At 36.1% G+C, this 121,896-nt stretch overlaps 1 long non-coding RNA gene across 1 annotated transcript; it reads right to left on the bottom strand.

The window, feature by feature from the left end:
• Positions 1 to 9,871: 9,871 nt before the first annotated feature.
• LOC134759470 (uncharacterized) lies at positions 9,872 to 78,189 on the bottom strand. The gene is made up of 3 exons (XR_010135692.1): positions 78,102 to 78,189; positions 70,826 to 70,910; positions 9,872 to 9,968 (listed from the first exon to the last, which is right to left on the bottom strand). It is a non-coding gene; the product is annotated as an uncharacterized LOC134759470 (long non-coding RNA).
• Between the last annotated feature and the right edge of the window lie 43,707 nt (positions 78,190 to 121,896).

The raw sequence follows: 121,896 nt of genomic DNA, 5'->3' as shown, positions 1-121,896 counted from the left end.
TAACTCCCTTGTGGACAAAGTATAGTTATGCAGCTAAATATATGAATGGAAATGAAATGTGTTATTCTCATCTGAGGCTTTTACAGAGTGAGTAGGTCTCTTCCATGATTTCTTTTCTCTAGTTTTGGCTGCTTGCGGAGGCTGATGAGAATGATAAAGCCAAAAGATGGAAGGAAATTCAGTTCAGATTTATTGCACGGAGGAGAGCCACACTGATATATATGAGCCAAAAATAAATGTTAGTCCCCTGAAATTTTGGAATTTATTACCATAGCTTAGTCTAACCTAACTAATACAATGAATATATGCATTACTTTTGTAATCTGAAGAAAAAAAGATTAAAAAGATTTCATTTAATGTAATAATTTCTATTGTACTTCAAGTCAAGCCTGAAGCCCTCAAAAGCTTTTCTGCAAATAGGTCAAAGAATTAGTTGGAGTACTAGAGCAAGCATTTAAGCATTTTTGTGAAACAATATTTAATGCTGCTGGTGACTCTTATCTTATAGTCTATAGTAGATACATAAGGATTATTGATATTCCTACTTCATTACCTTATATGTCAAGAAGCTTCTACTTGTATGTATCGAGGACTAGGAAGTAGCATTAGATTATATCTTTTCAAACCAGATTTCACTCAGTGTATCACCACAATGTGGTAAAATATACATTTGTTACATTGTCAGCTTTTGAGACCACTATTAGATTAAACTGAGAGAAATGCTCTTACTATTCAAATTAAGTAACTTGTGCTCTAAAGATCAAACATTTCTAATTATATTGTTATGAACCTGGTACCATCTCTATTTACAACCTCTTATTAGCATCTGTAGCATCTATGCAGGGAACTTGAGGACATAATCTAAGTTTGCATGCCCATTTAGAAAACAATTTATTTAAGGTCAGGAAAATTGTAAAGATAATTCAAAAACAATTCTAGAGGTCAGGCAAAACTTTAAGTTTATTCTCCCTTTAATTTATAGTCTTTCTATCAGGCCCACCTAAAATGTGAAAGCCTTTTCTAACACCTGTCTGATTGCCTTCGGTAAAGTGCAACAAGCTATACCTCTTTGTTCATTGTATGGAATTAAAAATATACATCCCCTATTGCTAACCTAATATTTCTGAAAATCACCTAATCTAGCTCTGTTACTTGTTAAAAAAAATGTAAACATTTAAAGAAAAGTTGCTGTGTTGTGACCTCTAATATTAAAAACTTTGTTTTAAAAATCCTGACAATTTAGCAAATTGTTGTATATCTATACAATGAAACATAAACAACATGAGAAATGTAAAGTTTGAACACTATAACAACCTAGAAATATTTTGTATTAACATAAAATAACCAGTAGACTACAAATTATATTTGCAATGCTGTGAGTAAAACTATGTGTAATACTGTAAGTGTGTGGCTAAAGAGAAGAAAACATAATTTAAAGGCTTGATTTATTAGGATGGCAAAACTGTGGGTTGACATTTTTTCCTTTTTATGTTTTATTAATCGTACTATAATGTTTATGCATTAGGTAATTCATTTACTCAAAGTCATTCTTCATTTAATCATACATAATTATTAAGGACCTACTTTATCCTAGGTTCTTTTTTGGTAGTTGGGAATATAATGGTTAAGAAGACTAACAAACTCACTGCATTAATAAAACTTTCATTCTATTGAAGGAGACATATAGTCAACAAATATGTGACATAGCTTGCTGTATAATTTGGGTCCTCTAGAAAGAACACACTAAAATGGAGGGTAAAATTTTAAAATTTTGTTGGAGTGCAAACCAGTGAAACCAATGAAGGGGAAAAAGAGGCAGTGGGAATGAACAGAGGTCAGTTATGATGCTGTAATTGACAATGTATCTGGCAGTCCACAGAAGCACTCCAGAACAAAAAAAAAAATCCATTAGAAATGGCTAGGTCTCTGTAGTAACACATTTCTCAGCCATTAGCTCATGTCACACAGAACAGAGTATCACCTATACTCGTTGAGTTAATGGCTGAGAACTGTCAGAAAACGCCATTGCTCATTTCTAGGCAGCAGATTATTTCTTGGAAGTGGGTCTGAGAGCAACATGTCTTTGTTCACTACATTTGTTATAGATGAAAATAAGGTAAGAAGAGAAAGTGATATGGGAAGTTTATTTTAAATAAGATGATGCAAAAGGCCATTGATAATATAATAGTTGAGCAGAGACTTGGAAGTTAGCTTTAGTCCACAAGAAAATCTGGGCAAGGTCATTCTGGGAGAGGAGACAGAAAATGAGAATGTGATAACATGGGAACAAGCCATGGCTGAAGTGAAGAAAATTAGTAGAAAGAGATAGGAGATGAGATTGTGAAGATAGACTAGGAACATAAGGGCTATGGTTAGGATATTTTCTGAGTATTACGGATGGCCCATGGAAACTTTGAACTAGAGAGTATCATAATCTGTTTTACATTTTTATAAAATTCACACTGGAGGATTGTGCCTTTCAGTAGAGTGTTAGTGGTAGGGCCATGAGAAGAGGTAGGAATCAGACGTATATTCAAACCATACCTTTCTGATGAGTTGGATATAGACAATGAGGGAAAGAGAGAAGTAAAGGATGGTTCCAGAGCTTATGACCTGAGCAAATGTACACATAAAGGGGAAGAATTGAGTGAGGAACAGGTTTGTGAGCCTGATGGGGAGATAGAATTCTGTTTTCGATATGTTACATTTAAGGTGATCATGAGATTCTTTGTTGACATGTAAACAGTTAATGTGATATGGGTTTCTTAAAAGTCATAGGACAAGTAGAGTGACAATTCAATTTAGGACTCACTAATGTACAGATGACATTTATAGCTACAGATTTGGATGAGATCACCTATAAAAGTGAGTATAAATAGAGAAGTATATCCTTGATTAAGCCCTAAGGCACTCCAAAATCTAAAAGTAGGTATGAAGAGGAGGAGGTAGCAAAGGAGATGGTGAAGGAGCAGTCAGAAAGGTAAGAAGAACATTAGAAGATGTAGTGTCCTGGAAAGCCAACTATTAAAATAAAAGGAGGAGAGGGAATAATCACCAATGTCAAATGCTTCTAATAAGTCATCTAAGATGAGGACTTGGTGTTGACTTTTGGAAACGGTAAAATGGAAGTCAATATTGATAGGAGAAATTTCATTGGAATAGAAGGGATGAAAGCCTTTTTGGAAAGCAAGGGTAAGGAAAAGGGAATTCGAGCCTGAGAAAAGAGAGGCAATATAAGTGTCTGTATGTATGTGTGAGTGTGTTTACGTTTTATCCCTAGAATAGGTTGATTTTTAAAAGGTACAATATATTTTGTTTTTTGTACCATATTCATCATATTCATATATCGTACAGATGAGGGATCTGAGTTCTAGTCGAGAGAGCTAGTAAAGCTAGTTGAATTTTATGGTGCTATAGTTAGAATATAGATAGTGGTAACCTCTTTATAAACACTGTGTTTTGGAAAAAGAGTTTGAAAAGTTTTGGTAATACAGAAGTTTCTACCTTCGATACCTAGAGCTAAATATATCAATAATCAACATAAATTAAAAACATCTTTTGAGTTTGGAGCAACATCCAATTTGCTTTGGATCTTTGCATCTACAATTAAACCAGTAAAGGAGAAATTGATTGGTAGTTATGTTATAGTAATTGCTTTGAGTTCATACATACCATTATTATTAGATGGTTTCCATATAAATTACCTCACTTTATACGAAAAATGATCCTATGAATGTCCTTTAGAGATGAGAATACTGAGGCTCTGAGCTTTAGGTAACTTGTGCAAAATCACATAGCTAATTTCACACATGAAATTTGATTGCAAGTCTGACAGTAAGCTCTAGCTTATTCTAGTATGCAATGCTACTTATTGCTTTAAAATTACCAAACAGCTTAAAAGAGGCAATTATTTATGCCCTGTGAGACATCAATCAAAACTTCTATGTACTTCAGAATGGATTCCAATTTAATAATTAAAAATCCAGGAATTATACATGTAAATTGAAGTCAAATTTTTTTTCAAGATAGAGGGTCGTTGGCTAACCAATTACATAACAGTTGATTTAATTAGTAGAAATGAATATCATGTTAAAAATCTTTTCTGGATTATTTATACTCTATATATGTTTGTATGTTTTTAGCATAGAAATGTACTTGATGTTTTCTTTTTTGAAGACATTCAATTATATAGCTGTTAACATCTTTAAAACCAATATATGTACAATATACAATTATGAAATTGTATATAATTTTTTTATCTTCCCTGTCTAGGGAAGAATAGATTTTAAATTGGTATTTGGAATATTGATGATAATGGAACACATTAGCATATTTGATATTGATGGATAATGCAAAGATTAACATATTTATTTATGACAGTCTATAAAATAGTGATCTGAATCTACACTGTAGGACCTATTATGAATATAGTGTTAAACTGATAATGCATTCCAGAGCTATAGCAACTATTACCTAGGTAACCACAAAAATATAACATCTTGAATTGAATTTATTAAATGAAAACTTTTTTTTTTTGTATTCAGGCTATTGCCATGTGTAAAATAAGAACAAAATTTAAAGTGATTTAGAATTGTGTAAAATAGATTTTAAACTACATTTTTACATCACTACAAAAGATAAAATAATTACAACACTTGTTTCAATTAAATATTTCAAACACTATATAGTGATGATTTACACTTTATTGTACGTTTTCCCATAAAGACTTAAATTTGTTTTACATTCTGAAATTTGTTGTGTGAATTAGCTATTGGTAGACATTTTTATTTATACCTACTTTCATTCAATAAGAAAAAAAGCAACTAGAAAACTTTTTAAAAATTTCAGGTTAGACAAATATACATCTTAATTCCCATTTCTCTGTTTTTATTAGTTATTTTAGCATGATTATGTTGCTTCAATATTGAGGCAAACTCCATCTAGGCTCACCTGCCCTGTCTTCGGTACACTGATAGCCCTATTTCCAAGTTTTCCAAGTTAAGTGTGGTCATGTGAGTAAATTCTGTCTAAAAAATATGTGAATGGAAACAATGTGTGCCACTTCTGAACCTACTCCTGGCTCTTTTCCATAACACTCTCCTCTGCCTATTAGACAGAGGCAACCTTAATGTGGCAGTGACCCAAAACTCATACAGGTAAAGGGAAGGCACTAAAAAATGGCGAGAGAATGTGAAGAAAGGAACCTGGGTTTTTGAGTGAATGAAAATGAAATAGGCTGCATGAAATAAGGCAGCCTATTAACCCGGACTGCTCACTTTAGACCATCAAATGAGAGGGAAATAAATTTGTGTCTTCTTTAAGCTGCTTAATTATGCTAATTTTCTTTATTACAGCAGTGTAGCCTAAATAATGCACCCTGATGAGGCCAGGTTCAATAGAATAACACTTTCTCAAATTCACAGAATCAAGTTAATCCATTTATGCCTGGGTCATATTCTTCCCCATAATGACATCACTTATACTGATAGGATCTTTTTCACTCTCCCTAGCTCTTTTATCACTGAGCCTATATTTGGCTGTACCTCTAATCAATGCTTAATTTGTTTGAGTTTTTTTTTTTTTTCATTATAAGTGGGGCTGGGGATGATGTCTATTTTCAGGATGACCAGAGGGCAATATGTATATTGCAATTTTGCAAAAAACATTTAATTTGACTTATTTGGTTTTCTTGTGCGTTCTTGGCCTATTCTTGTGATGAAAAGAATCCAGAATATTATGTAGTATACTTGTTTTCTCTGTTTTATTTTTCTATCTCTGGTGAATTCACATTGATTCTGATGAAAACACCAACCTAATGACTTGACGCTTTTTTATATATATGAAGTGAATAGTGTGTATTTTTCTTACATATATGTATTTATATTACATATTGGCATGATTTGTCTCTGTGTCACCACCCAAATCTCATCTCAAGTTGTTATCCCCACATGTCAAAGGATGGACCTGGTGGGAGGTGATTGGATCATGGGGGTGGTTTCCCCCATGCTGTTCTCCTGACAGTGAGTGAGTTATCATGAGAGCTGATGGTTTTAAAGTGTAGCACTCTCCTTTAGCCTTCTCTCTCTCTCTCCCCCTCCTGCTGCTATGCAAGTCGTGCTTTGCTTTGCCCTTGACTTCCACATGATTTTGTTTCCTGCAGCCTCCCTAGCCGTGTGGAACTGTGAGTCAATTAAACCTCTTTTGTTTATAAATTATGTAGTCTCAGGTAGTTCATAGCAGTGTGAAAACAAACTAATACAAAAAATTGGTACCAGGAGTTTGGGAGACTGCTATAAAGATACCTGAAAAGTGGAAGCAACTTTGGAACTGGGCAATGGACAGAGGTTAGAATAGTTTGGAGGACTCAGAGGAAGACATGAAAATGTGCAAATGTTTGGAACTTCCTAGAGACTTGAACGGTTTTGGCCAAAATTCTGATAGTGATGTAGACAATGAAGTGCAGGCTGAGGTGGTCTCAGATGGAGATGAGGAACTTATTGGGAAATGGAGCAAAGGTCACTCTTGCTATGCTTTAGCAAAGAGACTGGTAGTATTTTGCCTCTGCTCTGGAGATCTGTAGAACTTTGACCTTGAGAGAGATGATTTAGGGTATCTGGCAGAAGAACTTCCTAAACAGCAAATGATTCAACATGTAACCTATTTCTGAAAGCATACAGTCATATGCATTCACAAGGAGATGATCTGAAATTAGAACTTATGTTTAAAAGTGAAGCAGAGAATAAAAGTTTGGAAAATTTGCAGCTTGACCATGTGGTAGAAAAGAAATATCCATTTTCAGATGTGAGGGCAATCTGGCACACAGATTTTGCTGATGGAAAAGGTGGGTTCCCATGGTCTTGGGCAGCTCCACCTCTGGGGCTTTACAGGGTACAGCCTCCCTCCTGTCTGCCTTCACAGGCTGGCACTGAGTGTCTGTGGCTTTTCCAGGCACACAGTGTAAGCTGCCAGTGGATCTACCATTCTGGGGCCTGGAGGACAGTGGCTCACTTCTCACAGCTCCACTAGGCGGTGCCCCAGTAGGGACTCTCTTTGGGAGCTCCAATCCCACATTTACCTTCCACACTGTCCTAGCAGATATTCTCCATGAAAGCCCACTCCTGCAGCAAACTTTTGCCTGGGCATCAGGTGTTTCCATACATCTTCTGAAATCTAGGCGGAGGTTCCCAAACCTCAATTCTTGACTGCTGTGCACCCACAGGCTCAACACCATGTGGAAGCTGCCAAGGCTTGAGGCTTCCTCCCTCTGAAGCCACAGTCCAAGCTCTATGTTGGCCCCTTTCAGCTATGACTGGAGCAGATGGTACATGGGATACCAATTCCCCAGGCTGCACACAGCACAGGGACCATAGACCTGGCCCACAAAACCACTTTTTCCTTCTGGACCTCCATGCCTGTGATGGAAGGGGCTGCCGTGAAGGTCTCTGACATGGCCTGGAGATATTTTCCCCATGGTCTTGGGGATTAACATTAGGCTTCTTGCTACTTATGCAAATTTCTGCAACTGGTTTAAATTTCTCCTCAAAAAATGGGTTTTTCTTTCCTACTGCATCATTAGGCGGCAAATTTTCTGAACTTATATGCTCTGTTTCTCTTTTAAAACGGAATGCTTTTAACAGGACCCAAGTCACCTGTTGAATGCTTTGCTGCTTAGAAATTTCTTCCACCAGATACCCTAAATCATCTCTCTTAAATTCTAAGTTCCACAAATCTTTAGGACAGGGGCAAAATGCCACCAGCCATCTTGCTAAAACATAACAAGAGTCACTTTTGCTCCAGTTCCCAACAAGTTCTTCATCTCCATCTGAGACCACCTCAGCCTGGACCTTATTGTCCATGTTGCTATCAGTATTTTGGGCAAAGCCATTTAACAAGCCTCTAGGAAGTTTCAAACTTTCCCACATTTTCCTGTCTTCTTGTGAGCCCTCCAAACTGTTCCAACCTCTGCCTGTTACCCAGTTCCAAAGTTGCTTCCACATTTTTGGGTATCTTTTCAGCAACAACCCACTCCTGGTACCAATTTACTGTGTTAGTTCATTTTCACATTGCCGATAAAGACGTTCCTGAAACTGGGAACAAAAAAGAGGTTTAACTGGACTTACAGTTCCACATGGCTGGGGAGGCCTCAGAATCATGGTGGGAGGCGAAAAGCACTTCTCACATGATGGCGGCAAGAGAAAAATGAGGAAGAAGCAAAAGCGGAAACCCCTGATAAACCCCCAGATCTCGTGAGACTTATTCACTATCACAAGAATAGCACGGGCAAAATCCACCCCTATGATTCAATTACTTTGCCCTGGGTACCTCCCACAGAATGTGGGAATTCTGGGAGATACAATTCAAGTTGAGTATGGAGGGTGGTGGGGACACAGCCAAACCATATCAAGAAACATTAAGAAAAGAAGGTCGGGCGCAGTGGCTCACGCCTGTAATCCCAGCACTTTGGGAGGCTGAGGCGGGCGGATCACAAGGTCGGGAGTCGAGACCATCCTGGCTAACACGGTGAAACTCCGTCTCCACTAAAAAATACAAAAAAATTAGCCAGGCATGGTGGTGGGCGCCTGTAGTCCCAGCTACTTGGGAAGCTGAGGCACAAGAATTGCTTGAACCTGGGAGGCAGAGCTTGCAGTGAGCCGAGATTGTGACACTGCCCTCCAGCCTGGGCGACAGAGTGAGACTCCGTCTCAAAGAAAAAAAAAAAAGAGAAAGAAAAACAGTTTAGGCTGGGCACGGTGGCTCATATGTGTAATCCCAGAACTTTGGGAGGCTGAAGTGGGCAGATCACGAGGTCAAGAGATCAAGACCATCCTGGCCAACATAATGAAACCTCGTCTCTACTAAAAATACAGAAATTAGGTGGGCATGGTGGCATGTGCCTGTAGTTCCTGCTACTCGGGAGGCTGAGGCAGGAGAATCGCTTGAACCTGGGAAGCAGAGGTTGCAGTGAGCAGAGATTATGCCATTGCACTCCAGCTTGGGCGACAGAGCAAGACTCTGTCTCAAAATAATAATAATAATAATAATAATAATAATAATAATAAAGAAAAGAAAAACAGTTTAAAAATCTAAGATGTCAAATATTTTAAAAAGTGAAACAAGGTATTTTGTGTTCTTTCAATATCTTTACTAAGAAGTGACAAGAAGAATTTATTGGAATTGTTCTGTCACTAGCAGTGGCTAATATTTATAAATGCAGCTATATTAGGTTAATTAGGCTGCTATAACAAAATAGCATATGCTGGGTGGCTTGACCAACAGAACATTTTCAAAACGATACCTATTATAAACACTGCTAACCTTTAGAAAAGAAAAAGAAGTTAAATGAATCAAGTCAGTTGTGAAACTACCTTACTCAAAACATGTGAACAATAAGAAAATGATTTATTTTACTCAGTCTGTGGAAAATGTCTTTCTCTAATCATAAAAATAGCACAAAAAGCAGAATAAATTAAAAGAAAAGACACATTCAAGGTAAATTAGCAGCAAAAAATGGCAGAAATTTATTTTTTTCACAATTTTTGAGAAGTCTGGGATCAATGGTTGGCAGGATTGGTTTCACTCTGAGGTTTCTTTCCTTGTCTTGCATATGGCTGCCTTCTCACTGTGTCCTGACATGTTCATCCTGTGTGTCTGTGTTGTCTGTGCCCTAATCTCCTTTTCTTATAATGACACCAGTCACATTGGATCAGAGTTCACCTTAAGGACTCCATTTTAATTTAATTACTATTTTAAATATACTTGCTTTGTATTAGCCCATTCTCACGTTGCTAATAAAGACATACCCAAGACTAGGCAATGTATAAAGGAAAGAGGTTTAATTGACTCACATTTGGAAGTTCCAAACCTTCTCACATCTTCATGATGGATAGGGAGGCCTTGGGAAACTCACAATCATGGTGGAAAGGGAAGCAAACATGTCCTTCTTCACATGGCAGCAGTAAGGAGAAGTGCTGAGCAAAAGGGGGAAAAGCCTCAATAAAACCATCAGATCTCATGGGAACTCATTCACTATCATGAGAACAGCATGATGGTAACTGCCCCTATAAATAAAATACTTCCCATCAGGTTCCTCCCATGACCCATGGGGATTATGGGAACTACAATTCAGGATAAGATTTGGGTGGCGACACAGCCAAACCATATCATTCCACCCCTGACCATTCCCAAATCTCATGCCCTCACATTACAAAACACAATCATGCCCTTCCAACAGTTCCCTAAAGTCTTAACTCATTCCAGTATTAACTCAAAAGTCCAAGTCCAAAGTCTCATCTGCAACAAGGTGAGTCCCTTCTACCTATGAACTTGTAAAATCAAAAGCAAGTAACTAGCAAGTATATAGTTACTTCCTAGATACAATGGTGGTACAGGCAGTGGGTAAATACACCCATCCCAAAGAAAGACATTGGCCAAAACAAAGGGATCACAGGGTCCATGCAAGTCCAAAATCCAGCAGGGCAGCCAAACCCTAAAGCTTTGCAATGTTCTCCTTTGACTCCATGTTTCACATCCTGGTCATGCCGATGCAAGAGGTAGGCTCCCATGGCCTTGTTCAGCTCCATCCCTGTTGCTTTTCAAGATACAGCCCGCCTCCTGGCTGCTTTCACTGGCTGGTGTTGAGTGTCTGTGGCTTTTTCAGTGCAAGGTGAAAGCCTTTGGTGGATCTATCATTCTGGGGTCTGAAGGATGGTGGCTCTCTTCTCAGCTCTACTAGGTAGTGTCCTGGTGGGGACTCCGTGTTGGTGCTCTGACCAGATTTCTGTTCCGAATTGCCCTAGCAGAGGCTCATCAGGACTCCCCCCCTCAGAAGACTACTATCTGGATATCCAGGCATTTTCATACATCTTCTGAAATCTAGGTGTAAGTTCTCAAATCTCAATTCCTGTCTTCTATATGCCCGCAGGACCAACACCACATGGAAGCTGCCAAGGGTTAGGGCTTGCACCCTCTGAAGCAACGGCCTGAGCTCTACCTTGGCCCCTTTTAGACATGACTGGAGCAGCTGGGACACAGGGCACCAAGTCCCAAGGCTACACATAGCAGGGGGGCCCTGGACTTGTCCCGGAAAACCATTTTTCCCTCCTAGGCCTCCAGGCCTGTGATGGGAGAGGCTGCTGTGAAGCTCTCTGACATGCCCTGGAAACCTCTTCCCCATTGTCTTGCTGATTAACATTTGGCTTCTCATTACTTATGCAAATTTCTGCAGGTGGCTTGAATTTCTCCCCAGAAAATGGGTTTTTCTTTTCCTTTGCATCATCGGGCTGAAAATTTTTCAAATTTTTATGTCTGCTTCCTATTGAATGCTTTGCCACTTAGAAATTTCTTCCACTAGATACCCTAGATAATCTCTCTTAACATCGCAGTTCCACAGATCTCTAGGGCAAGGGCAAAATGCTGCCAGTCTCTTTTCATAGTAAGAGTAACCTTTATTCCGGTTCCTCCAGAGTTCCTCATCTCCATCTAAGACCACCTCAACCCAGAGTTTATTGTCCCTATGACTATCAGCATTTTGGTCAAAGGCACTCAAAAAGTCTCTAGGTAGTTCCAGACCTTCCCACATCTTCCTTACTTCTGAGCCCTCCAAGTCTCTAGGAAGTTCCAAGCTTTCTCACATTTTCCTATCTTCTTCAGAGCCCTCCAAACTGTTCCAGCTTCTTCCTGTTACTCAATTCTGAAGTAATTTCCACATTTTTGAGTATCTTTATAGCAGCACCCCATTCCTGTTACCAAAATCTGTATTAGAGTTTTCTAGAGGGACAGAACTAATGAGATATATGTATTTATGGAAGGGAATTTACTAAGGAGTATTGACTCACACGATCACAAGGCAAAGTCTCACAATACACCATCTGCAAGTTGTGGAGCAGGGAAGCCAGTCTGAGTCCCAAAACCTCAAAGGTTGGGAAGCTGAAACTGCAGCCTTCAGTCTGTGGCCAAAGGCCTAAGAGCCCCTGGCAAACCAGTGGAATAAGTCCAAGGGTCCAAAAGCTGAAGAACTTGGAGTCTGATCTTCCAGAACAGGAAGCATCCAGCATGGGAGAGAGATGAAGGCCAGAAGACTCAGCAAGTTGGCTCTTCCATCTTCTTCTGCCTACTTTATTCTAGCCATGCTAGCAGCTGATTGGATGGTGCCCACCCACACTGACCCACCCACATTGAGGGTGAGTCTGCCTCTCTCAGTCCACTGACTCAAATGTTATTCTCCTTTGGCAACATCCTCACAGACACACCCAGGACTAATACTTTGCATCTTTCAATGCAATCAAGCTGACACTCAATATTAACCATCACACACTTTCTGGGGCCCTGGGAGTTGGAACTTCATCATATGAATTTTGAAGGGATACAGTTCTCCCACAACAGTAGCCAGCATTTAATAAATGCTAACTATAAGTCTTCATTATCCTAAACATTTTTCATGTGCTGACTTGTTTAATCTGTGAAACAAACTGATGAGCTAGATACTATTAGAAATTCCATTTTACAGATGTGAAAACTGAGGCACAGAGATGGTAAACAATGTTCTAGAAGTCACAGAGGTAGTTAGTGGCAGAGTGGGGTATAAATGGAGGTAGCCTGCCCCAGATCTGCTTTATCAGCCACCATGGTGTTATGTTAGTTGGATAAATAAAGCATGAATATATTGAGAGTGAACTCACAGCTCAGAAGATGACTTCATGCTTTGACTCCACCAACTATGCCTTTTGGAAAGCCATCTGATCTCTTTGGGTCATCCATAGCCTCCTTTATTTGTGAGGAAAAACTGACAGGATGATGAAAAGCTCTTATGCAAATAAGAAATACAATATAAATATCAACAGTTGTGGTAATTTAATCAGTAGGAGTGTTTGTCACTTATATTTATGGCAGCCTAGCTACTCAGCTGAGATAGGACTGTGTTGAGAAAATACATCTATGACAATATGGATGAAAGAAGATCATATTGTGTGTGGCAGTAAACCTTTTTGGCTCCTCTAGTAAATTCCACATGGTACTAAACAGTCTCAAGCCTTGTACATGTGTATATTATAATTTTACAATTAAGTGAAAGGGTTATTATTTTAAAATGATTCAAAGGTGAACAAGAACCAGGAACTGTTGTGCCAAAGCTCTAGCCTCTCCAGTGTCATTTGAAGCTGGCCTGGCATTCGTAGCTAGTTGTTCACCTATTGGATGTAAGAAATCTCATCAAACACCAGCATCAAAGTCACTCTGAGACTGTCCCAAAGCAAGACAAAACAAGGCCACTTAATTTTTTTAAAAACACAGCAAAAACAAGGTCACTGTGCCATCTGCAAAATGGCAAACATCCCCCTTTCATGGCTAACATGAGTGACTTCTACTTCTTTACCAATTACAGCTTTAGCCTCATTCTTGTCTGCCTTACATATAGATGATACTTACTGAGATATCAGAACACAGAATTGCCCCCTTCTTTTTGTCAGCACTTAGAGTGAACTCCTGCTTACTTAGATTCTCTTCAAAAGCACCCAACCAAAGCACAAACCCTATAGTAGATTTTTTTTTCTAACACTCTCTATATTAGTTTGCTAGGGCTGCTGTAACAAAGTACCACAGACTGGGTGGTTTAAATAATGGAAATTTATTTTCTCACAATTCTGGAAGCTAGAAGTCCAAGAACATTAAGTGTCAGCAGGTTCGATTTCTTCTGAAGTCTCTCTGTTTGTCCTGTAGATAGCTGCCTTCTTGCTGTGTTCACATATGGTCTTTTCTCTGTATAAAACTATCAATCTTTCAATGTGTCAAAATTTCTTATTATTAAAAAGCTAGTCAGATTGGAATAGAGCCCATCTTAATGGTTTCATTTTAACTTAATCCCTGTAAAGACCTTATCTGCAGATGTAATCACATTGTGAGGTGCTATGGTCAGGACTTCAACATATGAATTTTGAGAAAACATGATTCAGCCTATGAAACCTCTTACTATGATGTCCCACAGTTTCTTATGCATATTCTTCCTCACTGCAATAAGTAATAAACTCAACTTGTTCAACTGCAGGTATGTTTCTGGTGGTCTTTAGCTGAAGGGCATTGACAAAAGTATTGCAATTGCCCAACTAAAATCTAGATTTTAGTTACTACCATTACTAGTATTACTAGCATTTAAAGTACTATTTTCCCAAGTGATAAAGACTTATAAAGATCTTTTTGGTTCATAAAGCTTAGGAAGAAAGGACATCCCAAATGGAAACTATTTCATTACAGACTATTTGAACATTTCCACTTTGCCTTTGGCTTTACAGATCACGTAGGCTTGAGGTAATGCTCCATTCACATATATTTCTAGTGTATCCTTATTTTTGTTTGCATAAAAGTGGGAGGTTGTGAATATCATGTATCCCATCTTGTCATAAATAGTGTCACACATGATTCAGTACAATGCTCTAGTTTTATATATTCTTATGTTCTTCCTACCCACGTGGAGGGAAAAAAAAGAGGTTTATACTGGTGTGAGCTGCCCAATTTAGTTACTAACTGTCCACCCACTGTTCTTTTCTTTGCACCTTATGCTTATTCTGCAGTTCGAATGATCAAATTAAATGGTAGACCTAATTAACTGTAAGAACTTTGTAAGCTTCTAACTAAAAAATCTGCTGCTTCTGGCTCACTTTCTTTTTTCCTCACAGAAAAACTGCTTTATACTTACGGCTTATTACTGTCTGATAATTTATGCAGTATTTGCCTACACACACACACATTCAACTAATTTTATTCTAACACCTTAATTCATGTGCCCATATTCTGTGGCTTGAAGTCTCCCTGTGGTTGCATAGCAACCTCTGCAAGTTGCGAACAGCAAAATGACTTGTTGTGCGGTACTAGGAGAGGGCGTTTCAAGTAACATTGAGCCGGGATTTCCAAAAGTACCTTTTTTTTCTCTTATACTTTGATAGAAGCATGTTTAAAGGGGAAAGATTGGAATCTGAGATTAATCAGAGAAAAACAAGTATTAGACACCAAAGATAAATGTTTAGACAAGTTGATAAATCAACTGGCTTGATGGGTTCAAAGGTTTTTGTCCTTTGTTGAAATGTGAGCTTCAATCTGTGACTTCAATTTTAAATGGTGTGAGCAAAGAGGTCTATTTTTAACATAATGAGATTAATTCACTAATATATTGACGCTAAAGCCAAACTATAAATGATGTCAGGTGCTGGAGGTAAAGCTGTTTGAGATACAAACACTATTTATTTATGTTTCATAAAATAATTCAGTTCTGTTTTCCACGACAGTCAACAATTTTTTCTGGATTTTGTTTTAGACCTCTGATGTACTAGGGATAGACAGGTCAAAAGTCTCAGTGCCTTAGGACCCTATTCTTTCTGAATAAAATCTGTAGTCTTCCTATGGGAGGTCCAAACTGGAGGAATACTTTTTTTCTTCTTATTTAAGCAGGTTGCTATTTGTAGAATTTGTAGTGTTGACAACTCCACCCTTAATATACATTGCCTGCCTAATGCACCTAATTAAAATACATGCACACAGAGAAAATTTCCCATTTATGATGTAGCACACTAGGGAATGTCTTCCAATACTATACTTTTCATTTGATTGCATTATAGTGTGCCTTTTAAAGTCATTCTCTAGTATCTTATTCTTCCCATATCTATTAAAGTACTTTTTTTCTGTCTGAGCTGCTTATGATCATCTAAGTAGTTTCAGTGTGCCAAAAAGTAGTGGCTACAATAACTATTTTCATCCATTCTGAATTTAGGCCCTGTTAATTAAAGTTGCGATCAGAAAATCATTTTAGTAGCAATGGACTACTCCAGGTGTTCGGAGACTGCACTCTCAATGAGATCCACATTTTGTATTTTGTATGCAGAAATATTCAAGAGTAGTACTTTTGCTGACTCTGGATCTGATGTCTATAATAAACCCTAAGATCAATACCATATAAAGTCAATCATCTAGTGGAGGGAAAGCATAACTAATATTTATTGAGCACCAACCATGTCAGTGTCTATTTATATGCTATTCTCAATGTGGACAGCAATAAGGTGGGTATTACTATATGACTTTTATGTAATGAGATAACCAAGTCTCAAAGAAATTAAGAAAAATTAATCATGCCTCACATCTAAGAAGTAACAGACGTAGCACTCAAACCTATTCGTCTGACCTGTATACTCTTTCCCACCACCCCACTGTGAGATTCAGGGACCTAACATTTATTGACTACTCTTTGTCAGGCACTGGTGGGAGATTTATATGTACTATATGTATAATATATTCTATAAGGTGCTCTGGATCCTTCAAAGACTTCTAATCCATGGCTTCTGAACTCAAAGACCTTGTAACATATTTAAGAAGATTAATTTTATGAGGCAACATTAAAGTAACAGAAAAGAAGTGGAGACAATTGCTGCAGGAGCTGAGAGACTTCACTAATCCTCAGGTTGTAGCTTGGCATTCAGGAAGCCTATGTTGATTTTCTACTTTTCTGCTTTTGTCACAAATTGCAGGAGCTCTATATATTTATGACGTTTTGAATATTGAGTGATTGTGGAACAAATGGGTATAGCCTAGCTCTACCACTTACTGCAGTGGATTCTAGGCAAATCAACTACTTTTTTGTGCCTAAATTTCTCCATATGTAAAATGTACACAATAATAGCACCCAGTGTATGATATTGCTGTGATGATTAAATGAGAACTAGGAATGATGATTAATGATTAAATATGAGTTTAGAAAATTTTAAATTTTTATCATTATATAAATGTTGTTTCAAAAATAGATTTCATGATCATAAAAGAAGTTAAAGTTAGGTTGGTGTTAACATGGTTAGAACTATAATAACAGGATTTGTGTTTGTGTGGGATGTGATTGCACATGTACTCACAAAATCAATGAAATTTACTTTAGTGAGTATTTATTGAGCATTTACTTTGTGCAGGCATTTGGTTAGAAAAAGCAAATGAAAAAACAAGACAAAAATCCTTGCCCTTGTCAAAGTTATAGTCCATCAGGGAGTAGAGGAGACACACAATAAACAACAAATGTAGTGAATAGGTAAATATTATATATATCTGACATCCAAGTGAAAAGAATACTCAATCTTAAAGAGTTCTGAGCAGAAGGGAGTTATTGTACTTTAAAAAGTGGTCACAAAAACAATTGATAGCGTCATGATTGTCCTAACTTTAAGGTATCTTTTCATAACTGCTTACTTTAATGTTAATTAATGGTTAAGCACTTTTATACTTTGTTTTTGTAATTCTTACAACTTTGTAAGATAGGTATTTTCAGCCTTGCTTTTTAGGTGAGGAAAAGAAACTTGCCTATGGTGACATATCTGGATGTCGTAGAGTGTGGATATAAATTCAGCTTCATCTGACTTTACAGCCATGTTTTTAACTACTAGGGAATTATGTCTATTCCTGCCTGAGAGCTATTTTTTTTCCCTTGGCAGCAAAGATTATTAGGTTCAGGTTACGGGTGTATGATTTGATACAGTATTCCTTTCTTCTTGTCATTAACGCTTTCTAGGTATTGTTGAAACTGATGGCAAAAAATGTTAGTAAAGGACAGTAAGAGAAGACGTTTAATTCAGTCCATGATTTCAGAAGCAGAGCTGTATTAGAAATGTAAATTTTAAAAAATAACCCAGAAAATAGGAACTGGTTGAAAGTTATAATTGGATGCCCTCTCTCACCACTCCTATTCAACATAGTGTTGGAAGTTCTGGCCAGGGCAATCAGGCAAGAGAAAGAAATAAAGGGTATTCAATTAGGAAAAGAGGAAGTCAAGTTGTCCCTGTTTGCAGATGACATGATTGTATATTTAGAAAACCCCATCGTCTCAGCCCAAAATCTCCTTAAGCTGATAAGCAACTTCAGCAAAGTCTCAAGATACAAAATCAATGTGCAAAAGTCACAAAAATTCCTATACACCAATAATAGACAAATAGAGAGCCAAATAATGAGTGAACTCCCATTCACAATTGTTCAAAAATAATAAAATATCTAGGAATCCCACTTACAAGGGATGTGAATGACTTCTTCAAGGAGAACTACAAACCACTGCTCAATGAAATAAAAGAGGACACAAACAAATGGAAGAACATTCCATGCTCATGGATAGGAAGAATCAATATTGTGGAAATGGCCATACTGCCCAAGGGAATTTATAGATTCAATGCCATCCCCATCAAGCTACCAATGACTTCCTTCACAGAATTGGAAAAAACTACTTTAAAGTTCATATGGAACCAAAAAAGAGCCCACATTGCCAAGACAATCCTAAGCAAAAAGAACAAAGCTGGAGGCATCATGCTACCTGACTTCAAACTATACTACAAGGCTACAGTAACCAAAACAGCATGGTACTGGTACCAAAACAGAGATATAGACCAACGGAACAGAACAGAGCCCTCAGAAATAATACCACGCATCTACAACCATCTGTTCTTCGACAAACCTGACAAAAACAAGAAATAGGGAAAGGTTTCCCTATTTAATAAATGTTGCTGGGAAAACCGGCTATCCATATGTAGAAGCTGAAACTGGATCCCTTCCTTACACCTTATACAAAAATTAATTCAAGATGGATTAAAGACTTACATGTTAGACCTAAAACCATAAAAACCCTAGAAGAAACCTAGGCAATACCATTCAGGACATAGGCATGGGCAAGGACTTCATGTTGAAAACACCAAAAGCAATGGCAACAAAAGCCAAAATTGACAAATGAGATCTAATTAAACTAAAGAGCTTCTGCACAGCAAAAGAAACTACCATCAGAGTGAACAGGCAACCTACAGAATGGGAGAAAATTTTTGCAGTCTACTCATCTGACAAAGGGCTAATATCCAAAATCTACAAAGAACTTAAACAAATTGACAAGAAAAAATCAAGCAACCTCATCAAAGAGTGGGCAAAGGATATGAACAGACACTTCTCAAAAGAAGACATTTATGCAGCCAACAGACACATGAAAAAATGCTCATCATCACTGGTCATCAGAGAAATGCAAATCAAAACCACAATGAGATACCATCTCACACCAGTTAGAATGGCAATCATTAAAAAGTCAGGAAATAACAGATGCTGGAGAGGATGTGGAGAAAAATAGGAACGCTTTTACACTTTTGGTGGGAGTGTAAATTAGTTCAACCATTGTGGAAGACAGTGTGATGATTCCCTGAGGATCTAGAACTAGAAATACCATTTGACCCAGGCAGCCCATTACTTGGTATATACCCAAAGGCTTATAAATCATGCTGCTATAAAGACACATGCAGGTGTATGTTTATTGCAGCACTATTCACAATAGCAAAGACTTGGAACCAACCCAAATGTCCATCAATGATAGACTGGATTAAGAAAATGTGGCACATATACACCATGGAATACCATGCAGCCATAAAAAGGGATGAGTTCATGTCCTTTGTAGTGACATGGATGCAGCTGGAAACCATCATTCTGAGCAAACTTCGCAAGGACAGAAAACCAAACATCGCATGTTCTCACTCATAGGTGGGAATTGAACAATGAGAACACTTGGACACAGGGCAGGGAACGTCACACACTGGGGCCTGTTGTGGGGTGGGAGGCTGGGGGAGGTATAGCATTAGGAGAAATACCTAATGTAAATGATGAGTTAATGGGTGCGGCAAACCAACATGGCACATGTATACATATGTAACAAACTTGCACGTTGTGCACATGTACCCTAGAACTTAAAGTATAATAATGAAAAAAAAAAAAAGGATTCAGAACTAGGGAAATGGCCAAACTAACAGGAATATAGAATGAGGGGAACATATCTAAATTGATCCGACAAAGTCTGACAGATGTTTCAGATGTTTCAGTTTACAACTGGCTGTTTCAAAAACAGCCAGTTTTAAGCTGTTTTACATATGGTATTATGCATGAAAGTTTCTTCAGGCATGCTTTATTTTAAATCCATCAATTATTGCAGTCTTCTCGTTCAATTGTTGTGTGGAAAAAAAATGAAAAATGTGCAGACAGGGAATAAGCTAAGGCTGGCAAAAGGAGAATTAAAAGAATATTTCTACATGTTTTTGGTAATCACTTTTTTTTTCTTTTTTTTGGGACAGAGTCTCGCTCAGTCGCCCAGGCTGGAGTGCAGTGGTGCCATCTTGGCTCACTCCAACCTCCACTTCCTGGGTTCAAGCAATTCTCCTGCCTCAGCCTCCTGAGTACCACCAACTATCTTAAAAAGAAAACGTTACAGATAACTTTGGAACCCCTGTGTATTCTTCTACAAACCTATTTCTTTCTCATCCTTTCTCTCCTTCACTACTTCTCCTTCCCCTGAGGTAACCACCCCTTCATTACTTCTCCCTCCCCTGAGGTTTTCCTTTAGGTGTCCATCATCACCAGGAATCTTTTTATATTTTACAATATATGTCGGTTTCCACAAACCATAAATTAAGTTTCCAATTTTACCTATGTACAGGAGTTGATGTCCTGAAAAAGTATCCTGACAAACGTCTGGAAAGACTGGTTAAAATATAAGAAAAGTTTCTCAAACATGAAGTTAAACTCATGAGAAAGGAAATCACAAAAAATGAGGAGGGAATTGAGAGCCAAAATGATAAGGGACCCTGAGATTTTAGCTCTCCTACTATTGCTTTTTATGTATTTAAAGTTATATTATTAGGGTAACTATAGTCAATAATAATTTAATTGTACATTTTAAAATAAAAGCATCTGGGTGCAGTGGCTCACACCTATGTTCCCAGCACTTTGGGAGGCTGAGGCAGGAGGATCACTCAAGCCCAAGAGTTCTCAAGACCAGGCTGAGCAACATAGTTTGACCCTGTCTCTATAAAAAAATTAAAAAATTAGTTGGGTGTGGTGACACATGCCTGTAGTCCCAGATACTTGGGATGTTGAGGTGGGAGGATTGCTTGAGCTCAGGAAGTCAAGGCTGCAGTGAGCCATGATCATGCCACTACACTCCAGCCTGGGTGACACAGCAAGACCTTGTCTTAAGAAATAAAAATAAATAAAAGACTATAATTTGATTGTTTGTAACACAAAGCATAAATACTTGAGGGGATGGGCACCCCATTTTCCATTATGTGATTATTACACACTGCATGCCTGTATCAAAGCATCTCATGTACCCCATAAATATATACCTCTATTATGTACTCACAAAAATTAAAAATAATTGTTTCAAAGTTTTGTTATTAGGTACATACACACTTATGGTGAATCTTTCCTTTTATCATTCAGTCATTCTTTTTGCCTAATAATAATTTCATATATTTTTCCTTTTGTTCATAAATTTTATATTGTTTTATGCCAACTTTTTTTGGAAGAATAGCTTCTATTAGTATTTGACAGTATTTGCTGTCTTTTAAAAAAATATCATTTTACGTGCAATTGTTTGGGGTCTATATGTTTTTGGTATTTAGAAATTATGTTCATTGTAATTATTGTTAATTTTATTTCCGCCATTTTTATGCTGCTTTTATTATGCTTGTTTTTTCCTTGTGATGTAGTCCATCAGATTGATGGAATTTACTTTGTCTTTTATTCTCTCTAATCATTTGTAAATGATGTATTCTGTTTATATTCATTTAAATGTTACCCTCTAAATTTAACATATATAGTTAACTAAAGTTTAAAGAGATCGGAATTTCTGCTTTTTTCCCCAATAAATAATTGACTTAGTATATTTTCCTTTTAATAACCCCCATCAAGTTTTCCATATTATTGTGATCAAGTGTTCTGTAATTCCACCTTTATTTATCTACCCAAATTAATCATTATTCTTATTTGAAGTCATTTCTTATTTCCTTGGTAATTTTTTCAGAATCATCTAATAAGTTAGTAATCATCTGTTCAGTTTCATTTCATTTTCTATTTTTGCTCTCTATTAAATTTTTATTTTCTAGAAAATATATTTGGGCTTTCCCAAATCTGCCTGGGTTTTTTTTTGTATTTATTTTTATATTCAGAGTTTCTCCTCCATCCATTAACTACTTAGTCATTTAAATAAACTTACTATTTTGTATAAGATTGTTCTATTTTCTGAAGTCTTAGGGGTGTACCTCCTGTTTGTAGCATCTGCTGATTTTTGCTCTTGGTTTCCTTATGTGCTTTCTAATTTTAAATTGCTCATCTACAGTAGGCGATCCTCTGTTTTCTGGATTTAGGGTGCATCCTATAAGAATGATTTTTTGCATTTCCTTCTATCAAGAATCTTAAAGATTTACCAGCCTGCAGGCAACATTTTATATACATTTTAAGCTTTGGACCAAGCAGGTGGTGGGAATTCAAACACAAAACCTGATTAAAATTAGGCCTATGGTCACATTTATTGGCTGAATTTCTTTTCTCCTCCATCACAGATCCAGACCAGAAAGAAGAGATGAGCTATCTTTTCTTTTCTCTCGGTGAGAAAACGGAACATTTTTATAGCTCACCATTTCATATGAAGGTACCCTGTTTAAGGGCCCCAGGTTTATGTTTGGGGTTGGGGAATGGTGTAAGACTTGAGGCAGTTAATTCATATAGCTTTTAGTAAGATCAACAGTGCATGCCACCAAAACATACCACCAACTTGGCATTTACAGTTCTGGATTTTAGTTTACTCCTCACTTTTGTCTGTGAAATTGTGTTACTTTCTTTTGACCTACTATGTATTTTTAAAATGTTTCTTGCATTTATCCAATGTGCTTAGGGGTTTTGTAGTTTGAGAGCTTTTAGATTTTCTAGGTCTCCCTATGTAAGAAATTAATCTATATTCATGGGCAATACAAAGTGGATTTAAAAAGCAGCAGACTTTGTTATTGTGGTGATAAGGAAAGTCCTGTAGTCTCATAGATTTTGTATATTTTTCCATGCTATTCTTTCTAAATCACAAGTCCGGTTATATCATAGTATAAAACCCCTTCAGTGATTTCCCATGCTCTTGGGATAAATTCTAATTTTTAAAGGATGTCTTTCATTGACTTTTATTCTCTTGTCCCCACTTTATATCCAGTTCTCGCCATGTGATCTGTATGAAGCCAGAATGATTTCCTTAAGTTCTTCAGGTTTATCATTTTGTTTTCCACCCCAAGGCTTTTTAATGTGCTGATCCTTTTGCTTGAAACAGATTAGTTCTTACCTTTCACCTTCACCACAACTCCGTTGATGACTGTCTGTTTTTCAGGTCTCAATTTAAGTGTCACTTCTTCTAGAGAGTTTTTCTTGTCACCATCCCCCATGTACTCACCCACCCATCTTCATTATATACTCCTAGGGCACATGTACTTCCTTTTCTTCTCTCATGTCACTGAAATCACACCTATTTATACTGCTAGTTTAATGAATATTTTTGATATTCTATAAATTCCATGAAAATATACACCAAAATTATTCCTTCACTATTGATTTTCTACATCCTAGCATGATGGCACATTATTCATCAATTAGGAAATACTTACTGAATATTTCAAATTATAATTGCTAATGATAATTATTATCATTATTAATAGCTATCACTTATGTGGCTAGTACTGTACAGAAATTATAGGCATTACAGTATTATATGGAAAGCTTAATTAGGGGTTATCTATAAGAGCCTTTTACAAATGGAAAATGACCTGTATCCTGTAATGTTAATTATCTAGTCTGGGAGGTTATATATTCAGACCTATTATAGCACATGGAGAACATTTTTAATATGGTGGCTACTTTGTTTTTATTTTTATGGATACATAATAGTTGTATGTATTTATGGCAAATATGTAATATTCTGACAAAAGCATGCAATATGTAATGATCAAATTGGGATATCCATCACCTAAAACATTTATCATTTCTTTGTTTTGGGAACATTCCAAATCCACTCCTATGATTATGTTAAAATACACAATAGATTATTGTTAACTATAGTCACCCTATTGTACTATCAAACTAAATCTTATCCATTCTATTGAACTGTATTTTGTGCTCATTAACCAGTCACTCTTCATCCTTCCCCCTACTACTCTCCCTACCCTATGGTAACCACTGTTAGATTCACTACCTCCAGGAGATCAATTTTTTTAGCTCCCACATAGGAGTGAGAACATGCAATATTTGTCTTTCTGTGCTTGGCTTTTTTCACTTAATATAATGTCCTCCAGTTCCATACATGTTGCTGCAAATAACAAGATTTCATTCTTTTTATGGCTGAATAATATTCCACTGTGCATATTTAACTGCATTTTTAAAATCCATTCATTCACTAATGAACACTTAGGTTGATTCTGTATCTTGGCTATTGTCAATAGTGCTGCAATAAACACGGGAGTTCAGACATCTATTTAATATGCTGATCTTCCTTATTTTGGATAAAGACGTGGGATTGCTGAATCATATGGTATTTCTACTTTTATTTTGGGGGGGGAACTTTCATACTGTTTCCATATTGGCTGCACTGATGTACATTCCCACCAAAAGTGTACTAGCATTCCCTCTCCAAATCCTTGGCAGAATTTGTTATTTTCTTTTTGATAATAGCCATTTAACTGGGGTAAGATGATATCCCATTGTGGTTTTTATTTTCATTTCTCTGATTAGTCATGTTGAGCATTTTTTTTATAAACCTGTTGACCATTTGTTTGTCTTCTTTTGAGAAATGTCTATTCAAATCATTTGCCCATTTTAAAATCAGCTTATTTGTGGGTTTTTTTTGCTATTGAGTTGTTTATGTTTCTTATATATTTTGATTATTAATCACTTGTCAGTTGAATAGTTTGCAAATATTTTCACCCATTCCATAGGTTGTCTCTCTACTGTGTTTCTTTTGCTATACAGAAGCTTTTTAGCTTGATATAAACCCATTTGCCCATTTGTCAATTTTTGCTTTGGTTGCCTGTGCTTTTGGTATCTTAACTCAAAAAAATCTTTCCCCAGACTGATGTCCTAAAGCTTTTTCCTAATGTTTTCTTCTAGTAGTTTCAGAATTTCAGATTTTACATTTAAGTCTTTAATCCATTTTGATTTGATTTATATATATAATGAGATATAGGGATCTAGTTTTATTCTTTTGCATATGAATATTCAGTTTTCTGAGAGCATTTATTGGAGAAGGTGTCCTTTCCCCAGTGTATGTTCTTGGCGCCTTTGTCAAACAGAAGTTGGCTGTAAATGCAAGATTTATTTTTGGGTTCTCTGTTCTGTTCTATTGGTCTATGTGTCTGCTTCATGCTGTTTTGATTACTATAATGTAGTAGTTATATATACTATATAAGTACTTACCTACTTGGAATTTTTCAGGGTAGTTCCTTTTTCCAGGCATGGACACTACACCTAAAGCATACTGAGCTCCCAGATGGCAAATACAGGTGAAAAGAAATCTAAACAGCATTTTGAAATCCAGACAGGCTGTGGCACAGCCAGACTATCTTCCTGGGCCTTCCTGGAAGGGACGTACAGACAGAAGTGCAGAGATGAGTGCCAACAATGAAGTCTGTTTATGGGTACAAATAGGAGGTCATGTAAGTATCAGCAAATCAGCTGGGCAAATAGACCAGTTTATACTGCTGCTAGGTGAGGAAGGTGAGGTTCAAGGTGGGCTGTGTGATAATAAATTCCTCGTTCAAAAATAGGGCAGAGGCCATTTTTAGTGATTTACACTGCTAGTACAGTCAAATATTGCTTTTTAATTAGATATCTGTGTTGTAGTTCAGCCTTTCAGGCTTATTTATGATCTTCAAGTTGAAATATACAAAGAACAGCAATTACCATCCTTGTCACCACTTTAATTTCACAATGATCTGGAGTTGTTTTCAACTATGATGGTTGTTTGCATTTATTTTGTGACATATTCCCATCCTCCTAGTAAAGAAGCTTAAATGTGGTTCTTGAAGTTTAATTACCCCCATGAAGTGAATAGTTTCACTGAGCCTTTTCAAGTATTACATGCACAGGAATAATAGCCAGAATTGATTCCTTTCTGGGTCTTTTAAGACAGCCATGATCATTTCAATCTCAATCACAAATATCTGATAAAGTTTTCAAAATGAATTTATAGATTCTGAAGAATATATTATGCCAACAGGAATCACTAAAATGATGGATTCTTTTTTAAAAGGTGTGTAAAAAATAATGGATAGTGAAAGGATTGGCAAATAGACCCATGAGGAACCAGAGATTTTTGGAATCATTGGCTAAATTCATCGGTAGGGTATTACTGTAACACTATACTATCTTTTTTCAGGAATGTTTGGACTCCCTTAAAGGAGCAGATATAACACTCAACACTAGGGCATTAAAACTCATCTTGCTCAAGTAGTACATACAAATGATACTAACACAACTAGCCCAGGACAGATAGGATGAAATTGTTTTTTTTTTTTTTTTTTTTTTTGAGACAGGGTCTCATTCTGTTACCCAGGCTGGAGTGCAGTGGCATGATCTCAGCTCACTGCGACCTCCACCTCCCAGGTTAAAGTGATTTTCATGCCTCAACCTCACGAGCATCTGGGAGGTGCCCACTATGACGCGCGGCTAATTTTTGTATTTTTAGTAGACATGGAGTTTCACCATGTTGGCCAGCCTGGTCTCAAACTCCTGACCCCAAGTGATCTACTCACCTCGGCCTCCCAAAGTGCTGAGATTACAGACATAAGCCACCGCGCCCGGCCTGAAATGGTCTCTTGAATTAGGAGTATGTGGATATATTACGTTGTCATTCATGGACCAGAAAACTTCTTGGCTTGGAAGTCTGTCAGTGTGTGTGTGTGTGTGTGTGTGTGTGTGTGTGTGTGTGTGTGTTTGTGTGGTTGAATGGAGACAACAGCCCTTGGAGAATTGTGGGTACATTTTTTTAGACCAAAGTTCGCCAATAGGCGTTCAAATATTCCAATGTGTTTCTATAAGGTGTATAATTTTGTTTGCATATAATGAGCCCCAACTCATACAAGCTTATATAAAAAAAATTGGAAGAATTCACAAAACGTCCAACCTATTGTTGTGATGTTATTTGAATACAGGCCCACCTCATAGCCCTTTCCATGCAATTTCCTCATTTTGCAATGCTCTAAAACAAGATCTTACTTCTCTATGTCATTTAGTTTCCTGTTCAAATGTTAACTCCTTAGACAAACATTCCCTGGATAGCTTATTTATAACATTCCCCTTAACATGCTTTAATTTTCTTCAAATATTTTTCACTATCTGGCATTATGTTATTTATTTATTTGTATGCTTACTGATTGTCTCCTCATAAGAAAGAAATGTCTCTGATGACAGGACAATCTTTTTGTCATTTTTATATCTACCATTCCTAATACCTAGTAGATGCTCAATAAATATTTGTTAAATGAATAAATCAATGATATTTACAGATTCACTAATTCTAAAAATTCACTTAAATTGCTCTCTGATTTGGGATTTTTATATGCATTATTTTTCTTTATATATCTTGTTATATAAAATATAATACTTTTGTTTCTTTTTAAAATAATTCCTCGAAAAGAATTTTATCATTAAAAAGGCACTAACATGGCCTCATTCTGAACATGTTTTCAAGCACTATTACATTGGAGCTTCAAATGATTTTCTAGATTGCTGAATTAGAATAAAATATTGTCAAATGCAATATTGGACTATTAGATGGGTGCAAAAGTAATTGTGGTTTTCACCATTAGTTTAATGGCAAAAGTAAAATAATGGCAAAAACCGCAATTACTTTTGCACCAATCTGATACTATTGTTAATTATACATTTACATTCCTGCCCATAGCAAGACCACATTTTGCTAAACAGAAGTGAGAATATAACTCAGTAGTGGATATCCTTCAAAAAATGACATTGGAGTCTGCGGTAAAGTAAGACTTTTTTTCACCCATGGAATATGAAAGATGAGAGTGCTTTTTCTTTTTCTTCCTCAATTTTATCATCCTCCTTCTCCTTGATGCTCTAATTCCTCTTTCTCCTTCTTCTCTTTCTTTTTCTGTTCTTCTCCTTCCCATTTCTTACTTTCTTCTCCTCTTTCTCTAATCCTTTTGTGAAAAAATCCCACTGGGTGGAAGTATGGAGCTAGTTTTACCAGAAAACAGCAATAGAAAATAACAGTTAAAAATAGTGTTGCTGTTTCAAGATATCAATGCTACTATTCTTAGAAAGTTTTTTTTTGTATTTTTAGAACTTCTACAAATTGAAAAGGGATGAAAAATGGCATCAGGTGGTATATATATGTGACAGGTTGGCAAGACTTGTCTAGACAGTACTGTTAATACTTTATTTTATTTTAAATGTGTAGTTTACAATGAAAGGTGAAAAAAGTGCTGTAGAATTAACTGTTTTGATGGCGTATTTCCTTAGCTTATTTATTAATTTCCTAGCCACATAAATTATACAATTTCAGCTTTTCCTTTATCTGGATTTGTGAAAAGTGATAATGGATTAGGGAAATAAGACATCTCAGAGAAGTTAGAAACTGGATAGTGCTAAAATAAAAAAAATATGATATATGGCTTTAAGTTTGTGCCTTAAGCAGACAATCATATTTATCTCAGAAAAAAATCATAAGTGTGTTACAGAGAAGAGGATTATACTGTCATTTCTATTTTCATATAGTAAAATGCATCTTAAAAAACAATACAAATAGCATAGCAATAAAATATAAACTTATTATTCATGTAAATGTCTATTAACTGGGACTCTTGAATATAATTAAGTGATAATCAGGCAGATGTCAGAATGAACATTTAAGTTTAAGTTATTTTTCTAAGAAAGCAAATGCAGATTTCATTCAATAAATTCCAGAGGCAGGTACCACCAAGAGAAGCTTGCCAGTTGATATTAGTTACTGTGATGGTATGAATGTAGACAAACCGTCTTAATGGTTTCAGAGGTGGGAATAAACACCTTAAATTTGCTATAGATGTGAAAAACAAGTCACCATTTGCTCCGATTTATTCGGTGTGATGGAAGAGTAATTTGCTTTAATCCTTTGCAACCGCATCTCTAGGCTCCAAAAAGGGGAGATAGGGGATCACAGATAAGAAGTATGCAGAAGAGCCAAACTGCAGCCAGAATGATCTTTGAAATACAAAATGATGAGTTAATGGGTGAAGCACACCAACATGGCACATGTATACATATGTAACAAACCTGCACGCTGTGCACATGTACCTTAAAACTTAAAGGATAATAATAATAAAATTTAAAAAAAAGAAAATACAAATTTAATAATGTCACCACTTTGAATAAAACTCTTTATCGCTTTTTATTGCTTTCAAGTTAAAAACCAAAATCTTTATCATGATTTACATAAATCTTTTTGGTCTCAACACCTCTACCCCTTCTTTTCCAGGCTCTAATGCTGCACTTCTTTCACTGGTCCAAATGATCTATGTCTCCATTAGCTCGTCCTGCTTGCCGGAAAACAGGGAAGATCCCTGTTCACTGGCCTACTTAAGACCATTCTTTCCTCAGATTTGAAGTCTTATTTCCTCAGGGAACTCTTCTCTGTCTGGCCCTTCAGACCATTTCAGGTTCTCAGTTACAAGCCCTCAAGGCATACTGTACATTGCCTTTAATATGTGATTATTTGATTAATGTGTTTTTTATCCAACTTGACTGCAAGCTTCACGAGGGCAGGACTGGGTCAGATGTTGGTCATCATTGCATTCACAGCTCTAATATTTTGCCTAAGACACCACTCCCTTTCTCATCCCTTCATTACATCCTGTCTATTTTCAGATACTGATTTTTGAGGTTCTCTTTGTACTGTCAACCTCTAGCCACACCAGTTCTTCCCCTTCTGTATACAATCAGAGACTGGGTGTGTGCATCAGAATCTAAGAGGCACTGTACCACTAAGAAAAAAAGAGGTGGGAATTGAAAGGAATTTTGGTAGCAATGCATGCAAAAGGCTGTAGTTTTTCATACACTTTCTTAGTTCAACTCATGAGAAGACAGGGAAAAGATGTAGGAGAAGATCCCATTTCAAACTGAGAAAATCAGAGTATTTGAATGCTTGCAAACCACATTTAGAACAGTGTGTGATATTAAGTTTCATGCTGAATTTATAGTAGTTGCTGATTTTTAAGTAAATGCAAAGAGAATACATGTTAAGATTGGTATAAAACAGAGAAACTCTTTCTCTATAATTAATATTCAATAGTTTTTCTTGGTTCAGTAATAAGGCCACCATCTGAAATCAAAATGAGACCCATGACAGAGTAATGGTCCTTTAAATGTGGGGGAAAAAGTCTTCTGGTTTAATTACTAGGGCCTTCAATTATTATTCCTTCAGATGAAAATACTTTCCTCATCAATTTCTTCAAAGTCGCTAATAAAAGTAAATCGATTATAAATGCTTTTTACCTCCAAATGTGAGAACTTTATGCAATGAGAAGTTATTTCTTTTTTCTTTTAACAGCTTGCAAACTGCAGGTAATCATAACTCCTTATTGGCAGGTAAGAAAATAATACTTGTATTGTGAATACATAATATCAAGGTGCATAGGTGATTTGTTCCATTTGGATTGTCTATTGTGTGTGGGGGGGTATGGGTGTGATAGGTAGGTACATATGGGCATTTTTCTAGTGAGATAATGCATAGCTTACCAAATGCCTATAACCTTCTCCCCTGCAACCACTTCCCCTACCATACCAATAAGCAGACATAGCCTTATCTGAATAGTCAGGGACAGAAAACTAAGGGAATCCAATAAATGAGGGGTGAAGACAAAAAGAATAATTAGAAAGACAGAAAAGTTGAGAATGCTGTGCAGTATGGTTACACATTCCCTCCCAAAGTCATTTTCATTACTGCCTATGAAATCTGAGATTTAGTATATATTTTCTAACATTGCTATATTTGGATATTGATACAGTATGTTTTAGTAGAATGAACCAAGAAGCAGTTATATAAACTGAGAAAATAAGGAGGAAGTACAGCTGTGGACTGACATCAGGGTGGGAATAGAAAAATGTTCTGGACTTAGAAAAAGCTACAGATGGAATACCAGTGATGGCTTGGACATGAGATATAGCTCATTGACTACCAATTTATGATGAAAACCACAGCTGTACTGAAAAGTTACTACAGTGATGCAATATATTATATATGGATAGCATTTTAAATTTTAGAAAAAAGTGAGAGTATAATTTCACATAATTGTCTAGAGCTATATTTACATTTCCTAAAAATTTATTCTAAGCCCATGAACAAAATGTGTGTGAATTTAACAGAAAATTATATTTGTTGACATTAAATTTTTTCCCCTTAAAACCAGCAAAGATCTTGATTCCACTTAGGGAGAGGTGAATAAATAGTTTCTGTTTTGCATATAGACTTAAATATATGTGTGAAAAATAAGGTTGAAAGGTTCACTTTAGTTACTGTAAAATAAGGATTATTTATAGTAAAGTTTATTAAGTCTTCAAACACATTTTGTTGACACTTGTCAATATTTCCTGATGTGAAGGTTTTATGAATTGTTCTCAAAAATAAGGTCCAATGGACTTGTTTAGGATTAGGAAGCAGCGGTGGTAAAATAAATTACAGCTCTAAGGAGATCTCAAACATGAAATTATGGAAAATCTGGCATTAGGAGGTAGTGACTTGAGCTAACTCCAACCCCTAACATGAAATTACAGATTAATAGCAGCTAATTACATTGATAAGATATTAACTGGAAATTCATTTATCAGTCCAAGTAAGATTGAGATACTGGACAGGTAAAAGCAAAGTAATCAAAGTAGTTAAACATAATATGGTAGAAACGTCACATGATCTTGTTGAGAACTCACAATAAAATTACCATATATTACATTATGCTGTATTCGTCCATTTTCATACTGCTGTGAAGAAATATCAGAGACTGGGTAATTTATAAAGAAAAAGAGGTTTAATTAACTCACAGTTCTACATGGCTGGAAAGACCTCATAATCATGGCGGAAGGCAAAGGAGGAGCAAAGGCACATCTTATATGGCAACAGGCAAGAGAGTGTGTGCAGGCGAACTGCCCTTTATAAAACCATCAGATCTCATGAGAATTATTCACTATCATGAGAACAGCACAGGGAATATACGCCCCCATGATTCAATTACCTCCCACTGTATCCCTCCCACCACACGTGGGGATTATGGGAGCTACAATTCAAGATGAGATTTGGGTGGAGACACAGTCAAATCATATCATACACCTTATGAGGCTTGAGTACAAGCCAATATTATATTATTGTACGGTATCCCAGAGTGTGGGCTCCAGATTCTGGATACTTTTATCTGGGACAGGAAACTTGTCTACTCTGTGCCAAGGTTTCAGATTCACAGGGTTGCCATGGGGATTAAATGATTTGATATATTTAAAGACCCTAGCAAAAAGCCTAGCACATAGTAGATTCCTTCAAAATATTATCTGTACTGTTACCACTGCCACCACTATTAATATTTATAATCCATGGGGAAGATCAACATCTATGATGTTGATTCTTGACCAAAAACAAGAAGTAATTACTGAAATAGTAATTTACGAGCAGCTAGGAAAGGAATAATTGGCCACCAGGAGCCAAGAGGAATTCATTTCAAATGAATCATGTCAGTCTAAATTCATTTGGACAGAAATACTAGACTGATAAACAACCTCACTCACTAAACATTAGGCATTTTGTTTCTGAACTTTAGTAAGTCAGTAGAAAAGCTCTTTAATCTTATACTTGTGAGAAAGAAAAAAGATATTTGAATAGTTGTTTAGAAAAATAATTGCGTAGTAACTTTATTCAAAGAGTTCTGATTAATGAATTAATGTAAACATGTAAGAGAATTTCTAACTGTGCATTTCAGGGTCTAGCTTTTGTTGTGCCCTGTGGAATACATTTTATCAATTACCCAATTAAGAATAATAATAGAAATTTTAGAAGATATTATTTATTTCTAACCAAAGCAAATCCTCTCCTTCTCCTACTAACAAAACACAAATTTTGTTCAGCTATTAACTGTCTTTTGTGTAGCATGTGTTCAAGGGGAAAAAACATCAACTCTAGCTCCAGAGTCATGATTGATTTAAGACCATCATTGTGCCGCTATAACGTTTTACCACTGGTAAGTTTAGAAAGGGACAGGAGAACATTCTGACCTTTAAGGAAAGTTAACTAAGATGGGAAAGTTTCTGAAAGACAGAGGAAAAGAAAAGTTTATTAAGGTCTTCAAACCTTTCCATAAAGAAGAAGATGGTTGAAGAGGAAAATATCATCTATAGACCATGAAGGGAAAAAGTCAACCTGCTAAGTATAGCAGGAAAGGATAGAAATACTTCACTCATTCATAATGTCTTTGAACCAGTAAATACAATAACCTGGAGCTTTCCTACCTTCAGAAGTGTGTGTAATGTAAAACTTCCTACTACTGTGACAGTTGAGTCAGGGTTCTTTTTTTTTTTTTAACTTGCAACTCAAAGTATTTGGACTAATGTATCCTGAGCTGTGCTACATCTCTTAAGCTCAGTCTGTTCTTTAAATACCTCAATAACGCTATGAGGTGAGTAGTATATTTATCTACACTTCATGGAGAAGTAAACTGAGGCTCAGAGAGGTGAAGTGATTTGCCCAAATCATAGTGCTAGTAAACTGCAGGGTTGAGATATATGCATTTAGCATTTGCATTCTTAGTTATTATAATATACTAACTTTCCAGTTAATATATAGAAAAAAATGATTATAAAGTTTTTAGAGGGATAGCAAATGTGTTGAATGGCTAATTACGATCCTGGGAAATTTGAAAGCTAGGCTGAGGCCAAGAGCTGAAGTTACTCTTGCTCCATGGGAATTTTGTTAATTGGACCAACTTGAGTTTCAGATCTGATGGCCTGATGACAAATTGTGTGTGGAAATAAAAGACTGGGAAACAATAAAAAAGGTGTGGGGCAGTGCTAATGCAGAAACTCTGAGGCCCCAACATAAATCTGAGACCTCAAAGGACTACAATCTCACAATAAGTATGAACTAAAAGCTAAACGTGTTCCTACCCATCCCCTCATCCCTAGGATATTACAAGAAAAGTTTCTCTTGCACTTAGCAGAGCTGGAGAAAAGAAAAAAATTCGTTAAGAAATTACCATCATATGTGAGATTTTGAATTGAACTGTGGTAAAAATTCTTATCACTTGGGTAGTAAAAACAACAACAATAACAACAACCCACAAGCCATAAATAATTTACCATGCAAACACTAACAACAAGAGCAACAACAAAACAGGTGCTGCTATATTACTATTAGGCAAAATTGGCTTCAGTGTATAAAAGATTTCTGAGAGATGCAGACAGTCACTTCACATAGATAAATGGTTCAATGTCTAAGGAAGATAGAAAATTTATGTAAATATGGATACCTACTAGCATAGCCTCAAATATATGAAGGAAGAACATTCAGAATTATAGAAATAAATAAATAAATCTTCAGTTGTGGTGGCAGATTTTAGCATACTTATTTCATTAGTTGATACAACAAGGAGATCAAAACATAAGTATAGTATGAACAATACAATTAGCATTCTTGACCTAATGAACCCAGATACTCAAGGACATACATATTTTATGTATATATGTGTGTGTGTGTTTATATATATATATGGCATATATGGAAAACTTTAAAAATATTGACAATGTTTCTCAAAGAAAGCTTCAAAAATGTAATAACACTTGAAATTATATAAAACATGTTCTCTTACCAAAATGCACTTAAGTTTTGAGAGGTTAGCAGTAACAGTTAACAAGAGAAATTCCATAAGATGGGAACTCATTAAACAGTTATATATAATCCATGGTTTAAAGAAGGAATCATATTGGAAATTAGAAGATATTTTTAACTTCATAATAGTGAAAAACTAAATAGATATTTCAGGGTCCTATAGCTAAAGCAATGATTAGATATTTGTGTCCTTAAAGATTTATCTTAAAGGATAATTAATGTCAACCATTTGTCTCAAAAATTTAGAAAAGTATAGCAAAATAAACCCCTAAAATGTATGAGGAAGAATATAATAAATGTGAGAGAAAAATTAATGATCTAGAAAACAGATATACAAGAGAAAGTATCAACCAAGACAAAACTCTGCATTTTGGAGAGAAAAGAGAAATAAAATTGACAAACCTCTGGCAGGCTTAATTATGAAAAAAAGGAGGCATAAATAATTCATATAAAGAATGTAAAAAGGAACATAACTACAGGTGCTGCATATCATAACTAGATAGATGGTATTATAATTATGTGAATAAATTTTAAAATATGGAAAAAAGTTCAACTTCCTTGGAAATGATAACTTACTCAAACTGAATCAAGGGAAAATAGAAAATGGGAATTCTATATTCCTATAAACATAAAATAAATTGAGTGATCAACATTTTTTCACAAAAAAACTTCAGATCTGGATGGCTTTACTTGTGACTTTTACCAGATAATCCAACAAGAAATAATTCTTATTTTATGCAAACTTTTCCAGAGGATAGAAAAGGAAATATAAGGAAATATGTATCCTAGTTCATTTGATAAGGCTTATGTGATATTGTTACCAAGATACCAATTTTCAGTAGATACTAAAAGCTTTCTCTTGGGCTTTGGAACCTGGATGCTGATAATACTAATCCTATTCAACATTAAATACATAATTTATGTAAAATTAATGACAGTTCAGTAAAGGTTCTGGATACAAAATTAATACCAAACAGTAGATTAATATACAATGCTATATGAGCCACAAACAGAAAATGAAGCTTTAGAATATAACATTCACAGTAGCAACAAAAAATGTCAATGCCTAGGAACAAGTTTAACAAAAGTGTATAAGATCTCTATGGATAAAATTATGGCATTTTTGAAGGTCATTAAAATATATAAATAAACAGTAATGTATTATAATCATGGATTGGGAAACTTAGTTTTAAAAAGATGACATTTCTTTCCAATTTGATCTGTAGTTATGGCACACTTCCCACGGAGATCACTATAGATTTGGTATTGTTGAATTTACGAGGTTGATTACAAAATTTTTATGGAAATGCAAAAGAGTAAGACGTTCTTGAAAGAAAAACATAATTGTTGGTGAAAGCATTCTAAAAGATATTAAAATTCCTTATAAAGCTATAAAATAGTGTGCTGTACTGGGCAGGTTTAGAGAAATAGACCAATGGAACAGATCACAGAGTCCAGAAAAAGAACCAGGCATATATAACAGAGGTGGCACTGCAATTAGGTAAGAAAAAGATGGGCTTTGAAATTAATCGTAATGGCATAATTGAATATTCATCAAGAAATTAATGGATATTGTAAACTCCTTCTCATACCATGTACAAAAGTGAAGTGTAGGTGGATTAAAGTTAAGATTTTAGAATATCCAATCAGATAATGTCTTTATGATCTTGGGCTGAAGAAAGATTTCTTCATTAAAACAAGAAAACCCTTAAAGTGTTCAAATACATTAAAATTAATATTTTTTTCATCAAAAGAATTAAAATATAGCAGAATAGAAGTTGCAGCACATATAACAAATAGGTTATCCATATCCTTAATATGTAGAGATTCCTACAACTCATTGAAGAAAATCAACAGGTTTATACAGATACTTTAGAAAACAAAAAAAATCCAAAGGGTGACTGAACAAATAAAAAGCTAATCCCCCTCATTTATTATTAAAGAAATACAAACTAAATTCGTAACTAGATATCCTTACTTATTCACTAGAGGGACATGTGAAATTTAAAAATAAATAAAATCTGGTATGAATCAGAAGTACAAGTGTTTTAATAAATATTTTGGGAAAGAGTATGACATTCTCTAGTAAAGTTGAAGACATGAAGAACATTTATTCCTTTCCCAATATACTCTCTAGAGAATCTCCTGCATGTGTGTACGAGGAGATAGTTATAAGAATTAGATTTTAAAATTAGATAGTTATAAGAATTTAGATAGTTACAAGCATCATATTTTAAATATAACCACAAATAGAAAGCAACATAAATGTTCATCCACAAGAAAATGGATTAAAAATTGTGGTATACTCATACAACGGAATGTCACATAGCACTGATAAAATATAATGATAAACAAAGGAGCCAAGTCGCTAAATAATAAATTATTCTAATTATATAAAGTTAAAAAACAAGAAAAAACATTGTTAAAAGCAATAAATAATTGTTATAAAAGTTACAATATTGGGTGTCTCAAGGCAGGAGGGAAATGGATGTTACAGAGGAAGACATAATTCCAGGCTTTCCAAAATGTTGTCAATGTCCTACTTCTCTACCTGGTTAAATCAGGTATTTGTTTTATAAATATAGTTTAAATTATACAGGTATATTTTATGTAATTTTTAATGCATATCTTTAAAATCTATGTTGAGAAAAAAACTACAAGCGGTATTTAAAATTTCTATTAATAAATATCTGTTATCTTATTGATGTATTTCTTACTTGTGTCTGAAGGTGTGTGTTTCAATGTTTCAATATATAAGATGTTAAAATACATTTAACTCCGTTAAAGATAATTTTACATTTTTTAAATGATGCTTGGTTTCATTCTCTATAAAATATTAAGGTGAAATTTTATATACATGCACACAAATACACAATAGAGTATTATGCATTACATTAAAAACAATGTTGCTTACAGAGCTTTGTACACAAATATAGAAAGCAGCAAAGAAACTTAGAAATGTTACATATCTATAATATCAACATGATCCAATAAGAACTAGTATTTGAAGTAAAAAAATAATGTGAAGGACACAAAATTTTTAGTCTTACCTAGACTTTTCAGTCTATACTTAAAATAGTCACTTACAGAGTAAAGCAATGAATATATTGAAAAGATCTGACATTAGAATATTTAATAAAGAAATATGGATTAGGTGCAATGTGGATTTCATGTAGACATAAGAGTTGTTTTCAAATATTTGAAGGCCCATTATATGGAATTTTGATTATTGTTGTCAAAATGGCCCCAATAATACCAACAGCACAAATAAAAATATACACAAATTGGACTTCATCAAAATTAAAAACTCTTGTGCTGCAAATGATACCATCAAGAAAGCAAAAACACAACCACAGAATGAAAGAGAAAATATTTTCAAACCACATATGTGATGAAAGACTTGTATCCAGAGTATGTATATATGAAATTCTTACAATTCAATAATTGAAAAGTAACCCATAAGCTAGTTCTATTTTTAATTTTTTGAGTCATTTTCATACTGTTTTCCATAATGGCTGTCCTATTTACATCCCCACCAACAGTGTGTAAGGGTTTTCTTTCCTCGGTAGTCTCAGGAACACTTTTGTCTATTGACTTTTTGATATATCCATCCCAACAGGTGTGAAGTGATAGCTCATTTTGGCTTTTTTTTTTTTTTTTCATTTTCCTATTGATTAGTGATGTTGAACACCTTTTCATATACCTGTTGGTCATTTTTATGCCTTCTTTGGAAAAATTTCTATTTGGGACTTTTGCCAATTTTTAAATTGGATTGTTCATTTTTTTAAATATTGAATTGTGAGATTTTCTTATATATTTTATATATTAATCTCTTGTCAGATTTATGGTTTGAAAACATAGACTACCTTTTCATTTTATTGTTCCCCTTGCTGTACATAAACATTTTAGTTTTATGTAGACCCTCTTGTTTACTTTTGCTTTTGTTGCCTGGGCTTTGGTGTGATATCCAAAATATCATTGCCAAGGCTAATGTCAAGGAGCTTTCCCTGTATGTTTTCTTTGTGGTGTTTTATGGTTTTAGGTTTCTTGTTTAGGTCATTTATCCATATTGAATTTTTGTGTATGGCATAAGATACCATGCACAAGTGTCCAGTTTCAGTGTTTTGCATGTGTGTATCTAATTTTCACAACACTTATTGAAAACATTATCCTCCCCCACTGTGTTTTCTTAGTGGGCTTGTTAGCAAATAATCCCTCTGTTAAGAACATATCCAAAGGAAGTGAAATCAGAACCTCATATAGATATATCTGTTTCCATTTTCATTGCAGCAGCATTATTCACAGTAGCAAAGATGTGGAAACAACCTAAGTGCCCACTGACAGACGAATGGATGAAAAATACACACACACACACACGCACACACACACAAGCACAATGGAATATTATTCAGTTTTTAAAAAATAGATATAGTCATCCCTTGATATCTGCAGGGGATTGGTTCCAGCATGCCTTGGAGATATCAAAATCTGTGGTTGCTTAAGTCCCTTAAATAAAGTGGCATAGTATTTGCATATAATCTGTGCACATCTTCCCATATACTTTAAATCATCTCTAGGTTACTTATAGTACCTAATACAATGTAAATGCTACATAAATAGTTGTTATGCTATATTGTTTTTTATTTGTGTTATTTTATTAATTTTTATTTATTTATCTATTTAATATCTATTACCTGTAGTTTATTGAATCTGCATATGCAGAACCCACAGAAATGGAGGACTGACTCTACTTCCATTTTTGACAACATGGATGAAGCTAGAGGACATTATGCTAAGTTAAATAAGCAATATACAGAAAGAAAAATATTCTATGACCTTTCTCATATGCAGAACCCTACAATATAAAGTTGAATAAATAGAAACAGAGAGTAGAACTGTAGTTATTATGAGAGGAAGAAATGGAGATGTGGATCAAAGGCTACAAATTTGCAGTTAGGAAGAATGAATATGTCTAAGGATCTAATGTACAGTATGAAGACTGTAGTTAATAATATTCTACTGTATACTGAAAAATCTGCTAAGAGAGTATATTTTAGGTGTTTTTACCTCACAGATGCACACACACACACACACACACCAGGTAAATATGGAAGGTGATGGATATGTACATTCGTTTGACTGCAGTAATCATTTCTCTATTTGTATGTATCTCAAAACATCATATTGCACATCTTTAATATAGACAACACAAATCAATTTTTAAAACAATTAAATAAACCAATTAAAAAAAGAGCAAAAGACCCAAGTAGACATTTCTTCAAAGATGACATACAAATGGCCAAAAGCAAGTGAAAAGAGGATGAAGACCATCAGGCATTAGGGAAATGCAAATCAAAACCAATGAGATACTAATTCACTCCTATCAGAATGGCTTAAAAATAAGATAGATAATAAGTGTTGATGAACATGTGGGGAATTTGGAACCCTCACACCTATTGCTGGTGGCAATATAAAATGGCACAGACACTTTATGTTTTAGGGAAAACAGTTTGGAAGTTCCTTAAAATGTTACAGGTAGACCTAGGTATGGAATTTCAAGAGAATTGAAAACATACATTTACAAAAAAAAACTTTGTATACAAATGTTTGCTGCAGAATTTTCAATGTAGTGAAAAAGTTGAAACAACTTGATCAATCAACTGGGACATAGATAAATAAAATTTGGTATATTCATCCAATGAAATATTATTCTGCAATAAAAAGAAATGAAGTACTGATACATTTTATAATGCAGATGAATCTTGAAACATATTCTAAGAGAAAGAAGCCAGTCAAAAAATACTACAGGTTTTGTAATTTCATATATATAAAATGTTCAGAATAGGAACATCTATAGAGACAAAAAGTAGCTCAGTGGTTTCCTGAGCTGGAGAGATTGGGGCAAAAATGGGAGTGATTGCTAATAGGAAGGATGTTTCTTTTGGGGGTCATGAAAATGTTCTAAAATGGATTGTGGTGATAGTTGCTCAATTCTGTGAATATACTTAAAAAGTTAGAATTGTACACTTTAATGGATGAATTGTATGATATGTGAATATTGATGAACTGTTAAAAAAATGACCCCTAAGGGATAAATTAGATTCAACAAATAGATTGTACAGGAAGACTTATTTGCCTCAATATATGGGAAAAAAAGCTAGGTATATGAGTTTTTGATGGAACAATCTGACATTGTACATGGTGATTTTCTCCCTATCACAGATGTTTAAACCTAGGTAGGATACAATACATGTTTGAAATATTTTATGTGTGGTTGGCAGAGATGATGGTCTAAGTTTCTTTCTTTTTCTGTTGTTGTTTTTTTTTTTTGAGACGGAGTCTCACTCTGTCACCCAGGCTGGAGTGCAGTGGCACGATCTCAGTTCACTGCAAGCTCTGCCTCCCAGGTTCTCGCCATTCTCCTGCCTCAGCCTCCTGAGTAGCTGGGACTACAGGCACCCACCACCACGCCCGGCTAATTTTTTTTTTTGTATTTTTAGTAGAGACAGGGTTTCACCGTGTTAGCCAGGACGGTCTCGATCTTCTGACCTTGTGATCCACCCACCTCAGTCTCCCAAAGTGCTGGGATTACAGGCTTGAGCCACGGCGCCCGGCCGATGGTCTAAGTTTCCTTCAACCTTATAGTTTATAGTTACATTAGGAGGGACCTAGTTTTATTTTATAATTAATATTGTATGAACAACTCAATTATTTGTGTGATAAAGTAGGACTTAAATACATAAATAAAATAAATATATATGGAATGATTGTATAGTATTTGGTAAATTGCATCATGAATTAAATTTCTAAATTTAATGTTTCTAAAACATGAAGATGACCCATTAGTTTCAAGGGATGGTGACTTATTTCCATGAAGAAAAAGAAATATGTCAATTGCCTAATGTCAAATTAAAAAGATATAATTCCCACCCTTTCTCTTGACCCATCTCTGTTTCCATGGAAAAGAAGTAAATCTCAAATTTAAGTGGGAAAAATGTTTAGCGTTGGAAGAACAGAATGCCTGATTATATGCTTCCATGACCCTTCTGATTTAAGAATTATTACGGAAAAAACAGTCTCAACCAAAGCCTCTGTGTTCTAGGTTTGTGACCTTCTGCAAGTCACTAACTCTTTAAATCTTAATTTCTTTATCAGCATAATGGGGATAATAATAGTGCAAACTTCACTAGGTGTTTAGAAGAATTAAATTAAATGAGATAATCCATGTACATAGAACAGTAGCTAGCATATGATAAGGGTTCTATAAATGTTTATTTAAAAGCCCAGACAAAAACAGATGGCTTCTGTCATCAGAATGGGTAACATTTAAGCAAAGTTTCAGGAAAGAAAACTGGATTTAATCAGGAGAGGTATTATGGGATTTATTTATATTTTATCTCAGCACACTGCTTTACTCCTTCCAGTTGCATAACCTGTCCTCTGGCTAGAGGTGTAGAGAAAGGATTGTCAAATGGGAACTTTCAGACATATATAAACATGTTACCTTACCTATGCCCCTTGGGACCAGAGATGCATCTGCTTAGTGGACTGACAGAAGACAATAGGGAATCATATGTAATATATACTTATCATAATGTATTACTGGCTTTCTATGCATATATTTGGAACCTCACAGGTCACTTTAGAGATTATAATATTGATATAAATGATAGACTCTGTCATTTCATTCTTAATGCTTAAAATGTATCCAAGATAAATCTAACATAAAGTAGTGAAAACTTTAGTTTCACTGCTGACACTAAAAATATAAAAGTATGAATAAGTCATATCTTGGATGCCTGTATATATTAAATTTTATTTCTAAATTCCTCCAACAGCCTTTTTTTTTGGACTGATGGAGCAATCATACGCTGAGTTTTGAATTTATAGCTTGGGTGAAGGTGAAGGTGCAGTGTTTTATATTAAGAGGCTAGATCAATAATGCTTTCACTGATTTTTAACTTGAAACAAAACGAAGAGTTTTTGAGACTAAGATAATGCTTACCTCAGTAAAGGGTTGTGATACCTAAATGACATATTTCCATTTTCTAAAAATTTTGAGTATTTCTAAAAATGAGAACAGGATACAATAATTCTAGAATATCAATACATGTTTCCTTCTGGTTGTCTTATTTTGGCTTTCATTTCCCACTTTTTTGGGGTGTTGTAGATCTAGCTAATAATAGACATTGAAATATATTGCATAATTTCAGTATAGAGAAAGCCACCAAAATTTATAAGTGTCTTGAGGGATGTCTTTCTTGTTATAACTTAGTGTAAAAGCAAGCATGCATTTCCTCCCACAATTAAAACTGAGTTGTGTGAAAGAAGGAAACTTCCATCTATAGAATTTCTGTCTTTTTCTTTATCTCCACATTCAATACTCAAATTCAGGTTCTCAGGATTGCTCACCAGCTTTCTAACTGGTTATCTGTCTTCTCATCTTTTTTTTCTCTCTCCCATCCTTTATGTTAAAATCATTACCCCTAAATCTTCCCCACTAACATATATGCACCCATTTTCAGAGTGTGCCTAGTAAAATGGTACTAATCCCATAAGAAAAAGCAGAGGGAGAATTTTCTCATTTTTGTTAATTTCTGTCGCTACCAAAACCAGAATTAATTTATTTCTTACATGAATCTCTTACTACCAAAATACTTTCCTTAAATTTAGTATGTGTCATATGATTTTACCATTTTAAAAATGCATGTGTTGGTTCATATTGTTAAATTGGGTGCTCTCTGAGGCTTGGGACTGTATTTTTTTAATATAGTCAACAAATCTCCCATGATTTGGTTTCTTTGTAGATGAATTGGGGTTGAGGTAGCAGAGATGAAGAGAAGTAAACAATTCCTAATATGTATTAAAGGCAAAATTTTGGGGATATGATAACGAGTGAAATGTCAGATGGAAGAAATAAATCAACAAAACAAATTCTTTGTTTTTGGTGTGGACAATTGGAACTATTTAGCAAGTGATATGGTTAGGCTTTGTGTCCCCACCCAAATCTCATCTTGAATTTTAATCCCCGTAATACCCATGTGTTGAGGGAAAGACCTGGTGGACGGTGACTGGATGATGAGGCAGTGTCCCCCATGCTGTTCTCATAACAGAGAATGAGTTCTCTCAAGATATGATGGTTTTATAAGTGTCTGACAGTTCTTCCTTCTCACACTCACTCTCTCTTACCTGCCACCATGTAAGACATGCCTCTTCCCCTTCTGCCATTATTGTAAGTTTCCTGAGGCCTCCCTAGCCATGCAGAACTGTGAGTCAATCAAACCTCTTTTCATTATAAACTACCCAGTCTTGGGCAGTTCTTTATAGCAGTGTGAGAATGGAGTAATAAAATGAGATACGGAAACATAAGGGATTCTGTGCGTGTGTGTGTGTGTGTGTGTGTGTGTGTGATGAATCAAGGGTACTGCTTGGAGTATCTCAAGGGAGAAGTTAATAAAAAATAAAATGTACATTTGGGAGTCATTAAAATGGACTTAATATTTAAGAACCATTATGTGAGAAAACATTTTGAGTGGTCTATTTTCAAGGCATGATAAATCTAAGCACTGGCAGCCAGCCTGCAAATGTAACAAACCGCACGGCTCATGCACCTGGAAGGTCACAATAAGCAAACGGAATTTAGAGGAGGGGTCAGCCCATAAAAGGGAAGAATGTTTTGTTATTGGGAAATTGAAACTTAAGTGGGGAAGGGAATGGGGTATAACCTTACAAGGGGGATCATGAAACTTAGGCGATGTCTGGGAAGATTGTAACTCCACAGCAGTCGACCAATGAGGAACTGGGGGAGGGACTTGCATGCTAGGAGATAAAGGACCTGTTGTGACTGCGCGGGATGTGCCTGCTCATCAGATACCTGATCTTGCAAGACCGTTATTAAAAAGCCTAATTAGTGCTGTTTTTAGTGCCTCTGGTCCATTCTTTGGGTCTGGACACATAAGCATGTTTCTCACAATTAGAATGGCTGAGATAAAGTAGGAAGAGAGTACATATATAGAAGGAAAAAAACGTCGTCTAGAAATAATCTTTGAAATCTTTCAACATTAAGGGCCAGGAGCAGTGGCTCACGCCTGTAATCCCAGCACTTTGGGAGGCCGAGGTGGGTGGATCATCTGAGGTCAGGAGTTCGAGAAGTCCTTCAACATTAAAAAGGTAGAGAAGAACAACAACAATAAAAAAGATCAAAAAGAAGGAGCCAATGAAAGGAGAAAAGCCAGAAGTGTGATAGATTTATTATTGTGTCCACCATACCTCTCCCTTTCTTAAAGAGTATTCATCTCTGCCCATTGCCAGGTAAGTTGCAGAGAATACTTTGACATCTCACTGACTTTGGGCTCAGTCATGTTATTTGGCTAATGGAGAATCTGCAGACATGACACACACCATATCTGAGCAGATTTAGAAGCACTACAAATTTCTACCAAGGTTTTTGTTCTGGAGCCCCCTGCCAAAAGAAGGGTATGTCCCAGAGAGAAGCTGCTCCTTTAACCTGAGACCCTGTAAGTATGAAACCAGTGCATAATTTGGAGCAAAGCCATGCCAAGCAAGGCACAGAAACTTTGTAACTAGACATGAGGCACAGAAAACATGTAATTAGAGTCAGAAGTAGTTGTTAGTTTCCTTAAGTCAACAAGACTTTGCAGTTGTTTGTAATATAGCAAACCCCAGCAAAAGCAGAATAATAGACAAAGCAAAGAGAGAATTTCAAAAAGTGGGAGTGAGGCTGGGCCAAGTAGCTCATGCCTGTAGTCCTAGCACTTTGGGAGGCCAAGGCGGGTGGATCACCTGAGGTCAGGAGTTCGAGACCAGCCTAACCAACATGGCGAAACCCCGTCTCTACTAAAAATACAAAAATTAGCTGGGTGTGGTGGCACCTGCCTGTAATACCAGCTACTCTGGAGGCTGAGGCAGGATAATTGCTTGAACCCAGGAGGTGGAGGTTGCAGTGAGCCGAGATCACACCACTGCACTCCCACCTGGGTGACAGAGTGAGACTCCATCTCAAAAAAAAAAAAAAAAAAAACCTAAAAACAAACGAACAAAAAAACACAACAATAACAAATAACATAGCATCCAAAACACCGTGTTCTGTTAATTCTTTGATTTTTTTTTTTTTTTGAGACAGAGTCTTGCTCTGTTACCCAGGCTGGAGTGCAGTGGCACAATCTCAGCTCACTGCAACCTCTGCCTCCCAGGTTCAAGTGATTCTCCTGCCTCAGCCTCCCAAGTAGCTGGGATTACAGGTGCATACCACCTCACCTGGCTAATTTTTGTATTTTTAGTAGACACAAGGTTTCACCATGTTGGCCAGGCTGGTCTCGAACTCCTGACCTCAGGTGATCCACCTGCCTTAGCATCCCAAAGTGTTGGGATTACAGGCATGAGTCACTGTGCCCCGCCTATATCTGTTTTTAATAGATGATTTTTCTGAAAATACTCTCATGGAAAATTAGCCTCCCCCTTACTTAACTAGAAAGCTTAAAATTCAAATACTAATTTCTATCATCACAAATCATCACATCAACAGCATTTATTTTTAACACCCTATGAAACAGCAATTTCCCAGGCCATTTAATTTTACTAAATTTTACAGGTATGTAATTCTTATTTACTTCTGTATCTTTTCTTTAGTCTGGGTACAGTCTCAGCACTTTGGGAGGCCGAGGCGGGTGGATCACCTAAGGTCAGGAGTTTGAGACCAGCCTGATCAATATGGTGAAACCCTGTCTCTACTAAAAATACAAAAATTGGCCAGGCGTGGTGACAGGCACCTATAATCCCAGCTACTCGGGAGGCTGAGGCAGGAGAATAGCTTGAACCCAGGAGGTGGAGGTTGCAGTGAGCCGGCATCTTACCTCTGCACTCCAGCCTGGGCAACAGAGCCAGATCCATCTCAAAAACAAAAACAAACAAACAAAAAATATGAAAGGGGTTTGTCAAAGATCAGATGGTTGTAGATGTGTAGTGTTATTTCTGAGGCCTCTGTTCTGTTCCATTGGTCTATATATCTGTTTTGGTACCAGTACCATGCTGTTTTGGTTACTGTAGCCTTGTAGTATAGTTTGAAGTCAGGTAGCGAGATGCCTCCAGCTTTGTTCTTTTCTGTTAGGATTGTCTTGGCCATATGGGCTCTTTTTTGGTTCCATATGAAATTTAAAGTAGATTTTTCTAATTCTGTGAAGAAAGTCAATGGTAGCTTGATGGGGATAACATTGAATCTATAAATTACTTTGGGCAGTATGGCCATTTTCACAGTATTGATTCTTCCTATCCATGAGCATGGAATGTTTTTCCATTTGTTTGTGTCCTCTCTTATTTCCTTGAGCAGTTGTTTGTAGTTTTCCTTGAAGAGGTCCTTCACAGCCCTTCTAAATTGTATTCCTAGGTATTTTATTCTCTTTGTAGCAATTGTGAATGGGAGTTCACTCATGATTTGGCTGTCTGTTTGTCTTTTATTGGTGTATAGGAATGCTTGTGATTTTTGCACATTGATTTTGTATCCTGAGACTTTGCTGAAGTTGCTTATCAGCTTAAGGAGATTTTGGGCTGAGATGATGGAGTTAGCCATATGCAGAAAACTGAAACTGGATCCCTTCCTTACACCTTAAACAAAAATTAACTCAAGATGGATTAAAGACTTTAAACATAAGACCCCAAACCATAAAAACCCTAGAAGAAAACCTCAGCAATACCATTCAGGACATAGGCATGGGCAAAGACTTCATGACTAAAACACCAAAAGCAATGGCAACAAAAGCCAAAATTGACAAATGGGATCTAATTCAACTAAAGAGCTTCTGCACAGCAAAAGAAACTATCAGCAGAATGAACAGGCAACCTACAGAATGGGAGAAAATTTTGCAGCCTATCCATATGACAGAGGGATAATATCCAGAATCTACAAGGAACTTTAACAGATTTACAAGGAACTTTAACAGATTTACAAGAAAAAAACAACCCCGTCAAAAAGTGGGCAAAGGATATGAATAGACACTTCTCAAAAGACATTTATTTGGCCAATGAACATATGGAAAAAAGCTCATCATCACTGGTCATTACAGAAATGCAAATCAAAACCACAATTAGATACCATCTCATGCCAGTTAGAATAGCGATCATTAAAAAGTCAAGAAACAACTAATGATGGAGAGGATGTGGAGAAATAGAAACACTTTTACACCGTTGGTGGGAGTGTAAATTAGTTCAATCACTGTGGAAGACAGTGTGGCAATTCCTCAAGGATCTAGAACCAGAAGTACCATTTGACCCAGCAATCCCATTAGTGGGTATATACCCAAAATATTATAAATCATTCTACTATAAAGACACATGCACATGTATATTTTTTGCAACACTATTCACAATAGCAAAGACTTGGGACCAACCCAAATGCCCATCAATGATAGACTGGATAAAGAAAATGTAGCCATAAAAAGGATGAGTTCATGTCCTTTGCAGGGACATGGATGAAGCTGGAAACCATCATTCTCAGCAAACTAACACAGGACCAGAAAACTAAACACCGCATGTTCTCCCTCATAAGTGGGAGCTGAACAATGAGAACACATGGACACAGGGAAGGGAACATCACACACTGGGGCCTGTTGGGGGTTGAGGACTAGGGGAGGGATAGCATCAGGAGAAATACCTAATGTAGATGACGGGTTGATGGGTGCAGCAAACCACTATGGCATGTGTATATCCATGTGACAACCAGCATGTTCTTCACATGCATCCTAGAACTTAAAGTATGACAATAAAAAAATTAATTAAAAAACCCCAAGACGCAGAATGGTCATTTAAATCACTCATTCACAGCTGTGTGTAAGATAGGTGTAGAAAGGTGTCCATTAGAGTTACATCCTGAAGGTTGTTGTGAACTTGCAGTTCAAAGCTAGGGGGTTTAAGAGTAAACAGAAAGTGAGGAAGTAGACACAGTAAATGTAAACATATTTACAGACAATTTTATGGCAGTGATTCTAACAAACAAATTGGTAGCTGGAGGTTCATCTATGTCAATAAATGTTTGTTTGAAGATAGGAAACGGCATATCTCCTGAAAGTAATGATTAATGTAAAGAGAAATTAGCAATACAGGAGAAGGAGAGAAGACAACCTAAGAAGCACAGTTTCAAGAAAGAAATCTGTGCTTCAAGGCCTAGATTAAAGAATTGGCTTTTGATAAAAGAAGGGACCCTGTAACAAGGGAAGAGAAAGTCAAAGTAATGGTGCAGGTAGGCATGTAGATTAGGTGATAGAAAGATGGGGAAGTTCTTGTCTGAAGGCTATTTTTTTCTGAAAGAGGTATAAAGTGAATTTATTCAGAGTAGGCCAATTAAAGGAATGTAGAGGATCTGAGGAGACAAAAGCACAAAATTGCTATTTCCAGAGTGAGGAAGCAAACTTGCTAAGGAAAGAGGGTTTGAAGTATGAGCAGCTTTGAAAATTTCTTTGAGGTCTAGGATCGTGAAATTTAAAGTGAAACTAGTCATCCCAGGTACATGTCATTTGCAAGCAACTTTTGGCTTCTTGAGTATATTTGGCCTCAACCAGACTTGGAGTTTTGCTACACATGTATGTCAGCAGGAGAGAAGAATGAAGAGTAGAGGATATCTTCCAGGAGAGACTGTAATCATGGAACAGGAAATATAAGCTTAATGAAGAATGAAAGGAAGAGAGAATGAGGAATAGAACACAGAATTGAAGAGGAGTGAAAGAATTGAATAATTAATGTCTGGGTATGTAGACATATGCTGCTGGACATTAAATGAATAATTAGTAATGAAGGGGAACTACTGCTATACCGGAAGTTAATGGTGTTAGACAAGAAATATCATGGGGCCAGGTAATGTTTTCTTGGACACCAAGTAGGATGTGACTCATTGTGATAAAACACTGTTTTGTTCTGTTTTGAGATGGAGTTTTGCTCTTGTCGCTCAGGCTGGAGTGCAATGGCGCCATCTCTGCTCCCTGTAACCTCCACCTCCCAGATTCAAGCGATTCTCCTGCCTTAGCGTCCCAAGTAGCTGGGATTACAGGCATGCACCACCACACCTAGCTAATTTTGTATTTTTAGTAGAGATGGGGTTTTACCATGTTGGTCAGGCTTGTCTTGAATTCCTGACCTCAGGTGATCTGCCCGCCTTGGACTCCCAAAGTACTGGGATTACAAGCATGAGCCACCACACCCAGCATAACACTTTTTTCTTTTTTTTTCCTTAAATCTCTACTCCATTGCCAAAGTGTAGAGAATCCTGGTAGTGGCAGGAGGAATTCAGCTTCCAGAAAAAAGTACAGAGTATTTCAGATTAAAGGAAAAGTGTACTGTACATTTACAAAAGAAGCCAAAGGTAATTTTGGAAATCATACTGAAGGGGATCAAGAACTTTATTTGAATTCAACTGAAAAAAGATTTAGTACCTAAAGTTGGCACTTTGAGCATTTATGCAATCAAATTCTAAGGGGAAATCTGCAAAAGAGACATGACTAAATTGCTACAACTTTGTAAAGAGTGATAAGAATATCTTCAAAAAAAGTTGCTTAGCTCAAATTTTATAATTTCTCAAAAATAAATGAGTATGAATGAGAGAATGGAATATAGAGAAACACTTTCTGAAAACTTTGAACCATTATATATTAGTTTTTAAAAAGTCAATAATCAGAAGCCAGCTGAATCCACAACACAAAAATGGACTTTTGGAATCTAATTTATATGACACTTTCCTCTTTTTCTCTCCTGTAAGTACTACCAGAGTGGCCTCCTCTTCCTCTCATGAGTAATCTCAAGATCGAAGTTAAATAGAAAGCAACTTTCCAAGATGCACTATTATAAAATTAAGATATTTAACATCCCCATTGATATTTTCTTAATTTATTTTTGTACTTTTTTTGGTTTTAGCAAATGTAAAATTATTTTATGCATTTTATAAGTCTACTCATGGTCTTTTTTCTCTTAACATTATTTTTCTTTATAGGCCTTGGATTCCTCAACCATGATCTTTTCTATTAAGATTTTCAAAAATTAATGCTAATATATTTTCAAAAGTCATATTTGGTATTGGAGCCACAGTTACTGTTCACATTTGTGTAGGGGAGGAATGAGGATACAAGCTAGGTAAAATACAATGGACACACTTAAGTTTGAACTTCAGATAAACAACAAATAATTTTTGTGTAAGTATATTCCAGGCAACATTTAAGATTCAAATTTTAGCTGAAATCCAAATTAAACTGCATGTCTATATTTTTATTTGCAAACTGTGACAACCTTCAATAGGAGAGACTGTCAGCAACTTGTTCCTTTTATTCATTATCCCAGTACTGCCTTAGGTTATATGACTAGGACACCCCAAAGGTATTAAATGTTAAGGAATGAGCATTATGGTCATTTCAGGAATAGACTGACATACTACTAAAGGGCCAACAAAAGAAAAATTTCAGAGAAGGGGCTAGATCAATAGGTTGTAGCATGTGAGGAGCCTGGTCTCTGATGTCAATTAGACCTGGATGAGAATCACTACTCCGAATCCTACTCTCTTTGCATCCCTAGGCATATTCCAGTTCCTCTGAGTCATCCTCATCACCATGTAAAATGGCGACAATAATAATTACTTTTATTTTTTATTGGATGAAATATAGTAATATATATAAAAATGCTTAGGACAGTGCCTGGCACAATGTGTATCACTGGCTGTTACCCAATGATGGCATTCAAATGACAAGTTGACAAATTCCTCATGAGATGGCAACAGAACAGCAATACGTTCCCCAAGAATCAAAAAGTTAGTTGTCAATGCTGTTTGTATAGTATATTTCTTTTAAAAATACATCATATTTCAGATTTAAAATCACAGCTACACGTAACCATTACTGTCTTTAATCTCTCAGGTGCAAAGGATGGTAAATAAATATATCATTTATGTGTATATGTGTATCATATATGTCATATAGGTATCTATATACATATATAATCACAAAGCTATGTTTTAGCATGAATAAAATTCAGTAAATTTGTAATATATGAATTCTTTACATTTATATTTTAATTTCTTTATTAGACTCATAGCTATCAACTTGATAAGAAACTCATAGTGTATCTAAATGATGCTAACTGGATGTGGAAAGATAATAAATTGGGCCCAACCTGATTTTTTCTATAGAGGGTTACTATTGTTGATGTTTATATAATCTCAAAAAAGATTGAAAAGGGACTTGATTATGTAAACCCTAAGCATGGATCAAGTTTATTCAGCTAATTAAACTAAAGAGCTTCTGTACAGCAAAAGAAACTATCAGCAGAGTAAACAGGCAACCTAAGGAATGGAAGAAAATATTTGCGAACTATGCATCCATCAAAGGTTTAATATCCAGAATCTATAAGGAACTTAATCTAACAGGAAAAAAGCACACAGCACTGTTAAAAAGTAGGCAAAAAGGGTATGAACAGATACTTTTCAAAGGAAGAGATGCATGCAGCCAAGAAGCTTATGAAAAAATGCTCAACATCACTAATCATTAAAGAAATGCAAATCAAGACCACAAGAACATATCATTTCACAGCAGTCAGAATGGCTATTATTAAAAAGTCAAAAAATTACAGATATTGGCAAGGTTGCAGAGAAAAAAGAAACACTTATATACTCCTGATGTGAATGTAAATTAGTTCAGCCACTAAGGAAAGCAGTTTGGAGATTTCTCAAAGAAATTAAAACAGAGTTACCATTCGACCCAGCAAGCCTATTACTGGGTATGTACCAAAGGAATATAAATCATTCTCCCAAAAAAACACATGTATGTTCCCTGCAGCACTATTCATAATAGCAAAGACATGATATAAACCTAAATGTCCATCAGTGATAGACTAGATAAAGAAAATATGGCACATATACATCATGGAAAAAAATTACAGACATTGGCAAGGTTGCAGAGAAAAAGAAACACTTATATACTCCTGATGTGAATGTAAATTAGTTCAGCCACTAAGGAAAGCAGTTTGGAGATTTCTCAAAGAAATTAAAACAGAGTTACCATTCGACCCAGCAAGCCTATTACTGGGTATGTACCAAAGGAATATAAATCATTCTACCAAAAAAACACATGTATGTTCCCTGCAGCACTATTCATAATAGCAAAGACATGATATAAACCTAAATGTCCATCAGTGATAGACTAGATAAAGAAAATATGGCACATATACATCATGGAATACTATGCAGCCATAAAAAATGAAATCATGTCCTTTGTAGCAGCATATATGCAACCAGACGCCATTATACTGGGAAAATTAATGCAGAAACAGAAAACCAAACACCACATGTTCTCATTTATAAATGTGAGCTAAATGATGAGAACACATGGACAGAAAGAGGGGAACAGTAGACACCAGGGCCTACTTGAGGGTGGAGGGTGAGAGGAAGGTAAGGGTTGAAAAACTACCTATTGGGTTCTGTGAAACTACCTGGATGATGAAGTGATTTGTACACCAAACCCCAGCAACACATAATTTACCCATGTAACAAACCTGTGTATATGCCCCTTGAACCTAAAATAAAAGTTGTAAAAGAAAAAAAAGTGAATAAAATAATAAAGAGGCTAGTGTATTTAGCTAGATAAGTGAGAGTCACACAAATGTTTAAAATATTATTTTGCTCATATTCTCCTTAATTGTCATAATTTGATTGACCTTCACATTATGTTTTGTTGTCAGGAACACAAATGGATAGGCTAAAATATACTATATTTTAAGTTATATGTAATACTTAACATGGTTGGATTGAAGAATAATCTTGCTATTGAAGCAGTATTGATGGAAAAACTCTAGAAATTAGGAGCTGCATTAACACTTTAAAGAAAAATAATTATTCAAATTCCTAAAGTAGTGTGCAATATTAGAACCACCTAATTAATAAGGGAAGAATGTCACTTCTCTATCCTGTAATATTTTGGCTGCATCTCAAATAATACTGAGCTTTTACATTGTCATTCGAAATGCTAATTCGTAGCTAATTGTTGTCATTTTACACTTAGTTCTATTTGGTATTGTCAGAGGAATTATTTAAAAGTATTGAAATTCAAGATGCCTGGGGATTAAATAGAGGAACTAATAATTTCAAGACTCAGTTGGATTTTGAAATTTCTGGCAGATATTATTTCTAAAAGATGCATTGCTTTAATTGGAGATTTTCATTTTAAATGATTTTATGGCACATTTTGCCCGCAGTTTATAAATTCTTGAGGGAGAACAAAATCTTCTGTTTTCTTGGAGGAAAAAAAAAACTTAATTGAATTAATGAACTATTGGATTCCTCAGGTTACTTCGTTGTCATGGTAACCTATGGTTTCAAAAATAAAGAAAATAAGATGTGTCATAGGTTTGAGTTTACTTTTATTATTAAAACTTTATCTTCCACAGCACTTAGGAATCCAATGTTCTTGTCTTTAATCTAGCATCTAATTCCATAGTATTTCTGGTAGACATTTTAATGAGATTTCTGTTTGCAGACACACAAACAGAAAAAAAGAGAGAATATTTGCCCAGACTCAACTAAAAATATATCAAAGCAGTGGGAGACAAAATATGCTTTTATCTTGTATTTCCTAAAAATTGTAACACTGTCCTATAGTGCTGGTTCCTGAACAGATTATCTTTCAATTTTATAATAATCACATTTTTCTAGTGTTGAAAGGCACAGTTTTCTCATGTAAGTCTTTACATTTGCTTATCTAGGACTCCTAGATACCTAATGGAAGAGCATGACAGATTATTAAAAGGTGTTTAGCTAAGCTAATCTGAAGAATTAATTTTGGTTACAATGTTTTTATCATATTTCTTTAATTTTTTTCAATTGGAAACTTTAACTTCCTTTCTGAATTAACCAAAATGTCACCTCTTCATGAAGATACATGTCACGAATTATTCTACACAATGCCTCACACTAACAAAGCATTCAAAAATATAAAATTTATGAAAATATCTTAAATATTCAAAACCCTCAAGATCTAATATTTAGTGATAATGAACAATAGGTCAAACTCTGTGTTAAATATCCAGGAGTACGTTAATGAATAAATCAGTTCCTGCTCTCAAGAAGCTTATGGGCCAGGTACAGTGGCTCATGCCTGTAATCCCAGTACTTTGGGAGGCCAAGGCAGGTGGATCATGAGGTTAAGACGTGGAGACCATCCTGGCCAATGTGGTGAAACCCCATCTCTACTAAAAATACAAAAATTAGCTGGGTATGGTGGCATGTGCCTATAGTTCCAGCTACTCAGGAGGCTGAGGCAGGAGAATTGCTGGAATCTGGGAGGCGGAGGTTGCAGTAAGCCAAGATCACATCACTGCACTCCAGCCTGGTGACAGAGCAAGACTCTGTCAAAAAAAAAAAAAAAAAAAAAAAAGTTTATGGCTAAAAGGGGAAAAAAGACAATTTAAAGAGCCATTAAAACACTGCGATTAGTGATATAGTATTCAGCCTCAACGCATGATGGAAGATTTCCCAGAGGGCACAATTTATAAGCTGACTTCTAAAATGTAATCAGGAGAAAAGCAAATGGTGCTGGTGGAGGGGTGTTGGAAAAGGAAATAAAGATCTTTGGTGACAAGCTCACAAGGTGCATTAGAAACTTGTTTCCACAAGTATTTAGAATCAATATCGTTTTTCTTTTTTTTTTTTTTTTTTTTCTTGAGATGGAGTCTCACTCTGTCACCAGGCTGGAGTACAGTGCCACAATCTCAGCTCACTGCAACCTTTGCCTCCCGGGTTCAAGCGATTCTCCTGCCACAGCCTGCCGAGTAGCTGGGATTACAGGCATGCACCACCACTCCTGGCTGATTTTTGTATTTTTAGTACAGACAGGTTTTCACCATTTTGGCCAGGATGGTCTCGATCTCCTGCCCTCGTGATCCACCTGTGTTGGCCTTCCAAAGTGCTGGGATTACAGGCATGAGACACCCTGCTTGGCTTTAGCTTGTGATCAGCTTAAAATAATTGGTATAAGATAGTATTTGCAAGCCTCATATTAACCTCAAACCAAAAAACATACAATGGATATACAAAAAATATGAAGCAAGAAACTAAATCATACTGCCATAGAAAACAACCTTCACTAAAAGGAAGACAGGAAGGAAATAAACAAAGAAAAGAATGCCACAAAGCAACCAGAAAGCAAATAATAAAATGGCAGGAGTAAGTCCGTACTTATCAATAATAACATTCAATGTAATGGACTAAACTCTCCAATCAAAAGACACAGGGTGGCTGAATGGATGAAAACCAAGATCTATTGATTTGTTGCCTACAAGAAATACACTTCACTTACAAAGATGCACCTACATTGAAAATAAAGAGATGGAAGAAGATATTCCATGCCAATAGAAACCAAAAAAGACCAGGAGTAGCTATACCTATATCAGCCAAAATAGATTTCAAGACAAAAACTATAAGAAGAGACAAAGAAGGTCACCATATAATGATAAAAAAGTCAATTAATTAAAAAGATATAACAATTTAAAATATATATGGTATCCAATACTGGAGCATCCAGATATAAAAGCAAATTTTATTAGAGGTAAAGAGAGAGATAGATTCTAATACAATTATAGCTGGAGTCATCAACACCCCACTTTCAGCTTTAAACATATCTTTCAGACAGAAAATCAACAAAGAAACATTGGACTTAATCAGAGAAATGCAAATCAAAACTACAATGAGACAACATCTCACTCCAGTTAAAATGGCTCCTATCCAAAAGACAGACAATAACAAATGCTGATGAAAATGTGGAGAAAAAGGAACACTTGTACACTGTTGGTAGGAGTGCAAATTAGTACAACCACTCTGAAAAGCAGTTTGGAGGGTCCTCATAAAACTAAAAATAGAGCTACCAAACAATTCAGCAATTATACTGCTGGTACATACCCAAAAGAAAGAAAACAAGCAGATCAAAGAGATATCTGCACTCCCAGGTTTGTTGCAGCTTTGTTCACAACAACCAAGATTTGGAAGCAATGTGTCTTCATTGACAGAAGAATGGATAAAGAAAATGTGGTACTCAGACACAATGGAGTAAATTCAGCCATAAAAAAATAAGATTCAGTCATTTGCAGCAACATGGATGCAGCTGGAGTTCATTATGTTAAGAGAAATAAGCCAGGCACAGAAAGACAAATGTCACATGTTCTCACTTATTTGTGGGATCTAAATATCAAAACAATGGAACCCATGGAGATAGAGAATAGAAAGATGGTAACAAGAGGGCTTGGAAAGGTAGTTGTGGGGTGTGGTGAGACAGAAGTGGAGACGGTTAATGGATACAAAAATAGAATGAATGAGTAAGGCCTAGTGTTTGATAGCACAACAGGGACTAGGGTCAATAATAATTTAATTGTAACATTTTAAAATAACTAAAAGAGTATAATTTGATTGTAACACAAAGAATAAATACTTGAGGAGATGGATACCCCATTTTCCATGATGTGATGATTATGCATTACATACCTGTATAAAAATGTCTTATGTACCCCATAAATATATACACTGACCATGTACTCAAAAAAATTAAAAAAAATTTAAAAAGTAAAATGAGTTGGTAATTCTTAGCAAAAGAGGAGAAAAGAGGAGGTATTGGAAGTTTTAGAAGTGAGGCAAACAATGAACAATGACACTGAAGAATGAGAGCTTGATGGCCAACCAAATGAAGTAGTTTATGTTGAATCCTACTAAATATCACCAAACAACCTATTAATAAAGGAAAGCAAAATTTACTAGAACTTTCTTCATTGGGTAGCACACCACCTTAATATAGTCTTGGTATTGTTTTGGGAAGGAGAGGTCAGAAGTGGAATATTTATAGGTCATTGTTATATAAGATAAAGTTGTTGAAGATGAGTCTGGAAAGATGGGGAACTAATTAGGTTTAGACAAAATTAATGATATAATAGTTTAGATTTGGTGGACACAGAGAAACAAGGGTGATGAAGCAAGTCTTGATAAATAAACTATGGGTGACAAACAAGTTATTCTCTCAGGTGAACAGTCTATTGCCTCTAATAAATTGATCTTTGGAAATTTACATAAGCAAACAATGATTTATTGGTTTACATCTTTATTTTTTTCTTGGCAAAATTTCCTGGAACAAACAACTAACTCATGTTGACACAGGTAATATACAATCTCAACTAAGTCATAGTGACACACGTTGTTTCAATTCTTCACTTCTACATGTCATCATTTTCCAGCCCAGGCTAAAGGATAGATCATTATCATCTGGGGAAATGATCAGTTCAGGTCTATATCAATTCTTTGGAAAGTCATAATTACACAGCAAGTTTTTGCTGATAGTCATTTCAACTGCTATATATGTCAGGTTTTCTTGTTCTTTTTGGCAGGTCAGTTTTGTGGATTACTTGATGGAGCAGTGGCTGAACAACAGCATTTAAACCATGCCACTTAGACAAATTATAGGAGAATAATTATAATCAAGATTTGTAGCTGACTGCTAAACTGAAATCCAACAGTGCCTAAATTAAACCAAGATAACAGATTCCATCCCCAATATGAAGAGCCTGCAGAACAAATATGAGGCTATTAGTTAATTAATTTCATGATTTCCTCATTTATTTGTCATCTTCTTAGTAGTATTAAAGGTCTCATAAAAATCTGTAGGGATGCTACAACAATTATTCCTCTGAAATAGCACATGTGCCACCTCAGTTATTCCTCTGAAGTAGGACATGTACCACCACGTCAATATTCTGTCTAGGACTGTTCTATTTTAAATCAACATGTTCCAATCTCATAAACTTCTTATGAGAGCAAATCTATGTGCTTACTGAGATTTTTAAGCTTCTCTTTCAATTATTGAACCATGACAGATAAGAATTTCCTTATATTCTATATCTCTTTTAAAAAATAATATAAAAAGTCTTGAGGACAGAAAAAAGTGTCTAGAATTTTTCACTGAATAAGTTAGGATTTGAACCTCTAATTGAGGCCAGTTTTTCTTTTCTTAAAGCAAGCTGTTTTTCAAAGAAGGAGAACTAGAGGGTCAAAATGGAAACTGCATTATTTTAGAGACTATCCTGCAGACAGATAGAAGTTTCCTGAGATAAGATCTTGTCAAGTTTTCTGGTAGTAGCCAATAACCTTTTTTGTGTGTGTGGGGGCATACAAATTCAATAATAGTCATTGATTTCTACTAAATGATGTGATCTTGACTAAAATAGCTTAATGGAGTATCTCAATTTCATTATATGGTTTCATTTCTATTCAGAAGTAGTTAGGTACTAGGCAGAAGACCATAAAGTGATGACATTATTAAACAGATCAATGATTCGATCTGATAGGAAATCAGATTTTTAACTTACATAGGAAGCCTTCTTTGTAAGGTCTGTAAATGTAAGAGGTAAAATATAAGACATGTATTTCCTGGTTTTCATCTAAGCCTTATCCCTATAAAAGTTTGATTATCAAGTCTATTTATTACAAATGGATCTTGGCTGTTATTTTCGTGAAAACAGACACCTCTTCTTGTAGGTATTGTATGACAGATGATTTTACATTTTTGTTTACCTGAACTATTATGCTATTTGCTAGATAAAACTCATGTTATGGTTGAGTCTAATCATTAGTGAAAACAAATGTGTTTTAGGCATTAATACTTAAGAGAACTGATTAGCATTCAGAGATATGTACAAATCAGTCAGTTTGATTGTACATTTGTCCAAATCATGCACAGTATGCAGCCAGGGATTGGACCCATACCAAAGAGTAATTAAGAATGCATAAAGAAATATTATGTATAAAATTTTGTAAGTATTACATTAAAAATAACAAGTGTTTATTTAAAATATAAAACCTTAACTCAGCAAAAAGGAAAGAAATCAACTAGGAAAACAAAAAACAAAGGCATGCATGGCAATCTGCAGCCCCAGTGAGCTAGACCTAGTTCTGTAGGTTTGGGGTGGATGTTTTCTACATCATGCTGTTGTCTTCTAGATCTGAAGCTCTTGGTTTGAAGATGTCTTCTTCTGCTGACTATCTGCTTCTGAAACATTCTTAAGAATCCTTATGATAAATCTCTCAATGCAATGGCAGTACAGTACAAAGGAAGTTTGAAACTTTGTGTGATTTTTAGCAAGGGCACATGAATCCAAGGATTTACACTACGGAGTTAAACTGCTGTGTTAGTGGTTAGAAGTACCTGACACCATTGTTTTCAATGTAGTTCCAAGACATTTTTTATCCTTTTTCAGAAGATAAAGTCTCTGAGTTTTATCACGTAGAATTTGTTTAGGAGACTGTGAAGGAAGAGAAATTTGTACATGTTGTTGATCAGATTAAGTATATTGCACGAGTTCTTCAAAGAACTTTGCTATGCCTTGATGTCTGATGGAAGTAATTTAGAGTCCAAAATCAGAAGAGAAATATTTAACCTCTTATGGTGACATGTAATAATTATGATGATATTTTATGGGTCTCAGAGGTAAAGGATTTCATGGTTATGAGGACATTATTAGGCAACAAGCCAAATAGTGATAGACAATTTTACTCATTTGAATTTAAGCATGACATTGTCTCTTTCTACTTTCCTGAGGATTGAGAGTGATCTGGACCATAAAGTTGTTTATGTGGCAAAGAGTTTAAAGTTCTTAATAACAGTCCTAGGGAAATGAATATTTTTATCACTGGAGAGATAAGTTGGAATTCCCTGTGCTAGGTACATAAAATTAGTTAAACTTTTGCTACTGTCTGAGCCATAGCTCTTTGGTAGGAACAGCTTCATTTTATCCTGAGAATAATCACTGATCTGGACATATTAAAAACTCATTAGAAACTCAATATGAAACCTATTTGGAGTTGTTCAAAGGGACTGGGAGACTTGTGTTCTTGACCATGTCTTACTCTTACAGTTTACCATTATTAAACTGGTGACAGATAAGATAGGCTTCAGAGACACACTAAAAAATGTCTGTAATATTCTCCCTCTCTCTAACCAAGCATTGACTGAGTACAAAGGCCAATCTGTCTTTGATCTTCCGAGTAATATCATGTAAAATTTTACAAAGTTCCACTTGAAGGTCTCTGGTACACCCAAGGACTTATACTGAAAGTGCTAGGAGTGTCCTCATGTACTTTGCATACAGATTTATCTCAATAACCCTCTGTCATTAAGCATATGGTATATATCTCTATTTTTTTGTTTGGTGAGATATTTTTATTTTGGAATAAACAGTATCAGTAGCAATAAACTAAAAAAAAGGAAAGCGCATGTATAATGAAATCTTATGGTCTGTCTCTTTCTCAATAAAGTTGATAAAGAATATGTAAGCTATATAAATATTTGACAATGTTTATCATCCATCACAGAGGCCATAATATATCTCTGACCATGTGGAAACTTGAAAATCTAAGTATCCTGAAAAACATAAATCATCATCTGTTCCAAACTTTATTAGATACTTGAAGCTCCAGAAGGCAAATCTAGATTAAAAATTATTATTTTAAATTAATTTTGCTCAATTTTAACCCCAAGCTTTTTTTCATGTACAAAAAGTGAAATGTTAGGTATTAATGTATCAGATCAGTTAGCGGAATTTTGCAGGCAGTTAAATGATGCTAGTTTTCACATAAACATCATTAGATGCTTAAAATAGGAAATCAGTTAATTTCCATAATGATTCCCTTTTAAAAAACTTAACTTCATGGAATCAAAGTAAATCTTTTGGAAGCCGATTCTCTCATAGTTGATATGTTTAACATTATTATATTGCTATTGTAAATTTAGTTTATAAGTTTGAAACTCTATTTAAAATGGTTATTGCAGTGATACTGTAGCTAAAATTTTTTATGTAGAGAACAGTATTGTCATTAAAAGACTGTTGTAACTAAATTAAGAAAGCTACAAAGTGAAAATTTACTTGGTACTTTTATGATACACATTAATTTGTCAAAATTCGATGAATATTTTAAATGTATACACACTTAGAGTAACAACTACAAGATGTCTGTGACAAAATTGATGTTGAGTACAACTAAACACTTCAGGATGCCAATAAGTTTCTTTCTCTCTTTGCTGTCCAGCATCGTTCAGACTTTAGAAATGCTTGAGTCTTTGAAGAACTGCCTTGTCATTCAACCTAAGTATCTTACTGTAGTAGCAAACTTTTCTTTTTTTCTGAGACGGAGTTTTGCTCTTGTTGCCCAGGCTGGTATGCAATGGCATGATCTTGGCTCACTGCAACCTCTGCCTCCTGGGTTCAAGCGATTCTCCTGTCTCAGCCTCCTGAGTAGCTGGGATTACAGGCACATGCCAACATGCCTGGCTAATTTTTGCATTTTTAGTAGAGACAGGGTTTCATCATATTGGTCAGGCTGGTCTCGAACTCCTGACCTCAGGTGATCCACCCGCCTTGGCCTCCCAAAATACTGGGATTACAGGTGTGAGCCACTGAGCCCAGCCGGTAGCAAACATCTAAATAATGACTTCCCTAAATCTTGGTTACATTTCCCTGAAAATCAATGAGAAATCTTGAATTAAATATTCAATAAATGGAATGCCAAGAGTCTCCATCTTTTGGAGAATAATTGAAAATAAATCTTATAAACAGAATTATTGAAAATAAAGCTTAAAAGCAGGATTATTTGGAAATTTCTCAATATAAAAGCAAAGGAATAAGTGAACAATTTAAATAGTAGGAGTTCAAACAGCAAGTAAGATTTAGTTTGAAGTTCTAGAATTGCTTTCGGAATAAGCTGATTTTGATGGAACTCCCATTTTCGTGGACTAATTTAGATTCTGTACAAGAATAGAATGAAGCTTGAGAAGGCCTATAATTTTGCAAGATCTAAATTTGGCAAAACATCTAAAATAATTATAAATAGCAATGACTTACTTGATCAGTTATTTTATGTAAAATATTTTTCAGACAAATTCTCTGACTGCAGGTAAAAAAGATGTGCTTGCAAAATATTTGTGATTACTCATTTAAATACAAAATATTGAACTAAGAATGTCCTTCATTTGGTAGAATTCACTTTGGGTTTATCAGTTGTTCCAGCCCTATAAAAAGAATATTTTCCTAATAAAAATCATTATGATTACAGAAATTATTCTATTGAAGATAGCAACAATTTCAAATTTATTCACATTATATTTGGTTTTGAAGAAGACTGCAGAAAATTGTATGAAAAAATAAATATATGACCATTGAAATACAGTATTTGGAAAAATGCCAGTGACATGGTTTTGGGATAGATACAACTAAGAAACTGATTAAAAGTACATGCATATGTACCAATAAGGTTTACACTATTTATGTTATTTTTTAATATTCTGATAGCCAAGATAAAGTAGATTTCCCCCTTTTTGTACATTTATATATGTTATTTTTACTTTCTAAGTAGAATTTTATTTTAAAACTAGTTTTAAATGAAAATATATAGGTCCACCAGTATAATAAAGCCAAACATTTAGCACATAAATATTTCAAATATTTATATTAGTTTAATTATTTTAGAGACCTATATTTACGGTTGGAGTTGCTTCAGTTCAGATAATAAATGATGTGGTCTCTCTAACTAATGGTGGTAAATAATAAGGAAATGAAATAAGAGATGGAGGCAGGAGGCAAAACATGAAACTGAAGGTGAGGGTAAGGGGTTTTGATTCTACGGAACAGACAGACTAGGGAAGAGCTACTTTTCTTACAATTTGAGGTGCAGAAAATTGAGCTAAGATTGAGTTTACCCATGCCTGGAATATTCTATTAACACAATAAGGTTCTAGTTTGAACATGAAAATAATGACAGTAATTATAATGTTCTTCCAAACTCTTCCAATACTTTTAATTAATGAGAAGTTTAGTAAGAATAAGATTTTGTCTGAAAGCTTACTATGCATCATATTTTAGTTCATTACAGCATTGCATTGCCAGCACCTTATCAGTAAAGTAATCGTAATCTCATACAATGATTTTGCAGTCTGATAAAGAACTTACATATGTTTACCAACAATGTGGTACTCAGACCTGAATTCAGCTGATCATCCTCCCTTCTTTTTCTATTTGTTTTATTGGACTTAAGGCATTTGACAATTCCTTTTTTTTTTTTTTTTGAGATAGTCTTGCTCTGTTGCCCAGGCTAGAGTGCAGTGGTGCGATCTCAGCTCACTGCAACCTCCACCTCCAGGTTCAAGCGATTCTCCTGCCTCAGCCTCCCGAGTAGCTGGGAATACAGGCATGTGTCACCACGCCCAGCTAATTTTTTGTATTTTTAGTAGAGACGGGGTTTCACTGTGTTAGCAGGATGGTTTCGATCTCTTGGCCTCGTAATCCACCCGCCTCGACCTCCCAAAGTGCTGGGATTATAGGCATGATCCACCGTGCCCAGCCAACCATTCTTTTTCCTTATACTGTCTTAGCATAATCCTTCTCACTCAGGTGTTTGCTGCTTAATCTCTATTTAGTTTTAGAATGGCCTGGGCATAAATGTGACATTTATTCTTATCCAGTAATTTTTCAGCCAGCCTTTTGGCTTAATTTTGGCTCGACTGTTCTATGAGAAATTTTCAGTATTTAAGATGCAAAACAACAATTTCAATAGGTGAATTTCAACTTATTGCTTCTTGTCTCATTTTTTACCTTTCTTGCCACTGTTAAATACATTGGGAATCTCTTTTTTCCTTCCTTATTTTCCTAAGTATAGGCAGTCCCAGGGTATCCTGTAGTAAAAATAATTTTTATGACTTTCATATCCTAGGTTTGTCTTAAATGGCTTCATGTTATATTAAATTACTAATATGTAATATTATTGAGCACTGTCTACATTCCAGATTATTTTCTATGAGTTTCACAGTTATTAATTCATTGACTTCTTCATATAACACTATAAAGTAGATGCTGTCATCATCCTCATTTTACAGATAAGGAAACAGTTACCACTTGTTTAAGAAATTTTCCCATAGGCACAGATAGTAAATGTTCATGTCAGAATTTAAGCTCAGGAACTCTTGTCTAGTATACTATACTGCCTTTTACATTTAATTCAGGTAAAGAATGGCTAAAAAAAGAAAGAATGGAGAATTAACAGAATGTAGAACCAAATAGGGCAGAAGCAGTAATCCCAGTGAAGGAGCTAATCATCAGTTATTTGATTTAAATAGGTGTGTGTCAATTTTAGACCATTTTCTGGCAAATATAAACATTCCAGAGAAGTGTCAAAATGGTGTAGAACTTTGGGGATCAAGTTTCTACACCGTGATGGTTTTAGAAGCATAATATTGGAAAGATCCCCAACCCAGGATAGATGGTTTCAAAGCTAGACGGCGAAAATGGGAACAGGCCAGTCCCTAAGCAATAGGACTTAGAGAAAGAACAAAAGAGAACATTCATCATTCAGTAATCTGAGGTACCTATCAGGACCCTCTTTTTTCAATGTAGAAATAACCTGGAGGACAAGAGTCAAAAACAAAGGCCCATTCAGGAGGGGCTCAAATAGTTGGCTTCCTCTAGAAACATTCCAGTGAAACTACTACTTATTATCTATGTTCAATATTTGTTGGTATAGCAGGCAACTTTTACATTTTTGTTACTGATTGCATGCTCATCATAATCAGCTATGATAAGGCGGCTCTGATTGTGATAATTATGATAATACTAAGAAAACTTTATTATGCATGCAAAATAATCATGTTCCAGGCATCTCAAGTGTCTCATTATTTTGTTAATGTAAAATAATGTAAAATTCCAAGAAAATAGTAAATACCCTTAATAGATAATCATATATATTTATTGCATATGCTAAAAACCAGATTTTCCATAAATGCTGACTCTTTATATATGAAGTTTTCAGTAAATTGAATATGTATGATAACTAATTGTATAAAAATTTCATTTCTAACTTTATAGAATATAAATCAATTTTAATCTCTTTGAATATATTTCAGCTCATATATAATAGAACAAATGGAAAAAAGTTAGATAAAGGATCTCAGAATAAAAAAACAATTTTTTCCTTAAAATTCAATTATATAAAATGAATTTGCTTTGCAACTAGAAAATGTTCCACTTTTAGCTTGTAAGAGCTTAAAATTTTGGCAATAATAGCTGTGGTGCACAAAATAATACTATTTGAGCAAGATCAAGAGAAGGGACATCCTCAAGGGATGTAAGGTTCTAAATTCTTTGGAAATTTTAGATGATTTCATAGGCAAAGTTTATTCATTGACTGTATGTCACATGTTTTCCCATTGTCTGAGGCAAGTAGTATACATAATATTTGTGTTAAAATGGGTTTCTTTCATATATATACATATTATATCTATTGTATAAGATATATAATAGGAATAATGTTAATTATTAGGCTATAAATATGCTTCTAAATACATATCATTATAATTTAAAGTCTTTCAAGTTTTTTGTTGTTGTTTTTAAACTAACGATATATTTTGGGAGCCGACTATCACTTTTAAAATACAATATGTAGACAGAAATATTTTTCTTCAGGTAAAGTGGCCCTAACAAAAATATAAATCTCTGTTCTTGGAGATTGAAATAATGTGAGATACCATTTTTCGCCTATTAGATTGCAGAAGCTAAAACTCTTAATGATACCCTGTATTGGCAGGGATATACTGGGCGAAAATTCACTGTTATATACTGTTTGTTTGAAAACGATTGGTTTGGTACAATTTGTTGGAGAGGCTTTTGTCAACAGACTAATTACACTTAAGAATGTTTTGGCTGCAAGTAACAGAAAATTTGACAATGTGGCTTGAACAAATAAGGGTTTTTAAAAAATACTTCAAACAATATGAAGTTAATTGCTGGTTCAGAAGGTTGATGATAACAGCACCACCTCTTCTGTGATTTCATTAGCCTGCCCCTCATGCATGTCACCTCATGGGCTCCAAACAGCTGATTCACACATTTTGTTGATTCACACATTTTTCTCTGTTGCCAAAAACAAAGAAAAGGAGAAAGGGAGAAGGGCTATGCCAGCTTTTAGAAAAAGAAGGAGATCTCTAGACACTTCCCCTCAAAAGACTTTTGCTCATGTTTCAAAGGTCAGATAAAGTCATATGGCAATTCCTAGATTTAAAGGAGACTGGGAAAGCAAGAATTTGATTTCCTGTTGCTCTAGTGGGAGGTGACAAAGGAGAAGTAGGTTGAGGCTGGCTTTACAATGACCAGTTAACAGCATCTATAAAATTATAAAAACTATTTTAAGAAAAACATTTCCTTTGATTCAGCAATTTCACATTCACAAATGTATTCTTCAGATATATTTTCAAGGATATAGTACAAAATGTTCAATGAATGTTTTTCTGGTTGTTTAGAATTGTATAAATCTGAACATTTGAAGAAAATTGATAATAATTACTTCAAGATGCATCATTTTAGCCCCAAGACACACACTCATCAACAGAGCTTGAAAACATAAATTGTTCCTCTGGCTCTTGCTGTAGATGGGTTTTCTCTCTCATCCAAGAAAGAGGGCTCAAAAAGATCTACCTGTTGTAATAGGAGTGACAGTAAAAATTATAGGAGAACAAGATCATACTTCATAGCAGGATGCTTGCTGAGTTGCAAAAATTTGTAGGCTTATCTTTAAGACAGGGAGAATTAGAGAGAATTAGAATCTCTTGAATTGTGGTGTTTGGAGCTCAGTGTGAAAGGTGTCATAATAGAAACAATCGTTTCATTTATGCCGGGGGAATTCTGAATTATGGAATCTGGCTGATTGTAATGAAAAAATACAATCCTTTCTCCTTATGTTTCAAGGTAGGAAGCATTAAACTAGATCTTCATGGTGCAATATGGTAGCCAGTGACTTGTACCTCTCATCAGTGTTTTAAAGTGTGGCCAGTCCTAATGAAATGTGCTGAAAATGTCAAATGCACATCAAATTTTGAAGACAGTACAAGAGTATTAGACATCATTAATATTTGTATATTGATTATTCTATGAAATAGTAATACTTTGGGATACTGGGTTAAATAAAAATATTTTACTAAAGTTAATTTTACTTGTTTCTTTTTCCTTTTTAATGTGGTTACTAGACAATTTAAAATTGTATATGTGACTAGCACTTGTTGTTCATATTGCATGTATAGTAAGACAAAGCTGAACTAGATAACATTTTGCTTCTCTCTTCATTTCTCTCATTTCTTTATTTGGAAAGAGGAGAATTTATCTGATGAGCCTGCACAAAGTTTCTGACTAACTACTCTTTCTCCATTGTTTGGGAACCAGCCTGCCCATAAGATGCATGCCTTAGCATTTGCTCTTCTGCCAAGGACTAAGAAGGCTGCTCCGTGGGGGTGAGTACCGCAGTTTCCCAGCAATGCCTATGACTAGGTAAGAGTTCTGTTTAATTTGGGCTTGATGGATTGGCAAGTACTACTGGTACAGCTCTAAGCTATTTCCTTAAAACAAACTTTCATTCATAATACTAATACTTAATCTCCATCTTCATCTTTTTTACTTCTACATGTATGTCAGTTTGCTTTGATTTCAGATAGGGAAAGGATTAATTTTTATCAGGACTTTTTAAAACCTAGAGACTGGCAAAGAGAAAAGATAACGGAGGAATAGTCTGTACTCCCAACAATTAGCATGTCATAGATGTATGTGTTTGCTGTCAATTAACTGATTGCTGTGGAAGGTAATTCAGTTTGAGTCATTTCAACCTAATATCAATTAAAACAATCAATTTTGGGGGTAAGAGGATTCTAACAATAAGAGGCTGTGCAGTGCACTACTGCCAAGAGCTGTGGCTATAGAGCCAGAAGATGGAGAATGATGGGGCAAAGAATTATAAGAGGTCATGTGAGTACACTACTCCTGTCTTGGAACTGTGCAAATTAGAGATACCTGTGAAGGTCTTTCAAACAATCCACATTTGGTGGCTGCCTCATTAAAGAACCTGATTGCTGGATTACAACAGCACAAATCACCTAACAAGTGGTTTCTGTTTTTTTCCAACTCTTTTTTTAGGTCTTAGTTATTGAGAGAAGAGAGATCCAACAGTAGCAGAGTAAGATGAGAATAAGAAAGAAAAGCAAAAAAATAGATAGTCTCCCCCTTCCCTACTTGTAAGTCATGGTTCAAGTCTTGAATTGATTGTGAAATTGAAATTTCTATTCAATTTATCTAGGACATATTTTAATGCCTGAAAGCAAGTAGTGAAATTGAACGAGACGAGAAAGCTAAAGGATTTGCCTGAAATGTCCTTGAGGAGTAGGAATGAGAGGAGTGTTGGCCAGTGATGATCAAACTTTAATATGCATCAGAATCACTTGGAGGGCTTGTTAAAACACAGACTCCTGGTCTCACTCCTCGAGTTTCTGATTCAGGAGGTCTGGGAAGACGGCCTGTCAGGTCTGAGAATTTGCATTTCTATCTTTCCAGGTGATATTGATGTTGATGTTGCTAGTCCAGAGACCATACTTTGAGAACGACTGTTAAAGGTAGTAGGAAGATAATAACAAAACAATATCCCTGTTTTTATTCAATGAGTTCAGTGCATTCAATAAGCCAGTTTCATAAACAAAGATATGTGTATAAGAAATATTGCAGCCTGGTCAGGTGCAGTGGCTCACGCCTGTAATCCCAGCACTTTGGGAGGCCAAAGCAGGTGGATCACCTGAGGTCAGGGGTTTGAGACCACGCTGGCTAACCTGGTGAAACCCTGTCTCTACTAAAACTACAAAAATTAGCTGGGCATGGTGGCGGGCACCTGTAATCCCAGTTGCTCGGGAGGCTGAGGCAGGAGAATCACTTGAACCAGGGAGGCAGAGGTTGCAGTGAGCCGAGATCGCACCATTGCACTCCAGCATGGGTGAGAGAGTGAGACTCCGTCTCAAAAAAAAAAAAAAGAAAAGAAATATTGCAGTCTTAGTTGTAAAAGCAAAACATACCCATAAATATGGGATTGAATAAATTATGGTATATCCATAGAATGGAATATTATATAGTTATAAAGATACATGATTATATCAAATATATCTAATACATAATTTTAAGATGAAAATAAAGTAGCCCAACAATGAGCATAGTATAATCCCATCTTGGTAAATAAATGTATGTTTGTATGTGAATTGAAATCAAATGGAATAATACATAAGAATTTGTTGGCTGGGAGCAGTGGCTCATGCCTGTAATCCCAACATTTTTGGAGGCCAAGGCAGGCAGATCACCTGAGGATGGTAGTTCGAGACCAGCCTGACCAACATGGACTAACCCTGTCTCTACTAAAAATACAAAATTAGCCAGGCATGGTGGCACATGCCTGTAATCCCAGCTATTCAGGAGGCTGAGGCAGGAGAATTGCTTGAACTCGGGAGGTGGAGGTTGCAGTGAGCCAAGATTGCGCTATTGCATTCCAGCATAGACAACAAGAGTGAAACTCCATCTTAAAAAAAAAAAAAAAGAATTTCAGTTATATCTTGGTATGAAGTCAAATAGTAGAGAATAAAGTAAGTTTGACTTTGAAATTTATATTGTTCTAAATATTATATCAAAGACATACAAGTACTTTTATAGACTCTGTGCCTTTGCAAGTATTAGTCCTTCCAAGCTTGATTCTCTTCTATCACTTCTTTGAAAAATAGTAGCCTATTCAAGTACCTCCTCACCTTTGCCAACTACGTTTTTTCATGCAAGGTAATATATTTACAAGTTGAAAGGATTAGAGCATGGGCACCCCTAAATTAAGAGCCAATTTTGTTCTTTGTTTTGCATCCTTAACCTTTATCGGGGCCAACCAATACGTTTTTAACCACATTTTTTAACTTGAATATGTGGGTGAAAGCCAGAAGAAAGAAAGAGGATGGCAGTGGATGAAGGGAAAGAGGAAAGAAAAAAAGAAAAAAGGTAGCAGGAAGGTAATAATATATCCCCAGCAAAACATCACATTATCAGGTAGTAGAGCCTGTACCATGTCCAGTACATAAAAGTTACCTGCCTAGTATATTACAGCATACATATAAGATGCACTTAATAAACATTTTGAATAGAGTTGAATCATAATAGTTTTTAATTTAGCTATTAATAAACTCACCAGTGACTCATCTAGAGAGGTGATAATAATGAGGTTCAGTAAATCGTTACCTTGGATAGTTGAGAATAAAATATTTGGTTCATCAGTTTTTCTGGTTAGGTTATAGTCCTTATGATCCTTCCTAATTTTAATGTCCTAGAATAAAATAAAATAAGCTCTTTAAATAATTTAATTTTTTGATGATTAAAAATAAAACCCTGAAAGTCTTGAAGTGAGTCATACTATCACTATATTTATTGTCCAGGATAATGCCACCTAACTAGAGAGACTCTTTTTAACAATAAATCAGATAAATCAAATTCTAATGTATGTTAGTTGGAAAAATTGGCTGTCTATTCTTTTTTTTTTTTTTTGAGTTTTTATTTATTTGTTTATTTTTTTTCTCCCCCCTCCCCCCACCCCACAACAGTCCCCGAAGTGTGATGTTCCCCTTCCTGTGTCCATGTGTTCTCATTGTTCAATTCCCACCTATGAGTGAGAATATGTGGTGTTTGGTTTTTTGTTCTTGCTATAGTTTACTGAGAATGATGATTTCCAATTTCATCCATGTCCCTACAAAGGACGTGAACTCATCATTTTTTATGGCTGCATAGTATTCCATGGTGTATATGTGCCACATTTTCTTAATCCAGTCTATCATTGTTGGGCATTTGGGTTGGTTCCAAGTCTTTGCTATTGTGAATAATGCCGCAATAAACATACGTGTGCATGTGTCTTTATAGCAGCATGATTTATAGTCCTTTGGGTATATACCCAGTAATGGGATGGCTGGGTCAAATCGAATTTCTAGTTCTAGATCCCTGAGGAATCGCCACACTGACTTCCACAAGGGTTGAACTAGTTTACAGTCCCACCAACAGTGTAAAAGTATTCCTATTTCTCCACATCCTCTCCAGCACCTGTTGTTTCCTGACATTTTAATGATTGCCATTCTAACTGGTGTGAGATGGTATCTCATTGTGGTTTTGATTTGCATTTCTCTGATGGCCAGTGATGGTGAGCATTTTTTCATGTGTTTTTTGGCTGCATAAATGTCTTCTTTTGAGAAGTGTCTGTTCATGTCCTTCGCCCACTTTTTGATGGGGTTGTTTGTTTTTTTCTTGTAAATTTGTTGGAGTTCATTGTAGATTCTGGATATTAGCCCTTTGTCAGATGAGTAGGTTGCGAAAATTTTCTCCCATTTTGTAGGCTGCCTGTTCACTCTGATGGTAGTTTCCTTTGCTGTGCAGAAGCTCTTTAGTTTAATTAGATCCCATTTGTCAATTTTGGCTTTTGTTGCCATTGCTTTTGGTGTTTTAGACATGAAGTCCTTGCCCATGCCTATGTCCTGAATGGTATTGCCTAGGTTTTCTTCTAGGGTTTTTATGGTTTTAGGTCTAACATTTAAGTCTTTAATCCATCTTGAATTGATTTTTGTATAAGGTGTAAGGAAGGGATCCAATTTCAGCTTTCTAGATATGGCTAGCCAGTTTTCCCAGCACCATTTATTAAATAGGGAATCCTTTCCCCATTTCTTGTTTTTGTCAGGTTTGTCAAAGATCAGATAGTTATAGATATGTGGCATTATTTCTGATGGCTCTGTTCTGTTCCATTGATCTATATCTCTGTTTTGGTACCAGTACCATGCTGTTTTGGTTACTGTAGCCTTGTAGTATAGTTTGAAGTCAGGTAGCGTGATGCCTCCAGCTTTGTTTCTACAAACATCATTTGACTTCACAGATGCCCTAGTCATTTCTAGATTTAGGTATCCTCTCCCTAGGAAAAATATTAGAGGGTAAATGGAATTTGTTATGTATTGCTTTCAGAGCATACTGATGAGAAGATCATCTATTTTAGTCATCTTGGTTGGGTTTTATGGGTATATCCTTGAATAAAATGCAAAAGACTTACTCAGCAGCAGATAATTACCAGAGTAAGATGGTTCACAGAACATATGAGAAAATGTGTTATCTTTGATGAAAACATTGCAGGATTTCTCAGCCAGTCAGGAATTATGGTCATAAAGTTGCTTTCTTGGCAGTTTTAGATTTTCTTCTAACAATGCTTGTAGATCTCTTTGTAGGATTGTTTGTAAGCTTAAAGCTTTTCCTGTCCGTTGTTGTTTTCATGGAAGACAATCTAAAAACTTTCACTTAAAGCTAAGCCCTGCAGCAATATATTTATTGGTAAGCTTTTTTTTTTAATCTGAGAGAAACAGTCTTAGTTCTTTCAAGTTAATATTTCAATTCCAAACGCACTATAGCAATTTACCTGAAGTGCTTTGCTGCTATGGTAACCCACAATTCTAAAGTGCATAGATGATATTTGTCATGCTCTACTTCTCAGTTTGTGTACAGGAGCGTGCTTTGTGCAACCTCCTAAGAGTAAAGGTGGTGGGGCTAGACAAGAGGTAAGAATAGAGGATTGGGGATAGGTTGTCTGGCTTTCAGTTTCCTCAGTTCTTACTCCTCCTCCAAATTGCTATGTCTCATTTGGAACATTTTTCTTAATGCCAAATAAAATGAAATATTTATCCAGTCTACCGCTGATGGGCATGTATTTTGATTTCATGTCTCTGCTATTGTCAATAGTGCTATGATAAACATACACATGCATGTGTCTTTATAGTAGAATGATTTCTATTCCTTCGGGATTTACTGGGTCAAATGGTAATTCTGAAGTTCTCTGAGAAATTACCAAACTACTCTTCACAATGGCTGAGCTAATTTCCATTCCCACAAGCAGGATATAAGTGTTCCCTTGAGATATCATCTTACACCAGTCAGAATGGCTATTATTAAAAAGTCAAGGCCGGGCGTGGTGGCTCACGCCTGTAATCCCAACTTTGGGAGGCCAAGGCAGGTGGATCACAAGGTCAGGAGATTGAGACCATCCTGGTTAACACGGTGAAACCCTGTCTCTACTAAAAAATACAAAAAATTAGCCAGGCGTCGTGGCGGGCGCCTGTAGTCCCAGCTACTTGGGAGGCTGAGGCAGGAGAATGGCGTGAGCTCGGGAGGTGGAGCTTGCAGTGAGCCGAGATCATGCCACTGCACTCCAGCCTGGGCAACAGAGCAAGACTCTGTCTCAAAAAAAAAAAAAAAAAAAGTCAAAAAATGACAGATGCTGGTAAGGTTGCACATGTGCACCTGAACCTAAAATAAAAGTTAAAAAAAAGAAAAAAGAAACACCACTGAAGATTACTAATTTAATCACAAGTTCAATTTCCCCTCCAGACAATATTTAACAAATTGGCTGCAAACAAAAAATGGAATTATTTTCTTTTTTTTTATTATTATTATTATTATTATTATTATTATACTTTAGAGACAATGGGGTTTTCTAGATATACAATCATGTCGTCTGCAAACAGGGACAATTTGACTTCCTCTTTTCCTAATTGAATACCCTTTATTTCCTTCTCCTGCCTGATTGCCCTGGCCAGAACTTCCAACACTATGTTGAATAGAAGTGGTGAGAGAGGGCATCCCTGTCTTGTGCCAGTTTTCAAAGGGAATGCTTCCAGTTTTTGCCCATTCAGTATGATATTGGCTGTGGGTTTGTCATAAATAGCTCTTATTATTTTGAGATACGTCCCATCAATACCTAATTTATTGAGAGTTATTAGCATGAAGGGTTGTTGAATTTTGTCAAAGGCCTTTTCTGCATCTATTGAGATAATCATGTGGTTTTTGTCTTTGGTTCTGTTTATATGCTGGATTACATTTATTGATTTGCGTATATTGAACCAGCCTTGCATCCCAGGGATGAAGCCCACTTGATCATGGTGGATAAGCTTTTTGATGTGCTGCTGGATTCTGTTTGCCAGTATTTTATTGAGGATTTTTGCATCAATGTTCATCAAGGATATTGGTCTAAAATTCTCTTTTTTGGTTGTGTCTCTGCCAGGCTTTGGTATCAGGATGATGCTGGCCTCATAAAATGAGTTAGGGAGGATTTCCTCTTTTTCTATTGATTGGAATAGTTTCAGAAGGAATGGTACCAGCTCCTCCTTGTACCTCTGGTAGAATCTGGCTGTGAATCCATCTGGTCCTGGACTTTTTTTGGTTGGTAAGCCATTAATTATTGCCTCAATTTCAGAGCCTGTTATTGGTCTATTCAGAGATTCAACTTCTTCCTGGTTTAGTCTTGGGAGGGTGTATGTGTTGAGGAATTTATCCATTTCTTCTAGATTTTCTAGTTTATTTGCGTAGAGGTGTTTGTAATATTCTCTGATGGTAGTTTGTATTTCTGTGGGATCGGTGGTGATATCCCCTTTATCATTTTTTATTGCATCTATTTGATTCTTCTCTCTTTTTTTCTTTATTAATCTTGCTAGCGGTCTATCAATTTTGTTGATCCTTTCAAAAAACCAGCTCCTGGATTCATTTATTTTTTGAAGGGTTTTTTGTGTCTCTATTTCCTTCAGTTCTGCTCTGATTTTAGTTATTTCTTGCCTTCTGCTAGCTTTTGAATGTGTTTGCTCTTGCTTTTCTAGTTCTTTTAATTGTGATGTTAGGGTGTCAATTTTGGATCTTTCCTGCTTTCTCTTGTGGGCATTTAGTGCTATAAATTTCCCTCTACACACTGCTTTGAATGTGTCCCAGAGATTCTGGTATGTTGTGTCTTGGTTCTCGTTGGTTTCAAAGAACATCTTTATTTCTGCCTTCATTTCGATATGTACCCAGTAGTCATTCAGGAGCAGGTTGTTCAGTTTCCACGTAGTTGAGCGGTTTTGAGTGAGATTCTTAATCCTGAGTTCTAGCTTGATTGCACTGTGATCTGAGAGATAGTTTGTTATAATTTCTGTTCTTTTACATTTATTGAGGAGAGCCTTACTTCCAAGTATGTGGTCAATTTTGGAATAGGTGTGGTGTGGTGCTGAAAAAAATGTATATTCTGTTGATTTGGGGTGGAGAGTTCTATAGATGTCTATTAGGTCTGCTTGGTGCAGAGCTGAGTTCAATTCCTGGGTATCCTTGTTGACTTTCTGTCTCGTTGATCTGTCTAATGTTGACAGTGGGGTGTTAAAGTCTCCCATTATTAATGTGTGGGAGTCTAAGTCTCTTTGTAGGTCACTCAGGACTTGCTTTATGAATCTGGGTGCTCCTGTATTGGGTGCATATATATTTAGGATAGTTAGCTCTTCTTGTTGAATTAGTCCCTTTACCATTATGTAATGGCCTTCTTTGTCTCTTTTGATCTTTGTTGGTTTAAAGTCTGTTTTATCAGAGACTAGGATTGCAACCCCTGCCTTTTTTTGTTTTCCATTTGCTTGGTAGATCTTCCTCCATCCTTTTATTTTGAGCCTATGTGTGTCTCTGCACGTGAGATGGGTTTCCTGAATACAGCACACTGATGGGTCTTGAGTCTTTATCCAATTTGCCAGTCTGTGTCTTTTAATTGGAGCATTTAGTCCATTTACATTTAAAGTTAATATTGTTATGTGTGAATTTGATCCTGTCATTATGATGTTAGCTGGCTATTTTGCTCATTAGTTGATGCAGTGTCTTCCTAGTCTCGATGGTCTTTACATTTTGGCATGATTTTGCAGTGGCTGGTACCAGTTGTGCCTTTCCATGTTTAGCGCTTCCTTCAGGAGCTCTTTTATGGCAGCCTTGGTGGTGACAAAAATCTCTCAGCATTTGCTTGTCTGTAAAGTATTTTATTTCTCCTTCACTTATGAAGCTTAGTTTGGCTGGATATGAAATTCTGGGTTGAAAATTCTTTTCTTTAAGAATGTTGAATATTGGCCCCCACTCTCTTCTGGCTTGTAGGGTTTCTGCCGAGAGATCTGCTGTTAGTCTGATGGGCTTCCCTTTGATGGTAACCCGACCTTTCTCTCTGGCTGCCCTTAACATTTTTTCCTTCATTTCAACTTTGGTGAATCTGACAATTATGTGTCTTGGAGTTGCTCTTCTCGAGGAGTATCTTTGTGGCATTCTCTGTATTTCCTGAATCTGAATGTTGGCCTGCCTTGGTAGATTGGGGAAGTTCTCCTGGATAATATCCTGCAGAGTGTTTTCCAACTTGGTTCCATTCTCCCCGTCACTTTCAGGTACACCAATGAGACGTAGATTTGGTCTTTTCACATAGTCCCCCATTTCTTGGAGGCTTTGCTTGTTTCTTTTTATTCTTTTTTCTCTAAACTTCCCTTCTCGCTTCATTTCATTCATTTCATCTTCCAGGGCTGATACCCTTTCTTCCATTTGATCGCATCGGCTCCTGAGGCTTCTGCATTCTTCACGTAGTTCTCGAGCCTTGGTTTTCAGCTCCATCAGCTCCTTTAAGCACTTCTCTGTATTGGTTATTCTAGTTATACATTCTTCTAAATTTTTTTCAAAGTTTTCAACTTCTTTGCCTTTGGTTTGAATATCCTCCCATAGCTTGGAGTAATTTGATCATCTGAAGCCTTCTTCTCTCAGCTCGTCAAAGTCATTCTCCATCCAGCTTTGTTCCGTTGCTGGTGAGGAACTGCATTCCTTTGGAGGAGGAGAGGTACTCTGCTTTTTAGAGTTTCCAGTTTTTCTGCTCTGTTTTTTCCCCATCTGTGTGGTTTTACCTACTTTTGGTCTTTGATGATGGTGATGTACAGATGGGTTTTTGGTGTGGATGTCCTTTCTGTTAGTTTTCCTTCTCACAGACAGGACCCTCAGCTGCAGGTCTGTTGGAGTACCTGGTCAGCCGTGTGAGGTGTCAGTCTGCCCCTGCTGGGGAGTGCCTCCCAGTTAGGCTGCTCGGGGGTCAGGGGTCAGGGACCCACCTGTGGAGGCAGTCTGCCAGTTCTCAGATCTCCAGCTGCGTGCTGGGAGAACCACTGCTCTCCTCAAAGCTGTCAGACAGGGACATTTAAGTCTGCAGAGGTTACTGCTGTCTTTTTGTTTGTCTGTGCCCTGCCCCCAGAGGTGGAGCCTACAGAGGCAGGCAGGCCTCCTTGAGCTGTGGTGGGCTCCACCCAGTTCAAGCTTCCAGGCTGCTTTGTTTACCTAAGCGAGCCTGGGCAATGGCGGGCGCCCCTCCCCCAGCCTCGCTGCCGACTTGCTGTTTGATCTCAGACTGCTGTGCTAGCAATCAGCGAGACTCCGTGGGCGTAGGACCCTCTGAGCCAGGTGCGGGCTATACTCTCCTGGGGCACTGTTTCCTAAGCCCGTCGGAAAAGCACAGTATTCGGGTGGGAGTGGCCCGATTTTCCAGGTGCCGTCTGTCACCCCTGGAAAGGGAACTCCCTGACCCCTTGCGCTTCCCGAGTGAGGCAATGCCTCGCCCCTGCTTCGGCTGGCGCACGGTGCACTCACCCACTGACCTGCGCCCACTGTCTGGCACTCCCTAGTGAGATGAACACAGTACCTCAGATGGAAATGCAGAAATCACCCGTCTTCTGTGCTGCTCACGCTGGGAGCTGTAGACCGCAGCTGTTCCTATTCGGCCATCTTGGCTCCTCCCCCCGAATTATTTTCTTATACTGTCACGATTTCTCTTTTTTTTTTTTTTCTGATAAATGGGCCCCCACATAATAATAATGAGGGAGGAATTTTCTGGATTATTCACAAATTGGACAATGAACTTCTGAACTGCCTAGAGTGAGAACAAGATGAATAAATTTTCTACACTTAAAAAATGTGCATCACATGGTAATTTATTTTAATAACATATTTTCTTATCATAAACATTGTTCTTTGTATTACATGTTTTGTTCCTATCAGTTTGCCAGTAGAGATAATTGTTTGCCTCAGTGAGGAGGCAAAGAGCTAACTTTGGGAATTCGAGATAGAAGAGCTAAAAAAGGGAATTAGAAACTCTTGATGGTGATTAGTACATAATATGACATGACAAAGTATGGCTTTTGTATGCCCTAACACTCAGCATTTCTTTGCTCTTAAAGTTTTGTCTGGATAAAACATCCTTGATGTTTTTATAAGAAAGAACAAATAGAATTGTCATTTCTATATTACATTTTGTTGCTGATTTCATGTGTCATGTTCTGTTATGGTTCCAATATTTAGAGTCTGGTTTCTCTGTGAGTGGTCCCCAAACAATGAATTATTTCCTTCTGTAATTTTCTGATTTTATATTTAATGCAACATATAGCAAACAGGCAATAAGCTCCATGTCATGTATATACTGGCTGAGAAAAATTTTATTTCTTTCCACTTCTCTTTAAAACTATAAGAGATTTATTTTCATTCTTAGAGGTGTCATTTCTATAACTGCAAAGTAAAAGAAGACACATAAATGCTATAGTTCTTAGAGAAAGCTCGATAACCTGTTTACCAAAACATCTCTGGGGAGTCAAATTGCTACTTTAGAATATATTTGTCTTCAGGAAGTAGAATGTAATTTTAAAAACTTTTTTGTAATAATGGTCTAGTCTGTACTATGAACAGTGCTTACATGGGTAGAAAATTCTCATATTTCAATTATCTATATGAATTTAAAGACAAAACAAAAGTTGACTTGCTTATGTCTTTCAGATGTTTATTCTTTTAACAAATATTTATTGATTGATTGGGGTATGAGAAAACAAATCATACATAAACCCTCTCCTCAAAGAAATTATATATGAGGGCCCTATGCCATGCACATAAATAAATAACATACCACATAGAAAGCATTAAATCAGAAGAGGATATAGGCAAAATGCAACGAAAATTTAGAGAAAGATGAACTCATTTTAGATAGATACCAGAGACTTTTATGAAGGAGACTAATTAATTAATTGAATATTTACTTACTATATTCCACAGAAGACAGATACAATTCCTTCTCTTACAATTTGATTGAAATTAGCAGTTGAGTTGGGCTATTAACATCAAGTAGGACCTAGAAGCATACAGATAGAGGAAATGATAGTTACTTGACTTTTCTCATCTATCTATCTATCTATCTATCTATCTATCTATCTATTTATCTCTCATTTCCAAAGTTGGACTGCCTAGATTTGAAACTTCAACTTGATTTTTTGAATATTTTAAAAAAATTGACAAAATGAAAAAGGGATTTATGATCTATCTTTGTCAAAGTCATAATTTCTAACTCCTGGGAAACGCTTGATCTATAGGATTAGTTCTGTTCTGCATATACAGAGAAGTGTTACCTTGTGGAATCAAGGATCACCTGATTGCCACCTTGCCTTCCCTGACCTTAACTACCACCAGTATTTTAGCAGGGGGAAATATATTTCTGTCACCTAAATCTTAACCTGAAATGTATGCTGCTATGAAAAAAGTATATAAATGGAGGCTTCATGAAGATGAAACAATAGTATTAGTATTGTTTTAGCCACACTGTAGTGAAATTCTCTTTTGTCAGGTGGAAGCAAACATACAGCCTTATTATCTTGAAAAAAGAAAAAAGAAAGGACATCCAAATAGGAAAAAAGTAGTCAAATTGTCCTTGATGGTAGATGATATCATTTTATATTTAGAAAATACTAAAGATACCACCAAAAAACTGTTAGAATAAAAAATCAAATTTAGTAAAGTTGCAGGATACAAAATGAACATACACTAATCAGTAGTATTTCTATATGTCAACAGTGAACAATCTGAAAAATAAATCAAGAAAGCAACACCATTTAAAATTGATGCAGATACTTCTTGATCACTTTGCCAGCCAAGGACCTCTGGCTGGCAACACCCCTGCCTGGGCATTGCTTGGCCATGCTACCTGCCACAGGCAGTGGCCTGCCAACTTGGCCCACCCAGGTTGCGTCTGGCTGGCACACTGGCTCAGGACACGACTGCCATGGATGCGTGCCCAGACCCTGGTGGGAGGGGTTGTGTGGGCAAGTGAGTGTGGGGTCCGGATAACTGTTCCAAGTGCCAGCATAAAGCCAGGCTCCATGCAAGGCTTGCAGCTGCACCAGATGTGTCGCCCCAAGGGGAATGCAGTCATGCCCGGGCAGCGATGTCCATGACACCGAAACCCCAGAAGTGGTGTTACAATGTGCTAAGTAGCTCTTTTAGTTCCACCATCCACAGCCTGATGGATGGTGATGTGTTAACAGCTCTGTCAGTCCCTTATTCCACTCTGGCTCATCGTTCTAAGGCTGGCTCAGTCCTGCTGCTGCTTCCTGTCATGTGGGACAGAGGGCCACAGTGTTTACAGCCTTCTCATTACCCACGTTCGGTGAGTTCTGAGTTCTTATCCCGCATCCAAGAAGAATGAGGTTATGCTGACAATTGAAGGGTGATAAGGGTGGAGAATCTTGTTGAGTAACAAAACAGCTGTCAGTGGAGAGCGAATGGGAAGGTGGTCTCTCACCTGAAGTTGGGTTATCTCCCGCAGTGTGACTGAATCTGGGGTTTCTATAGGCACAGGACGGGAGAGGGGTGGGCTGTAGGTAGTATTGGAAAAGGTTCATTTGGATACTATGAAAAGGTTCATAGTATTGGAAAAGGAAAACATACAATTGTTTACAAAGCATTATTCAGAAAGAACCAATTGGGAAAGAACAGGCAAACAGGAATAGAAGTTCTAACTCCAGATTGTAGGTTTCATCCAGAACCAGAAGTCCGGTCTTTCAGGCTACAGTCTGTTTTGGCTTGAAGGTGGGGTTTCATCAGGGACCCTCCCCTATCTGCCTAGGCATTTGCCTGCCTCTTGCTGCTATCAATTTCTTCCTCTGAAGAGGTACATCTAACTGCCATTAGGATAGGAACGATGACCAATCTTAACTGCTTCCTGCTAACAGGGGGCACTGTTTTGGGAAGATGGCAGTCAGATCTCTCTCAGAGGCCTATATAAGGGTCCCCAGTAAAAGGGAGCCAATGTCCAAGGCTCCAGTTGCATGACCGTTTGGAGTTTGATAGCCTGAAGGTAAGAAGAGGTAAATTGGATTATTAGATGACATGAATCAAAATGAAACAAGAAGGTAAGATCAGCTTAAAAATCCTGAGACTGCTGACATGGCCAGATAACTGGTGGCTATAGTTATGCCTGCTAAGATTTTGGTGCATGAAGTTTGGCTTTGGTCATCTTCTTTGGTCTTATTTCTTTGGTCAAAAAAGAAACCATCAGGTTATGGGAACCCTATTTATTCCTAGCACCTGGCAGGATTTGCAGGATTGCCCAGAACTAGAATACTGGTCCAGATTTTCACATCACCCATCCTTTTTGTTTCTTCTGAACTGCAGCTGAAGATGACTGGTTGGTTCACAGGAATAAGCAGGGTTAGTCTAAAATGTAGGCAAAAACTTAAAAACAACTAATGAGACCAGAGTTTAATGACAAGTGTGTGACAAGTTTTGAGACATATTTTTTCTCTCTCCGGTCCTCATTTTTGTTAAAACTAAATCATGATAGGACTGAGTTGTTTGCAAAAAACTTTAGTCTTATACTTTGTCTGATTATTTGCATAAAGTGCAGCAAGAATAATTATTTTCAAATGAGCTTTTTTTAATTGGCTTTGATGGAACACTGTTCCATAAAGAAACTCAGATAAAAATTTTTGAAGCTGAGCCCAGCCATGGGTTTGTACCCTCAAATACCTATGAGCTGGACAAATTTCTCTCTTCCTGAGGACCCAAGATAACTTAGGCTCCTGGCCCTGTTAGAATGTGACATTCTTTACTCACCACAGGTTAGGAACCCTGTAGGAGACTGTGTAGACAAGATAGGAGACCAGTTTTCCCAAGGGGTTTTTATTGGCTCTGCAAGTCAAGCTTAATTCCTTAAAAGGAAGCACTTCCTTCTAGTCAAAGTCTTGGTAAAACAAGTGGTTTCTCCAATTGCATCCTGTTTCAAAAGAAAATGGATTCTTATTGCACTTATGCAAATAACTATATTGCCATAAGTTAAGAAAACTCACAAATAGTTTCCAAATTCTGGAGAAATCAAGAAGAGAGAAACAAATATGCTCCAAATTTTGTTCACAGGAGTATACCTTCCTCAATTGTTAAAAGTTGTAAATAGCTCAAAATATAATGTTTTCCTGACTGAAAAACAAACAATCAGCATTTGAGAGCACCTGTCAAAGTCCTATAGCTGATTATAAGCCAGCTTTTGAAAAGAATCAAAACAAGACAACCATTGTCTGTGAATTACAATATGTCTTCAAATAGTCACAGTCAAAAACATGATTGACAGAGAAATTTGGTTATTTCTGTGGTTTACAATAACTTAACATACTCAGACATTAGAATTTTAGAAATCTAATACAACTTTGGAACACATATTAGTATTATTCACTAAAATATAACCCAAAGAAAGTTAAACATTATTTTTGTTTTGGCAATCCCATGTAACTAAACATGTCAAATAATCCTGTTTACCTCTCTTTTGGATGCCCAGGGCCCCTCTGTAGCATCCAAAATTTAGGGATCAGAAAAACAACCTTGAAGCTGAAGTTTGATTTCAGGAAGCTAAAGATTTAAAACACTTGATACTATGAAATAGAATTCCAGGTTATCATAAGTCATTTATTTAGCCAAAATGATGACTAAAATTTTTTTAAAAAGGCAAAATCCTTTACTCATTAAGAGGGAAGCCATAGCTTTTGAAACAATCTGTCTCTTGTCTTTCCCTTCTTTTTTTGGTAGTTTATTTGCAGGGCAAATAAAAGTCTTTCATTATCCTCTAATATTACATGAAAATCTTGTTTGAGAGAGAGCAGATTTCACCCTTGTATTAGTCCACTACTAATATTAATGCCAATATTTTATGTTTTCATGAAACCTTATGGACAAATCCATCCAATCTTAATCAGTTTGACCACAAGGTGGGATTCTCATAGTCCCCTTACAAATTTTTGTTAAAGAGCAGATCAGTGCCTTAAGAAAACCTTGTCATGCTTTTATTTCAATATTCAATTAATGGAAAAACCAAATAATACCCTTGTGAATTTAGCCAATATGTTTATGCACAGAATTTCTTTTACAAGATTAAGTTTTGTAAACATTCCATAACTTGTTTAAACCTTTAGTTTTATTTTACATAATTTAAAACATTCCTTTAACCCTTTAAACTAGGCAAAAACTTACATTCCCATGCCTTCTTATAATGTTTACTAAAAACACATTTTACTTTCTTTAAGCACTTTGCATGTAAATCTATTTTGAGTAGGCTCAATTACATGTTATGATGGTGACTCTTAGCAATTTTTAATCTTAATGTAAATCCTGGTAAGTTATTTTTATTATATACTAGGCACAGATAAGGTCTGACTCTTTCCAACATAATTAGGTGTGTGGCTAATTCCATATGTCCCCATGCCTTACAAAACTGTAAAGCAGGCAAGACAAATGATTTTCAAAAGCCAAAGAATCAGTTTATGACCCTGAACCATTTAGCAAACTTACAATCTGACCTGCGTAACTTAGACCACATATTTACATTTTGAAGACATTTGTATTTTACCAATAATCTTCAAAAGTTTTTATTTCTCAAAGATTAAAGTGACATGAAATAAAAGTCATTATAGCTTTTATTTTTTCTTTAAAAATATTTGGTCTAAGGGCTTATTTTTTCTTCAAGCCAATCAACTGGAGCTCTTTTTTTAATACAAAATTACACACAAAACACAAATATAACAAACAGAAGAAGATTCAGTAATTTGTAAGATTTTTCATTTGCCCATCTCCTAATTGGATTACTTCCCTCCAGGTGGAGCCCTTCAAGAAACAAGGCTAGAGCCTACTAAGCAGGTGTAGCTGGAAGACAAAAAAAGATTTTGAGAGGGATCTATCTTAATTCTTGGGGTTCCAAAATGGGATCCATGGCACCTTCTCTGTTTTGCCCAAGCAGTCCCAGGCTATCAGAAGTTATCTTAGGGCCTCTCATGCACACATTAAGAATGGCAAGACAAATGGAGAAAAATACTTTAGTTGACTGAGAAGAAAAAACATTTTTTTCCAGTAAAACAATATCCAAGAAGAGAAATGACATAAAGGCCTTTTAAATATACCTATAACTTGGATATCCAATTTTAATTAAGCTGACTTTTAATCAGAATGCTCTTTAAAAAAAATCCTTTTAAATCCATTATTACCCAACTTTAGCCATGCCAAGTGGCCAATATTTCTGGCTTTTGAACTTTACCAAAAGTAACTCACAGGTGAAACCATCAAGCCTCAACTAAGGTTATGACTTAACCATGAGTGTACAAGATATTTTCAAAGCGGTGGTAAGCAGTCATTACAAAATCTAGAATCTTTAAAGGTAGCTCAGAGAAAGGAATATTTAAGAAAGGAAGCTAGAAGTTGCTCATGGAAGGGAAAAGAATCAACAAATCATAAAATTTACACATATATTAACTAGGAAGTACTCATTCCCTAAGCCAGGACTGAATCCAGGCCACCACTCTAAAATGGCAGAGACCAAAAGAAAGTACTGCCACATGGTTACAAGGTCAGGCTCCCAAGAACATAAAACAAGATGGAGACCTCATCCAGTTTTTTTTTCTTCAGAGACCTGTAGCAAAGTTTGTAACTGACCAGTTTGCTGGGCTGGCTCAAACAGTGGGCTTATGGGGTCCTAGGCCTATGTTCTATTTTAAGGTATTCCCCCTTATGACAGAACCATACAGAAAGACACACAAAGCACACAAGATTCACTACATCTTAAGACTAGCCTCTCAAATTATTTTTTCCATTAATCAAAACTTTACAGAGGATATAAACTGTGCTTTTACCATTCATTCAAATGGTTTACACAGAGAGAGAGAGGAAAGAAGCCTGGTTGTTAAAAATTTTTACCATGCTAGCTTATTGGTTTTCCCTCAAGCTGTAGAGCTCTATTGACTCTGGAGTCCTGTGAAGGGAGAGCAGACAAAGAGGTTATTCGTATACTGTAAAAGTTGTTTCTCCTCAAGTGATTTGCTCAATTAGATTTGTAATTTCTTCCCAGTTTAATTTTAAGCCAAGCAGTTTAAGGTTGGGGGAAATTAAACTTTTCCCAGTTTGGTGGATGCATCCAAGGGGAGTGTCCTGTGGTACAGAGATGTGATTACCCATCTGCAAAGGGAGGACAGAGAGGAGGTAACAGGAAAAAGAAAGCTTTTTGTTTTTTCCCAAAGGAGTTCCAGTGATTCAGGATGCATTCAAGAGAAGTACAGACTGAAGATTGTTGGTTACCCAACTGGAAATAGGGGTAAAAGTGTTCCTTAATTCTTTTCCCTTCCCAGCAAATACCCAGAGTATGTGAGGGACAGAAAAAAAGACATCCCATTTTTTCTTCTGTCCTTATATCCCTGAGTCACAGTGACCTTAGCAGATGCTTCTTATGGATGCCAATGCAGCCTTCACCCATGTAACAGGGAGGCCTAGAGTGTAGGAATATCTGCACTCACCTATGCACTGGCATACCCTCCCTGCTGTCAGTAACTTTAGAGTTCCCTAGACCTCATCTATGCCAGGGGTAGGGGCATGACCTCCATTCATGAAATGGGGAGGGGGGTGCTAATGGGTAGTAATTAGCCATGCTCACCTGCACTGTACCCCTTGACTTCCATTGTCATCTGCCTCTGGATCCCTGAGATCCAGTTTTCCTTTCTAGGGCTTCAACCTGAAGTTTGGAATCAAGTTTGGGATAAAAATGTGCCTCAGAATGGTGCATAGCCTCATTAAATTAAGTCCCAGGTGGCCCCCACCAAACTGTAGTCAGTGACCAGTGGGGGCAGTTGGGGCTGTTCCTCCATTACTTCTCTATCATAAGCAGAGTGCTAGAGTGAATCTGTGGAACCAGGTCCTCCTCAAACAAGGGAGAGAAGGGTATCCTGAGAACTGGGGACCTGGCCTAGTAAGATGCCTCCCAAAAGGAAAAATCTTCTTTCATAGAGAAGCTCCCTGTATTCACGGGACTGTGTTAACTCCTGACATAGTGAAAAAAAAAGAAAGAAAGAAAATAAACAGCTTAAGTGCAGGGAGGGGAAGGTGTCTTTGGGAAAAAGCCTCTTGCTCTTATGCAAATGGGTTCCTTCAACATGAAAAAAATAAATAAATAAAACACTTCTTAATCGCTGCCTCCTCCCTGCTTCTAAGAATAGATGGAAACTGCATTGTTCTGAATTACATTTTTGATGACTGGTCCAAGTGCCCATTCCATCCAGTAATATCTCTGTAGTTTGCAACAACACCGTTAACATTATAAAAGAGGAGATAGGTGCCATGACAGCCTCAAGAGATAGGTGCCATTACAGCCCCATTGTTCATCCCCAAAAGAAAGAAGGAAAATACCAAGGAAGACTGGATTGGAACAGAACCAACATTCCCAACCCCTGAGAGTAACATGGGAAGGAATGGCAGGGTCTTCTCCAGTGTCGTGTGCTCTGTAGCTGCACCATCCACTCTTGACTGGCTAATCAGATATTCAGTGCTTCATCTGCTTTCAGAAAAATCTGAGGGCAAGAAGCCTTGAAAAAAAGTGAAGAGTCATAAATCTGCATTCACTTACCCTCAGACAATTTCAGACAAGCCCCCAGAAATGAGGCATTTTTCTCAGTCACTTTGCCAGCCAGGGACCTCTGGCCAGTGACACCCCTGCCTGGACCTCACTCAGCCACACCACCTGCCTGAGGTGGCCCACTTACTGGGCCCACATAGGCCGCATCTGGCTTGTACATGGGCTCAGCCCATAGTTGCTGTGGCTGCGTGCTCAGCCCCTGGTAGGAGGGGATGTGTGGGCAAGTGAGTATGGGGCCTGGCCGACTGTTCCAAACACCAGCATGGAAGTGGACTTTGTGCAGGGCTTGTGGCTGGACCAGGTGTGTCGTGCTGAGGGGAAGGTGATGATGCCCTGGCAGGGGTGCCCATGATCCTCAAGCCCAGAAGGGGTGTTACAATGTGCTAATTAGCACTTTTAGTTCTGCTGTCTGCATCCCAATGGATGGTGATGTGTTAACAGCTCTGTTAGCCCCTTGCTTTGCTCCAGCCTGCCCGCAGCTCTGGGACTAGCTCAACCCCACTGCTGCTTCCCATCATGTGAGGCAGAGGGTCAGTGTTTACAGCCTTCTGAGTATCTGTGTTCAGTGGATCTGAAGTTTTTGTCCTGTGTCCAAAAAGAATGAGGTTGTACTGACAATTGAAGGGTGAAAAAGGCAGAGAATTTTATTGATTTCATGTAAATGCTCACCAAAGGGTGACCTCAGCAGAGAAGGATTCCAGTAATTAAGTAGATAGGATGTCTCATTCACCACTGAACCTCTTTCTCCAGCCACCCTTGTCATCACACATTGGGCCCATGAACAAAGTGGCCATGGTGGCAGGCATGGAGGTTATGCATGGGCTCAGCCACATGGACTTCCACTCACCAAGGATGACCTGGCTACAGCGACTGTGAATGTGTAATTTGCTACAGCAGAGACCAACATTGAGCCCTTGATATAGCACCATTCCTTGGAGTGATCACCCTGCTACTTGGTGGCAGGTTGATTATATGGTACTGTTTCTTCCATAGCCAGGATTCATGGGTCAAGGAATCAAGGGGTGGAAGTGGAAGTGGTACCTCTCACCATCACCCCTAGTGACCCACTAGGAAAATTTTTGCTTCATGTTCCCACAACATTACATTCTGCTGGCCTAGAGGTCTTAGTTCCAGAGGGAGAAATGCTGCCACCAGGAGACACAATAATGATTCCATTGAACTGGGAGTTTAGATTCTCACCTGGCCACTTTGAACTCCTCCTACCTCTAAGGCAACAGGCTAAGAAGGAAGTTACAGTGTTTGCTGGGTGATTGACCTGGACTATCCACATGATTTTAGTCTACTACTCCACAATGGAGGTAAGGAAGAGTATATATGGAATGCAGGAGATCCCACAGGGCATCTCTTAGTATTACCATGCCCTGTGGTTAAGGTCAATGGAAAACTACAACAACCCAGTCCAGGCAGGACTACAAGTGGCCCAGACCCTTTAGAAATGAAGGCTTGGGTCACACCACCAGGTAAAATACCACAACCCACTGAGGTGTTTGCAGAAGGTAAAGGGAATATGAAATGGGTAGTAGAAGAAGGTAGTCAGCAATACCAGCTATGAGCACATGACCAGTTGCAGAAAGGAGAACTGTAGTTGTCATAAGTATTTCTTCCTTATTTTGTTAAGAATATTTCTCTGCATGTATACACTAGTACTAAGAAAATATCTTCATTTATTTCCTTTCTTTTTCCTTTATTATATAAGATTTATTGATTTCATGTCAGCATTTAAGTGTTGTTAACTTTATGTAATAGCATTTAGGTTAAAGGTTAATGTGCTTCCAGTTGTATGAAGAATAGCTGTATTATGTTCAGTGTAATTATGATCTTATCATTGTCTTTATTTGAAGATTATGCACAATTTCAGGACATGTGTCTGTGTTCATTTGACAAGGGGTGGGCTTGTGATGGTTTATATTGAGTGTCAACTTGACCGGATTGAAGAATGCAAGGTATTGTTCCTGGGTGTGTCTGGTAGGATGTTGCCAAAGGAGATTAACATTTGAGTCAGTGGACTGGGAGAGGCAGACCCACCCTCTATCTGCGTTGGTACCATCTAATTAGCTCCGGGTGTGGCTAGAATAAAGCAGGCAGAAGGAGGTGAAAAGAGCAGCCTTGCTGAGTCTTTCAGTCTCCATCTTTCTTCCATGCTGGATGCTTTCTGCCCTCAAACGTCAGACTGCAAGTTCTTCAGCTTTTGGACTCTTGGACTTAGACCAGTGGTTTGCCAGGGGTTCTCAGGCCTTTGGCCACAGACTGAAGGCTGCACTGTTGACTTCCCCACTTTTGTGGTTTTGGGACTTGGACTGGCTTCCTTGCTCCTCAGCTTGAGGACAGTCTATTGTGGGACTTCATTTTGTGATCATGTGAGTCAATATTCTTAATAAACTCTGCTTCATATATACATGCATCCTATTAGTTCTGTCCCTCTAGAGAACTCTGACTAATACAACCATGCATTTGCAGCCAACTCATTTTTGATGAAGGTGCCAAGAACATACACTGTGGAAAGGATACCTTCTTCAATGAATGGTGCTGGGAAAACTGGATATCCATATGCAGAAGAATGAAACTAGACTGTTGTCTCTCACCATATATAAAAAAAAAACAAAACAGAGCAAATGGATTAAAAACTTAAATGTAATACTGAAACTATAAAATTACTGGAAGAAAACATTGGGAAAATACTCCAGGACATTGGACTAGGCAAAGATTTCTTGAGTAAGGCCTCAAAAGCACAGGTAACTAAAGCAAAAATTGATCAATGGGATTACATTCAGGTAAAAAGCTTTTGCAGAGCAAAAGGAAAGAGTCAACAAAGTGAAGAGAAAACCTAGAGAATGGGTGAAAATATTGGCACACTATTTATCTGACAAGGGATTGAGAACCAGAATGTTTAAGGAACACAAACAACTGAATACCAAAAAAAAAAATCTGATTTTAAAATGGGCAAAAGATCTGAATAGACATCTCTCAAAAGAAGACATACAAAGGGTCAACTGGTATATGAAAAAAATACTCAACATCACTAATCATTAGGAAAATGCAAATCAAATGCACAATGAGATATCATCTCATCTTAGAATGGCTATTACCAAAAAGAAAAAAAATAAGCGATTCTGGCAAGTTTGCAGAGAAAAGGGAACACTCATATACTGTTGGTGGGAATGTAATTAGTAGAGCCACTATGGAAAGTAGTATGGAGGTTTCTCAAAAACCTAAAAATAGAGCTACCATGTGATTCAACAATTCCACTACTGAGTATCTATCCAAAAGAAAGGAAATCAGTATATTGAATAGACTGCATTCCCATGTTCATTGGAACACTATTCACAATAGTCAAAATATACAATTAACCTAAGTGTACATCAACAAATAGATGGATAAAAAATGTGGTATATATACATAATGGAACATTATCCAGCCTTAAAAGAGAATATAATCCTGTCATTTGCAACAGCATAGGTGGATGTGGAAGACATTCTGTCTTCCACATTAAGCCAGTCACAAAAAGAGAAACATTTCATGTTCTCACTCACATGTTGAGGCTGAAAAATGTGTTCTAATGGAGGTAGTAGAATGATGGTTACTAGATGCTGGGAAGGGTAGTGGGATAGGATGAAGAGAGGTTTGTAGATAGAACAGCATCTAATGTTCAAAAGCACAATATGGTGACAATAGTTAACAATAATTTATTGTTTATTTCAAAATAGCTAGAGGAGAAGATTTAGAATAATCCTGACACAAAGAAATAATAAATTTTTAAGGTGATGGATATTCCAATTACCCAGATTTGATTTCACACTGAATGCATGTATCAAAATATTACATGTACCTCATAAATATTCACAACTATTATCTATCCTTAAAAATTAAAAATAAATTTTAAAATTTTGAAAAAAATGAAGTTCTCAATAATCATGTTACAAACAAACTTTTAGAAAAGACATAATTATAAATGGTGGGCTGCATATATTTTTCAAGAAACATTTCGCTTTGGTAAATTTACTTGTATGCTATTTTGCTTTCAATAAAAACTGAACCTTGAACAACAATGAAATATCTAAATATAAACCATGAGGATCTTTTTTAGCCCTGCAAGAGACTTGTATTCAATAGTCAAAGAAAACAATGACATTTATTTGTTGTGATAATTGTTTTAGCAGCTTCAAGCTTGATGTAGCACTTAAAAAAATTTCCTTTATGTGTAACTCAATGTTTCTTTTACTTGAGGCTCACACAAAACTATAAAAAATGTATGATATACAGAGAATGTGTTTATAATTTCTTCCTTTAGAATAATTATTTCATCAATTATTGAAAGCTTATAATCAATGTTGATTATTTGATAATGGACTAATAAAATTAGGAACTTGGTAAATACACATTGCAATTTTTTGTGTTGGGGGTATTGAGGAAGATTAGTATTGATTAGGAGGAAGTTAAAGTACTTAAACAGGGCTTTGAGGCTTATCTGTAATTTCAGTAAGCCTTTGATGTTTGAGATGGAGATACTGTAGGAATACAGTGCGGGACAGGATTAGGGATAGTGTGAGCTGGTCTATTCGCGGATGGCAAGTTAATATTTGAGCTAGGATAGACAGACTTATTAGCAAGACCAGAAAGAATGAAATGACCAATATCATCATGAACCATGTGGGGATATGGCTAAGCATGGTGTTCTAGAGGACCAAGAGGATTAAGGCTAATGTTAAAGGGCAGGTGGCTCAGAGGGAAAGGAATTAGCCTTGAAGACGTTTGTGGAAACAAAACAGGGACATGGGAGCTTGAGGGAACCTATATCCAACATAAGGTCATGTCACACATGAGTGTGCAATCAGGAAAACAAGGCAGTGTTGCAATAGCAACACAGTAGCAGCAGCAAGAGTAGCAATCAAAAGAGCTGGAAGGGTGGAAAAAAAAAAGAAAAAGAAAAACAACAACAAAAATTATTAATAGGGACCAGTATTGAAAAATTAGCCTCTTAAAGGTAAAAGTGTAACTAAATATTGCAAGCACAGTGTATTTAGCAAATAATATTTGTAATAGAATCTGAAATCCAGAGGGATTCTAGCAATTTGTAGCAGCTAACTTGCAAGGACTACTGTTGTATTAAATAAAAGAACAAAAAAAAATGTGTGGCGAAGAGACGTTCTAGCTTCCAGTTATGACTACCTAGAAGACCTAGTTATTATGATAATGAGTTGATATTAAACAGTATTTGGGGTATCCTTTTAATAAATTGAGTTCATTTGTGAAAAATTACGTGATATTGCACACATAAATGTTTTTTCCTATTGTTTTTTCCTTTAAAAAGTATTACTTGGTAATAAAGACTACATTTTTATTGATCAATAATAATTGTACATATTTATGGGGTACATGTGATATTTTGATGCATGCATACAATGTGTCATGATCAAATCAGGGTATTTAGGATATCCATCACCTAAAACATTTGTTGAGAACATTCCAACTCTTCTCGAGATTTTGAAATATACAATAAACTGTTGTTAACCATAGTTACATTATTATGCTATAAAACACTAGAACTTATTCCTTCTGTCTAAATGTATGTTTGTACCCATTTACCAACCTCTCTTTATCCTACCCCTCTCCACTCTTTCCAGCCTCTTGTAATCATCATTCTACTCTCTGTATCCTTGAGATAAACTTTTTAGCTCCTACATATGAGTGAGGACATGCAATCTTTGTCCTTCCATGCCTGGCTTATTTTGCTTAACATATTAATCTCTAGTTCCATCCCTGCTGCTGCAAATAAAAGAACATTTATTCTTTTTATGACTAAACAGTATTCCATTGTGCATATATAGCACATTTTCTTATTCACTCGTTTGTTGATGGACACTCAGGTTGATTCCATATCTTGGCTATTATGAATAATGTTACAATAAACATAGGAGTGAAAATCTTCCTTTGATATACTGATTTATTTTCTTTTGGATAAATACGCAGTAGTGGATTGTTGGATCAAATGGTAGTTCTATTTTTAGTTTTTTGACAAATCCCCATACTGTTTTTCATAATATCTGTACTAATTTATATTTGCACCAACAGTATTTGTGTTCCCTTTCTGTGAAACCTTGCCAACATTTCTTATTTTTTCTCTTTTTTGAGACAGAGTCTTGCTCTGTCACCCAGGCTGGGGTGCAGTGATGTAATCTTGGCTGCCAGCAACCTCTGCCTCCCAGATTCAAGCGATTCTACTGACTCAGCCTCCCAAGTAGCTGGGAACACAGGCATGTGCCACCATGCCCGGCTAATTTTAAAAATGTTTAGTAGAGACAGGGTTTCGCCATGTTGGCTGGTCTCGAACTCCTGACCTCAGGTGATCTGCCCACCTCAGCCTCCCAAAGTGCTGGGATTACAGGTGTAAGCCACTGTGCCTGGCCTATTTTTTCTCTTTTTGATAATAGCCATTCTGAGATGAGATAATGTCTCATTGTGGGCTTTGTTTGCATTTACCTAATGATTAGTGACATTAAGCATTTTTTCATATACTTATCAGCATGTTGTATGTCTTTTTCAAGAAATGGCTGATCATATCCCTGCCTGCTTTTTAATGGGATTTTTTGTTATTGAGTTTAATTATTTGTATATTATTGATATTAATCCCTTGTTGGATGAAAGTTTACAAATAGTTTCCCCCATTTCTTCATTTTGTTGATTGTTTACTTTGCTGTGCAAAAGCTTTCTGGCTTGATGTAATCCCATTTATCAATTTTCATTTTAGTTACCTATGCTTTCAAGGTATTACTCAAGAAATCTTTGCCCAAACCAATGTCCTAAAAAAATTCCCCAATGTTTTATTCTAGTAAATTTATACCTTCAAGTCTTACATTTAAATATTTAATCCATTTTGGTTCAGTTTTTGTATATGGTGACGGGCAGGGGTCCAGTTTCATTCTTCAGCATATGAATATACATTTTTTCCAGCACCGCTTATTAAAGAAGGTGTCCTTTCCTCAACGTATGTTCCTGGGATCTTTGTCAAAATCCAGTTGGCTGTAAATATGAGATTTATTTCTGGGTTCTCTATTCTGTTCACTTGGTCTATATGTCTGTTTTATACCAATACCACGTTGTTTTGGCCATCATAGTTTAGCAGTATATTTCAAAGTCATGCAGTGTGATGCTTCCAGCTTTTTTTTTTCCTCTGTATTGCCTCGGCTATTTGGGATTTTTTTATGGTACCATATGAAATTGTGGATTGTTTCTTCTTTATTTTAACTTCCATTTTAAGTTCAGGGGTATATGTGAAGGTTTGTTATATAGGTAAACTCATGTTGTGAGGGTTTGTTGTACATATTATCATTCACCCAGGAATTAAGCCCAGTACCTGATAGTTATTTTTTCTGCTTTTCTTCTTCCTCCTATCCTCCACCCTAAAGTTGACCCCAGTGTCTGTCGTTTCCTTCTTTGTGTTCATAAGTTCTCATAATTTAGCTCCCACTTATAGGGGAGAACCTGCAGTATTTGGTTTTCTGTTCCTGCATTACTTTGCTGAGGATAATAGCCTCCAGCTGCATCCATGTTCACGCAAAAGACATGATCTCATTTTTTATGGCTGCATAGTATTCCATGGTGGGCATTTGGGCTGGTTCCATATTTTTGCAATTGTAAATTGTGCTGCTATAAACATGTGTGTGCAGGTACCTTTTTCGTATAATGACTTCTTTTCCTGTGGTTAGATACCCAGGAGTGGGATTGCTGGATCAAATGATAGTACTACTTTTAGTTCTTTAAGGAATTTCCACTGTTTTCCATAGTGATTGTACTAGTTTACATTCCTACCAACAGTGTAAAAGTGTTCCCTTTTCACCACATCCATGCCAACATCTATTATTTTTTATTTTTTATTATGGCCATTCTTGCAGGTGTGAGGTGGTATCACATTGTGGTTTTGCTTTGTATTTCCCTGATCATTAGTGAAGTTGAGCATTTTTTCATGTTTGTTGGCAATTTGTGTATCTTCTTTTGAGAACTGTCTATTCATGTCCTTAGCTCACTTTTTGATGGGGTTATTTTTTTTCTTGCTGATTTGTTTGAGTTCCTTGCAGGTTTTGGATAAAAGTTCTTTGGCAGATGTATAGATTTAGAAGATTTTATTCCACTCTGTGGGTTGTCTGTTAACTCTGCTGATTATTTCTTTTGCGGTGTAGAAGCTTTTTAGTTTAATTAAGTCTTACCTAGTTATCTTTCTTTTTGTTGCATTTGCTCTTGGGTTCTTGGTTGTGATGTTTTTGTCTAAGCCAATATCTAGAAAAGTTTTTCCAATGTTATCTTCTAGAATTTTTAGGAGTTTCAGGTCTTAGATTAAAGTCTTTGATCCATCTAGAGTTGACTTTTGTATAGTGTGAGAGAAGAGGAGCCATTTTTATTCTTCTACATTATTATTCTTTTACTATTATTATTCTACAGCAACATTTGTTGAACAGGGTGTCCTTTCCACACTTTATATTTTTGTTTGCTTTTTCGAATATCAGTTGACTGTAAGAATTTGGCTTTATTTCTGGGTTCTCTGTTCTGTTCCATTGGTCTATATGCCTATTTTTATACCAGTACCATGCTGTTTTGGTAACTATGGCTTTATGGTATAGTTTAAAGTTGGGTAATGTGATGCCTCCAGGTTTGTTCTTTTTGCTTAGTCTTGCTTTGGCTATGCAGGCTCTTTTTGGGTCCATATAAATTTTAGTATTGTTTCTTCTAGTTCTGTGAAGAATGATGATTTTGATAAGAATTGCATTAAATTTGTAGATTGCTTTTTGTCAGTATGGTTATTTTCACAACATTGATTCTACCCTTCCATGAGCATGGGATGTGTTTCCACTTGTTTGTGTCACCTATAATTTCTTTCAGCAGTGTTTTATAGTTTTTCTTGTAGTGGTCTTTCACCTCCTTGGGTAAGTATATTCCTAAATATTTTATTTTTGCAGCTATTGTAAAAGCGATTGTCTTGATTTGATTCTCAGTGTGGTTGCCATTAAGGTATAGCAGAGCTACTGATTTGTGTACATTAATTTTGTATCTTGAAGATTTGCTGAATTCATTTACCAGTTCTAGGTGCTTTCTGGATGAGTCATTAGGATTTTCTAAGTATATGATCATGTTATCAGCAAGCAATGACAGTCTGACTTCCTTGTTATCAATTTGATTGCCCTTTATTTCTTTCTCTTATCCTATTGCTCTGGCTATGACTTCCAGTAGTATGTTGAATAGAAGTGGTGAAAATGGGCATCCTTGTCTTGTTCCAGTTCTCAGGGGGAATGCTTTCAACTTTTTCTCGTTCAGTATAATGTTGGCTGTGGGTTTGTCAAAGATGGCTTTTATCACCTTAAGCTCTGTCCTTTTATGCTGATTTTACTGAGGGTTTTAATCATAAAGTGATGCTGGATTTTGTCAAATGCTTTTTCTGTGTCTGTTGAGATGATGATGTGTTTTTTGTTTTAAAATCTGTTTATGTGGTGTATCACATTTATTGACTTACGTATGTTAAACTATCCCTGCATCCCTTGAATAAAACTCTCTTGATCATGGTGGATTATCTTTTTGATATGCTGTTGGATTTGGTTGGCTAGTATTTTGTTGAGGATTTTTGCATCCGTGTTCATCAGGGATACCGGTCTGTAGCTTTCTTTTTTTGTTATGTCTTTTCCTGGTTTTGGTATTAGGGTGATGCTGGCTTCATAAAATGATTTAGGGAGGATTCCCTCTTTCTCTGTCTTCTGGAATAGTGTCAGTAGGAATGATACTAATTCCTCGAATGTCTGATAGGATTCAGCTGTGAATCTGTCTGTCCTGGAATTTCTTGTTTTTGTTGCTAACTTTTTAATTACCATTTCAATCTTGCTGCTTGTTATTAGTCTGCTCAGAGTTTCTATTTTTTCCCAGTTTAATATAGGAGGGTTGTATATTTCTAGAAATTTATTCATCTCCTCTAGGTTCCTAATTTATGTGCATGAATTAGTTCATAGTAGCCTTCAATGATCTTTTGTATTTTACCACCCCTATGTCTGTCAAGTTTTTGATGGTGGCATTAATCTCTGCAATCCCTGCAGGGATGCAATATTGTTTTTGATTTACTATTTTCTAGGTAGAGGCAGCTCTAACGGCTTCCATTTGGCCTTTCCCAACATAATAGTCCTAACCCTACTGGTCAGGGAGCCAATGTGGGGATTCTGCCAGCTGCTAAGTATGTCTATTTCAATTATGCCTTTTGGCGCTGGGAAAAATGACCACAGGATGAGTTTGGAGACCCACTAGACCCACTGTAAGTTGAAACTTAGCTAAAACTCCATTAATTACTTAACCTCCATAAGCCTCTACTCTAACTGGAGGACCTCAATGATGTTTTGGGTGTCCTAGAATCAATGTCAGCTCAGAGCCAGTGTCCAGTAGATCCCAAAAGGTATGATCATTCCCCTTTCCCCAATGCACAGTTACCCCAGCAAAAGGCCATGGGTCTCCCTGGGGAAGGATGGAAGAAAGATTAACAGTATAAATTTTCACTAGTGTAGTGGAGTCCTTCCTCAAGGGGACCTGGCCTCCCCTTCATTCAAGGGGTTCTGGGTCTGTATACTGGGTCAAGTCTGGAAATTGATTGAGGGTTGTGATTTTCTGTTTTTATAATTCAAATTTAGTCTTTTGTCTACCAGACCTGAAAGTTTTCTGCTTATCCAAATTAGGTAAGAATGTAGTAGGCTTTCTATCAATTTCACTTCCAGGAACACCATGACTAATTAGCCAATGCCAGATGTCTACACAAGTCTGACTATTGTAATTGCTGCTTTGCCTTTGCTGTCTATTATGGTAACTATGTTGACCTTGCTTTTGGTGCCACCACTTGACCCCTGCCAGCTCAGAATCCAACTATTCCCATTGCATCAAAGTTTTCCAATTGAGTGACTGTGGTTCCCACTGTAAGATCTGACATACAGAGGTGAAAAATCACAGAGCACTTCGAGGATGAAGGTGCTCCTCTGAAAAATCTATTTTACAAGGTATTGGTGAAAGGTATGTCTTCTGGACCCTCCCAGCTGGGATGAGTAGGTCTAAAGCAACTAATCCACTCTAACATTCCAATCTCCCTAAGCCTTTGGGTCCCTTTCTCTATATTAAACCAAGGGAGATCAGGCATTTCCAGCTTACTCATAGTGAGCCATCTTTTGATCCATGTTTCAGCTAACCAAGGAAATAAACTATTAGCAGCTTTTTAAAAACTCCCTGAGCTGCAACATTAAATGTAAAATCTCTTCTTAGTGTTCAACTTTATGTTCCTTCCATCATTATCCCACACCCTTAATATTCATTCCCGTGCCTGTTCTTTAGGTTTCTGTTTATATAAATTAGAAAACTCAAGCAGTTCTTTTGGAGTGTAGTGCACCTCTTCATGAGTCATACTTTCAACATCACTTCTAAGGGCCTGCCAGGACTTGAGTCTAGTTATAGGTCTAGAAGCAAAAAGGGTGGAGGGGGTGTGTCCTGAGGAGAATCAGCATTGTCTTGTCTGGCAACTTCTCAGTTGGGGCCATCACTGTTGTCTCAGACAGTGCAGGGCTAGTCTCCTCAGATAAAGACGGAAAGGCTGATGGCAGCTCGGGTGAGGAAGGGGAGTTTGCCACCACTGAAGTTGGGGAGACTCTTTCCTCTGGCAAAAAGAGTCTTATCAGAGTTTACAAGCTCAGTGCTCCCAGCTTCATCAGGGTCCTCCCACACATCCCATTCCAAGTTGCAGGGTCCCATTCTTTTCCAATAACTGCCTTCATTTTAGACACTTCACTGTCTATTTTAGCAGTAGACACCTGGTGAGGCTGTGCATGTACTCTTCATTGCAGGTCAGCCATTCACATGATAAGAGCTTGTGTCTAATTTTCCACAATGTCAGCCCTTTGTCTACAGGAGATAAGACTCTCACTCAGGACAATCTTAGAAGATTTGAGGCTTAGTATTTGCTTCTGGAGCTGGGAGTTAGAATTTTTGAGGCTAGTGTTTTCTTTCATCACTTTGTCCAGTGAATTTAGGAACAACTAACCAACTTCATTATATTCCTTGGTTCTCCACATATGTTCAAAAGCATTATGTATGGAGTCACTAAATTCCTTGCCTCTTGTATTAGTTGGTTCTCATGCTGCTGATAAAGACATACCTGAGACTGGGTAATTTATAAAGAAAAAGACATTTAATGGACTCAGTTCCACATGGCTGGGGAGGCACAATCACGGTGGAAGCCATGTCTTACATGGCAGCAGACAAGAAAGCATGAGAGCCAAGGGATAGTGGAAACCTTTATAAAACCATCCAATCTCATGAGACTTATTCACTACCACGAGAACAGTATGGGGGAAACTGCCCCCATGATTCAATTATCTACGGCTGGGTCCCTCCCACAACACGTGGGAATTATGGGAACTACAATTCAAGATGAGATTTGGGTGGGAACACAGCCAAACCATATCACCTCTTAGAAGCAGTGAATTAGGAGCATCGAATGCATTTATTTTGCATAGCTCTCTAAACAGTTCATGCCAAGGACTATCAGTGTTCTGCATACAACTTGAAGTACAGTCTTTAGCATTTTTGGGTCTTCTTAGATTAAGCAGCCAACTTCAGAAACCCCAAAACGAACTAAAGAAATCCATCCTTAAAATTTTGTTCCTCAAAGACCATTCCTGTTATCAAAATCTGTATTAGTCAGGGTTCTCTAGAGGGACAGAACTAATAGGATAGATGTATATATAAAAAGGAGTTTACTAAGGAGAATTAACTCACAAGATCACAAGGTGTTGTCCCACAGTAGGCTGTCTGCAAGCTGAGGAACAAGGAAGCCAGTACTGGATCAGTCTGAGTCCCAAAGCCTCAAAAGTAGGAAGCCAAAAGTGTAGACTTCAGTCTGTATACAAAGGCCAAGGAGCCCCTGGCAAACCACTGGTGTAAGTCCAAGAGTCCAAAAGCCAAAGAACTTGGAGTCTGATGTTCAAGGGCAGGAAGCATCCAGTATGGGAGAAAGATGAACGCCGGAAGACACAGCAAGTCTGCTTATTCCACCTTTTTCCCCCTAGTTTTTCTAGCTGTGCTGGCAGCCGATTGGATGGTGCCCATCCAGATTGAGGGTGGGTCTACCTCTTCCAGTCTACTGACTCAAATGTTAATCTCCTCTGGCAACACCTTCACAGACACAACCAGAAACAATACTTTACATTCCTCAATTCAATCAAGTTGACACTTAATATTAACTATCACAGTAGCTATTGTACATGGGAATGCTTTCTTGATTTCTTTCAGCTAGTTTGTTATTGGTATACTAAATTGTTAATTATTTTTGTATGTTGATTTTGTATCTTGAGTTTTAATAGATTTGTTTGTAATTTGTAAGAATTTCTTGGTGAAATCTGTAGGTTTTTTGTATATAAAATAATGCCTTCTGCAAAGAGAGATAATTTGACTTTCTCTTTTCCAATTTGCATGACTTTTATATCTTTCTCTTACCTAATTATTCTAAGACTTTCAGTGCTATCTTAAGTAAAACATGATAGTTGGCATCCTTGTCTTGTTCCACTTCTTAGAGGAAAGGCTTTTAGCTTTTCTACATTCAATATGATGTTAACTGTGGGTTTGCAATATTTGGTCATTATTATGTTGAGGTGTGTTTCTTCTATTCCTAATTTGTTAAGAGTTTTTATGATAAAAGGATGTTGAATTTTACCAGTTGCTTTTTCTGTGTCAAATTAGGTCATCATATGTTTCTGTCCTTCGCTTTGCTGATGTGCATTATCACGTTTGTTAGTTTGCATGTGTTGAATCATTTTTGCATTCCTGGATTAAATCCCACTTGATCATGCTATATTATCTTTTTGATGTGTTGTTGGATTTGCTTTGATGGCATTTTGTTGAGGATTTTTGCATCTATGTTTATCAGGGATAGTAGCCTATTTTTTGTTGCTGTGTTCTTGTCTAGTATTGTTATCAGGTAATACTGGCTTGGTAGAATGACTTAGACGTTTTACCTCATCAATATTATTGGAATATTTGAGAAGAATATGGTTTAGTCCTTATTTATAAGTTTGAGAAGAATCTGGTTTAGTCCTTATTTATAAGTTTAGTAGAATTAGGCTGTAAAGTCATCCAGTGCTGAGCTTTTCTTTGTTGGGAAACTTTTTATTACTAATTCGATCTCATTACCTATTATTGGTCTTGAGGTTTTCTATGTCTTCTTGGTTTAATCTTGCTAGCTTGTATGTGTCCGGTGGCTTATCCATTTCCTCTAGGTTTTCCAATTTCTTAGTGTACAGTTGCTTATAATAGTATCTAATAATTCTTAGAATTTCTGTGGTAGAATGTCTTCTTTTATGTTTATTATTTTATTTATTTAGGCCTTTGCTTTTCTCTTTTGGGTTATTCCAGCTAGCAGTTTATCAATTTTGTTTATCTTTTCAAAATTTACTTTTTGTTTTGTTGGTTCTTTGTATTTTTTAATCTCCATTTTATTTGGTTCTGTTCTGATCTGTAATATTTCTTTTCTTTTACTAATTTTGGATTTGGTTTGTTTTTGCTTTTCTAGTTCCTTGGTGTGCATTATAGCTTGTTTATTTGAAATCTTTCTACTTCCTTGATATAGCATTTATTGTAATAAACTTCTATCTTAGCACTGCTTTTGATGTATCCATAGGTTTTGGTATGTTGTGTTTGAATTTTTATTAGTTTCAAGGAATTTTAAGTTTCCTTCTTAATTTCTTTATTGACTCACTGGTCATTAAGAAGCATGTTGTTAATTCTCATGTATTTTTACAATTTCCAAAATTCTTCTTGGTATTGATTTATAATTTTATTCCATTGTTGTCTAAGAAGGTACTTGATATAATTTAAATTTTTAAAAATTTCTTAACAAGTTTTTTGTGGCGTAGTATATGTTCTATCCTGGGGAGCGTTCCATGTGCTGATGAGAAGAAAGTGAATTCTGCAGCTGTTTGATGAAATGTTCTATAAATGTCTGTTAGACCCATTTGGTCTAAAGGACAGCATAAATCCAACATTTCTTTTTTATTTCTGAATAGATGGTCTGCCCAATTCTTAGAATGAGGTGTTAAAGTCTTCAACTATTACTTGGAGTGTATCTCTCCCTTTAAGTCTAATATTTGCTTTGTATTTCTGAGTTCTTTAGTGTTGAGCATACGTGTATATTTAGAATTATTATATCCTCTTGGATTGATCCCTTTATTATAATATAATGACCTTTTTGCCTCATTTTACAGTTTTCAACTTAAAATTTGTTTTATTGATATAAGTATAGCTACTCCATATGTTAGGCTTAGTTCTGGTTTCCATTGGTGTGGTGTATCTTATTCCATCTCTTCACTTTTTATCTTTATGTGTAAAGTGAGTTTCTAGTAGGCAGCATATAGTTGGGTTTTGTTTTTTCATTTGTTCAGCCAGTGAATATCTTGTAAGTGGGGAATTTGATCCATTTGCACTTAAGGTTATTATTGATAAGTGAAAACTTATTCCACTCATTTTGTTAATTGTTTTCAGGTTGTTTTGTACATTTTTTCTTTCTTTCTTCTTCTCTTATCATTGTGGTTTGGTAGTTTTCTATAGTGAAAGTGTTTGGCTTTTTGTCTTTCTGATTTGTATATCTGCTCTACTAGTGAGTTTTATATTTTGGTGTGTTTTTATGATGGTAGTTATTGTCCATTTATTTCCAAATGTAGGAAATAAGTATCCTTAAGTGTCTTTAATTATTTCTTATAGGGCTGATCTAATGGTTATGAATTTCCTCAGTTTTCCTTTGTCTGGAAAAGACTTCACCTTCATTTTTGAAGAAAGGCTTTTCTGGGTTGCATATTCTTGGCTTGCAGATTTTTCTTTCAGCACTTTGAATACATAATTCCATTCTTTCCTGTCTTGTGAGGTTTCTGCTGAAAAATCTTGTTAGTCTGATGAGAATTTTCTTATATGTGACTTGACACTTTTTTCTTGTTGTTTTTAGAATTCTCTTTTTTTTCTTTTGACATTTTGAATATAATTTGCCTTGGAGGAAACCTTTTTAGGTTCAATATATTTAGGGATCTTTGAGCTTTGTGTATTTGGATGTCTATATCTCTCACAAGACTTGGGAAATTTTCAGTAACTATTATTTTTAAATAGGGTTTTTTTTTTGTCTTTACTTATTTCTTGTCCTTCTGAAACATTCAGAATTTTAAAAATCTGGTCATTTTATTGTGTCCAATATGTAACATAGGCTTTCTTCATTTTTGCCCTTTTTTCCTATTTCTTCTTCTGACTGGTTTATTTAAAAAAAAAAAAAAACTATCTCTGAGCTCAGAAATTCTTTCTTCTGGCTTGATCTAGTCTATTGTCAAACCTCTCTATTGTATTTCTTATTTCACTCATTGAATTCTTCAGTTTTAAAATTTTTGTTTTTTAAAATGTTATTTATGTCTTCATTAAATTTCTCATTTGAACCATAAATTGTTTTCCTGATTTCTTTATATTGTTTTACTGTGTTCTCTTGTATCTCACTGAGTTAAAAAAATATTATTTTAAGTTTGTTTTTAGATATTTCACAAATTTTCTTTTATTTGGGAGAATTATTGTATTCCTTTGAAGGTGTCATGTTTTCTTGAATTTTCATAATTCTTGTCTCCCTACACTGATATCTATGCATCTTCTAATTTTATGAACTGACTTCTATAGGGACTTTTTTTTTTGGATGTATCTCTAGTGTTGGTTGGGTGGCAGCACTTTAGCTTTGATTCTGGGTTGGCAGTATAGTATAGTCTCATTATGATTTCTTCAGCACTCATTAATGTCAGTCATCTCTGTAACTGCAGTTTTTATTGGAGGCTGTGTGAGGCTTTGCTGAAGATAGAGACACTAATGGTGGAGGCTTTCCTCGGCTGGTCCTCAGGCATCAGTGATGGCAGCTGTGGGCAGGATAGGCCTGTCCTCAGGTTCCCAGATAGCATGTGTAGGTGTTGGTGGTGATGGGCAGGTTGGATCAATCCCCAGGTCTCCCAAACTAATTTATCTTACAGTTTTCGAAGTCAACTTTAAATAACTCAGTATGTGTTGAAATTAGAACTCTATAAAACAGATACAGTAAAGCACTAATTGTTTGATTTGCTCTTTTATTTATTCAGCAATTATCCACTAAGTGCCTTTTAAGTTGTCAGACATAAGGTTTATCTCTGCCCTGGACTTCTCAGAAAGGTTTACTCAGACTCATAAACAGATAACTGACAGTACCCTCTATGAGCTATGAAGGAATGGAAGAAGGAATTAATCATCCTTGGGGAAGACACTTCACATATGAGCTGGAATTTGCAAGGTAAGATGATGGATCAAGGACCTTCTAGGGCACAGGAGGATTAGTTTACAGGAGATACAAAGATGTAAGATCATCTGATGTGTCTGAGGAAAAGGTGAGAAAAATGGTCTTCTGGGAGTGTAGTGCTCATGAAAATGTGATTCATTTGTATTGGATGATGAAGCCCTGAGCTATTATGCTAATAAGTTTAGGTCTAATTCCTTACTATCTGTCAAACAGAAATTTTGAAAGACAGAAGTGACTTGATCTGAATTGTTCTCTGGAATTAACTCTAGCTGCTGCTTGACTTTGGATTGATGAGAGGAAAGACTAGGTCTAGGTAGGAGAAAACAGACAGTAATTCCAGTTTTTGAAGTAAGAATAAGTGCTTGAATGTAAGGGCAATAGGATAGAAAAGAGAAGCTACATTCAAAGGTATTTCTTAAATAAAACTGATGGGATTTTTTTTATCTGGTTGGACATGAGAGGTGAGGGAGAAGAAGTAATTGAGAATGGTTTGAAATGAGAATGGTTTGAAAATACTAACTCTGAGAAATTAATTCATTGGTGATATAAATGAAAATTAAGAATAGAAGAGGCTTCCCAAGGAGGAGAGAGAAAACACTCTGGATTGGCCATGCTAGGCCACTAATTAGGTATAAAAACATTTTTGTTCAACTAGCATCCAAATAGGGATCAATACTGGCAGGGTATTACTTAGTAACCCAGACTTAAACATAAAATAGAAATCACACATAAGAGATATGTTAAACTACTTATGCTTTGGCACCAGTGGCAAGCAATTTTCTTATGCAGTGGTATGAGCAATGGCAACATCACTTGTTTCTATATTTTTTCTTTAATGTTTTCCCATGCATGGCAAGTTTTCCATATGCTATGCTGGGTAGATTCTTGTTACCATATGGCAGCATATAATACGAGAAAAAAATCATGAAGAAGCTTCTAATTGTCTAAAGGAATTGCTCCTGAAAAATCATTATTCCATGTTAGACTGCAGAACTGTTTATATTAGGCAGAACGTCTGGATTAAGAAGTTGGTCGGTGCAAGAGGTATCAAGGTATGGATGCTGAGGACCTGGTAAATGTCCTATTTTTCGTAAAAAGCAGAGAAATTCTACACTAAATAAAAACAATATTAATCACCTTGATGGACTTTAAGGAAACAATTTTACTCTTACTGTAGGAGAAACGTAGTTAAAGAAGTAAAGGGGCTGCTTTTGCTAACTTATCTCCTGGTGAATTGTGTGCCTGTCCACTTTCGATTCGACTCAGCAAACATTTTTATGAATATGTGGGTATTTGGAAGTATTAAAAGAGAAATGATCTTAGGGCAGTGTGTGAGTCGTGCTGTGGTCGTGATGTCAGACAAATCATTTTTACTGAAGCCCTGGTTTAGTGGATACGTGTTCTCATGAAGATCACTTCACACCTCCTGAAGCTTCAGTATCTTCAGCTCTAAAGTAGAAATAATAATGTCTCCTCTGCAGAGCTATTGAGAACACCAGAAATCATGTACACAAATGCCTTATGATGCTGCTTATCACAGTAAATGGAAATCACTGCTATTTTGGCTTCAATCCTATACCTACAACAGGCTTGACAATTGATTTAAATGATAAACAACTTCTGTATTTTGATTTTATTCTTTTGTTTTGCGTATATTGAATAAACACCTTTAATGTGACTTTGCTGTTTTTATCATGTGATGTTTGTTTACTCACTGGTGCTTATAAAACTAAGTAGTTTAAAACATAAGCATTCTATAATTATGCAAAATATATTTTTTTATCCTTCAGAATGGCTTAGTTTGGAAAGATTGAACAGATATACGTGAATTTTATTTTATTAAAGGCAGAATAAATAAAGGGCTATAAGGAAATATTGACCTGCTTTTAAAAATGAGTGTACAAATTCCAAAAAAAAATTCTCTCACCAAAATTAAAAATTAGTGCTGAACTATTTAACATTGCTGAGGGCATCGGCAGGGAGCCCTGCCTATTTTTAGTACTATTTTTAGTACTTTTGAAGTATACTTTGTCATTTCTCATTTTTTTTTAACTGAGATAATGCTGGTAATAAGCAACCCAATAATTTCAATGGCTTCTAACAATAAACATTAATTTTTCTCACTCATGAGTCTCCAGATCAACTACTGCTGGGTTTGCCTTGGCTGAGCTCCTCTGTGCTTGGATGTCCCTAGGCTGGATTCCCGGCTTTGGTTGGATTTAGGTCTTCCACACATGCTGCACTCCTGCATTCAGGCTGAACAGAAAATAGACGCATGGGCATATTTTTCTCATGGCAGAGGGTAAAAATTCTAGAAGGCTAAGCCAAATGACATAATCACCTTTTCAGTTTTTCATAGCATTCGATGTACGTTTCTCCACTTCCGTCCTACCTGCCCTGGCAGGTCAATTAGCTGAGCCAAACTTTAGCGGGGTGGAAACATATACACCACATCAAGGGAAGGTACTGAAAAACCACATAGTATGGATGTTCTATTGCAGGGTATTACCATTACAGGGTAATACTGAAGAATTGGGAACAATGACCCGATATACCGCATTGAATAGAAGTAATGTTGACTCGAACACACACTAAATCAAATAAACTTTACATTATTCCATTTAGAAAAAGGCCAATTTAATAATTTAATAATTTCTGCCCTTTTGTATAATGATTGTGTTGTTTTTATTTCATTTAATAGATATTTACTGAAGGCCTATTCTCAGGACCGCTTTGTAAGTTAGTGTGAGTTGTGCTCTAGGTTACTATGTAAATGAAGCCCGCTGAGGTTATACCATGCAATCGCCCTGCCTAATGATGTTAATATATAAAGAATTGAGGAAAGACACAATCTAGAATTCTACAGATGTCATTCCTGGTCTGCATAAAACTCACATTAGAATCTGGGGGTCACAGATCTAATGTCTAGCAGAAACCACCTGACAGTAATATATGTGAGAAAGCAGATTTGTTATTGTGCAATAGGTATGTTAAGCTGTTTGTATTATTATTTAAAAACAACATTTACATCTGCCTAATTTATGACTTTTAAAATGTTGAATTTAAGCAAATGTTTCCATAGAAGACCAGTTTGCCAGATTTGTCCAAGAGGATGGACAGACATTACAGAAAATAATTATGTGAATTAATATGTAATTAATTATGATATGTACTACCAAGAAAATCATTGTGAAAAGTGAAAGTGAATAATGGATTCTCCTCTAGCCTGCAGAAACTTATTCAAGTAGAAGCAAAACTTAAACAAAGCCTCTGGGGTGGAAAGGAACTTGGAGCTATGATAGAACTAAACGAAGAGCAGCGGCAAGGAGCATTTTTGTTTTCTTGTAGTAAACCATGCTTTCAGTTTTAAAAGTGGCACTTATAGTTGCTGGCTAATTGTCATTATGAATTTTAATGTATTGATAGACTATAAAGCATTCTGTGAACACACTGTTTATAGGCAAACAAACTAGGTGGCTGGAACACAAAATGTGAGAGAAAGTTTTAGTTTTTGAAAAATTAATAAACTTTATTTTAAAATTTTTTTAATTAAAAAAATACCCAGACTTCAAGGAGAATAAACTTTATTTTTTAAAGTACTTTCAGTTTACAGAAAAATTGTTTGGAAAGTATACAAGGTTCCCATATGCCATTCACTGCACCCAGCAGCTTCCCCTATTATTAACATCTTGCATTACTGTGGTACATTGGTTACAACTGATGAGCCAGTATAGATAAATTATTATTAATTGTAGTCCATTATGTACATTATGGCTCACTCTTGGTAGTGCATTCTATAGGTTTTAATAAATGTATAATGACACGTATCTCCTATTACAGTATCATACAGAATAGTTACACTACTCTAAATATTCCCTGTGTTCTACCTGTTCCTATCTACCTCCTTGCCCCCAAATGGAAAGTTGTTTTTTATCATACATCTTTTTGGCCTATTGTAAACAGTGCAGGATGGGCATACATAACCTAATTAAGATCATAATTAAATTTTTTTTCCTAAGGCTTCTTACCATAATGGAATGTAAATTTCACAAACAAGTACCAGAGAATTATATAACAGATCAAGACTGGTGCTAGAAAAGGTAAGGAGCCAGATACATGATATTAAGCAAGAACATACGTAGCCCATAGGTCAGACTTAGAGATGGTAGATCAGAAGTCAGAATACAAAGGCAGAGTATCAATTTTACAAAAGGATGGAAACTGGAGAACTAAAAATGTGGGGCCAGAGTATGTAAGTATGAGCCATTCAGGTCAACGATAAAGGCTATTGAACTCATGTGTGCCAGAGACGCTGCATCTCATCTTATAGGATCTATGGTTTCTGCACTCTAGGAAGACTTAGATAAACCAACACCATCATGCCCTATGCCCGCATGTGTTAGAGATGTCCTTATGGTGCTGTAGGACTACAGATAAGGGCATACAGTTAGATAAAATAGGTCTCAGTGAGAAAGTATGATGAGACATTGGACTCCATTGATGGTTGTAAATATCAAATGAAACTATAGATGTTGAGTTCTTCAGCATTATAAATAGAGGACAATGGAAGAACTTTAAAGTGTTAGAACATTTTACTTATTTTTACTTAATAGTAGGAATAAGTAATTCCTATTCTTCTATTACTGATAACTGGATTTCATTGCTGAGACACAATAAGTGTCAACCAAGCTGATTCTCAACCCTTTTATTTATATAACCTGTGAATGTCTTTTGGTACCTTTCTGGAACCAATTAATGCCTTCAGCTCTTTCCCCATTGCAAGAAGAAAAGGATTAAATTGATGTTGAAGAGATGACACAATGTTATAATGTACCAAAGAATGACAGCATAAAACAAAGAGAAATTTAATCTATTAATTTTGGGCTAAGAGAACAGTAGAAATATCAGCTTGTATACTAACTATGTGCTTCCCCTAACTACATTTGGCTGAGTAGAATATATGCAAATCAAATCAGCCATGAATACATTTATATTGAAATTTCTCCATCTGTCATCTACTTTTGTTGAACAAGTAGCATGTTGTTGTGTAAGTAAAATGCTCTACTCTTACACATCTGACCTCTTGCCAAAGACTATTTTATTTCACAGCATGTTTGAAATCCAGCTATCGATCTGCACTTCCACAGTCATTTCCTTTGTCTAGCCATAGTAATTTCAAACATACAGTTTCCCATCTTTGAATCACTTTTTAAAATGTAAATGTTATTATGTTTTGTGCATGCTTAAAATTCTTTAGTGACTTCTCATTGCTCATCCTTTTCATGGCCTCAAGGCCCTGCCTTCCCTGGTCCCTGCCCATTGCACTGGCCTCATCTGTCACACTCTCCCTCACACCTACCCAGGATGCTTGGGCTGCAGCACACATTCACTCTGGCCTCTACCAGGAATCTCTTGTTCACTCTCTCCCACTTCTTTGCCTAATTGTAAATAACAAAATCCAACTCTAAATTAAGAAGAAAAAAATTATTAGAAGATGTTAGGAGGCTCATAGAATTATTGGGAGATCTTTAGAGGATAAAGCTTGTGGCCATGCAGTGAGGAACCACATCTCCAATCACTCTAGACTCTCTGAAGAGCAGACAACGTTGTCCTCAACATCAAGCCCCATATGCGCTGTTTACCCTGCAAAACCTGTTGCCCAAGGAATTTGTTATTGCTGAATTAGCAGATACCTACACAACATTCCCTCTAGTCCCTATTCATTTTGTGGCACTTGCTCGCCATTCGGTCTTTTATGGTTATGTCTTGATGGCAGAGCCTGTATAAATGTAGCCATGCTTTAACCATAAAAAATGTTGGGAAAATGAGTATCTGACATTTTTAGTTTCTGTTGGCTGCGGTGGAGTTGCCCACCTTCACAACTCATTAAGTGGCAAATTTATCAAATAAATGAGATTCAGATGTTGTCTGGCCAAATAACATTATTAATTAATTTTTACTAATTCCTCAGGTCTCAACTGAAATACAACTCTCTCAAGATGCCTGGATAAATCACCTCCTCCCAGTCCAGGTCAGGTGTCTTTGTAATAGACCTTCACAATGCTCTCTACTTATCTTCCATAGGATTAACACTATTTTCACAAAAGATTGTTTTAGAGACAGAGTTTTGCTCTGTTGCCCAGACTGGGGTGCAGTGTTACTATCATAGCTCACTGTAACTTCAAACTCCTGATATCAAGTGCCTCACCCTCCTGAGTAGCTGGGACTAAAGGTGTGCATGCACGCCTTGCATTTTTTTTTTTTTTTTTTGAGAGAGTCTTATTCTCTTACTCAGGCTGGAGTGCAGTGGCGTGATCTCAGCTCACCTCAACCTCTGCCTCCCAGATTCAAGCGATTCTCCTGCCTCAGCCTCCCAAGTACCTCGGGTTACAGGTGCCTGCCACCATGCCAGGCTAATTTTTGTATTTTTTGTAGAGACAGGGTTTCACCATGTTAGTCAGTCTCGTCTCAAAATCCTGATTTTGTGATCCACTCACCTCAGCCTTCCAAAGTGCTGGGATTACACACATGAGCCATAGCACCCAGCCCTATTTTATTTTATTTTTTAATAGAGATGGGGCCTTGTTATGTTGCCTAGGCTGGTCTCAAAGTGATTCTTTTTTTTTTGTTTTTTAATTATACTTTAAGTTTTGGGTACATGTGCACAATGTGCAGGTTAGTTACATATGTATACATGTGCCATGTTGGTGTGCAGCACCCATTATCTCGTCATTTCACATTAGGTATATTTCCTAATGCTATCCCTCCCCTCTCCCCCCACCCCACAACAGGCCCCAGTGTGTGATGTTCCCCTTCCTGTGTCCATGTGTTCTCATTGTTCAATTCCCACCTATGAGTGAGAATATGCGGTGTTTGGTTTTTTGTCCTTGCAATAGTTTGCTGAGAATGATGGTTTCCAGCTTCATCCATGTCCCTACAAAGGACATGAACTCATCATTTTTTATGGCTGCATAGTATTCCATGGTGTGTATGTGCTACATTTTCTTAATCCAGTCTATCATTGTTGGACATTTGGGTTGGTTCCAAGTCTTTGCTATTGTGAATAGTGCCACAATAAACATACGTGTGCATGTGTCTTTATAGCAGCATGTTTTATAATCCTTTGGGTATATACCCAGTAATGGGATGGCTGGGTCAAATGGTATTTCTAGTTCTAGAAATCCCTGAGGAATCACCATACTGACTTCCACAATGGTTGGACTAGTTTACAGTCCCACCAACAGTGTAAAAGTGTTCCTATTTCTCCACATCCTCTCGAGCACCTATTGTTTCTTGACTTTTTAATGATTGCCATTCTAACTGGTGTGAGATGGTATCTCATTGTGGTTTTGATTTACATTTCTCTGATGGCCAGTGATGATGAGCATTTTTTCATGTGTCTGTTGGCTGCATAAACGTCTTCTTTTGAGAAGTGTCTGTTCACAAACAGAGAGCCAAATCATGAGTGAACTCCCATTCACAATTGCTTCAAAGAGAATAAAATACCTAGGAATCCAACTTACAAGGGACATGAAGGACCTCTTCAAGGAGAACTACAAACCACTGCTCAATGAAATAAAAGAGGACACAAACAAATGGAAGAACATTCCATGCTCATGGGTAGGAAGAATCAATATGGTGAAAATGGCCATACCGCCCAAGGGAATTTATAGATTCAATGCCATCCCCATCAAGCTACCAATGACTTTCTTCACAGAATTGGAAAAAACTACTTTAAAGTTCATGTGGAACCAAAAAAGAGCCCACATTGCCAAGTCAATCCTAAGCCAAAAGAACAAAGCTGGAGGCATCATGCTACCTGACTTCAAACTATACTACAAGGCTACAGTGACCAAAACAGCATGGTACTGGTACCAAAACAGAGATATAGACCAATGGAACAGAACAGAGCCCTCAGAAGAAATGCCACACATCTACAACCATCTGATGTTTATCAAACCTGACGAAAACAAGAAATGAGGAAAGGATTCCCCATTTAATAAATGGTGCTGGGAAAGCTGGCTAACCATATGTAGAAAGCTGAAACTGGATCCCTTCCTTACACCTTATACAAAAATCAATTCAAGATGGACTAAAGACTTAAATGTTAGACCTAAAACCATAAAAACCCTAGAAGAAAACCTAGGCAATACCATTCGGGACATAGGCATGGGCAAGGACTTCATGTCTAAAACACCAAAAGCAATGGCAACAGAAGCCAAAATTGACAAATCGGACCTAATTAAACTGAAGAGCTTCTGCACAGCAAAAGAAACTACCATCAGAGTGAACAGGCAACCTACAGAATGGGAGAAAATTTCTGCAACCTACTCATCTGACAAAGGGCTAATATCCAGAATCTACAAAGAAGTCAAACAAATTTACAAGAAAAAAACAAACAACCCTATGAAAAAGTCGGCGAAGGACATGATAAAAGTGATTCTTAAGTGATTATCCTGCCTCAGCCTCCCAAAGTGTTGGGATTACAGGCATGCACCACTCAGCCAGCTTTAACACTATTGTTATGAAATGACTAATTGAGTAATTATTTGTTTCATAATCTGCCACTCTTTGCTATAAGATCTATGAAGACAATAACTGTTTCTATCTGAGTCAAACATTTACATCTATGCATTAGGCATATAATAGATGCCTAATAAATGTTTTCAATAAATAAATGATGCATTGAATGACACATTCTTCTTCCTAGTGCTTTTCAAGCAGCATTGTTTGCAATTTAAAGAATCTCCTACTTGATGGCAACTTACAAGGTGCCCGTTTCTCTAGGCAAAAAGCTAAAGATGGGAAGAAAACCCTACATGTATAAAATTTTCAATGACATTTTAGGTTAAGAAGATTCCCATTGAGCATGCATATAAAATAATACTTTGGTTTGGGCTAGCTCTTATTTGTATCTTTATTATTCTAAAGTTTGCAAGATAGAACTCATTTGTGCTGCTTTCTCAACCCACATTTTCAAGCTATGTTTCACAAGTTTCATGTCTCTCTCTGAATTTCCAAAATCATGTTCTCTGCTCATCCTTTCCCTAGTCATACTGTCACTGGTGGAGGGTGTCAAGGTTCTTGGCATCTTGAACAAAGAGTTGGACAAAAAGCACAAACAAAGCAAGGAAGGAATGAAGGGATTTATTGAAAATGAAAGTACACTTCCAGGTGGGAGCCGGCCCAAGCATAGGGGCTCAAGGGCCCGATTACAGAATTTTTGGGACTTTAAATACCTTCTTCTTGGGGTACAGCCTATGTAAATGAAGAGGATGAAGTGAGGTTACAGTCATTTACTTGGCCTATGCCCTATGGAGAGAATATTTCCTGTCATACCTGAAGTGTGAATCAGCCTTATGTTCCCTGCCTCCAGACCCTATTTTACTGCCTCAATACCTTTGTTTAGGATTCGAAGGGCTTTGCACTAATTTATGGTTAACAATCTGCATTCTTACCCATAGGCAAGTTCTTTCTATTCTTCCCAGAGAATACATAGGGGACCATGTTTTCATACAGATTACAGTTACATAGATTACAGATAATTTTTTTAGAGAAGCAGTGTCATAATTGTGGGTTTCCTTCTTGACCAAGGGCAAAAAAAGACACTTATAACCTGTAAACTCAATAATATATGCAACTGTAAATTTCTGTAATCATGCAAATAAGAAAATTATGCTCTAAGCCCTGTAAAATAAAGCTCATTTAAAAAGGGACTCTGATATATGGTAAAAATCATAAAGGGGTTTAATAGTAAAAAGGGGTTTAATATATTGTAAAGTTTAATAGTAAACCCCTTTACTATTTTTTTTTTACTATTTTTACCATATATTAGCCATTGAACTGACAATTATACAAATACAAATGAGTGAGTGAATCTGGTTTTCTTCTTTATCTTATTTGCTCTTATCTCTCTTCCATACCTCCACTTCTCTCTCAACTTGAGAATTATCCTTGGAACAAGCTCAATTATTTGACAAGTATGTATTCATCCACTCTGCAAGATGCTGAAGTAGTGTCAGTCAAAACACACCTTTCATTGTTTCTCATAAAGCTTACAGTCTAAAAAAAACTCAGGAATTTTATTGAACGATTGGCAGATTTTTTTTTAAATTACATTGGTATACAATTACCATTTCCAATTGCAAAATTATATAATGACTATCAGCTGTGGAAGACAATGATGGAAATGGTCAAAGCATTTAGCAGGGGTTTGTTGTCTAATCTGTGAGGGTTAGGGAAGGCTTACTTGAACGATGTTTAAGCAGGCAAAAGTGGATACAGGCATAGGGGTGGGATGTGGTGTGGTGAATGTGATAAGATAAAGGCATTGGCACTTGATGACATTGAAAGGTTTCTCTGAACTGAACAAATAGGAGTCTGGTGTGTGTGTGTGTGTATGGTTATGTACTTCTTTTGTACCATTTCTTCAGCGGTCTACCTTGTTTCTGGCTCATCACCAATAGCTTATGAGGCAAAAATTGCCAAATATGTAAGTAAAGTTGGCACTATGTAGAGAATAAGTATGGCATAAAACAAAACGAATAAGGGGGAACGTGAAATACAAAGTAGCGAACTGCTCCAGAGCTGTAGATGAGAAAGTTCTGGTATCTCCCATTTTCCTGGTCATTATTTATGTTATTCCTAATGAGATGGGTGCTGCTTTTGAGTAAACTAAATTCCTTGATCCATTCATCCCACATCTGCCTATGATTATCTCACACACTATGCCTGGAATGCCCTCCTGGCCTGATTATGAAATGTTTGCCTTCGTATCAAATAGCAAGTCTTTCAAATTCAGGGACTTTTTTTTTTTTCCCCTCAAACTCATGATATTTCAACTCTAGCAAGAGGCTGAGTCTCTTTATTGTTGTCCACTGTAGTATAAGCTCTAAGCTGTTTATGTTTCTTTACATAAACTATAATCTCTTATATTTTTATTTAAATTGTTTGGCGTCCACAATCCCTTTGTCATTCATATGGTAAGCTCTTAGAAAAAACTGCTGTTAACGATTTAATTTGCTTGTTGTGGGTTTGCTTGCCTGAGACTACTGACAAATGTATCCAGGAGCATTAACAATTAGCAGTACTTCCAAACCACCATCATTTACAAGACAAAAACCAAACTGCACTATGATGACATAGAAATTAGGACAATCAATAGACATAGTGCTTCTCTCCATAATACATATGACCCAGTGGATTATAAAATAGCATGTTAGTACGTAACGTTGTACTCCTATTATTTTTTATTTTTTGTTAACATACACATGAACTATATACATGCCAGCCTACAAGTAAGCTTTCATTTTCAGCTTTCACTTCTGTTTATTGCCTTTTTTGTCTTGCTTGTAATAATATAAATCTTGTTAGACTAGCTGGTGTGTCAAATCCTGTTAAGAAAATAAACCATCAATAAACCATGTAGGTCAGTATACATATGAACTACATAGCAAAGTATGGTAAAAAGAGAACTGAGTAATAACACTAGTTCTGGTTCTGTGTAAGTCCAGCCTTCTGATCTTCATCGAGACACCCACATCCTATCAATATCAGCTTTCCCAGATATAAAACAGGAGTAATCATACCTGCTCTCATAGGGCTATTTAAGAGATGTAAAAATTCTTTGGAAATGCAAAATGTAACATGTGATAATAGTTATTAAATGCAGTAACATAGACATACAAGTAGAACATGTTTAAGACAGTACTGATGTTGCATACATTTCCTGCAATTGGATGTAATCATCTTTACAAAAGGGGAAAAAACCTAAGCTCGCTGTGTAGTTTTCTCCTCGGCAGCTGTTGCTATGTGATACACATTGTTCCGTTGGGAAAGCCTCAGAAAGTTGCACGTTCATTTTAGCTTTAGCTGTGTGAGATACTGGGGAAAAGATTAACTCTCTGCAAGAAAAATGCTGACAATACCTCCAAACTGTAAAGGCTGAATCTATCAGGCCTAATTTCCAGAATGTTTGATTTGTCTTGCTAAAATTTGTGTGATATTGTAATAAAAATAAAAATAAACATTTAAGTAAATATGTTGCTTGCAAAAATTAACATTGATTTAATTGAGTTGCATTCAAGGTTTTCCTTCAGAAGTTTTGTTTACCAATGGAAAAAATAAAATAAATTATAATAAATTTCAACAACCATTTAAAAAGGAACAACTGATTATCAAAGATGGGACGGCTGATTCTTGGCAGAATTTCAAAATGACTTTTACAAAATGTATCAATACGGATAAATAAAATAATTCATCCCTTCACCACTCTAGCGATAAACTCAAACTAATAAAACATATAATCCCAATTTTCTGCATAAGGATACTAAAGTAGAAAGGTTATTACATGCTGTAGGCAATTCTGAAAATCAATGTCTGAACAGGAAAAAATATAACTTTGGCATTCTGGCTCCTAAGAATAAAATAAAGTCACTTATTTTTTCTACTTAGGGGATCTAATGTGATTTATTTCCTCCATTACACAAGTTATCTGTATTCACTTAATTCTCCTCTGCTCAAATCACTTAATTTCCTTCCAAATAATATTTAACGTGGGAAAGCAACTTCATCTGTATGTGGAATCATTTTTATAGGCTACCTAATCTATATTATTTGATTGAGTTACGAATAGTATAATAAAAGAGAAGAGGCAGATTCTTTCTTTTAAAATGAAGAAATTATTTAATTTGCTATTTCTGTTTACTTGATAGGCCATCAAATTCCTGACTTCCTAAAAGGGACCTGATGTCCATTTCTGTTTTGCTTGTTTAATACTATTCTCCTCACACAGGCTGCTATTTTGTTTGTTTTTAGGTGATAATGTCTGTGTTTCAGTGCAGTAAACGAGTAGGTGGAGCTCCTGCTGCATCTGTTAGATTATCACCTGGTGTGCCTGGTCTCAGAGTTGGCTTCATTCCCAAAAGGCAGTTGGGGAGTTGATCACACAGCTGTTCTACATGGGTAACAAAAGAGCCCGCTCCATTCTCTACCATCTCATTCAGCCTTTGCAGGATTATTACACATTTTATATGCTGTTGTGTGTATCCATAAAAAATGTGCTTCAGTGAATTGTGAAAATATATTCTTACATTTTTACATGACTTTTAGTTCTTAATTGAACATAGTTTATAATAGTATTCCCCATGCCTACCCTGGTGTTTTGTGTATGTGTATATAATACATATATATAATCATTCAAACATTTAATTGTATAAATTGAGCAATAATAGATAACATTGGGTAAATGCGCCCTACTGGTTTAATTATCTAAAAACATATGTTATGAGAAGAAATAGTTTATTTTATTAACAGGAATTGACACACCAGCTAGTCTAACCAGATTTATATTATTACAAGCAAGACAAAAAAGGCAATTAAAAAAAAGTGAAAGCTGAAAATGAAAGCTTACTTGTAGGTCAAATGAGGTGAGGAGAAAAATTTTTATTATGTTTCAGTCCATTAAGTAAACAATCTCTGTATTAGTGCATGGTGAACTGAATCTGGGCCATCAACACTAGCTTTAGAGAGGAACAGACTGATTTATAAAGAAAGGTTATAAGGGAATTTTCATGACCACACTAACCAGTTCATTTAGGTCTCGAAAGATGGCTGTTTCATGAAAAAGGATGCAGAAAGAACAAAGAGCAGCAAGGAAAAGAAACTAAACTATATTTTTAAAAAAAAGCAAAACTAAGAATGAAAGCAAAAAATAAAACTTAGAGCAAATGGATTTTGACTTGAATGAGAAAATGGAACACAGGATACCTTTGGTTTCTTTGAGAACTGACAGTGAGGAATATCTGTCAATCATTGATGGGACACCTAAGCCAAAGCAACACATAATTGTACCTATGTATACACAACTTCAGTAGGTGATTTTGATTATGTAAAAGAGTCAGCTTTGGCACTGGATCCTGAGTATGTTTTAAGAAGATTCTTTAAAGAGAGCTCGATCCTTTGACTTGGTTGAGTATTGGTTATATTAGCTGCTTAATTAATCATGCTATGATAATGAGGCCATGGTGTTACATTTGGTCCTCAAGTGGACTAGGAAACACTGTAGCATGTGGCTTTTTCAGAAACATTTTACAAAATTGTATTATGTTTATTATACAAGTTATGTTAATTGTAGGTAAATTAGAATAAAAGAGAAGAGAAAAAATTTGTCTGACCCTTTATTCTGTGATATTCAATATTATTATCTTATATACTTTCAAACTTTCATATTTCATATACAAATACACATTCACACATACACACACATTGGACAATATTATACATAATTTAACAATAATTATTTTTATATATTTTAAACTTCTTTCAGCATCTGAACATATTTCTGTTTTAAGTACTCATCTTGAGTAACAAATTGAACCTCTTTCCAGCTTGATTTTGTCAACTTCATCCATTGCTTGTGCAAAACTTACTGAGTGCCTACTGTGCTCCAGGTAATAAATAACACAGACTAGGTCTCTACTCTCATGAAACTTACATTGTAGACAAACAATAAACAAATTAAAAAAAAAACAACAAAAAGACAGCATCAATTCAGAGAGTTATAGTTGCTAAGAAGGAAATAAAAGAAGGCAATGTGGTAGAAAGTCATTAGTGTGAGAGTTTTAATAGTATTTAGAGATATTGTGGAAAGAATGTATATAAAATAATTAGTATGATGTCTGGTAGATGGCAAGTACTCAATAAATGTTAAAAATAATAACACCAGTGATAGTAAGAAAAATACATTATGGTAGTGCCTACATTGGAATATCATGTAGTTGTACTCATTCTCCAGCCTCCCACTCTCCCTGCCCCAGTTACTCATCTTCTCTTTTGATTGATACTTTCTTTTTCCTGATACTCTTATTATCAATTTTGGTATGTTTATTAACTATTTTAAATTTCTGGAGAATCAAAAATAATGTTACAATTAAAAAAAGAAAAAGCTAAAACAATATTATACCACTCATTATAAGTGCCTTTAAAAACTTCTATTTTTTAAGTGAGTAAAAACAATCGGACTTGTCTGTTATAAACAGTAAAATTATTAAACTTCATAAAAATTTAGAATTTACATTTTTTCTATAGTAAAGTAGAAACATAGTTGCATCAAGCAGTTCTCAGAGGTTTATAGGGAAAAACTATCTCCTGCACCGACCCTTGGTCCTGCTGCTCAGAGAGAGCTGCTTACAACTCTTTCCCATGTTTTAATTTTCCTTGGTATTTACCTGTTTGGTTCTTCTAAATATTTTCATACCATTCTTAATTTCACATGTTTTTCAAAGATCTCTGGTTGTATAGTTGAGGAGAGACTCTGTTGCGTCATCTTTTTTGACACATTTATTTCCTTTCCCTTTTTCTTTTTAATAAGGTTACATTACAGTTTAGGTTATGCCATTCATTACTGTTTATATTTAAGGACTAAGTAAGTATTTTCACGGCAGGGTCAAGAAATGCAACTTTTGATTTCTTAGAATTAATAATTTTTGTATTTGCCAATTTTTGTGTTATTGGTATTTCTCCAATTTTCCCATTATTTGCATTATATTCTACTTTTCCCCCACTTGAAAATGAGCTCCTTTCATGATACCACAGTTGAATTCATAACTCTTTATCACTTTTAGTTATTAGAACAGTCTTACATTTTTTCTCTTAGACTCAATATTATTTAGTTTGTGTTTTTTTTTTCTTTTCTTTGTAAAAAATAATTTCAACTTTTATTTTAGATTTGGAGGTACCTCTACAGGTTTGTTATATGGGTATGCTGTGTGATACTGAGGTTTGGAGTACGATTAATCCCATCATCCAGGTAGTGAGCATAGTACTCAATAGTTTTTCAACCCTTGTCCCCCTCCTCCTGCCTCTAGTAGTACCCGAATTCTATTGTTGCCATTTTTATGTCCATGTGTACCGAATGTTTAGCTCCGTTATAAGTGAGAACATGCCGTATTTGGTTTTCTGTTCCTGTGTTAATTCACTTAGGATAATGTCTATTTGTCTAATTTGCTATGTATTTATATTTTTCCCTATGCTTCACTGAAGCCATATAAGAATGTTAAAAGTGTTTCCAAAATGTCAACATATACAGTAATTATCAGTTTGCTGTTTCCATGGTGGCCATCAACCCAGAGAACTCAGTCCTGCTCCTACCTGGACTGGTAAATTTCCAGACCAAAGGCACAAAGGCCATTTTGGGACTCCGTTTCCCATATTATGGGAATTCCTTTTTTCTTTTTTCTATGTTAGTATCTCTCCTTCCTGAGAGGCATATCTCCTAGTGGGTTTCTAAGAAAAAACAATGAGAAAGAAATTTGTTGTTTTACATTTGATTGGTGCATTTAGATGCATTTCGACCTCTAGACTAAAAAAATTATTTTCCCCTAGAATTTTGAAAGCACTGCTATAATGTCTTTGCTGTGTTGTTATTAAATCTATTTAAAAACTGATTTGTAAATTCTTTTGGTCGCCTATTTTAATTTTTAAAGCATTTTTAGAATTTTTAAAATCTATCATGTTTTGAGATGCTATGATGATGCATTTTGTCCTTGATTATTATTATTTTTCTCTCTGCAGAAAATTATGTGAATCTTTTCAATTAGGAGGCTCTACTCCTTCAGGTTTGGGGAAATTTATCAGTTATCATTTCAATAATTTCTTCTCTTAATTTTTTCTCCATTTTCCCTTTCTTTGCTCTGCTTATTAGATGTTGAATCACTATTGATTCTTTAATTTTCTATTTTTTTCTCTTCTACTTTTCCTTCACTTTGTTTTTTGCTCTACTATTTTGGAAATATTAATGTGATTCTCAATCTATTATTTTGATTAAAAATCACAAATATACACACATGAGTACATGTATATATTTCTTTAATAGAAGTTTTTTCTTACACTTTGCTTCTTAATCATAACATCTAGTTTTTTCTTTAAATAAATGGATTTCTATTATCTCTCTGAGAATATTAGGTTTGGTTTGATTATTCTTTCCTCCTCCTCCCCCTTGCCTTCCTCCTCCTCCTCCCCCACCCCTTCCTCCTCCTGCTTCTTTTTCTTCTTCTTCTTCCTCTGTATTCTCTACTTCTCAGTGATTTTTTTTCCCTTACATTTACTTTGGTCTTTTTCTTTCAGACTACTCCTGTTCAGGCACACATAACAACTCAGTTTCTATAAGGCAAAGCGGTACATCTATTTTGAGAAATTTGACATCACTGTTCATTGCATATTCAGTAGTTCAACTAACAGGGAGAGAGCTTCTCTAGAAGCTAGAAGCCTAACATATCCCAGGCTCACTGACACTTCACTTTCTACATTTTACCCACAGACTAGCCCGTATGACTAAAAGAAAGACATTCTGTCAAAGGATGGCTGGAACTGTAGAAATGCTAT

This window comes from Pongo abelii, chromosome 10, assembly GCF_028885655.2.
Source record: "Pongo abelii isolate AG06213 chromosome 10, NHGRI_mPonAbe1-v2.0_pri, whole genome shotgun sequence".
Taxonomy (NCBI): domain Eukaryota; kingdom Metazoa; phylum Chordata; class Mammalia; order Primates; family Hominidae; genus Pongo; species Pongo abelii.
Note: the sequence above shows the minus strand (reverse complement) of the source record. Positions and strands in the feature narration are given on the sequence as shown.